The sequence below is a fragment of the Natrix helvetica genome (assembly GCF_964273705.1).
Source record: "Natrix helvetica genome assembly, chromosome: 12".
NCBI classification, from domain to species: domain Eukaryota; kingdom Metazoa; phylum Chordata; class Lepidosauria; order Squamata; family Natricidae; genus Natrix; species Natrix helvetica.
In genome coordinates this window covers 7,806,857-7,933,439 of record NC_138556.1, presented here as the reverse complement: position 1 = coordinate 7,933,439, position 126,583 = coordinate 7,806,857, and the positions used below count along the sequence as shown (strand labels likewise).

General features: G+C 44.7%; 3 protein-coding genes across 3 annotated transcripts; 2 read left to right on the top strand and 1 right to left on the bottom strand.

Annotated features, from left to right (window-relative positions):
* Positions 1–5,080: 5,080 nt before the first annotated feature.
* FAM174B (family with sequence similarity 174 member B) lies at positions 5,081–22,508 on the top strand (the record flags this gene model as incomplete). The annotated part of the gene is made up of 2 exons (XM_081965283.1): positions 5,081–5,517; positions 22,373–22,508. Exons 1-2 carry the CDS (start codon positions 5,228–5,230, stop codon positions 22,506–22,508), a joined length of 426 nt encoding a protein of 141 aa, XP_081821409.1. The 5' UTR covers positions 5,081–5,227.
* Positions 22,509–34,202: 11,694 nt separating this feature from the next.
* Positions 34,203–50,531, top strand: LOC309398245 (F-actin-capping protein subunit alpha-1-like). Its single transcript, XM_081964963.1, has 2 exons — positions 34,203–34,216; positions 49,555–50,531. Exon 2 carries the CDS (start codon positions 49,605–49,607, stop codon positions 50,475–50,477), a length of 873 nt encoding a protein of 290 aa, XP_081821089.1. The 5' UTR covers positions 34,203–34,216; positions 49,555–49,604; the 3' UTR covers positions 50,478–50,531.
* Positions 50,532–60,155: 9,624 nt separating this feature from the next.
* ST8SIA2 (ST8 alpha-N-acetyl-neuraminide alpha-2,8-sialyltransferase 2) lies at positions 60,156–98,774 on the bottom strand. Its single transcript, XM_081965253.1, has 6 exons — positions 98,572–98,774; positions 78,291–78,353; positions 74,627–74,755; positions 71,443–71,700; positions 68,223–68,516; positions 60,156–61,486 (listed from the first exon to the last, which is right to left on the bottom strand). Exons 1-6 carry the CDS (start codon positions 98,667–98,669, stop codon positions 61,201–61,203), a joined length of 1,128 nt encoding a protein of 375 aa, XP_081821379.1. The 5' UTR covers positions 98,670–98,774; the 3' UTR covers positions 60,156–61,200.
* Positions 98,775–126,583: the final 27,809 nt, after the last annotated feature.

The window sequence follows — 126,583 nt, the reverse complement described above, 5'->3', positions numbered from 1 at the left end:
ACAGTATATACCACTTCACAGTGCTTTTACAGCCCTCTCTAAGGAGTCAGAGTCAGCCTATTGCCCCCAACAATCTGGGTCCTCATTTTACTGACCTCGGAAGGATGGAAGGCTGAATCAACCTTGAGCCGGTCAGAATCGAACTGCTGGCAGTGGGCAGAGTTAATCAATCAGCAATAGCAGTAGTGCTTAGACTTATATTCTGCTTCACAGGCATTTTACAGATCTCTCCAAGCAGTTTACAGAGTCAGCATCTTTCCCCAAACAACAATCTGGGCCCTCATTTTACCCACCTTGGAAGGATGGAAGGCTTCAGCCGGTGAGAATCGAACTGCCAAACTGCAGGAATCTGGCAATCAGCAGAAGTGGCCTGCAGTCTGGTTACCACAATACCCCCCAAAATACTGAGATCCTAGAAAAAGGGCAGAGAAGAGCAAGAAAGATGATCAGGGGTCTGGACTCTGGAGAGTAAATTGTAGGATGAACAGTTGAAGGAACTAGGTATGTCTAATCTAACAAAGAGAAGAGAAGGAGGGGGTCGACTTATTCTCCCAAACACCAGAGGGAAGGATAAGAAGCAATGGATGGAAACTTACAATTCAGATAAAATTTCCTGACACTGAGAACAATTAATCAATAGAATGGCTTGCCTCCTGAAATTGTAGGTGGTCCATCGCCGGAGGTTTTTAAGAAAATATTAGGTAAAGGCAAAGGTTCCCCTTGCACATGTGTGCTAGTCGTTCCCAACCCTAGGGGGCAGTGCTCATCTCCATTTCAAAGCCGAAGAGCCAGCGCTGTCTGAAGACATCTCCGTGGTCATGTGGCCGGCATGACTCAATGCCGAAGGTGCACAGAACGCTGTTATCTTCCCACCAAAGGTGGTCCCTATTTTTCTACTTGCATTTTTACCTGCTTTCGAACTGCTAGGTTGGCAGAAGCTGGGACAAATAATGGGAGCTCACTCCGTTACGCGGCGCTAGGGATTCGAACCGCCTTACTGTCGACCTTCTGATTGACAAGCTCAGGGTCTTAGCCACTCAGCCACCGCGTCCCTATAGAAAAGATTAGATTAGACCCCCATTTATCCATGATGATACAATGCCTCTTGCTTGAGCAGGGGGTTGGACTAGAAGACCTCCAAGGTCCCTTCCAACCCTGTTATTCTGTGTTCTGTGGATTCATTTTCTCCCCTCGCCAGATTTAAAGTCTTCCAAGTGGATTGAAAAAAATGATTATCCCAAGAGGAACAGCGAGTGGGTCAGAGATCAAAGGATTTGGCTTGGACCTCATGTATTATTCAAAGTCAGCCAGTTGTGATTTCCCCAACAAAGGTTGCTCTGCCCATCCTTGGCCTTTTCTTCCCCTGGTATCAAGTGAGGCTCCTGGTCTCTCTCGGGGTGCTTGCCCTCCTCTGAAACGTTTAAGTCTACCACCATTCCAGCTTTTCTTTAACCAATGGCCCACATGCAGCTTTCTTAGCTCCTTGGTTGGGATCCCCTTGTGGGACCTTCTGGCAAGCGAAGTCAATGGGGAAGTGTTGAGTTACTTAACAACCATGTCACTAACTTAATCACTGCAGTGATTCACTTAACAACTTTGGCAAGAAAAGACATAAAATGGGGCCAAACTCACTTAACAATTTTCTCACTTGGCAACCTAAAATTTGGGCTCGATTGTGGCCTACCTGTATTGTATTGTATTGTATTGTATTGTATTGTATTGTATTGTATCGTATCGTATCGTATCGTATGGTTTTGTTTTGTTTGTTTTGTTTGATTTTATCTTATTTCATTTCATTTTATTTTATGATTTTATTTTTGTTATTTTATTCATGTTGTTTTATTATTTTATTTTATATTTCATTTCATTTTTATTTTATGATTTTATTTTATTTCTGTTATTTTATTCATTTTGTTTTATTATTTTATTTTATATTTCGTTTCAATTTTATTTTATTTTATGATTTTATTTTCTTTCTGTCGTTTTATTCACGTGGTTTCATTATTTTATTTTATTACTTTATTATTTTCCTCTTTTTTAAATTTCTGTTATTTTATTCATTAGTTTATTTCTTTTATTTAATTAATTCATTAATTTCTGTTATTTTATTCATCTGTTATTATTTATTTATTTAATTCAGCTTTTGACTCCTGGCAACTGCTTGGCCTATTCTCATCTATTTTTTGGGGGGAAGCGGTTTACCATTTCCTGCTTCCTAGGGCTGAGAGAGAGTGACTGGCCCATTGTCACCCAGTCGGCTTTCATGCCTAAGGCAGTGTGACTGTGTTATTTTGGTTTGCCTACTTGAGCTTCTATTATGAGTTATACTGTAGAAATATTTTTCTTATCTGACAATGATTTACTGCGCATGCCCCCTAACACGTTTCTTAACACGTCACACATTCTTGTACTTTCCTTCTGATCTCCGTCTGCCTACCGAAGAAGGTGGACAGCAATTGCTCTTGCCAAAATGTAAGATTTAGATAGATTTGTTTTATTTTATTTTCATATTAAAGTTGTGTTCATTACAACATGTTATCGGGTTTTATTTCTTATCAAGAGATATGCTTCTTGGAAGGGCTACGATCCGCACCTCGTTAAGTGAAGGTGGGAGGGAAACGTCCATTCCTTCACAGGCAGAACTCATGGTCTTGGGTTTCAATGGCAAATCACTTCTGGAACACCTTGCCAAGAAAACTGTAACCAGTGGTGGGATTCAACCGGTGTAACAACCCAGCGATCTGGGCATGTCATGCCCCTGAACCATTCTCTGGTTCTTGTTTTTCGCTTCTGCGCATGCGCAGAACATTTTTTATTGTGTTCCGCATTCACGCATTGTGCGCATCCTATATATGTGCACGCCCATGAGCAAACCAGCAATACTAGCTGCCAGAATCGACCTCTGTAACAACTGGTTCACTAAGAATGCTCTTCGGACTGGAACTGGTAGAATCCCACCCGACTGTAACTACTTGTCCAGACAATGTCCAAGAACTGGACACGATTGAATATAAAAAAAATAGCAAAGTCCTTCTTTAGAAGCCAAACTTTTTGATGATTATATTTGCCATGGTGGGTTGCATATGTGCAAACTATTCTTACTTAAATTTAGTTTAAAAAACCTCATCATTTTACAATTATTATAATTACTTCTACTATTTTGGGATGTTAGTTCTTGCTGTTTGTTCTATTCACCTTGTTTTCGTCTCATTAATATGCGTACATGCATAAAATAACAACATGATGGAGATTTTAATATTAAGTAATGAAGCTTCAGACCTAAACCTACATCGTATGACAAATATTTTGAGGCAAGTCATCATGGTTTGTTTTAAACGTCCTACTCAACTTTGAATAAACAAAAAACCCAAATAATTTTAATGTGGGAAATATTAATATATCAAATTGTAATTAATCATTGATAGAATATCTTTTTTCCCTCTCTCTTAATTTCAATACTCTTTTCCAGATAACAGAATGCCGATAATCCTTTTGGATCTAAACATCACTGTACTGAAATAATGTTAAAATATTCATGACTGGGAGAGACATGGAAACAAGGTCAGCCAATTAATAGGCTTACAGATAAGTCAGCCAATGGGAGCTTAAACAGGTCTGAGTCTGTGCAGAGAATTGAAACAGAAACTTAAGCAGTCTGCTGCTCTGAGAAGTAAACTAGCAGTCTGTCTGGGCTTGTCTGCTGAAATGAAACTAACCTCTTGTTTGCCTGTAACTCTCCTGCCTTGTGTTTATTTGGAAGAACCACCTGTTGGTATTGTAAATTGATTCATCTATTCTTATGTATATGAAGAAGTTACTGAATCCAGCTGCATCAGTTATCTCTGCTTCTGGATTTGAATTCATACAACAAACTCTGGCAAATAATACAATGTTTCAAGGCATATACCAGCATAATAAAAAGGAGGCAAAACAAGAAAATTTAAAAATAATAAACAATGCTTGGATTTAGGTCTTTACATAATCAGTTGTTATGGATTGTAAATCAGGGCTAAGGGCAAAACTGAATGGTGGCGGTGGCGGGGAGGGGGGTACAAACTTGTATCAGCCAAGAAACCACAATTAAGCAAGGCCAAAATTGGCTGTGCAGTGACCTGCTTAGGAAGGGTGCAAACCTTACCAAGATCAGGAACATTTTTTCCCCTTCCATCTGAGATTCCCAACTGGCTTCCCCTGTTTGGTTTGGTGGCAGGAGTTATCGCTCAATTGATCTTTGCCAAGCCGGGAGGGTGGGGTGGGGGAAGGCACTCTTCACATGTGCAGAAGCCAGGAGGATTCTACTCCACCAAGGTGTGCAGAGTCGAGTTGCTCTCCTAGGCTCAGCAACCTGGGCTCCAAGGGGCTCTCTGAGCTTGGTTGTTTTCATTACCAACACTAGGTTACATCATCAGTGCTAGTAAGGAGTGAGGTTTTGGGGTGGAAGGGAGGAGGAGGAGGCCAACTGTGAGGTCCTTGGTGCTCTCTGACCTTGATTGTTTTCTCGCAGGCGTCTCCTTACTCACACCAAGTAACACCATCAGTGCTAGAAGGGAGTAAGGTTTTGGGGTGGGAGGAGGAGGAGGAGGAGGAAGAGGAGGAAGACCTCCTCTTATAAATAAATATAGAAATAAATAAAGACTGTGTAGTCTTTGGTGCTTGCCGAGCTTGCTTGTTTTATCTCAGACATTTCATTACCCACAGTAGGTAACATCATCAGTGCTAGTAAGGAATGGTGTTTTGGGGTGGAAGGGAAGAGGAGGCGGTGTCTTTGGTGCTCTGGGTGCTTGCTTGCTTTCTCGCAGGCGTCTCCTTACTCAGACCAAGCAACACCATCAGAGGTAGCCTGGAGCGTCTGCAAGAAATCCACCCAGGCCCCAAAGCCCCCCGGAGCGCCCATTCCAAACGCCCTCCTTCATTGGAAGCGCAAAGGCTTCCCTGCCCGGGGCCAGAGACTCGTTAGGCGCTCCCTTCGCAGCAGCTGTCACCGCCAGCCTCCCTGCCGCTGCCCGGGCCAGCTGCTGCCTACCCACCGTTCCCTCCCTTCCTCCCACCCTTCCCTTCCCTTCCCCACCGCTGCCAGCTCAGCTCCTCCCCCGCCGCTCGCTCGGCTGATCCGGCTCGAAGCGCAGGAGCCGAAGCGGGCAGCGCTGGCTGGGCAGGTGGACGAGCAAGACGCCCCGTGATCCTCTCCCGCGCAAGAGCCCCGCGCGCCCTTTCCCTGTCGGGCACCATGCGGCCGTCGGAGCGAGCCTGGCTCCTGCTTGCCATCCTGCCCGCCGCCTTGCTCGCCCTGGCACCGCCGGCTGCCAAGAACGCCAACAGCAGCAGCGGCGGCCCCCAGAAAGCCTCGCTACCGCCGCCGCCGCCTCCGCCGCCCTCGGCCGGGAATCACAGCGGCGGCGCCCAGCGCAACCCGGTCCTGGCGATGCTGCGCGATTTGCCAGCGCTCAAGGCCGCTGTCATCGGAGCCTGCGCGGCCAGCGCCTGTCTGATGGCCTGCCTGCTATTCCGCGTCTTCAGGTGCGGCGGGAGGAAGGGGCGAGAGGGTCCCACCATTGCCCGGCGCCAACCCTTCCCTTCTGGACCCCTAAAACAGCCCAGCCTTTCCCCCCCAGGACCTCTAACCCACCCCGCTCCTTTGGCAGCAGGGGAGGTGAAGGGCAGGTGCATTTTCTACCCTGCTTGGGGTGGGTGGGTGGGTTAGAAGCCTTGCCCACCCCTTACCTTCCTAAACAACCCCACCACAATCTGACAAGGTAGGCCAGGAGGTTACCTCTGCCTTCCTAGTGCGTAAATAATTTTAGTTTGATTTATTTTGTCCATAACAGAGATAAGTATAAACAGGATTATGAATACAGGAAATGGATACTAATAAGTGGGGTCAGCAGGCACGTTGGTGCGCTTATGAACGCCCCCTTACAGACCCCTTAGGAATGGGATGAGGTAGACAGTCTAAGGTTAAAGTTTTGGGGGTTTGGGGATGTAATAACGGAGTCAGGTAGAGCATTCCAGGTGTTGACCACTCTGTCGCTGAAGTCGTATTTTTTGCAATTTGAGTTCGGAGCGGTAAGGGGTAAACCCAGTTTGGGCCCCAAACCCACAAGGTTTGAATATTCTCAGCCTGCCTCTTTGCATTTAGGCCAATCCGGGCTGTAAGGATGATATTATAGGGAATTATTTTCTGAACGTACTCCCAACTCTACTACCGTAGATGTCTAATAACCCTGCACGTTCTTATAAGGCAGGCCGTTATATCTTCTTGACATAAGAGGCTTGAGAATCTAACAGAGTAATTGCTTAAGAGGACTTGATCCTTGCCAATGGCTTTCCCTAGCCTGACTTTTTAAAGTTGCTTTGTTCTGTTGCCATTGGCTACTTAACAATTCTTTTGAGGAGGGCTTCCCACCCCCTACACAAAATTCAGAAGGCGAAACTTTGCCAGCAAAGGGCATGTTATACATTGTTCTCCCTTTCTGGCTTTATTTTTTATTTAGTTTATTTAGTTTGTCAAACATGTAAAAGATAACAGGTAAAAGTATAAACATAAATATGAACAGAGTAGCTACGGCTATGAATAAATGGGGACAGTAGGACAGAGACGGTAGGCATGCTGGTGCACTTATGCATGCCCCCTTTATGGACCCCTTAGGAATGGGGTGAGGTCGACCATAGATAGTAAGGTTAAATTTATGGGGGTTTGGGGGTGTAATAACGGAGTCAGGTAGAGCATTCCAGGCATTGACCACTCTGTTGCTGAAGTCATATTTTCTGCAATCGAATTTGAAGCACTTTACCTTAAGTTTGCATTTATTGTTTGCTTGTGTGTTGTTGTGGTTGAAGCTGAAGTAGTCATTGACAGGTAGGATGTTGTAGCAGATAATTTTGTGTACTACGCTTAGGTCAGACCATAGGCGGGATAGTTCTAGGTTCTCCAAGCCCACAATTTCAAGCCTGACGGCGTAGGGGATTCTCTTGCACGTAGAGGAGTGGGGTACTTATGAAGAGGCTGGAGAGGAGTTGCCAACAGCCGATGGCTTCGTGGTGAGGTGGGTGAGATTTAAACCCAGGCTTTCTGAATTTAAACGGAACTGTTTTGCCCAGGCTGAGCCAGAGTGGAGCGTGTGAGCTCTCCCCCATCGCAAGCACAGTGACGGCACTCATGAAAAATGTGACTTTGCAGGGAGGACTGTGGGAAACCTCCCTACTTCCCCTCCAAACAGGATATTTTTCTGTAAGGGAGGAAGCATTTCCCCACTTCAGGACTTCTGCTGCTTGATCTTAACGGGGACCTGAACAATCAAAGCAGTAAATGGATAACAATAGCAAGAGCACTTAAGACTTATATACTGCTTCACAGTGCTTTTATAACCCTCTCCAAGCAGTTTACAGAGTCATCCTCTTGCCCCCAACAATCTGGGTCCTCATTTTACCCACCTCGGAAGGAGGGAAGGCTGAGTCAACCTTGAGCCAGTCGGGATTGAACTGTTGGCAGTGTGCAGAGTTAGCCTGTGGTACTAATCACCGGGAAGGAAGGAAGGAAGGGAAGGAGGGAGGGAGGGAGGGAGGGAGGGAGAGAGGGCAGGCAATAGCACTAGGAAGTTGTTGGTGATGCAATGGCAAGAAGGATTAACTTTTCAAGTGCTGAGTTCAGGATTGCTCTGACATCAGCCACCGGGGTTCCAATCCTTGCTTTTATTTAGTCCTCTTTCTGCTCAACTGCATGACAAACTCATCCCTTGTAGCTGGAGCCAGCGTAGTGTTGTGGTTAACGCAATAGGCTAGAAACCAGGTGACGTGAGTTCTAGCTCTACAAAGCCAGCTGGGTGACGCTGGACCAGTTAGGGTTAGGAGTTCTCTCTCTCTCTTTCTCTCTCTCTCTATCCCTCCCACCCTCCCTCCCTCCCTCTCTCTCCAGTTGTCTTATAGTAACACGCCCTGATGCTACCCCTTCGCTAAACTGGGTGTGGAAACTCACACACCCAGTTGTCTCTCATTCCCAGGGTTTGTGTCAATTAATCAAGCCCAATCACTTAGCGAAGCATGGGCTAGTGTGTGTGTGTGTGTGTGTTTGTGTGTGTGTGTACGTACGTATGTACGTATGTATATATATAACATAATATACATACAGGTAGTATGTAACTCAGCCTGGCATTACAGCCATAAGTCATTGCAGTCATTAAGCAGGCCACCATCTGATTTTATGCCTTTTTGTGACGGTTGTTAAGCCAGCGAAGTGTGATTGCTAAGCAAACCCATTTTATCCAGGGAGCATATTGTGCCATGGAAGTAAACACTGGAAATTGTCAAAATAAATAAATGAATAACAACCTATCAAAAATCAGTCAGGTGCCTGCAGGACCCTGCAAACAGCTATAAAGGTGAGCCAGTTGCCAAGCACCCAAGATGAGAATCACAGGACCACAGGAGTGTGTGTTGCTGTTGTCATTTCAAAATCAGGTCATAAGTAGATTTGGGGGGTGGGGGGCAGGGAGTCTGTTGTTTGAACGGTTACTTAGCAAACAGCCATAAGTCAAGAACTACCTGTATAAGCAGGGTGTTAAAATCTCTCTACGAAAGAGCCTCTTAATCCCACATTCGGCCATCTGTCAGTCTCCAGATGTGCGGGGACAGCAGTTGTCAATACTCCCTTGTTGTCACCAAAGCTTGGGATTCTGGGAGTTGTTATCCCAGCACATCTGCAAAGGTGTCAATTGAGAAAGGCTGTTCTCATCAGCAGCCTAACAGCTTCCAGCTTCCACGGCTTACGTTAGACGCGTCTACATTCTGGGTTACATATGTTTACACCAAATTGGGATGATTAAAAAAACAGAATAATAAGAGTTTCCAAGTCAGGCGTTGTTGTGGCCCACCAGCAGAGCTGGCAGCAGAGTCGGACAGGGAGGAGGTTGGGGAAGAGAATGGGCCAGTCCTGGAGGCTGGGGAAAACTCAGATGAGGGCTCTGCATCGGATGCAGAGACGGGGCCGAGGCCGTCTGGCAGTGATCAGGTGCCTACAGGGCTAGACAGCAGTGAGGCAGAGGAACAGCTGGAGCCTGTTCCCAGTGTGTGCATGCGCAGAGCTGCCAGAAGAAAAGAACAACTCAGAAATCAGGGTCGACTTGGGAGTAAAGTCACAGGTGGACGGTGATCGGCCTCTCCCATAGGAAATAAAAGAGGAGCTAAAGGGGAGTGGGCTTTAGCAGGAAACAATGTGTTGGTTCGTTCGTTCGTTCATTCATTTCAGGAGTGTGAAGATCTGTCCGTGAATCTCAGAGACTCTGTGCCAAGTCTTTCCTTGCACAGCACCTCATTTGGAAAATATTTACATGGCAGCTTTCCAAGATAGATAAGGTCTATAGTCATAATTACTCCTTTGAAAGACTGTTTGCTAGGCCTTTGCTGAGTGTGAATGAGAGGAATTCACATTCATTTAATAAAAGGAGTTTTGTCGGGACCAGGACTCTGCCTCCTGCTTTTTGGGGAAGCCTAGGTCAGAACAGGCGTCTTTGCTGTGTAAAACCAGGACTGGCAATATTTGCTCCCAAACCCCCAAAGTAATTTTTGACAGCTGTACTGACCGGAATCTTTTACATGGGGATACAAGCAGTCCTCGACTTATGACCGCAATTGAGCCCAAAATTTCTGTTGCTAAGTGAAATGTCTGTTAAGCGGGGTTTGACAGATTTTACAACTTTTCTTGCCGTAGTTGTTAAGAGAATCACTGCGGCGGTTAAGTTAGTACCACGCCGTTGTTAAGCGAATCTGGTTTCCACCTTGACGTTGCTTGTCAGAAGGTCCCCAGGTCATTGCAACCGTCGTAAATATGAGTCAGCGGCCAAGCATCTGAATTTCAATCACGTGACCACGGGGATGCTGCAACATTCGTAAGGGTGAAAAACGGTCATGTCACTTTTGGTAACTACAAGTGGTCACTAAATGAACGGTTGTAAGTCGAGGACTACCTGTATATGTAAGATTCAGGGTTCACACAGCATGCTTAACCAGGTGGGTTCCAAGCTGCCGTTTGTTCCTTTGTAGGCTTTAGGAGTTCTGCAGACCCAGCACTTTTAATTAGTTTATTTCCTGTTTCGGTTAGTTTATTCATGTTTTGATCAGTTTATCATTGGGGGTTCAACTCCAGAAACCGGGTTGATTCCATAAAGGGGTTCATTTCCTGGTGTGAATGTGTTAGAATCAGGAACTGTTGGTGTGGCTTTCTCCCTGCAAAGCACATGGGCTACCACAGACGCAGCGCTCTGATGCTTGAAGAGGTAATGAATGGGAAAGGTCACATCAGCCTTGGCTGCCTTCTGGGGTATTCAATTTCTTGTTTACAGGAAGCCTGTGTGATCTCTTTTGGAAATGTCTCCCAGGTCTTTTCCTGAACAGAAGGTTTTGGTAGGCAGATCTTTAGCGGAAACTTGGCTTTTGGGATTTAGGGGCCAGAAAATTTTCCAGAGGAATTAGCTGGCTGCTTCCGGCAAAAGTCAAATAAGCATGTCGAAAAGGCTCGAAAGGTTTCTTAAAACCTGTTTTTCCCGTTCTGATTCTTTCACTCGTCAGGTTGGTCTGGGGGAAAAAAGGACAAAGTAACACAGCAGGGAAAAGTTCTCCGTTGCTGGGGGTTTTTTCAGGAGAGAGTGTGCAGCCATTTTGTCCAGAATGGTATAAAGCAGGGATGGCAAACCTTTTTCTTATGGCATGCACAAAATTCTCCATGTGTCTCAGTGGTGGCTTCCGGATCCCGTTCCAACCGGTACAGTTGTAACGGGCCTGGCGTCGCCACATGGACGTGCCCAGCCCATGCACACAAACGATGCTTCTGCAAGCCTCCGCGATGCTCCAGCTGCTCGTCGGAGCAGGCGCTGTACGCATCATGCGCCTGCGCGGAAGCGCCGAAAGCTTTAAAACTCGGTAAGGAGCTCGGTGGGCTGGTGAGCCCTCCAGAGCACCGTACTGGAACGAAAATGGTGAAAATGGTCTTCCCCCTAGCCCCCCCAGAGGCCCTCTGGAAGGCAGAAATGGATCATTTCCGAACTTCTGGTTGGCCCGTTGGGGCCGTTTTTCACCCTCCCCAGCCTCCGGAGGATTTCCTGAAGCCTGGGGAAGGCGAAAACGGCATCCCCCAACCCTCCAGAAGGCTGAAAATCAGCTGGCTGGCACACACATGCACGCTGGAGCTGGTGGCTGGCGTGCTACCTGTAGCACGCATGCCGTAGGTTCGCCATCACGGGTATAAAGTCTTCTGCTTGATCAATAGATTGGAGTAGATAGGTTCCACTGTGGTCATAACTCAAGGATTACCTGAATTAATATGAGTAATTATTGCTACAATCCTTTCCGTGGTTCCGGAGGGGCTGAAGGTCTTGCAAAAAAGACTGTCTTGGCTTCCAAGCACTGTTTTGAACGAAGAGGCTTCTCGCCAATTTCCCAACAAAATTTGGGGTGGTTCATCCGTAAGGCAGGTGGCTGAACTGCAGCCACAAGTTACACAAGAGGGTCTGTTTTTCTTGGAGGGAGTCAGCCCTAATTTTCTTTCTTTTGCCCCAAAAAGCATTTGGGGAAAAGCAAAAAAAGAAGACAGGGAGGGAGGGAGGGAGAGAGGGAGGGAGGAGCACACAACATGCTTAGAAATGGGTCCAGTTAATGTGGAATCGTTGATTGGATTTATTACAGTACAGTCCCAAAGGTGTTTTTCCAAAGGGAAAAACAATGGGACTTTCTCGGGTTTTTTTCCCCCTTGAAAACGTTTCGCTTCCCATCCAAGAAGCTTCTTCACTTCAGAACTGAAGAAGCTTCTTGGATGAGAAGCGAAACGTTTTCAAGGAAAACGCCCCGAGAAAGTCCCGTTTCCTTTTGGAAAAACACCTTTGGGACAACCGCGACGTGGATGATTGCGAGACAACATAGACAACTGCGATACAGATAGTCCTTGACTTACGACCATAACTGGGAGCAGAATGCCTGCCGCTAAGCAAGGCCATTGTTAAATAAGTTGTGCCCAATTTTACGACCCTTTTTGCCAAGGTTGTTAAGTGAGGTGCGGCATTATTGAGTGAATCCAGCTTCCCCCACTTCTGACTTTGTTTTCAGAAGCCAGCTGGGGAAGTCACAAACAGGGATCAAATGACCCCAGAATGTTGCAACCATTATACACACAAGTGTCTCAATTTTGATCATGCGACCATGGAGTTGTTGTGGTTTATAAGTGTGAAGACCAATTGTAAGTTCCTTTGTTTCAGGGCTATTGCAACTTCAAACAGTTGCTAAATGAATACTTGTAACTTAAGGACGAGCTGTATTGCAGCTTGTTTATTTGTGTATGATGTAATACAAGCATATCCTGCTTTTTTCTTCAAGCAAGCCTTGGTAAGGCCACGCTTGGAATCCTGCATCCAGTTTTGGTTGCCATGATGTAAAAAAGATGTGGAGACTTTAGAAAGAGTGCAGAGAAGAGCAAGAAAGATGATTAGGGGAATGGAGGCTAAAACATATGAGGAACGGTTGCAGGAACTGGGTATGTCTACTTTAATGAAAAGAAGGACTAGGGGAGACATGATAGCAGTCTTCCAGTATCTTAGGGGATGCCACAAAGAAGAGGGAGTCCAGCTATTCTCCAAAGCACCAGAGGGCAGGACAAGAAGCAATGGGTGGAAACTAATCAAGGAGAGAAGCAACCTAGAACTGAGGAGAAACTTCCTGACAGTGAGAACAATAAATCAGTGGAACAGAAGTTGCCTCCAGAAGTTGTGAATTCTCCAACACTGGAAATTTTAAAGAAGAGATTGGACAACCATTTGTCTGAAATGGTATAAGGTTTTCTACCTGAGCAAGAGGTTGGACTAGAAGACCTCCAAGGTCCCTTCCAACTCTGTTATTCTATTCTATTCTATTCTATTCTATTCTATTCTATTCTATTCTATTCTATTCTATTATTCTATTCCATTCCATTTCATTCCATTCCATTCTTTAGTTTGTACTCTTTCCTTCTGTTTTTCTACACAGTAAAACCCACCCAGCAAAGTGGATACGCTGAAAAAAATGTTTCCAGTTTAAAGTAATCCATTTGGTTATCAAGGTTGTAGAAGGACTTTCTCTTCTCTTTCTGTTTTTCTGCAGCGTCTTTAAAACTTTTCCGCTGTAGTAACCAATATGTCTTGTCGCGTTTGTTGTTTGTTTTGCCTCAGGCTTTTAAAAAAAAAGCCGTATTACTTCATATCTTTCTACTTCTTTTGATGGCCAGGTTTGTAGAACAGCTTGGAATATTTTAATAAGCATATTCTGCCTTTGTAGTACCTACCGGTAATATTTTATTCCCTCTCCTGCCTGGTTCGTATTGATTGGAAATGGCAGCGGTGCTAGGAATGGTTAGTGGACAAAGAAGAAGGGGCAAGCTAAGAACACGTGGGTGTGATAGCATCGAATTGGATGCAAAGTTGAACATACAACAATTGAAAGAACCTGTGCTTGACAGGGTTGAATGGAGAGCACTCGCCTACAAAGTCACCAAGAGTTGGACAGGACTAAATGGCTAAAAACAAACAAGCAAAGCTGGTTCTCTTGCTCCAGATTTGTTTGAAGCATCTTCTGACCAGCTTCGTATGTGAAGAACAGTTGCAGGAACTGGGCATGTGAAGAGAAGGACCAGGGGAGACACGATAGCAGTCTCCCAGTATTTGAGGGGCTGCCGTAGAGAGCCAAGGGCAGAGAGGCAGAGATCCAGGGATGCAATGGCTAAGACACTGAGCTTGTCAGTCAGAAACAGTTGACAGTTCGGCGGTTCGAATCCCCTAGTGCCGCGTAACAGAGTGAGCTCCCGTGACTTGTCCCAGCTTCTGCCAACCTAGCAGTTCGAAAGCACGTAAAAAATGCAAGTAGAAAAATAGGGACCACCTTTGGTGGGAAGGTAACAGCGTTCCGTGCGCCTTCCCGACGTTTAGTCATGCCAGCCTCACGACTGTGGAGACGTCTTCGGACAGCGCTGGCTCTTCATCTTTGAAACGGAGATGAGCACCGCCCTCTTGAGCTCGGAACAACTAGCATGCATGTGCAGGGGGACCTTTACCTTACCACAGAGAGGAGGGGCTCAAGCTATTTTCCAAAGCACCCGAAGGCCAGACAAGGAATAATGGATGGAAACTGATCAAGGAGAGATTCAACCTGGAAATAAGGAGGAATTTTCTGACATTGGGAACAATCATCCAATGGAACAGAAGTTGCCTTCCGAAGTTGTGGAAGCTTCATCACTGGAGGCTTTCAAAAAGAGATTGACTGTCATTAGACAGAAATGATGTGAGGTCTCTTGCTTCAGCAGGGGTCAGACTAGATGACCTACAAGGTCCCTTCCAACTCTGTTAATCTGTTCTCATTTTGTCCCTGAGCAAAATCTAGCATCATCCCACGTTTTCAGGATCCTAGAAACTTTTGCCTTAAGGTGGAAAGGGATACTAATTTCAGCATTATGGGGCTCCCCCCTGGGAGGTTTATTCTGCAAACATTAAACCCCAGATTTTGTCTCCCCCAAGAGACGCTACTGCCAGCTGGCCTCTGAGAGAGGACTCATTTTTGGATCGGCTCTTGAATGGGTGGTTGAGCATCGATCCTTTTCTCCTTTAGGCCGCTTGAGTAAAAATAGATCTCCTGCTCGAGATCAGCCTGCAGAACTAACCATTTGAAGCCAAGGATCAGATGAGGAAACTCAGCTGCTTGCCATGTGATGTGACAGTGCGCCTTCACCAAGCAGCTGGAGTGGCGGAGAGGTTGCTTCACAGCTCTCCTGCCAACGGCCTCGATTGCATTTTAAAATGAAGCAAACAAAACAAAAACATATTTCCACGCTTTTGATTGCATGGTCTTAGTCTTACTAGCAAGATAGGCTTGCTAGCACTTTGCCTTATATATGAGGAGGAGGAGGAGAAAGAAGAAAGAAGAGGAGAAAGAGGAGGAGGAGAGGAGAATAAGGGGGAAGAAGGAGGAGGAGGAGGAGAAGAAAAGGAGGAGGAAAAGAAGGAGAAGGGAGAAGTAGATGAGGAAGAAGAAAAAGCAGAGGAGGAGGAGGAGACAAAGAAGAAGAAGCAGAGGAGGAGAAGGAGGAGGAAAAGAAGAAACGTCAGGAGGAGAAGGAGGAGAAGAAGATGAAGAAGAAGCAGAGGAGGAGAAGGAGGAGGAGAAGAAGCATCAGAGGAGGAGGCGAAATAGAAGAAGGAGAGGAGGAGGAAGAGGAAGAAGAACAAAATAATAATAATAATAATAATAATAATAATAATAATAATAATAATAATAATAATAATAATAATAATATTTCCAAAAATTCCTGTAGACCCAATTAAACCCAGGTGACTTTCTTAGGAAATGGTGAAGTAACTGAGGCTCATTGCTAGTCTTGGAAGCAGGGCCCGCACGTAAAAAAGAAAAGAACAAAGAACAAAGGGCCAATGGGGGGGGGGGAGTGAATGTTACAGCCTATGATGAAGGTCAATTTCCAAAGTTTGTTATCTCACAAATGGGAGTGTGTTCTTCAGGACAAAAACATTGCATACTCCCAAGTTCTTTTCTGACTGCTGGTCCAAAAGGATTGTTTGCCTTTACAGCACAGGAAACGGGCAGTGGGCTTTAGGGACAATCCCCATTGTTTCCAGCAAGTTGGAGGAGGCTTCCTTTAGTCCTTGTGACAGGAGAACCTATAGGAAGTGGAAGTATGGGGTTAAAACAGAAGGTACAACTCTGTTTGAGCTCCTTAAGTTTTGTTTTCTTTGAAACCACTTCCTCCCAAGTGGTTGGACTAGCTTACCTTGCCCCACCTTAAAACGTAAGTCCGAGACAAGAATTCAGCAAGTAAAGCTGTCAGAATGGTGTTTTGATTAACCTTTCCAGATTCCAGTGAATCTGACTTGTCCACACCTTATTAAAAGCAGGTTTATCAGAAAAGGTGGAAACTCGCTTCCACCAGAAACCATCAGAATCACAAAATAACAGAATTGGAAGGGACCTTGGTGGTCTTCGAGTGCAATCCCCTCATTCAAGCATTTTGCACCAACCGTCTCTACTTTAATATGTTCAATGATGGAGTGTCCACAACTTCTGGAGACAAGTCATTCCACTGGTAAATGGAAAATCCTCCTTAGTTCTAGGTTGGTTCTCTCCTTGATTTAATTTCCATTGCTTCTTGTCCTGCTTTCAGGTGCTTTGGAGAACAGGTTGACCTCCTTTTCCTTTTGGCAGTCTCTTAGATATTGGAAGACTGCTATCAGGTCATCTCTCTCTTTGTTAGGCTGGACATACCTAATTCCCTCAACCATTCATTGTATGATTTAAGATGATCCAGATCTGTTACATCATCGCTGCTGCTGTTCTCTGCACTCTTTCTAGAGTCTCAACATCTGTTTTGTACTGTGGTGACCAAAACTGGATGCAGTATTCCAAGTGTGGTCTTACCAGCGCACTGTAACTATCTTACTATATTAATCCCACCATAGTGGATTGGCAGGGTGGAGTGGTGTGGTGGCCTAGAAGTAGAGCTCTCGCCTCACAGTCAGGAGGCTGTGAGTTCGATCCTAGGTAGAGGCAGATATTTCTCTCTCTCTGGATACATTGAGGATATATCTGCCGAACAACACTCCGCATTGGTGACAGGAAGGGCATCTGGCCAGTAAACACTCAGCTCCATTCAGTTGCCCAGACTCCACCCCGCCAGGGATTATGGAGTCTTAAAAATGATGATGATGATGATGAATTGGCAGGAAATAAATGCAACTCAGGACTTGCTCTGTGCATTTAACTACCTGCAGAAACTAGGTTGTAGAAGCACATGATTTATGTCCTTCAAAAGTGGACTGTGAAGCCACCACAAAAGTAAACTTAAAATGGGGTGTTGGCAACCTGATTCCTTGGAGGTGCCTTTCTTGAAGTTTCCACAGAACTGCTGAAACTACCCAGGTCAAGTTGAGTAAATATTTGAAATGCATAAATGCAAGCGGCAGGTGCCAAGTGCCAGATGTTTAAATAAACCCAGAACAAAGGGTGCATGAGTAATAATGTCCTTAAAGATCAATAGGAGTGTTTTCTCATCTCCACTTTAAACAAAAAAAACCATCTGACGTTAATACTATCTGCAAAGGGATGGAAAGTTCCAGTTTCTACTGGCTCAGCTTCTACAGCATTAGGTCTTCCAGATGTGTTCTTTTGTTGGCTAGGAGGGGAATAGAAGGGGAACTTACCAAATTTGAGGATGTTACTAAGCTGGCAGGAATAGTCAATACCTGTTCTGACCGAGGCTTCCCAAGAGCATGAAGCAAACTCCTTGCCCGACAAAAAACCCCTTTTATTAATTGACTGTGAATTCTGCTCATTCACATCCAGCAAAGTCTTTCAAGGGAGGATTTACAGTCACAGACCTTATCTGGCTTGGAGAGCTGCCAGGACAATATCTGCAAAACTTGGCAAGGAATCTCAGAGAGTCACGAACCAATTAAGCGAACTAATTGTCTCCTGCAAACTCCACTCCCCTTTCTCTCCTCTTTTATTTCCTCTGGGAGGGGCCATTCATCATCCACCTGTGGCCTTCCTCCCTAGTCAACCCTTGTTCTTTAGCTGTTCCCATCTCCTGACAGCTCAGTGCACACGCACATTGGGAACAGGCTCCAGCTGTTCTTCTGCCTCCCTGATGTCTGACTCTGAAGGCAGCTGAATACTGGAATACGGCTCTGGTCCTCTTTCTGCCTCCGACACAGAGCCCTCATCAGAACCTTCCCCAGACTCCAGGACTGGCCCATGTTCCTCCCCAACCTCCTCACTGTCCGAATCTGCTGCCAGCTCTGCTGGTGGACCACAACAATACCCTACAAGATAGGCTCAAGATCCAGAAGGATCTTGACAGACTTGAACACTGGGCCCTATCTAACAAAATGAAATTCAATGAAGAGAAAAGTAACAGGCAAGAAAAACCAAAAGTACATATATAGACTGGGCGAAACCAGGCTTAATAGCAGTAACTGTGAGAGGGATCTTGGAGCCTTAGTGGACAACCAGCTAAATATGAACCAGCAGTGTGCAGTGGCAGCCAAAAAAGCCAATGCAATCCTAAGATCCATTAACAGAGGGACACAATCAAGATCAAGGGAGGTACTAATACCACTCTATAAAGCCCTACTAAGACCACACCTGGAGTACTGCATCCAGTTTTGGTCATCACACTATAAAAAAAGACTCTAGAAAGAGTGCAGAGAAGAGCAACCAGGAAGATGAGGGGACTGGAGGCTAAAACATATGAAGAACGGTTGCAGGAACTGGGCATGGCTAGTCTAGTGAAGAGAAGGACCAGGGAAGACAGGGTAGCAGTCTTCCAATATTTGAGGGACTGCCACAGAGAGGAAGGGGGTCAAGCTATTTTCCATTGCTTTCCCTCCAAAACCCATTTTCCCCAGGAGGAACTTTTACAATGGATCTTGGGAGCCCTTTGTGCTGCCGAAGAGAGCATTCTTCAAAGCCACCGTAATGCTCATTTTAGTAGTGGAAGATGGTGTGTGCACAGCACAGAAAAAACAAAGCTGGAAGGTTCATGCTTCACCTGGTGCAGCTGACTATAAGGAATTGGGAAACTGAGTGTGATACATGGTCAGTTAAGTTCAGTGAGTTTAAGAATGTCTCCTCTGGAAATTTCAAGGCACTTGAGATGACCTCACCGTGGCCAGAAGCAGTGAGATGGTTCGCTTCCTTAGATATAGAATTATAACATCTATTCCATTGTAATTCTGTGGATCCGTATTATGGTGATTTTATTATGGTTTTATCTTAATGTAATATATTATCTCTTGTATTGTATTGTCTACATCTGTCTGCCTGTCTGTCTACTATCTATCTATCTATCTATCTATCTATCTATCTATCTATCTATCTATCTATCTATCTATCTATCTATCTACCTACCTACCTACCTACCTACCTACCTACCTACCTACCTACCTACCTATCCACCCACACCCACCTATCTACCTATATCTATATCTGTCTGTCTGTCTGTCTATCATCTACCTATCTTATCTATCTAGCTATCATCCATCTATCTATATCTATCTATCTATCATCTATCTATCTATCTATCTATCTATCTATCTATCTATCTATCTATCATCTATCTATCATCTATCTATCTATCTATCTATCTATCTATCTATCTATCTATCTATCATCATCTATCTATCTATCTATCTATCTAATCTGCCTACCTACTTATCTACCTAGCTACCTACCCATCTATATCTATATCTGCCTGCCTGCTTACCTACCTACCTGCTTACCAGAGGTGGTATTCAGCTGGTTCTGGCCAGTTCTGGAGAACTGGTAGCGGAAATTTTGAGTAGTTCGGAGAACCAGTAAATACCACCTCTGACTGGCCCCGCCCCATCTATTCTCTGCCTCCCGAGTCCCAGCTGATGGAGAGGGAATGGAGATTTTGCAGTATCCATCCCCTGCAACACCCACCAAGTTTCGCCCACCAAGCCATGCCATGCCACGCCCACCAAACCACACCCACAGAATCGGTAGTAACGTGTGCCATAGGTTTGCTATCATGTGTGTAGAATTCCTGAACCCTTTTAAAAACACCTTTTAAAAGGGCAGGAGTAGAAAAATCGTGGGCTTGACTTCAGTGTTTGTGAATTGTGGGCTAAGAATTTCCAGCTGCGTCGCAGGAGTTACCAGAACGTGGTTGTACACAGTCACAAACTGCTTCCGGGATTCCGGCTCTGGATTTTGCCTCGAGGTTGACTCCCGAAGCCTTTTCCAGTAGTGGATGCAGCCACAAGGCAGTGGAGGTTTGTAACCAGAGTTTCCCTTCTCCTAGAAGATGGTTCTGCAACTTCATCTGCCGTTGGGGCGTAGAGCCCTCTTCCGCCTTCAAATCCGTTGACCGTCTTCTCCTGTAACCCTGGAAAGGGGCCCTTACGAGGGGCTACCAGCCGGGCCAGCTGGACCAAGGTTTTTTTTAAGGAGGTGTTACTCCTCCATCACTCACCCTTTGTCCTGGCTTGTGACAGGCAGAGCCTGGCTTCCCAAACGTTGGGCCCAGGATGGCGGGTTTTTCTCAGCCATGGGAGCCTGAAATATGCAGGCTACATGGTTATTAGCATCACCCCCTATAATCAGACATGAGTGGACTGGGCAACTTTACCTTAGCTTATTAAGCAACCGCTATATTTGGGGGGAATATGTAAGGTGTGATGAAGCCCGTCAAGAAAGGAGACACCAAGCATACTCCCACCAACACAGACAGGACAACCACTAGCGTATAAAATAAGAGCAACCACCAATTCCCCTCTAGCACTGATGATATTACCGAGTCTGGTAATGAAACATCTACAAAGAAACCCACCAAACTCAGACAGAACTGAGGGTCCCACACTCCAAGAAAGGATTGTATGATCCTACCTCTGGGGCAGATTCAGGTAGAGAAAGCATTGCTTTATTTCATGAGGTGTAAAGCTGCTTTCAACATAGCCAAAGTCTTTGTGATAAGGAGGCCTGTAACGTGTCAGCAAGAACAATGCAAAACGGAGCGGACGTCAAATAAATCTATAATAAAGACACAGAGGGGTGATTTTAATTAATGTTACCGATGGCGAAACTTGAACTAGAAGCCGGGATGTTTTCTGAAATAAATAGCGTAATCTTGAGAACGTTTTCTAAACACCTGCCAGCTTGTATTGGTTTTTAATAGCTCATTATGCAGTTCGCATCTAACAAGCTCATTCAACTGACAGTTGAGACGATTGAGGACAAGCTGTTTAATCACTAGCAATTTCATTCCTAAACTGATGTAATGTGATGGCTCCAGGGTTTTTTTTGGGGGTGGGATGGGGTGGGGTGATGGGCAGGATTTGGACAGGGGAGAACATATATACTGTACATATGTATTTTTCTCCAGAAAAATAAAGCCACGTGCTTTTGATTTGTCTCATGAAATAGATTTTACTCTAAACAGTCGCAAACACGAATTACAAGAGCTGGCTTTCTCAGCTAAGTAAGATGCTGTGTCACAGATACGGGACCTACAAGGAAGGGGGAAAAATTGAAAATTGTTCCTCTTAAGCCGTTATTGTCAAAGGGTAAGAATGTAAAATAGAGACACAGTGGCTCCGTTGCTAAGACGCTGTGCTTGTCAATCAGAAAGGTCGGCAGTTCGGCGGTTCAAATCCCTAGCACTGCGAATGGAGTGAGCTCCCATTACTTGTCCCAGCTTCTGCCAACCTAGCAGTTCGAAAGCGTGTAAAAATGCAAGTAGAAAAATAGGTACCACCTTTGGTGGGAAGGTAACAGCATTCTGTGCCGCTTCGGCATTTAGTCATGCCGGCCACATGACCATGGAGATGTCTTTGGACAGCAGTGGCTCTTCAGCTTTGAAACAGAGATGAGCACCGTCCCCCTAGAGTTGGGAATGACTAGCACATATGTGCAAGGGGAACCTTTACCTTTTTACCTTAAGAATGTAAAACAGGCACTGGCTACTTGCTGATATTGTCATGCATTTAATGAGTCAGCTAACTTAGGAGTTGCATACACACAACACGACAAGCTTGGATAATTTTGATTGGTTTGGGATTATAATGTGGGGAAAAAACCAGTCCATCTGGTTTATCAATAGTATGTTAGGGCAAACCCAACCAATGTTTCGTGTTCCAACTTGTGGTTTTAAGAGAGCTTCTTAGAATTGCCAGCTTCGAAATGAAACAACTGACCGCCTTCTAGGATCATATGTTGATAAAGAAGAGAATAGTTTGCTTATTTTGGGTGTGGAACAAAATGTTTCACTGAATAAATCATACGGTCTTAAGCCAGAAAGTCCTAAAGTTTAAGTCTGTGATTCTTCTCCTTATCCCACCCCAAGTATCATCTCTAACCAAGTGGTTGTTGATAGCTTGGAGCACCTTGGTGGTATTGAAGAGATGGTTGTAATCTTTCTCAACAGACATGGGTACCATGCAATTAATTAAGGGACGTGGCGGCTCAGTGGCTAAGACATTGAGCTTGTGGATCAGAAAAGTTGGCAGTTCGGTGGTTCGAATCCCTAGCGCCGCGTAATGGAGTGAACTCCCGTTATTTGTCCCAGCTTCTTCCAACCTAGCAGTTGGAAAGCATGTAAAAATGCAAGTAGAAAAATAGGAACCACCTTTGGTGGGAAGGTAACAGCATTCCGTGTGCCTTCAGCATTGAGTCATGCCGGCCACATGACCACGGAGACGTCTTCAGACATCGCTGGCTCTTCAGCTTTGAAATGGAGATGAGCCCCCTAGAGTTGGGAATGACTAGCACATAAGTGCGAGGGGAACCTTTACTTTTTACCATGCAATATCTAAAATCTTTTCTTTTTTTCCCCTTTTAGGTCTAAGAGGAGGAATAAAAAGCCCCGTAAATATGATATTATTACAACGCCAGCAGAACGGGTGGAAATGGCTCCCTTAAATGAAGAGGATGATGAAGATGAGGATTCCACAGTGTTTGATATAAAATATAGGTAGGGAGAAAGAGGGATGGATACACAAGTCTGGGGATTATTGGGGGAGATTCATTTTGGGGCTATTCCTTGATCTCAAGGAAAGACATGGCTTCATTAAGGACATGCCCTTTGAATGTGATTCACTGAAGGGCCCCTGATGGACATCAGGGTAGGATCCGTTACCGTATTTTGCAGACTATAAGACACATTTATTTCCCCCCTGAAAGAGAGTGAAAATTTGGGTGCATCTTATACACCAAATGTAGCCCGGCCCCCACCCTTCGGCCTCTGCCTCCCAGGAATTTGCCTCCTTGCAGCAAACAGCCTGTTTCAGTTTCAGCTTCAGCCCAGCCTGATTAGCACAAGCAGCTGATGGTTGGTTGGATTGGCCGCCTGACCATCAGCTGTTTCAGGCTGCGGGGATTGCCATTGCCTATTGCCTCCACGCACCGTGTTTTTGGCCCCCGTGCATCCCATTTTCCTCTCATTTCAATTCCCGCCACCACCTGGAACGGGCGGAAAATGGGGCGCGCAGAGGCAGCAATCCCTGAAACAGCTGATCGTCAGAAGGCCGAGCCAACCAACTATCAGCTGCTTGTGCTAATCAGGCTGTGGTGCAATTGAAACTGAAACAGGCTGTTTGCTGCAAGGAGGCAAATTGCTGGGGGGCAAAGGCAGAGGTAGATTTTTTTTTCTTGCTTTCCTCCCCAAAAGCTAGGTGCATCTTATACTTCGGAGCATCTTATACTCTGAAAAATACGGTATTTATACCAACCCAGACAAATGGTTGTCCAGTCTCCTCTGAAGAATATCCGTGATGGAGCATCCACAACTTCTGAAGGCAAGGCGTTCCACTGATGAATTGTTCTCACTGCCCGGAAGTTTCTCCTTTTTTTTAGGTTACTTCTCTCCTTCATAAGTTTCCAACCATTGCTTCTTGTCCTGCCTTCAGGTGTTTTGGAGAATAGCTTGACTCCCTTTTCTTCGTGGCAGCCCCTCAAATATAGGAACACTGCTCTCATGTCACCCAGTCCTTCTTTTCATTAGACTAGACCAAGGGTCAGCAGCCCACAGCTCTGGAGCCGTATGTGGCTCTTTCATCCCTCTGCTGCGGCCCCCTGTCACCAGTTGGCACCACAATTTTGGGAGAAGCTTCCAGTGGGGAGGGGGGAAAGCATAGTGTGCCAGGAGGAGACTTTATGGTAAGGGGCATGTTTTCTGGTCAGCTCCACAATTGATAGGGGTTTCAGTTAGGACAAATAGGGAGAAAAGGACGCCGTGCTAGGAGGAGACTCTATGGTGGGGGGACAGGACTTCCGGTTGGCTCAGAATTGAATGGGGGGCTTCCAGTTAGGACCTTTGTGGCTCTTTGAGTGTTTAAGGTTGCCGACCCCTGGATTATCCTACTCAATTCCTGCAACCGTTCTTCCTATGTTTCAGCTTCTAGGCCCCTAGTCATCTTTGTAGCTCTTCTCTGCACTCTTTCTAGAGTCTCAACATCTTCTTTATATCCTGGTGACCAAAACTGTGCCTAATATTCCATGGCCTTACTAAGGTATTATAAAGTGGTAGTAACACTTCACATAACCTTGATTCTATCTTTTTGGGTAGCTGTAGCACACGGCTGGCTCATATTTCAGCGATGGTCCACTAGGATTCCCAGATCCCTTTATATGTCGTTTATATCTTTTATAGGCATAGGAGAGGTTTTGTTGAATATTTTATACATCGCTCCTCAGACTGTCAAGGTTCCCGTGGCAGGCCTGGTCCGCTTCGAAGTTGACACATACCCTTTCAGCAGAAGAAAAACCTGCCTCTCTGGCCAGCCTTGAATTGCTGATTGTTTATGAATTTTAGTATTTTTAAGGCATGCGTTTAAGCGTGTATATCCTCTCCCTTGAGGCCTGCCAGAAGAGAAAGAAAGGGAATCAAGTCATTGGAAAAAAAAACCCCTTCTACTCATGAAGGAAACATGAGCATATTTTCACATCTGCTCCGTGCTGTTTTTTTTCTTTGAGATATGCCACTTGTCACAAAGTCTGACAGTGGGTGACTTCCCTAAGCATCTGAAGCCAGCATTACTTGGTTGTCTACCCACCAGATGGCCAGTCCCATGGTAGAGAGATGAAGGGTATATTGAAGGAATAAGGTAAAGGTAAAGGTTCCCCTCGCACATGCGTGCTGGTTGTTCCTGACTCTAGGGGCCAGTGCTCATCTCTGTTTCAAAGACGAAGAGCCAGCACTGTCTGAAGACATCTCCGTGGTCATGTGGCCGGCATGACTCAACGCCGAAGGCGCACGGAACACTGTTACCTCCCCACCAAAGGTGGTTCCTATTTTTCTACTTGCATTTTCCATGCTTTCGAACTGCTAGGTTGGCAGAAGCTGGGACAGGTAACGGGAGCTCACCCCGTTACGCGGCACTAGGGATTCGAACTGCCGAACTGCCAACCTTTCTGATCGAAAGCTCAGCTTCTTAGCCCCTGAGCCACTGCATCCCTTAGCCATTCTGGCAGTGGTGAGTTCCGGATCCTGTCGCAACTGGTGCGCTGCACACAGGGCTGGGTGTCCTGGTTGGGCATGCATGCTATGCATGCATGCTATGCACGCATGCGCACGCCACCGCTCTGCAACACCCAGCTGCTCGTCGGTGGTCATGCAGGCGGCGCATGCTGTGTGCAATTGGCCAGTCGCGTTAAAAACGGCCATAGAACGTGGGCAGGTGGGCCAAACGAATCACTGTACTGGTACTGTGGCCGCTGCTCCCAGCTACTACTGGTAGGCCCATACTGGGCCGTACCACCCGGAACCTACCACTGCATCCTGGAGAGCTATAGTTAACAACAAGCCTGGATTTGAAGCCGTGGGGGAAAAAGTGCTTATGGTTCTAACAGTTTGTTCCTGACTTCAGCAATCATGGTTTAATCAATTGGAGATACAGCCTGGGACAAAGCCATCTCCCTCAACTGAAAAAAAATATTTGCTTGGCGCCAAGCAAGTAATACAAAGTTGGAGGCATTTCTCTTTCGGTTTGAACAGTTTAGCTGTGTCCCCAATAGACTTTCTCTCTATTCAGTTGACACAAAAGCAGTTTTGATTAGCCCTGGAGGGGATTTGCCTGGGAGAATCATCTAATCCTCAAAATGAGCTCTTTAGCTCAGTTGTAATTCTTAAATGATGGGTAGCTTGCTAGCTTGAAAGTATTAGGGAACTAGAGGCTAAAACATATGAAGAACAGTTGCAGGAACTGGGTAGTTTAATGAAAAGAAGGACCAGGGGACACATGATAGCAGTCTTCCAATATCTCAGGGGCTGCCCCAAACAAGAGGGAGTCAAGCTATTCTCCAAAGCACCTCAGGGCAAGACAAGAAGCAACGGGTGGAAACTAATCAAGGAGAGAATCAACCTAGAACTAAGGAGGAATTTCCTGACAGTGAGAACAATTAATCAGTGGAACCACTTGCCTCCAGAAGTTGTGAATGCTCCAACACTGGAAGTTTTTAAGAAGATATTGAATAACCATTTGTCTGAAGTGATGTAGGGCAGGGGTCAGCAATCCGTGGCTCTGGAGCCTCATGTGGCTCTTTCATCCCTCTGCTGCAGCTCACTGTCGCTCAAAATAGGCGTCACAACCGCCAATGTGCGATACCACCTGCACACGATTTATTGAGCTTTTCCAACCATGGATAAATCCAAGAAAAGAAAAGTTGATTCAACTACATATACTAGTTCTGTGGCCGCTCAGGGAATAGTCAGGCACGAGAAGAGTGTTGTGGCTCCTGCTGTTTTCTTTTTTGCGGGAAACGGGTCCAAATGGCTCTTTTGAGTGTTTAAGCTTGCCGACCCCTTGGCGTAGGGGTTTCCTGCCTAAGCAGGCGGTTGGACTAGAAGACCTCCAAGGTCCCTTCCAACTTTGTTATTCTGTTTTGTTCTTTCTCAGTTCGATGCTGTGCATCTTCTAATGATGCTAATTTGGCCGTATATCTTCCTTGCTTTCTCAGGTGAGGTCGTTGGACCGGACTTCTGGAGAACCTGTAGAAAATGATGCAAGAACTTTGGAACCAAAGGAGGGATGGAGAATAACCTTTTTGGGATCCGTAACATTTTGATCAACTCCTCTTTTAAACAGAAAAAAAGTGGATATCGGATTTGACGCTTGGCCCATTCCTAAATAAATACATCTGTTACCTTCCTGGATGAATGATGTGACGAACCCAAGGACTTCTTCTTTCTAAACTTCGTTTTCGTCCTGAGGACAATCCTTCTGATTTACCGTCGCTTCAGATGCCACCAGCAAATTAGAGAACTGAGGTCAGCCACAAGCATTCAACAATTCAGAAGCTGCCAAGACTGTTTGCTCTTCTCGGGTACAACTTGGAACCCGTATCGGTTGTGCTGAAATTGTTTAGCAAGGTTGTGTGCACATTTGTGTTGGAGGGGTTGGAGAATTTTGACGGGTAACCCTTTCAGAGATAGCTCTCATGCCTTGCTATTAATGAGGACCAGCGTGCTGCTGTATTAATTTACAGTAAGTTTTTACAGGGAGTTTCCCGCAAACTTTATATTTTTTTCCCCCCGGAAGGTGGATTCTGACAGCAGAAGAAAACAAAATACAGTAGTGAATTTCAGAAGAAAGGAAATTTTTTTTTAAAAAAAAAATCCCCTGTCCCTCCCACCCTTGTGGGGAGGACTGATCTTTACATATGCACTGTTTTGCTTTCTAATAGCCTCTCATCATTTTTTTTTCATTTCAAGGCAATGAGCAGTCGGATTACTGAATTGGAAGAAGAGGTTTTGCCTTCATGCCAGAGTAGTCCCATCTGTTCTCTCCAGCCGAAATTCCCCAACCTGTTTTCTCTCAAGAAATGTTGTGTGTGTGGGGGGGGAGGGGGGGGGATTAACTGACTGGCAATTAGGACAGCTGAACTTCCACAGATTGAGTGTCTTCAGATCCAATCATTTCATCTTGGTTTGAACAAGGGGTGGGCTTCAAAAATTTCCGCAACGCATTCTCTGCTGGTTTGCTGGGTGGGTGTAGCCACAATGGGCATGGCCTAGTCGGCCTCCTGCATTACGGTTGTGGAGGGAGCATTTTCGCCTTCCCCAGGCTCCGGAGGCTTTCCTCGAGCCTCTGGGAGGGCGAAAACTGCCTCTCCCGTTTTTCCACCTCCCCGAGCCTCCGCACAGGTCCTGCACTTATCTTGCATCCAAAATGGGCCGCGTGGAGACTCCTGGGAGGGGCAGGGTGGGGTGGGGTGGGCGTGGCCAGCCAGGGGTGGGATTTGGAAGTTCTCCAAACCGGCCATAATGTTAGCTAAGGGTTCTTCTGAACCTGGGCGAACCCATAGCAGGCCACCCTTGGTTTGAACCTTTCTTAGCGGTGGATTTCCCCCCCCCCTTTTAATTATATCTAAGAAATAAACATAAGGCAAAATAGATGGTGGTCTTTTCCCCCCCTTCTTTCTCCAAGAGAGTCAAATGCTTCTTCAGCACCGCTGATTGAATGGCCCATTTAACCTTGACTGGACAGGAGAAACCTTTATCTTCACCTTACTCCTAAAGGCTGCAATAAGCAATATAAAATATAGAATAATAAGGCTTGGAAGAGTTGAGTTGTTGCATCTGCGCAAAGTAGACTTTGGGTTACATCAGTTCCCCTTCTCAACTTCCTTCTTCCATGCCATATCTAAAAACCACATTTACAGAGTCCCCCCAATTGGTAATTTTATGATAAAAAAAGATCTTTATTCTCTTGATTCAGGAAGCCAGACTGGAACCGATGTTCTCAGAAAGAAAGGGAGAAGTTTAATCTCTTAGATGGCTTAGTTAAGATCCGTGTGCCCAATTTTGAAATATTCTGAGCTGGCAGCCGCAAGATATTCAACTCTTGCTTCCCTCCTTTGTCGTCCCAGAGATATTGAGCAAAATATTTTTTTCCCAGGCTCTTCTTTTCTCTCCAGATTGTCTGATGTTTTTCTTTTGTGGGTGTTGAACTCGGTGGAGAGAAGAACATGCAGGCAAAATGGTAATTGCAGAAGTTTAGTAAAGGTGATAGCCTAGAGTGGGTCTTGTGTCATCCTTGAAGTTTCTCAAATCCTTCCTTCCAGACGTTTCCTTTTTATTGGTTCGCAATCGCTCTTATGGATCAACTTTTGAACTGCTTGTGGTTTTGAAAGCTGACTTTCTTAAAAAGCAATTGTGAGAGATCTGCCCCCAGTGGTATCCCAAATACCTCTTTGTAACTAAGAATGCAGTCCTCTCTGGTTGATCCCCGTTGTATCTGTGTCTTTCCTCCAAAGTTTTTTTTATTTCCTGGGGGGGAAATAAACTCCAAAGTTTCAAAGATAGTTTTTTTATTACTCAATTTGGTGGCTTGCATCCATTTCCCCATCTGCTTCATCCTTTGCAATCGTTATTGTCCAAGTGGCTGGATTTCATACCTGCCCATAAGAACGTTTCTGAATTTCAGTAACAGGATTAGCTGCATTGAGCAATTGTTCTCTAAGACACATTTCCTTAGGCTGGTGCCCTTTTAGCCAATGGCTCTGCTCCAGTGGTGGGTTACCATTTTTTTACTACCGGTTTGGGTGCACTCCCGCACATGCAATGCTTCTGCACATGTGCAGAAGCGTCCAGGCAGGTGAACAGAGTCTTCCGCCGCCGCTATTACCAGTTCGCCCAATCTGGGCTGAACCAAGAGCAACCCACCTCTGCTGTCCTCCCTAGAAATTATAGGACGTGAAAAGCGACACAACTAGAGACCATTCAGTCGGAGAAGGAAAGTCAAAATGGAAAGGAAGGTTGCTCATTTGTTATTGTCAGAGTGCAACCAGCGTGACTACTATTTTGAGACAACCGAGGTACCTCTCCATCCTTACACTCCAGGAGAGGTAGTTTGTCTCATTCAGCCGAGACACTATGAAACCTCCCCCCATTATGCCGATGGAGGCCATGTCGCCTGCTTTCTTTCACGAGCCACGAACCACGATTAAACCACGTTTGCTCTGGTGCAAGCTCACACTGCATTTCTCTTCTCTCTGGTCTCTCCAGTCACTCTGGGCTTCTCTCTGGACTGGGCCCATAACCTGTCAGAGTGTGCACACAGCATGACTAGTAAGACAATCCAGGAGCAAAATATAGGAGCAAAATACAGGACACAGAAGTTTGCCTTTTAAACAATGGCTTATTTACAAGACTTATATATACATACATACATACGTGTGTGTGTGTGTGTGTGTGTGTGTGTGTGTGTGGCAAATACTAGGCAAGTAAGCAATCTTTAACTCTACACGGAGAACTACAAAGTAGATAGAACAAGAGGAGAGAGATACAAGAGGAGAGAGGTATCCTCACATGGCCTCCCTTATATATACAGCTTCTTAAAGTGGCAGTAACCTTGCTGACTCATCCTCATATCATCATCTCGGTTTACAGCCTTACAGCAGCTGGTCACCTATTAAATTGTCATCACCCTGACAGTTTTGCCATTCCTGAGGCTGGCTCACTTCTTCAAGTATGGTTTCTGAATGAATCCTGAAAGTACAGTAGTAGAACGACAGTTCCTAGCTTCTATTTTTCTTGGATTGTGCTACATGGGGCTTCCAGGAAATGTAGTTCGCTGGCTTCTAGACAGCTCCTTCCTTAATGCACAGCATATTTCAGACAATTAAAGCAAATTAACTTTGCGAGTGGTGTGGGTGGCCTAGTGGCGAAGACTCTTGCTTCCCATTGGGAAGGTTGAGAGTTCAATCCTAGGTAGCGCAGATATTTCTCTTCTAGGGTGCAAAGAAAAAAAGATATCTGCTGCAAACATCACATTGAGGAAGGGCATCTGGTCAATAAACGCTCAGTTCCATCCAATAGTCCCCTCTTTTCTCTATATATATAAATGGCTGTGTGTGTGTGTGTGTGTGTGTGTGTGTGTGTGTGTGTGTGTTCTGACATAACTCTGGAATGCCTTGAGCAATTTCAACCAAACTTGGTACACAGATGACTTACTTTCTGGAAAAAAAATACTGTGGGGGTAAGACACCCCTAAAGCCCCTCAAGGTTCGTGTTCTGTTAAGATACAGCCTGTTGTGCCTTAAAATGGATTCTACTGTACTGCCTTAAAATGGATTCTACTGTACAGCACAGTGAAGTTGCCATGGTAGCGGCTTCACAGTACTCCGCAAGGAAGCTCCCTCTGGTAAGGTGGAAAATCCAACATTAGAAATTATGTTTGGTCCTGACATTTCCACCTATAAATAAACACCTGGGTAACGCTGGGTTATCAGCTAGTAGGAATAAAAAATAAATATTAATATTTTGACAAAATAAATTATTTCAATGTACAGCTGCCTTTTAAGTCAGCTGCTCTATTTAACTATATATTATTATATTAGCTATACATTATTATTGTGAGCAGGTATAATTTCTTAGGGAAACTCCCCCTTCCCCCGTACTTAAGGGCCCAACGTACTTAAGTTATATTTAAAACAACTCACTAACTCATGTTTAATGATATTTAGCTTAATGAGAGCTCATTATTATTTAGGCTCCATTATTCAAATTTATGACAAGCTGCAGATGTCATTGTTACTTTAATCTCATCAGTTAAAGAGTACAGAAAGCCATAAGATAGCAAAACTATTCCTAGGGGTGTTTAAAATTAATCAAAGATCTAAGCTAATTGTTGTGCTTGGTTAATTTTAATAATCAACCATCTACATTCTCCCCTTTTGAAAGAAGATTGTCAATTTAGGTTTCCCTAAGGATATAGGGAAACAGGGACACAGTGGCTCAGTGGCTAAGACACTGAGCTTGTCGATCAGAAAGGTCGGCAGTTCGCCAGTTCAAATTCCTAGCACCGCATAATGAAATGAGCTCCCATTACTTGTCCCAGCTTCTGCCAACCTAGCAGTTCGAAAGCAGGTAAAAATGCAAGTAGAAAAATAGGAACCACCTTTGGTGGGAAGGGAACAGCGCTCCATGCGCCTTCGGTGTTTAGTCATGACCATGGAGACGTCTTTGGACAGCACCACGGAGACATCTTTGGACAGCACTGACTCTTTGGCTTTCAAATGGAGATGAGCACCGCCCCCTAGAGTCGGGAACAACTAGCACATATGTGCAAGGGGAATCTTTACCTTTATAGTATCAATACATAAATAAATAAAACTTTGGTTAAGCATAAATCAAGGACTACCTGTACTTCCAACGGTTGAAAAAGGAGAACATCCTTTGTCCATCACTATCTGGCCAGGTTTGTCGGGAGGCGCTGGACTTTCCTGAGTCTTGACACCTTCATTTCTTACTCCTTAACACAGGCAGGAATTGCTAAAAGCAATTCTGCCGAGAAAGCAGAAGGCAGCCACCGTGCCACGCGGTCTCTCCTAAATTACCTTCTTCTGCCGCGGCAGCCAATGTAGGACTCGCGGTCTGCAATAAATCCATCAGGCACAGCTGGCATGGGTCAGCGGCACTCGTCCTGCTTGGGTTGTGATGGAGTTAGAGCCGCTCATGGAAACCTTGCAAAAGTGACTCTTTTGATGTGGCGGCTGAGCTAAAATCGTGAAGCTGAATGCTGCACCTACCTAGTTCCTCTTTCTTTCTTTAGCATTCTAAATTCAATGGTATGCTTTTGCAATTATTATGCACTACCCCTCCTCCAATTATACAAGTTTTTCAATTATTTGACCAGGATACAATTGTCAATGTTTGCACAATCCTGGAAGATGAAAAAATGTTGTTTGTTGTTGCTTGCAACGTCTTTACACTGAACACGATGTTTTTAGCACTACTACTACTACTACTACTACTACTACTACTACTACTAATAATAATAATCTTGTTCTTCTTCTTGTTGTTGTTGTTGTTTTTCTTCTTCTTCTTCTTCTTCTTCTTCTTCTTCTTCTTCTTCTTCTTCTTCTTCTTCTTCTTCTTCTTCTTCTTCTTCTTCTTCTTCTCCTCCTCCTCCTCCTCCTCCTCCTCCTCCTCCTCCTCCTCCTCCTCCTCCTCCTCCTCCTCCTCCTCCATTTAGTCATGCCGGCCACATGACCACGGAGATGTCTTCCGACAGCACTGGCTCTTCGGCCTTGAAACGGAGATGAGCACCGCCCCCTAGAGTCGGGAACGACTAGCACATTCGTGTGAGGGGAACCTTTACCTGAGATAACCATAAAATCTTGCAAACGGCAAGCGTAATTTCCCAGCCTCATTGTCTGCGAGTTCACGAAGGTGGGATCTCCTTTGAATGATTTCAAGTGCTTTCCCTAGGATTTTTCTCCACTTCAGTTGACTTGCAATTTATGAGATTAGCTGCCATTGCATTTGCCTTCTGTCTCTTGATAGTTTCTGTGTAATCTTCCTTGTGTTCTTTTCTTTGCCACTCCACAATCTTTCACAACTAGCAAATGACAGTCAATATTCTCAGGCTTCAGTGAGCGAGAACATCTTAATATGGGATTGACAAGATGCAGTTAACCAAGTGTTGACTCTGCTTATCAGCCAAGGGCCTTGAAAGCAATCAGTGCAGCTGCATTACTTCTCATTTTTCAGAGGGCAGATCTGTCCGTTTCACTTTCTTTCAGCTTTCTCTTTTTTTCCATATTAGCTTGACTTTGGAAAAACATCGTGTTTGCGGAACATTTTCTGCTCTGACCTTTCCTCAACATGGATTAAAAACAACCACCGGTAAAATTCAGGGAAAGACGGATGAAGCTGAATCTTCATCTGGGTAATAATATCAAAGTGCAGAAACAGACAAAAATGCATTGAAATCAAAAGCCATATTTCTTCCATGCTTATTGGCTAATTGTGTTCACACACCACACTCTTAATTTGTTTACTGGTTTTATCCATATATTTTTTTGAGCCGTGGTGATGCAGTGGTTAGAATGCAGGATAACTCTGCCCACAGCCAGGAGTTTGATTCTGACTGACTCAAGGTTGACTCAGGCTTCCATCCTTCTGAGGTCGGTAAAATGAGGACCCAGATTGTTGGATCCAATATGTTGACACTATAAACTGCTTAGAGTTGGCTGTAAAGCACTGTGAAGCGGTATATAAGTCTAAATAATTCTTCTTCTTCTTCTTCTTCTTCTTCTTCTTCTTCTTCTTCTTCTTCTTCTTCTTCTTCTTCTACTTCTACTTCTACTTCTACTTCTACTACTTCTACTTTTACTACTTCTCCTCCTCCTCCTCCTCCTCCTCCTCCTCCTCCTCCTCCTCCTCCTCCTCCTCCTCCTCCTCCTCCTCCTTCTCCTTATGCTGACTGTAAACTGCTCGGAGAGGGCTATAACGCACCATGAAGCGGTATACAAGTGCTATTGCTGTTTTGCATTCACACAATTCATCGAGCAGTACATTAACCAAAAGGGATCCTTTGCATCTTACGCTATGCCATAGAAAACCTGGCATAAAGTTAAACCACCTTAACAGTGTGTGAAGGCAACCATGAGATCATTGTTTAATCTGGTCAAGGACGCTGCAGAGACCCAACCGATGTGAAGATTGATTCCTCTTGATCAGGAAGCCACACGGGAGACAGCAATAACTAGGGCAGAATCTATTCAATCCTGCCGTCTCTGACGGCTGCATTTGAATGCGCCTATTTGTATGAATAAATGATTGTCCGTCCAGCCTTTGCTGGCGAGCTCCTGAAGGCTGAAGCTTGGCAACAATCTCTCTGCATCAAAGTCCCAGTAGCAATTTCCCCTCGCCTTTCCCGAAGCACCTTTGATTCAGCATGTTCGGCTCATTTTAAAGCCTTTCTCCTTAATTGCTCCTCTCATAACTCAGGGCAAGGGGAATAGTCTAAAATGCTTCTTTTTATTTATAAATGCTTTGGATTACTTATTAATGAAGCCCTGCCAAGCGAGGAATTTATCGTACCTCCTCATTCTGCTCCGAGAGCAACGGTTGCTGCCGTGGCAGAGAAGAAGAAAAATGGAGCTCGGAGGTTGCAACCGCTGGTCTTGAACCTGGCATTCCAAGGAATAAGACAAAGATGAAGGTTTTCCTATCCAGTTGTGTCTGATTCTAGGGCACGGTGCTCATCTTTGCTTTTGGGCCAAGGGATTCAGCAAAGTTGTGGCCCGCCAGAGGCCAGTGGAGCTGGCAGCAGATTCAGACAGTGAGGAGGTTGGGGAGGAACATGGGCCAGTCCTGGAGTCTGGGGAAGACTGTGATGAAGGCTCTGTGTTGGAGGCAGAGAGGGGGCCAGGGCCGTCTGACAGTTATCAGCTGCCTTTGGATTCGGACATCAGTGAGGCAGAAGAACAGCTGGAGCCTGTTCCCAGTGTGCGCATGCACAGAGTTGCCAGACAAAGGGAACAGCTAAAGAACAGGGGTCAACTTGGGAGTAAGGCTGCAGGTGGACGATGAATGGCCCCTCCCAGAGGAAATAAAAGAGGAGCAAAAGGGGAGTAGAGTTTGCAGGAGACAATTAGTTCATTCCCTGCATTCTTGCCAAGTATTCCGGCGTCTGAAAGATATCGGCCTGGCCATTCTCCAAGCCTGATAAAGGTCGGTAATTGTGAATGATCTGTGGGAGAGGAAAGACTTTGCTGGAGAGGAATTCGCTGTAAATTAAATAAAAGGGGTTTATTGGGATGAGGACTCGGCTTCGTGCTGCTGGGGAAATTTAGCTCAGAAGAAAAGACAATTTCTGTGCTCGTGCCAAAAGTGCACAGAATGCTGTTAGCTTCCCATTGAAGTGGTACCTCAATCAGAATAGAGCTGGAAGGGAACTTGGAGGTCTTCTAGTCCAGCCCCCTGCTCAAGCAGGAGATCCTGTACAATTTCAGACAGGTGGCTGACTATTCTTTTCTTAAAAACCTCCAATGATGGAGCACCCCCAACTTCTTGTGGCAAGCTGTTCCACTGGTTAATTGTCCTTACTGTTAGGAAGTTTCTCTTTAATTTCAGGTTGCTTTTCTCCTTGATTGGTTTCCATCCATTGTTCCTTGTCCTTCCTTCTGGTGCTTTGGAGAATAGCTTGACTCCCTCTTCTTTGGAGCAGCCCCTCAAATACTGGAAGACTGCTATCATGTCCTTCTTTTCTCTAGACTAGCCAGACCCAACTCCTGCAACTGTTCTTCATTTTTACTCTATACCAATTTACCTACTTGCATTTGATGAGCTGTAGTGGTGCAGTGGTTAGATGGCAGTACTGCAGGCTACTTCTGCTGCCTGCAATTTGGCAGTTCAAATCTCACCAGGCTCAAGGTGAGGCGTCCATCCTTCCGAGATGGGTAAAATGAGGGCCCAAATTGTTGGGGGAGAGATATGCTGCCTCTGTAAACCACTTAGAGAGAGATGTAAAGCACTGTGAAGTGGTATATAAGTCTATTCCCATGCTTTCAAACTGCTAGGAGGGGCAGGAGCTTGTGCAAGGAACAGGAGCTCACCCCATTGTGTGGCACCTGGGTCTTAAACCCTAGAAACCTGACAAGCTCAACATCTTTAACCACTGAGCCACTGCACTCCCTCAAGTAGTTATAGGTGGATGGGATTCCCCATGTAACACCAGTGGTCTGTTAAACTGGTTTCCATTTGGTTTTGAGGACAATCCACTTTGTTGGCTGTCACCTTTCAAGCCTTTTTTTCCCTTTTTCCCTTTATTTTTGACTTTTTCTTTTGGATTTAACCATCCTGGATTTACAGAAAAGCTTTGAAACTTGGATTTTCCATCCAGATTTGGGAAGTTAGAACATTGTGAATTCATTCCTTCTAGCAGTGGTTAGACGCGGTGGCTTAGTGGCTAAGACGCTGAGCTTGTTGATCAGAAAGATTGGCAGTTCGGTGGTTCGAATCCCTAGCGTTGCGTAACGGAGTGAGCTCCCGTTACTTGTCCCAGCTTCTGCCAACCTAGCAGTTGGAAAGCATGTAAAATGTAAGTAGAAAAATAGGGGCCACCTTTGGTAGGAAGGGAACAGCGTTCCGTGTGCCTTTGGCATTTAGTCATGCCGGCCATATGATTACGGAGACATCTTCGAACAGCGCTGGCGCTTCGGCTTAGAAACTAGCACATACAGTATGTGCGAGGGGAACTTTTACCTTTACCTAGCAATGGTTGTTGCCTTTCCAGTGTTGGCTGGATTGATTCCTTCAATTAATGCTCCCAGTGCTGCCTACATCTTGTTCTAATAGGATTTATATGCTTGTTTTTATTATACTTGACATACAGAGGTTGGGATGTACACTGCGGTAATAGAATGTGTGAATGACCTTGGGGAAAGAGGGGAAGAGATGCTGCCTTGGAAACAATCAGATAAGAGGGAGAGTAGCCCCCAGTGGCTCAATGATCAGAGAAAGAAACTTGGGAAGGACCCCTTAACCCCCGTAATGGACCAAGCATTTAGAAGTGTTGCTGGGAAAATTTGCACATTCACACTTGCAAGACTCTGCTAATGTAGCCTTATAATAAATTAGAATTCATTCATCTAGTACAGTGGTCACCAACTGGTGATCCGTGAGAAAATGTTGGTGGTCCACAGAAAAATTATTTGCATTTTTTATATTGCACTAAATCAGGGGTCCTCAAATTAGGGAGCCTGGGATGGATACGTGCAATTAACGTTTGTGTTGCTGCAGAGAGTCTCCTCCTTCGGGGTCTTTTTGTGTGGGTCGGAGGAGGGAAGAAATTCTGAGTTGAGGTCTGCTTTGGCCTCCTGGTGCGGGGCTTTGGGTGAAGGCTGGAGGGAAGAGCCACTGGTGGTGAAGAGCTGGAGGGCATTGTTCCAATGGGACTGCATCATGGCCTGGAATTGGCTGACCATCTCAGCCCACTGAGCCTCCAGGCGCCGGTACCTGGCCTTGCACTCCCACAGGTCTTCCCTCTGGTTGGAAAGCCTATGCTCGTAGTCCTCAGTGAGGTGCTTCTGCTGAGCCTCCTTCTCAGTCAGTTCCAATTCGAATTTGGCTGCTTAGCTTCAGCAACTGCTTCCTGTTGGGGCCCTAAGGAGCCTGGGCAGGCAAGAGAGGAGGGGCTGGGTGGGGAGGGGAAAGTAGAGGCTGTCAAGGCGCCCTTTGATCAAGTTGGCCATGCCCACCCAGTCACATGACCACCTAGCCACGCCCACCCAGCCGGTTATTAAGCAGATCATATTAATGGTTCGCGGGATTTAAAACGGCTGCCCCATTCATTTGTGTGGCAGGAACAGCTGAAGGTGCTTCCAGGTTGAAAGGATGAGCTGGCGATATCACCATTGCCCAGGAGATGCCTCTGAAGGCTCCTTTCAGGTCAAGGAGTGGAGTGAGCGACTGGGGCTCACCCCGCCACAAAGCAGCACTGTTTTTTTCTTCTGGTAGCTCTCCGCATGCGCACACTGGGAACAGGCTCCAGCTGTCCCTCTGCCTCACTGCTGTACTAGCTCCAAAGGCAGCTGAGAACTGCCATACGGCCTTGCCCTCACCTCTGCCTCTGACACAGAGCCTTCCCCAGACTCCAGGACTGGCCCATGCTCCTCCTCAACCTCCTCACTGTCTGACTCTGCTGCCACCTCCACTGACGGGCCACAACAGGGACTTAGAACCCTGGATCTTGCCCTGTGAGTGGGCTCCTACTCTGTGGGTTTTCTTTGTACTACTGGGGCTGTGTTTGGGAGACTGAGGGTGACTGCCTTCAAGATAACGTGGGGATGGAGCCCCACCAATCATTGGCTGGGACATTTGTTCCAAAGCTCTCTCTAGAGGCCTGCCTTGCCTTGGCCACCTGGGTCCTAACAGCAAGGAGCTTCCACAAACAAATGCACACTCCTGACATGCTCAGATGTCCTTCCTTTCCTTTATATTTGATGCTGGAACTCTACTCCTGAGCTTGAATTAATTACACTTTAATACACTTAACTGAAGTTACGGGTTTTAACTCGGGAGAAGCCATCCTTTCGTAGAAAGATTGGGGGGGGGGGGGTGAAGGCTACTTTTAGTTCCCATAGCAGTTTATGCCCATATTTGTCAATTATTCAATTCCCCAGTTGTGCAGCTCCTTCAGTTCCAGCTGTTTTAAGATTTGCTCTGAATTCACAGGTCCCCTTTGGCTAACATTAATTCATCTTCACAGTTGCGTGACATTTTTTTTTGTTTTTGTTATCCAGAGACACTTCTCCAAATAAATTCTCTCTTTAAAAAAGACAGCACAAAAATACAGCTTTCCACTGTTTACACAGTAATCCTCTGCTAATTCCATTTGAAGTACAATCTACACCGAAGGGTTTTTGTTTTGTTTTTTGAGATGTTCGCATAGCTCTGCTATTCTGGCATAATTTCCCCAATGCTCCATGCACCTCCATCATGGTGCTATGAGAAGCAAAGGACGGATTTCTCAAGTTTGGGATGCAACCAAAGAGACCCCTGTCAGTCCCAAAGAATCAGGTCCGTATGTTAAGCTGCAGCAGAAAAGATTCATTCAAGTCCGCACACAAGAATCCAGTCAACTAAAGTTCAATTCTAAACTGGCTTCAGATAAGAGACAACGGACTTCATTAAGGGTTGGACTTGGATCATTTGTGTTAATGTAAGGATTCTAAGCTAGTGACGCATTTAACTCTGATTTCCAGCGCCGACTGCTTTCCTCCAAGAATTATTTAGCAATTGTAGGTGATTCAATGGGCTCTACATTGCTAGCTTAGCGACCACTGATCTCTAAGCTAGAGGCCCAGGGATGGGATTCAGCCAGTTCGTGCCAGTCCTCACTGGTTCGGGCAAACTGGATGTTAATTTTGCATCCGGTTCGTCAAACTGGTTGTTGCAAGGACTGGCTGGCACCGCTCACCCTGCCCCTCCTTTCCCAGGAGTCTCCACGTGGCCTATTCATCATGCCAGATAAGTGCAGGGCCCACCCAGAGGCTCTGGAAGGGCGAAAAATGTGCCTCCCGGAAGTCCGGAAACGTACCTATTTCCAGCCTCCGGAGAGTCTCTGGAGCCTGGGGGAGGCCATTTCACCCTCCCAGAGGCTCAGGGAAAGCCTCCGGAAAACCTGAAGAGGGCAAAAAGCAGGCCTACCGGAAGTACTGGAAGTCCAAAAATGGGCCCGTTTTCAGCCTCCGGACTCGGGGAAGGCCATTTTCACCCTTCCGGAGGCTCGAGAAAAGCTTCAGGAACCCTGGGAGGGTGGAAACCCCCCCCCCCATGATGCAGGAAACCGAGTAGGCAACACCCACCATGGCCATGCTAACATTTTTCAATCCCACCCCTGTATTCACCCTTTTGATTTGGCAATCATCTGGAAAGTATTCAAGAAAAAAGAAGTTGAAAGTAGAAGTTGAAATTTTAAATTCTCAATTTTTAGAAAAATACAATACACTAGTTAAAACCCACTTCTGCCACGTGATATTTTTTGTTCCTGATCTCTGGAAGACCTTGGTTGAAGAAAAACAGAAGATAAATCATTCGCTGGATACCATAATATAAAATGAATAGAGCAAAAGCAGCTGAACAAGACGCATTACTTGATGGAGGAGAAGGCACCATTTTCATGTGTTCTTGGTAGCATATTTTTTTTCCTACCAGGAGCTTGTAAGTTGATCTACATGCCTTGTTCCCATCATCGTTGCATGCGGAAAGTAATCTACTCTTGCAGTGGTTGGTTGGGAATATCTTCTCTTTAACGTTTAACCCAACCTCCTTAACATCTACAATTCCTCAACCAGCATGGCAGTTGAATTGAGGAATTCTGGGAGTTGACGTCCACAAGTCTTAAAGTTGCCAAGTGTGTAGATCCCTGCTTTAACCCCTTGTTTCTCAACCACAGCCACATGTAGCTGTGTGGACTTCTTCTCCCAGAAATCTGGCTGAGGAATTCTGGGAATTGAAGTCTACACTCACCAACAAGTGGTCAAGGTTGAGAAACAATGCCTTAACTCAACCCACCATGCATCTGAGTTTGATCCCCCTACAAAGTTTGTTTCCTTCTCCTTCACGGAAGGCTTGGCCCTAAATAGAACAAAATCTTTGTTGCGGTCAGTGCACAAGCACATAATAAAATTTGATTTCTATAAACAAATAGCATGTGTGCAGGGAAGTATTACTCACAAAATTAATTAGGCATATCCTTAGTCAGTTACACGCTATATGTATACCAGCAAAATTTGGCTACACTTAAAGTAACAGAATCACAGGTATCTGAAAGTAGAAATAGAACCTGCTGGGATGAATTTGTTTACAGTTATCAGTCCTACATCAATAGCAGCAGGGGTGGATTGCTGGGGATTTACACGAGTTAGGCCGATCCTCTAGCTAGGATTCTTCCCAGTTTAGTGAACCCTCAAATGCCACCCCTGGCTGGCCACACACAGTCCTCCCAAGCTCCATTTTCACTGGCATCCGTGGACCAATCCTTTGCTGTTTCCAGGATGGCCCCGTGGGCGAGATCTAAGCATTCTAAGGGATAAATCTGGCCCGTGGGCCTTGAGTTTGACATCCCTGGCCTAGACACTGATGTTTGAACATAGATCTTTTTAACTTTTATATTTTATTGGGTTCTACTAATCTAGATGAAATGTTAATACCCTGTTTCCCCCCAAATAAGACCTCCCTGGACAATAAGCCCAAGCGGTGCTTTTGAGCGCATGCGCTAAAATAAGCCCTCCCCTGAAAATATTGCAACACAGCAGCAGACATGAGGTGACCACGCTCGCCGCCTCCTGCACCTCAAAAACAATGAGACCTCCCCAAAAATAAGGCCAAGTGCTTATTTCGGGGGTCAGAAGAAAATAAGACCCTGTCTTATTTTCAAGGAAACACAGTATATGTTACTAGTTTGTGTGTAATATGCCATGCACTAAATAAATAAATCAGAAATCCCATCGAATCTCCACATGTGCCCCTCCTAGGTCCTTGAAAAGGACTCGGCAGATGGATAAAAAATGTCAGATGCAGTTTGAACATTTGGGTGACTGTGCAATGAACCAAAATAACAGTGTATTAAACCTGTACCGCTCTCTGGATCTCAATGCCTCTGGCTGCCCGCAGCAATCAAATAAAAGAATCGCAATCAAATCAATAAAATGTAAAAGATAAATGACAGCAAGCATCACCAAGCAAGGGGTCTCATTCTCCTTTGCCAAAGGGGAGAGAGCCAGGTTTTCAAGATCTTGGGAAACAAGGGGGAAGAGGTGCTGCCTAGGAAACCATCAGATAAGAGAGTCAGGAGGCCCAGTGACTTAACAGGTGGAGGAAGAAACCTAGGAATGGACGAATCAACCGTTCAAAGTGGCAACTGGAAATTTGCACCTTCAGACCAGTGGTGAAATACAAAAATTTTCCCTACTGGTTCTGTGGGCACGGCTTGGTGGGCATGGCTTGGTGAGCATGTGATTCTGTGGGTGTGGCTGCACAACTGACTCACACACAATGCAAAAGCATCTGGACTTCACACAAAATGGCCGCTGCAGCAAGCAGGAACCTCACAGAGTCACAGAGAGCTCAAAAACCAACTATCACACTTTACACAAAAATAACACAAAAGCTGCACAAATGACACACACACAATGCAAAAGCAGCTGGACTTCCCACAAAATGGCCCCTGCAACAAGTAGGAACCTCACAGACAATCAGGCACAGCTGAACTTTTTAAAAACATTTTTTTCCTACCAGTTCTGGCAAACCGGCCCGAACCGGTAGCATTTCACCCCTGCTTCAGACTTGCAACATTCTGTTAAAACAGATAGTTCTTGACTTACAACAGTTTGTTTAGTGACCGTTCAAAGTTACAACAGCACTGAATAAAGTGACTTATGACCATCGTTCACTCTTATGACCATTGCAGTATCCCCTGTGAGAGCCCTTTTAATGTCAGGGTTCCAAGTAATGCACCCCATTCAATAAGAACTCCAAGGCAGGCAAATTCCTCAAAGTACATTTTATTGGGACATATGAAATTGGCCACGTTCCTGGTGGAAAACTGGCTCTAAATCCCCACTGGTTTTTCACCCAATTAGAAGTAAAACTTTATCACTTCACCCCCCCACATACCCAAGTTTCCAATCACATGGTCCAATCAGCATACAGTTGCTATGTGACCTCAGTCTCTACCTTTCAAACATCTGCACAAGTGGTGGGATTCAATTTTTTTTACTACCAGTTCTGTGGGCATGGCTTGGTGGGCGTGGCATGGATTTGTGGGTGTGGCATAGATTTGTGGGCGTGGCTTGGTGGGCATGGCAGGGGAAGGATACTGCAAAATCCCCATTCCCTCCTGATTAGCTGGGACTTGAGAGGCAGAGAATAGATGGGGGCAGGGCCAGCCAGAGGAGGTATTTACCGTTTCTCTGAACTACTCAAAACGTCCACTATTGGTTCTCCAAAAACTGGTCAGAACCTGCTAAATGCCCCCTCTGATCTGCATCAATGTCCTTGATTCCCATGGGAATGAATTTTATTTAGGCTACACCCCAGCTATCTCGACACCCCTCTCCCTGGCCTCTTTGCCCCAGGCTGTGTGAGCCCTGAAGCAGCGAGAAGAGAAACCTCCCAAAAGAAAACTATCAAAAGAAAATGGCCACAGTTCGGCCAACTTCAGGGTTGACATTCCCATGGTCACGTGATTTTCATTGGGATGCTTGACAATTGGTTCTTATTTATGACGATTGCAGTCCCCCGGGCACATGTGATTGCCTTTTGCGACCTTCTGATGAGCAAAGTCAATGAGGAAGCCAAATTCACTGAAGAACTGTGTTATTAAGCCAACAACTGCAGTGATTTACTTAACAAATGCAGCGAGAAAAGTCGTAAAATGAAATTAAACTCCCTTAAACCAGTTTTTCACCGAGCAACATAAATTCTGGGCTCAAAGGGGATCGTATGTTGAGGAATACCTGAATAGCCTTATAGCTCAGTTGCGGTGGTAAGACTACCTGTACATTCCAAAACTCAGCAGCATCTGCAGAGGGAAGCCCAAATGGTGGATGTGACCTCATGATTCAAGCTTTTGTACCTCGTAGCAACATCACATGTCCACCCAAAAAGGGTGGAGCTCACACTGCAATGCCATAATGTTGCTTTCAACAGTCTGATGAGCACACCTTCAGCAAGCTACTTCTGCTGCCTGCTGGCTGCCTGCAATTTGGCACTTCGAATCTCACCAGCTCAAGATTGACTTAACCTTCCATCCTTCCAAGGTCAGTAAAATGAGGACCCAGGTTGTTGGGGGAAAGAGGATGACTCTGTAAACCACTTAGAGAGGGCTGCAAAGCACTGTGAAGCAGTATATAAATCTAAGGGCTATTGCTATCTTGCATGATGAGCAAGTATCTTGCCTTTCATTGACCAATCTTCTGTCTGGAGGTCTACAGCCTTCCTCGTGTCCTTACAGGGTCATCATGAAACCCCAAGAGAAGTCATGTGGGAAGGGGACAGTACTTTTTCAGATTGGAAAGGATTGGCAATGAGGGAACTTCAAAGGAATGGAAAGAGGCTTCATAGAAAGATGAAAAGAAGGACTAGGGGTGACATGAAAGCAGGGTTCCAATATCTCAGGGGTTGCCACAAAGAAGAGGGAGTCAAGCTATTCTCCAAAGCACCTGAAGGTAGAACAAGAAGCAATGGGTGGAAACTCATCAAGGAGAGAAGCAACCTAGAACTAAGGATAAATTTCCTGACAGTTAGAACAATTAATCAGTGGGACAACTTTCCTCCAGAAGTTGTGGATGCTCCAACACTGGAAGTTTTTAAGATGATGTTGGATAACCATTTGTCTGAAGTGGTGTAGGGTTTCCTGCCTAAGCAGGGGGTTGGACTAGAAGACCTCCAAGCTCCCTTCCAGCTCTGTTATTCTATATATGTGCGACTATGTTTTACTGTTTTTTACCTCCAGCAAAGTTCTAAATCCCAAAACACCTCAGAAAGAATTTGAAATTAATTTTTCCACGGTCCTAAGAACGAGCTGGCAAGGCTGAAACATGTTCCGCAGAAGAAAAGCATTGAGAAATCATCATACAGAAGCTGGAAGAGGGTAGAATTGATTATTTTTAGAGAAATATGCAAACGTCTGGCAAGATGTCAGATTTTCTTGGCTCAGAAACTTAAGGTGTACTGAGGGAAGCTTCTGTCAAAAAGAATCATCTTTGACCGGTCCCTGGGTCAATACATTTGCATTACCTCTCCTGTGGCTGTTGAAGTAGAAGAGGTCAATCCAATTTAGAAATATGTTGGCTTTAATAAAGTATGAGAGGCTAGTCCAATTTAGTGGGGAAAAAACTGACTTTAATTACCTTCTCAAGAGAACTGTAACAGAAGAAGGACTTACAGGAAAGCTAACATTACCTTGATCCGTTTCACTTTAAAACACATAAATGATGGAGTGTTCTATCTCCTTCTTAATTATTTCTCACACAAGTAGGAGTAATGAGGAATGCTGGCATTAAATTAGCCCGCGGGCAAACAGCCATTTCTTTTCCATACCCTGCTCTTGTGCTCTGTCCATCTCTAATTACATTTCAGTTCAGCATGGGATCTGCAAAATTACTTGTCCCAAGATAAATTGGCACAGCTTACCAAGCCCGGCTTATATAATGGACCAATGTCAGATTTTGGGGATTTATAATATGGATGGCATTTGGCTAATAGTCGGTATAATGAAATTGTCGTTTTTAAATGATTTTTTTTTAAAAAAATATCTTCCTTGTAATCAAGGCATTGAGAACCCAAGAAATGTGTATATTCTAGGCCAGGGGTGTCCAAACTTGGGAACTTTAAGACTTGTGGACTTCAACTCCCAGAATTCCCCAGCCAGCTATGCTGGCTGGGGAATTCTGGGAGTTGAAGTCCACAAGTCTTAAAGTTCCCAAGTTTGGACACCCCTGTTCTAGGCCAATTAATATATTGCATCCCATTATCCAAAATATCTCTCCTTGTGTTTGTCTGTCTATCTCTCTGTCTTTCTCTGTCTCTCTATCATTTGATCAATATCTCTACATCCATCCATCCATCCATCCATCCATCCATCCATCCATCCATCCATCAATCTACCCACCTACCGACCTACCTACCTGCTACCTATGTCATCTATCTATCCTTGTCTGTCTGTCTGGTATCTCTATCTATCTATCTATCATCTATCTATCATCTATCTATCTATCTATCTATCTATCTATCTATCTATCATCTATCATCTATCTATCATCTATCTATCTATCTATCTATCTATCTATCTATCTATCTATCTATCTATCTATCTATCTATCTATCTATCTATCTATCTATCTATCATCAAACATTATGGAATATATAAACATTTGGAAAATAAAAACGTAATTCCCTGTCCATGTCCTACTATGTACAAACAAGGAGAAAACCAGATCCCTTTGCTTATGTTTTCCTCTCTCAATTTAAATATAGACTTTCCTGTTTCCAGAGTGTGCCTGACATTTGTCTATTATAAATTAGGAAGGGAGGAAGGAAGGAAGAAAGGAAGGAAGGAAGGAAGGAAGGAAGGGCAATTTTTATGGAATTCCTTTTAAAGGCTCACTGAAAGTTCACCTCTGCAAATTGTAATGCAATTGGTGGTGGTAGATGTGTTTGCCAGGAATAGATTGCACCAAGGGGTTATCTTTTAATAATCTGGGTGCTGGAATTCAATCTTTAGGACTTGGAATGAGGCAGTATGGTTTTGGAGATTTGTTCTCCAATTACAAACAATTAAATGTCCTTATCAACATTATCAAAATTTCTGTCTCAGCTTTCTGAACTCTTCCAATCTGTTTATTTATTAGTGCCCTAATGGAGGGGGGAAAATAGAGGTTTTCTTTTAGAGAAGAAACAATTTCTCCCACATACTCCTTGCCTGCACCACTAAAAATTTATTCATTATATTCACCGCGATTGTCAATGAATTCCAAGGACGTCTACTCCTGGGAAATTGACTTTCTTCTTTTATTCTGAGAAATGCCCAACAAGAACATAAGTATCTCTGAAAACAAAAATACACATTTGAAACCTATTCAGAAATAAACGAAATGGAAGTCGTCAAAGGAGACAGCATAAAGTCCTCTGGCCTCGCCAACTTTGCATATCAAAAGCTTGTTTAAAAAAAGCTTAGAACAAATTTCCTGAGAGAGGTCCATATTAGGGCCCCGTCCAAGTTTCGAATTTTAGGAGGTGTTAGAAACAAATTAAGAAACCAATGCATTTGCATTGGCACCCTTCAGTCTCAAAAGACTATGATATCATACTCTAGAAAGAGGTGAAAGCTGGAGTGTCCTCTCCAGAGCACGAGGCCTGGGTAGATTAATATGGAGGATGGACTGTTACCCAAGCAGCAGATCCCCCCTCTCCACATCACTGAAATAGTCCAGTGGAACGGCAGAGCCAATACGATCATTCCAGCTGCATCGCAGGAGTTACCAGAACGTGGTTGTACGCAGTCACTAACTGCTTCCAGGACTCCGGCTCTGGATTTTGCCCTGAGGTTGACTCCTGAAGCCTTTTCCAGTAGTGGATAGAGCCACAAGGCAGTGGAGGTTTGTCATCAGAGTTTCCCTTCTCCTAGAAGATGGTCCTGCTGCTTGATCTGCCGTTGGGGCGTAGAGCCCTCTTCCACCTTCAAAACCGTTGACCGTCTTCTCCTGTAACCCTGGAAAGGGGCCCTTACGAGGTGCTACCAGCCGGGCCAGCTGGACCAACGTTTTTTAAAGAAGGTGTTACTCCTCCATCACTCACCCTTTGTCCTGGCTTAGTGACAGGCAGAGCCTGGCTTCCCAAACATTGGGCCCAGGTTTGCGAGTTTAAGAAACCAACAAATGCAACCAAAAATATATGTGCTAAACCTGCCAGAAACCTGGAATGCTTTTTATTTTTTGCTTTGCCTTCAGATCGGTTTGAAATCAATCCCCATTATTTAGGGACAAAGTTTACCTCCAGCCCTTAAGGAATGATTTGGGAGAATTCTGGGATAGGGAGAGAGGGAGGGGGAGGGAGAGGGAGGGAGAGTGGGATGGAGAGAAGGAGGGAAAGAGATATATTTATTTAGTAGTATTCCCAATATCCATTGGGAATACTTCTGGGATAGGGAGAGAGGGATAGGGAGAGAGGGAGGGGGAGAGAGAGAGGGAGAGGGAGGGAGAAAGGGAGAGAGGGAGTGGGAGAGTGGGATGGAGAGAAGGAGGGAGAGAGATATATTTATTAGTAGTATTCCCAATATTTATTTATTTATTTTATTTATTTCTTAGATTTTTAGACCGCCCCTCTCCCAAAAAGGGACTCGGGGCGGTGTACAGTCAATAATAAAACATTCATAATAATTAAATACATTTAAACTACATTTAAGATACATTTGGAGGGGGAATATCCCTCTGATTGCTCACCGATACCATCCAGTCTACAATTCTTGAGAAGTAAGTTAGTTGAAGTTATCAGTTAAAATTGGCTGAGTTTTCCCATTTGTATGAGAGAGGGAGGGAGGGAGGGAGGGAGGGAGGGAGGGAGGGAGGGAGGGAGAGAGAGGGAGAGAGAGAGAGAGAGAGAGAGAGAGAGAGAGAGAGAGAGAGAGAGAGAGAGAGAGAGAGAGAATGAATGAATCAGAATCAGTCTGGAATTTCCTGGTTGCCAGGATACACAGAATACCCAAGTTTGAAAACCAAACTCCAGTGGAGCAATCAAACGAGAGCAAGCAAGTTCTTCTGGGCTCCAGTTTAAACCAGGAAATTGCATGTCCCAGGTCAGGCTTGAAACAACAAAAGCCAAATCAGGGGTTAGGAGAACATAAAATAACAGTGTTGAAAGGGACCTTGGATGCCTCTTAGTCCAACCCCCTGCTCAAGCAGGAGACCTTCTATCATTTTAGACAAATGACTGCCCAGTCTCTTATGGAAAACCTCCAGCGCTGAAGCACACACAGCCTTCTAAAGCAATTTGTCCCACTGGTTGATTGTTCTCACTGTAGTTCTAGATAGCTTCTTTCCTTGAATAGTTTCCACCCATTGTTTCTTGTCTGGCCTTCTGGGGCTTTAGTAAATAAGTTGACCCTCTTCTTCCTCTCTGTGGCAGCCCCTCAAATATTGGAACACTGCTTCAGAATATGCTCAATGCAAAAGCCCAAGTGGAGGTTTCACCTCACCCAATGCCAGAGTGATAGTAACACTGTTACTACCATTTGATGGACACTGTTGAAATTGTGAAGCTTGTTGTGGGTACTCTCACAAAATAGCTACCTTGGTTTGAATGGCCAACTACCAACCAGCCATCTGTCAGGAGGAGAGCTTGCAGAACGTCTCTCCTCTAGCTTCCCAGGATACCCTGTGTTTCTACAGCTTGCAGTTAATTGATTTTTCTTGTAGGAAGGCATGCTTTTAAAGCAAACACTCCCTTGAGGCCATCTATACTGTTTCTATCTTCTAAGGCTGCCTCCGGGGTCTTAATCAGAGCCCAGAAGCATTCTTAGAAAAGCAGCTTGTGCCGGAAGGTGTTGCTTTGTCTAGCAAGATGTAGCTTTAAGCATTCGGTTTTTGGAAAAGTAAGTGGATCTAGTAGAAAAAGAAAATAGTGACAAGGATCCTTGTTGTGGAGATCAAGAGATGCATCTATGGTTGCCTCCAACCCCTGGGGTGCTCCAAGCTTTTGTCCCCTGTCATCTCTGCTTTCTTATAACATTGTGATTCAGATTCAGATCCTGTCCTATCCTAACCTATCCTATCCTACTCTACTCCTATTCTACTCTACTCTACCTATTCTATTCTATTCCTACTCCTACTCCTGCTCCTACTCCTATTCTAGTCTACTCCTTCTATCTATTCTATTCTATTTTACTCTACTCTACTCTATTCTACTTTTAGTCTACTCTATTCTATACTCTACCTATTCTACTCTACTCTACTCTACTCTACTCTACTCTACTCTACTCTACTCTACTCTACTCTACTCTACTCTATTCTATTCTATTCTATTTTATTCTCTCAGATTAGCCCATTCTAGGGGATGTACTGTACAGGTGTTTGTAAATCACACCAACATGTCTCTATTAATTCAGTCTTCTGAAAGGGGATGATCTGAACAACCACATTTTCCTGATTTAATGAGGTCTCAGAGTAAAATCAAAACCTACTGACCTCACTAATATTTAAGTTAATGCTTTGGGTACTTTTCATTGGTAGGTCAACTGTGTTCACAATTCTAAGATCCACCTTTTGCAAACTAGGCCAAGATGTCTACAGAGCTACTGTCTGTAGACCATCCCCAAATCAAGACAGAAAAAGCCCAGGTAGTGCATAGACTCTTGAAACAAATTCCACCTGGAGAATTCAATGAGGCCTTCAGTGACTTACGCATGCTGGTAGAAGATGATAAGATGATGTGTGAAGAGGCACCCAGTCTCTGTGCCGTGTACAACAAGGACCATTTCACACGAGTCCAAGCCAAGAAAGGTGAGGTCCTCTTGACTCGCCACAATGAGCTGGAGGAGAACTACTTCCTGGATCCACAGAACCAGGTCTCCTTCAAGTATGACCACTTGAGGAGAATACCAAGTGACTTCCAGGCTCATCCCGAAGAGGACAAGAAAGGAGAGCTATGGAGGAGAGCCCTCCACGAGGCTCTGAAATTTTACGTCGACGACCACTATCCCGACGGGATTTGCAGCATCTTCGTCAAGGACACAGCTATGCGGAAGATTTTTGTGGCTTGCATTGAAAGTCACCGATACAAACCATCTGCCTTCTGGAATGGCTTGTGGAAATCGGAATGGACATTTGCTCTAGCTCCTGCCTCTACATCCACTCAGGTGACCGGGGTCATCACGATCCATGCACACTACTTTGAAGATGGCAACATACACCTGACAGTGGTCAAGGAGGCTGAGGAGACACTGCTGGTCACCGATGAAGTCCAGACGGCAAAGGACTTTGCCAAGCTGGTGGGAAAAGTGGAAAATGAGACCCAGAGTAAAATCATGGACGAGTACGACCACATGAACGGCAGCTACATAAAGTCTTTTCGGAGACAGCTGCCCATCACTCACACCAGCCTTGACTGGGAAAAAGTGGTGACTGTGAAGACTGTAGAGGCTCGTACGCTCTAGCGGAAGCCCTGCTTCTGCACGGCCGGAGGAATGGGAGGAGAAAAGCGGAAAAGTTGGAGGAAACATATCTTCTAAAGTAAAGGAGCCAATAAAATGAGTAGTGTAATAAAATGGAAGGTGCACGTCTACTTCTGGATAGGAAGATTTGGGAGAAGAAATGCAGAACTAGTGTATCCTGTAGAGCAGCTGTCCCCAGCCATTTCAGCTTGGCAGCCCGACTGGGGAGGGGGGCGGGGGGGAGTGAGAGAGGGGAACCGGGCTGCATGAATGATGATTAGCTACTCGCATGCATGCCGTTCGACTTGCACAAACATTGGCCAAGCATGTGTGCATACACATGCACCTTGACTTGTGTGAGTTGAGCTGTGCATGGGTCCGCTCAATGCTTGCACAAGTTCAGCTGTTTGCATGTGCGCATGCACCAGCCTGCTTCTTGTGTTGCCCAGTTCCGAATGGCCTGGTAGTGGGCTACGGCCCGGAGGTTGGGGCCCCCTGTAGAGATACAAGAGGGGAAGGTGGGGGGGGAGCAGAGTGCAGCTTGGGGAAGTCGTGATTTTCTTCATTCTTCCTAAAGCTACATTTAAATGCCTGGAAAAGGAACAGGATCTTCAGTAAATGTATGGATTTGCAATGAAGGTACAGATGTTATCTGTGATGTGTGTGCATGCGTGGCTTCATTTCCTGCCCAAACACAAATCTATACCTGATTTTATACTGATACATGGATGCATTCATATTTAATAGCTATGAAGGTGTGTCTGTGTGTGTGGGAGGACGACAGATTACTCATGCTAATACCCTTGCAGTATTAACTGTAGAAAAAGAGGGGTAACTTGGTTAAGAGATCACAGTTCCCTTCTGATGTGTATACATCTTTTCATAGATGCATATATTTTCAGGAGATGCATCCCCATTCACAGAAAACAGGTTGGGGATAGGAGAGAGGGAGGGAAGGAAAGAAGGTAGGAAAGAAGGGAGGAAGGGAGATAGGAAGGAAGGGAGGGAGGGAGATAGGAAGGGAGATAGGTAAGGGAGGGAGGAAGGGAGTAGGGAGGGAGGGAGGGAAGGAGGGAGAGGAAGGGAGGAAGGGAGGAAGGGAGATTGGAAGGAAGGGAGGGAGATAGGAAGGGAGGGAGGAAGGGAGGGAAGGAGGGAGAGGGAGAGAGGGAGGAAGGAAGACACACTTTCTTATCCCATTTCAAGTGTTCCATATATAACAGGAATTCCACAATTCCCAGCAAAATGTCCCTATAATTCCAGGTGGGGGAAAAGATGTCCTTTGCAAATATTGAAAAAGCCGCCCCAGCCATTTCCCTCTCACAGCTAAGTGTTTACATGGCACCAGCAACAAAGAAGTGGTTGAGGTGTCTGGCAATTTGGAGAGCATCCAGGGAGTAGCAGGGGGCCTCTTTCAGCCTTTGCCAGCAGGAGATAATGGGGATGTCAGAAGTTAGCAGGAAGTCAGAGAGAGAGAGAGAGAGAGAGACAGTCTCATATTACATTAAAAAAAATCTGTTGTTATTCAGGATGCTACTACGGATGTTTGCAATGGGACACGCACATCGGAATCCCATTAAAGCAGCATCAATGTCCCTTTTATCCCATTCTCTTGACAAGACGGGCCTTGAGATATTTCCCAACCGGCCACCTTCTGGAGAAGATGAGTCCCAAAGGCAGCTGGTGAGCTGACTTCCATCCAGCTTCCAAGCAGCAGAGGGTTGAGGTCCACTGGCAGCCTGCAGAGCTGGCAGCAGAGTCGGACAGTGAGGAAGTTGGGGAGGAACATGGGCCAGTCCTGGAGTCTGGTGAAGGCTCAGACGTGGGCTCTGTGTCGGAGGCAGAGAGGGGGCCAGGGCCATCAGGGAGCTATGTGCTGCTCCTGGAGCCTTCAGAGTCAGACAACAGCAAGGCAGAGGAACAGCTCCCCCTGTTCCCAGTGCGCGCATGTGCAGGGCTGCCAGAAGGCAACCACAGTTAACTCAAAAGGGACGACTTCGGTGTAAGGCTTGGAGGTGATTGGCCCCTCCCACAGGACATAAAGTAGAAGCCAAGGCACATGAGCCTTTGCAGGAAGCAACTTGGTTCATGCTGGTCAGTTTACCTTCTGAAACTCCGTTTTGACTCTTTGCTCCATGTGGCCTTGCCAAGCTAATTGTCAATTAAGTCTTTGGCAGTATTTCAAGGAAGATAAAGGTGGGTGCTTATCAGCCTTATCCCGAAGGACTTTGGCAGCCTACTGTAGGACTCTTTATAACTATTTGGGACTCATTACGGGCTGTGAATGAAGATAATTCACAGCCTTTGAAATAAAAAGAGGGTTTGGGGGACTAAGCGTGCACTTTTTACTGTATCAGGAAGTCTGGGTCAGAATACAAAGCATTTTGTTGCTCATTCATGCACTGGAAAAACTGAAACCGACAGTGAGCTGCTAACATCAAGAGAAGCTAATTTTTTACACAAGCAGCAAAAGTTACTTCACCTCCTCCCTCTCTTCTCTGTCTGAAAATGAACAAGCTTGAGTGGAGGGTTGGACTAGGAGACCTTCAATGTTTCTCCCAACCCTATTACTGTGTAGAAGAATCTTTGGATGCTCTGAGGCTTATGGGAAGCCCAAGATTGCTTCGTCCTGCAGTGGAGCTGAACAAATTCTGAGAAGCAACTTTTATACGTAGAGGCCATCACTTAGATGGTCTCCCTTCCTTCACCTGCTGCCTTTTTAAAGCTGTCTCTCCTGCATAAAAGTTTTTCCCAACCTTTGCTGATGTTTCCATTTCCAGTGATAGCCGTCAACTCTGAGTAAAGATAAAGGAGGGCAGGGAAAGTTCAGCTCTTGTCAGTAAGAGAATGATCAGAGAAAGTAGAACAAATCTGTTGAGTTGTTATAGCAGGCTTTCATTTGGCATTTCTTTCGCTTGGGAAAAAAAGAATTGCTTCCTGTTTGAGATAATAGTGTGATGCATCAACAGTTCACCCCTCGGTGGTCCATCTCGCAGCCAAGATCTAAACTGCTTTAGCAAAAGTCACTAAGATGCCAGAAACAATATCAAGTTTTCAGAGTAAAAGGCTTCCTGCCATGAAATAGCTTTTGGCCTCCGTCCATAACACGATTCAAAATGGTGGCAGTTGTAGAGAAATAGCAACATTTTTTTTTGAGCTCGATCTTGGAGCTGAGCCAGAATTTATGAATTTCCTTGGTAAACTCTCGCTCCGTTTCCAAGAATTTCTTCTGAGTTGGTAGTGCCATTCTGTTTGTTTATTTACTCTGTGCCAGCTTTTGAAACGACTTTAGCTGAAGCCATATTCTCTTTCTCTTCTTTTCTTAGTTGCCATGCATAGCAAGGGTGGGCTGCTGGGGGTTCGCAGGTGTTTAGTTTAGAGAATCCCCAAATCCCACTCCTGGCTGGCCATGCCCACCCTGCCCCTCCCAGGAGTCCCCACATGGCCTGTTTTGGATGCAGGTAAGTGCAGGATACGCATGGAGGCTCAGGGCGGGTGAAAAATGGGCCTACCAGAAGTTCAGGAAGACTGGAAACAGGCCCATTTCCAGTCTCCAGAGGGCCTCTGGAGCCTGGGGAGGCCATTTCCACCCTCCGGGCAGCTCAAGGAAACCCTCTGGAGCCCGGAGAGGGCAAAGATGCCCCCCTCCCCTGTGGTACAGAAGGCTTACTAGGCCAATGGTGGGATTCAATTTTTTTTTACTACCGGTTCTGTGGGTGTGGCTTGGTGGGCATGGCATGGCTTGGTAGGTGTGGCTTGGTGGGTGTGGCAGGTCCTTCAAGCCCCTAGATATTGACACCACCTCCTGGGAAACCCTGGCGCAAGATCGACTGACATGGTGGACGCTGATCCACCAAGGCTGCCAGACATCTGAGGACAGAAGACCAACCGTGGCACAAGAGAAGCAAGCACCTCGCAAAGCCAGAGATGCCAATGCTGCAACAATGGTGCCCACACATGTCTGCCCGACATGTGGCAGGGTATTTCGGGCCCGTATAGGCCTTACCAGCCACCTGCAGACGCATCGTGGACAGCCCACAGTCTGTTAGATGTCAAGGTCCTCTTTGAACACGATGGATGAATATCATCAGCCTGCATATGAGTCCGGGTGAATCTGAAGCAGATTTTTTTTTGCAATAACTCACTGAGCTGAACTGAATTGCAGAGCTGATAAGATGCAGTCATGTAAGCAGTTAAATGAATGGGAAAAACAACAACTTAATTGAAGGCTTCCCACAGCACATTTAATCGGGTTAGCTAACAAACTTGTGGTTGCATTTGTGCAATGAACTCAGATGACTTAGTTAAGAGCTCAGCAGCTGCTTTCTTTCAAGTTAAATCGGATCAATTTTAACCAGGGTTAATTCTTTTGTAGGTGTAGAAATTTGGGCAAATCCCACACTTGTTTGTATACTTCTGGTTCAGTGTCTTGTGTAAATCCGGGAAATTGTTGAATCAATTAAGTTAAGCCTACTCTGGAAGCCTAGCTTATCAGACGATAGAATAACACAGTTGGACGGGACCTTGGAGGTCTTCTAGTCCAACCTCCTTCTCAAGCAGGAGACCCGATACCATTCCAGACAGGCGGCTGTCCAGTCCCTTCTTAAAAGCCTCCAGTGATGGAACATCCACAGTTTATGGAGGCAAGCTGTTCTGCTGATTAATTGTTCTCACTGTCATGAAATTTCTCTTTAATTCTAGGTTGGATAAGCTTCCATCAAAAGAAGGACAGAAGGAAGGAAGGAAGGAAGGAAGGAAGGAAGGAAGGAAGGAAGGAAGGAAGGAAGGAAAGAAAGAAAAGGGAGGGAAAGGGAGGGAAGGGAAGGGAAAAGGAAGGGAGGGAAAGGGAAGGGAAGGGAAGGAAGTGAAAGGAAAGGGAAGGGAAGGGAAAAGGAAGGGAAGGAAAGGGAAGGGAAGGGAAGGAAGTGAAAGGGAAGTGAAAGGGAAGGGAAGGAAAGAAATGGAAGGGAAGGGAAGGATACAAGTATAGAAAATTAGGACACATCCAGACAGCCATTTAAAGATATTTGTCTCCAGTCTGCAAACGACACAAGATAGGTCAGTGTAAATTTGTTCTGTCTGTGTAGCTGCGTAGTTGGCCTACACTCCACTTTGTTAGCAGAGCTGCCGAATGGTTGCTGATCTAAAGAGTCCACAACGGGGCAAACGAAAATGCAGCAGGAACCTCACCCATCAAGCTCTCCTCTGAATGTGTGCTGGGAAGAAAGCAAATTTTGACAGATGGCAAGAGCAGCAGCTTTTGCCATCTGCCGGAAGCTGTAAATATATGCACTGCCCAGCATTTTTGGAGCACCACGCATGTCAGATGTATGTAGAAATGCAAGTCCCAACTGGCAGCCAGGTCCCTCTGCGGACATCTGGTCTACAGTTTCTCTTGGGATTTTGGTACTTGTCTGGTTAGCCAAAGTGGTCCTGGTCTACCTCCATTATTAAAGCATCTTTATGATCACTAGAGTGCCATGTCACAGTGGTTAAAGACACTGAACTGGTCAACTGGAAAGCTGATAGCCTGGGTTTGAGATCCGAGCGCTGTGCGAGGGGCTGAACTTCCATTCTTGCCTCAGCTCAGGGGTGAAATGCTACTGGTTTGGATCGGTTCGCCCAAACTGGTAGTAGAAAATGTTGCCAGTTCAGGCGAACTGGTATTTCCAACAATCAGCTGGGTGATGATCAGTTGTGTTGGGCGATTTATATTAGACTAGAATCATCAGATTTCCTGCTTTCTAGATAATCTAAATTGCATGGCATAGCGGATTGCTCCCCCTGGCTGTTCTACTTACCTTTGCAGACTCGGAAGTCTTCGCACATGCTTAATAGCAGACTCACCGAACTGGTAGCGGACTTCAGAGGATTACACCGCTGCCCCAGCTCCTGCCTACCTAACAATGTTAAAACTACAAACGCAAGTAGATAAATAGGTACCACTTCCGTGGGAAGGTAACAGCATTCTGTGCACTTCTCCATATAGTCATGTTGGCCACGTGACCACGGAAGTTGTCTTTGAACAATGACAGCTCCTTTGGCTAAGAAACAGAGATGAAGACTCTCCCTAGAGCAGGGGTGTCCAAACTTGGCAACATTAAGACTTGTGGACTTCAACTCCCAGAATTCCCCAGCCAGCAGAGCTGGCTGGGGAATTCTGGGAGTTGAAGTCCACAAGTCTTAAAGTTGCCAAGTTTGGACACCCCTGCCCTAGAGCCAGAGATGACTGGACAGGGGAATCCTTTACCTTTACTTTCATGATCACTAGAAAAAGACATAGACCAGAATCATTCTCACAGGCAGATGTTTCTAGAGCAGTGTCTCCCAAACCTGGCAGTGTCCAGTTGTGTAGACTCCAACTCCCAACATTTCATCAATGGCTGTGCTGGTGGCTGCAATCTATGAGTACTTATAAACCTTGGTGGCGCAGTGGTTAGAGTACAGTACTGCAGGCTACTTCTGCTGACTGCCAGCTGACTGCAATTTGGCAGTTCAAATTTAACCAGACTCAAGGCTGACTCAGCCTTCTATCCTTCCGAGGTCAATGAAATGAGGACCCAGATTGTTGGGGGCAAGAGACGGACTCTGTAAACCGCTTAGAGAGGGCTGTAAAGCACTGTTAAGTGGTATATAAATCTAAGTGCTATTGGTTGAAAAGGAAGGCAGGTAGGTAGGCAGGCAGGAAGGCAGGCAGGCAGGCAGGCAGGAAGGAAGGAAGATGAGAAGAAAGGAATGGAAAAGCAAAGGAAGGAAGGAAGCCATAGTGGTGCAGTGGTTAGAATGCAGTATTGCAGGCTGACTCTGCCAATTGCCAGCAGTTTGATCCTGATGGGACTCAAGGTTGATTCAACCATCCATCCTTCCAGGTTGATTAAAACAAGGACCCAGATTGTTAGGGGCAATAGGCTGACTCTGTAAACTGCTTAGAGAGGGCTGAAGAGGACTGTGAAGTGATATATAAGTCTAAGTGCTATTGCTCTTCTGGGATTTGAAGTCCACCAACCTGCAAATGGCCATGGTTGCAATGCCCCCTTCCAAAGCCCTCTCGATGTTATGGCTTTTCCTTAGTGACCTGGGCACTGTTGTTTTCCCTCCTGAGGGTCACGTTGGTCACGCAGAACAAACCAAAGTGTCTGAGGAAAGACAGAGAAGATGCCAAATGGAGCCGGCTAGCTGGCATCGGTTGTGTTTTCATCACGGTTGAATTAATCATGCAAATAACAAGGCTTGTGTCAGGAGAAGAGGGAAGAGGTCTACCCTGGATCAGAAAACAATCCAAAGACAATCTCAGCTATGGACTTTGGATGAGAGCGCACAGCTGCATCAGACAGAGATATCCCTAACAGATGGTTAGAAAGGCATCTATTAGCCAAGATTAGGAAGCCCTTCAACCATTCACAACAAATTCAAGCTCTATAGCCTTCTCTAAGTCAAGACATTATTCTGGCACTAGGAATATCATTTTGGGGGCTTAGGAAGAAGATTTGATGTATATCTCCCCCCATTCCACTCTTTGGGGACATAAAGCCCATAAAAATCTATATCACTAAAGATGAAACTTAGCATCTCATCTATCTTTCTCTTTCAGGAAGATTCATCACACCAGGAAAAGCTACAGAAGACCCAAGGGAAATATAAAGCATTATCAAGAAAACAACTGATGGCAGAGGGATATAGTTGTCGGTGGTTTTCTTACTTATAAGATTTAAAGCAGATAAAAGAATTCATGATAATGAACTACGTAAGGCAGAATCTGAAATAGAATTGTGTACAAATGTGAAGTGGAGTAAAAATGTTGGTTAGAACATATAGATGGAATCGTTGGAGAGGAACAGGCTGAGCCCAAGAGAGGAGTCAAGCACATCATCAGTCTCGAGTCCCTTTGCACTCACAAGCGATCCAGGCCATCTTGAAGTCCAGTGATTCTTATCTATCACCAACTTGCTTTGACCATTAGAAGTTCAGATTCTTGTAGAGAGGGTTAGGCCATAAACCTATATTAATTTCAACTGCCTTGCCTCCTGATTTCCTGCACTTGATAAAAAAAGTGTGTGATTGCTATGATTGCTATAATTATATTATACTCCTAAGGATTTTTTTAACCTGTACTATTGATTTAAAGGTAAAGGTTCCCCTTGCAGATATGTGCTAGTCATTCCCGACTCTAGGGGGCGGTGCTCATCTCCGTTTCAAAGCCAAAGAGCCAGCGCTGTCCCAAGACGTCTCCGTGGTCATGTGGCCAGCATGACTCAACGCTGAAGGCTCATGGAGCGCTCTTACCTTCCCACCAAAGGTGGTCCCTATTTTTTTACTTGCATTTTTACATGCTTTCCAACTGCTAGGTTGGCAGAAGCTGTGACAAGTAATGGGAGCTCACTCTGTTATTCAGTGCTAGGGATTCAAACCGCCAAACTGCCGACCTTTTCTGATCGACAAGCTCAGTATCTTAGCCACTGAGCCACCACATCCCTTTCCATTGGTTTATGACATCAGAAACATTATCCAGGATGTATGCAGGAACTTTGGATTTATGTTGGAAATATGAACAAGAAGAATCATTCAGAAATATGAACAAGAAGAACAAGAAAGATTAGAATCCTCACTTCTTGTTCATCCTTGTTCAAGAGAAAATAACAAGCTTATGTCTTGCAAAGCTCTTTTCCATTGAAGGCAATAAGGAATCTGGATCCCGTTGCCTTCTTATGTTAATCTGTCCGTGATGTCACCTTCTGAAATGTCTCATTCTACTCAACCTTATAGCTCATGGTCCTTCATCCACCATGAGAACCGAAGAATGTATCACTCTTCCTGCTAGCACTGCAATATCATTGGACTCCAATTCCATCAGTCCCAGCCAACACCATCAAGGACCAAGGATGAGAGGCAATGTGGTCCAAACACATTTGCAAGGGCACAGATTTTTTACTTTGTCATGGAGAGAAGAAACGTGTGTGTCACCAAAACACCAGTGAAGTGGGCTTTGTAATATAGCTTGTTCTTGCTTAACAATCATAACTGTGACCAACCAGGTTAAACGCTCTGTGTCAGTTTATCTGGAAAATGGAGAGGAACTGAAGATAGGAATGGATAACAAATAACAGAGTTGGAGGGGACCTTGGAGGTCTTTTAGCACAACTGCCTGCTCAGCCAGGAGACCCTATACCACTTTAGACAAATGGTTGTCCAGTCTCTTCTTAAAAACCTCCAGTGTTGGATCATCCACAACTTCTGGAGGCAAGGAGTTCCACTGACATGGAATGGTTCCAATTGGCAGGAAATTTCTCCTTAGTTCTAAGTTGCTTCTCTCCTTGATTAGTTTCCATCCATTGGTTCTAGTTCTGCCCTCAGGTGCTTTGGAGAATAGTTTGACTCCCTCTTCTTTGTGGCAGCCCCTGAGATATTGGCATCCCCTTAGATATTAATCCATCACTCTATCATTAAAGATGGATTAAACTTCCCTCTCCTATATGCTGTGTTTGGTTAAGAATCACTTCACTCCTGCACAGTGTGTAAAATATTCTTCTAGATCTGCAAGCTTTCTGAGCAGGGATGAATTGAATTGGCCAAGTGTGATTAAAACACACAAGGAATTTATCACCAGCTGGGGTACCAATTCCAACTTCAGACCAATTTCTCATCTGTGGAAGTTGGGCCTCAAATAACGAAGGCATGGATTGCTACAAGGACTTAAAACTGGGTTTATTAACAAAACTGCTAAAGCACAATAAAACAGTTGGGACAAAAAGAAAAAGAAAAGATCCAGCCTGCGAATTTGCTTTTACAAATCAAAAACCTCAAATGTCAATTCTTTCCTTCACGTCACACCAAGGCAGAGCATATTTTTTTTTTTAAAAAAAAGGAACTGGCCTTTTGTTTGTAGAATTATGGCCTCTTGTCTCTTTTGATGCCACGTCGATGGATGCCCCAGAAGGCGTCGCTTATTTAGTTACCGCTGAAAGGAGTTTTCTCTATCAAGGAAGAGGCCAACCACAGCAGGAAACAAAAAAAACGATGCTCCCCTTTAAGTCCACTTCCCTCTTTTATTTAAAAAATTAAAAAATGATGAGCCACGCTGTCCGTCCGATGAATGGACTGATATTTTCTCTTCCCGTGGAAATGTCAGAAACGCCAGTCCTCTTTGTGTCTGAGGATCCTGAGTTGGCTTTGTTGTTCAGTGCTTCTTCGGAATGGGCACAGCTGGTGGCCCAGCTTGAAAAAAGTTCCATACAGCACGGTTAAACCTCTCCTTGGCCAGTAGCTTTCTGAGAACTGACCCGCAGTGCCTCTGCTCTGTTTCCCTCCTTGCTCAAAAAACAGCAGTTCTAAGGATTAATCCCTAACGCCTACATCCAACTAAGCCAAGAACACAACACAAACCGGGAAACGCCCGGCTTTCTTAGCCAAACGAGCCCTACCTACCAATTCTAGACCAAGCACAACATCTGGCCTAACACTGAGTTGTCACACTAAAGTACCCATACACGTCACAGGGGCTTCCAGGCCTGGGAAGGGCAAAGGCCCTCTTCTCTTAGGGTTCTCGCACAGCTCTTCTGGCCCAGGCACCAAACGCCAGCTCCACTTCAACGCAGAACCCCCACCCCCACAGCCATGTCTGTGCTCATCTCCCAAGCCAAGAAAACCCACCTCTCCATCTACCACTCCTCCCAGCCTCCCCTCCCCAATCCTCCCATGGGGCCCAGCCTCCAGGAAAGTGGTTTCTTTTTTACGTGGTTCCATTGCAGGGCCCAACGGTGAGTTTTAAGGCTCCTTGGAGGTGCAGGAGCTTCAACGCTTTGAATTCCAAAGGCATGGTATGAGGACTGGTCTGGGACATGTAGCCATATTTCAGGCTGTCATAGTAGTGGTACTTAACGGGGTTTTGGTCTGGACCTTGGGGAAACGGCCAGAAACCGTAGAGGTAAATCTGGTTGCAGAATCGCGTTGCCAGGGTGTACATCAACAAACCAGTGGTTGGACGCTTGATGTAGACTTTGTTTGTCAGCCAATACCTGGAAAGGAACAACAAAAAGAAAAGCATACAAGAAGTGGTTAACTGTAAATTGGGACCTGGGAAAAAGACTTATCAATTTTATTAATACTTTTTAGTTTGGATTTTGTTATGAAGAAGTAATTCTTTCTGGGTACCTATAAATTTACTACAATTTAGATATAAACTATAATATGGGACCTGGGGAAAAAATTCATTAATTATATTTGTTTAGATTTTGTTATAAAGATGTAATCTTTCCTGGGTACTTATAAATTCTAGTAATAAATTTTTGTCTAGATTTATTATAAAGATGTTAGATAACTACAATAATAATAACGAAATGTTAATGGATAATGTTTAATGATTTTATATGGGTTGGCATTGGTGAAAGCAATTGGATATAAGCCTGAAATTTATAGAAATAGCTAACGAATGCCAGTATGTGGTTGTGTCCTTAAATACAAATGATTCTAGATAAAAGCACGTTTAAACAAATATAGTTCAATGAGAGTGATGGTACATTGATGGTATATAAAGATTTTTCATTTAAAATATATAATCCAATATGAATGAAGTATAAAGAATGATTGTGGTAGTAACACACGAAATTTATTTGTAACCAATGAACATGCTTTCTGGAAGATGTAATGAAGAATGTTTTTTTGTGTGTGTGTGTGTGTGTGTGTGTGTTTAATTAAAACAATAAAAAAAACTTATAAAAAAAAGAAGTGGTTAACTTCTTTAAATTGTTAATTTAAATTGTTAAATGACGGAGCAAAAAATAGAACTGAAACCAAGAAGCATACTTATTAGGACTATTAGACTAAAAAAATGGATAAACGATTTCAATACATAATAATACACATACTCACTGCAGCTAGGATTGCTTTCGCACAAAACTGGGGGGAAAAAAATCAATACAGCCGCAGATGAAACAATAATTAGAAAAGTACTTGAATGTGCAGAGATGGACAAAGTGACAATAGAACTAAAAGAAAGAGAAGAATCGGATTTCTATAAAATATGGAATAGAATTTACTGCATAAGGGACTAGAAAACAGAAGCCAAAAACAGAAAATAGAGAATGTAAATATAATGGTGATATGAACGATTAATATTATTACAAGTGTTAGTAGTACTGTTAATTTATTATTGGAGAAGGTAAAATTAATAGGAAGGCAATGCAGAATGGAGAACTATAAAGGTTAAACATGAAAGCCGATACAGAAAGCTGTATAATTACTTTATATTGTTATGTATGTTTTGTTTTGTTTTTTCTTGTTGTGTTTTTCTTTCTGTTTTTAAAGATTAAAATGTTTAATACAAACTATTTTTTTAAAAAAAGAAGAAATTGTTAACTTCTTTTGGCACGTGTTTCAGACCCCTGGGGGAGGGGAAATGCTTCTTTACACAAAAAACATCGTCCTTCCTGCCAAAAAAAATTGGGAACAGCTTGGAGATGAGGTGTCATCAGGGGCTAAAAATCAGTATCTATAAGTTCTCAGCAGATCTGGGGAATGTCAGAAGATGAAGAACGGGGGGAAAAAAGAGAGAGCAGCGATGAGTGCCAACCACCCGGGAGGAAGAGGTGAAGGAAAAGATGAAGGGGATGAAGGAAAGATTACCTGCTGGAATTTCCAGCAGATCTTTGGAATAACGGCTTGCAAGCTGTCAACTTAATCTACTCGCAAGCAATTGAAATGACCTAAAAAGAGGGAGTTGTTTTCATTTAGAAGCTGGTAAGATTTATTCCTAAGTGAGCCAGCATGGCATCAAAGTTAGGCTTGCTACGGTTGCTATTGATTGATTTTGATTTTGAGGCTGCCCGACTTCTCAATGACTCTAAGAGGTTCGCAATTAAAGGAGGAAAAGCAACATATGCCAGAAGAAAACACAACCAATTTGAAGGCAAACTCAATGTCCAAAAAAACCCCAAACCATACAACTCCACAACTTCCCTTTCTCAAGAAAAGCAACCAGATTTTTAATAGGTGGTTGGTGGGGTGTTTCTTTGGGGGGGGGGGGAGTCCTTAAGATATGAGCAATATTGGCCCAATACAGCAGGAAGTCATTCCAGGAGTGCCAACTGAGAAGGCCTTTTTCTTGGGTCCCATGAGATGACATTGTTTAATCAAAGGGACCAGAAATATATCCACTCTACCTGATTAGAACATCATCAGAGTTGGAAGGGACCTTGGAGGTCTTCTTCTAGCCCATCCTCCTGCTCAAGCAGGCTACCTTGTACCATTTCAGGCAAATGGCTATCCAGTCTCTTCTTAAGAGCCTCCAATGTTGGAGTACCCACAACCTCTGGAGGCAAGCAGTTCCACTGGCTAATTGTTCTCCCTATCAGGAAATTTCTCCTTAGGAAAGAATCCAAGAAGGAATCCTTGCCTTTATTCTATTGTCTAAGATATATTTGTGCAAGGAGAGCGTAAGCATCAACCAGCGATTAGGGCGAGATCCTAGGATAAACAGATGCAGGGATTTGGAAAGTGGCCCTCCATCTAGGCCAGGGATGTCCAAACTTGGGAACTTTAAGACTTGTGGACTTCAACTCCCAGAATTCCCTAGCCAGATGTGAAAAAGCACCTTTGGGACAACTGTGACCTGGATGACTGAGAATCTCCATAGACAAAAGATGTACAGTAGTGGCCAAACCTTTTGGGAAAAATGTATTTTTGGGGTTTGATGGCTAATAACACCACTTTTGGGGGAGTTTCAATATAATCGTATTCCACTGATGGAATGGCCTGGGAATAGCCCAGACCTTAACCCAACTGAAAATCTGTAGAACCGACTAAAAACCAAACTACTTCAACCAAGCAATAAAACCCAGTTAATAGACGCAGTCATTCAATCTTGGTTTCACATTATAACAGCTGCAGAACTAAAAGACTTGGTTCGCTCCATGGGAAGACGTTGTAAGACCGTAATTCATGCTAAAGGTTACCCACCTAACTATTAACTGACATGGTGCTATAATTTTTGTATCTCTCGTTTCCCTTTTCTTCTTTATAACTGCTATTCTAATACCAAATCCTTCATAAAAGTTATTGCATTCATTTTTGATTAAATTATCTTTCCATTGATATATAATCTTATGGCACTACTCAGAGGTGGATTGCTCCCAGTTCGGCCCAGTTCAGCTGTGACCCAGGCTGGCCATGCCCCCAAACCGGTTACTTGGTCACCACTCCCATTGCCAGCATGCTGTGTAGTCATGCACATACATGCACAGTTCACTCTAAATTGTTCTGCACATGCGTGAAGAACAATTTATATTGAACTACGCATGTGTGCGCAGCATGTGTGTGCAACGTGTGCATGAAGCAAACTGGTAGTAAAACCAGCGGCAACCCACATCTGCTATTACTTCCCCCCCAAAAGTGGTGTTATTCTCTAGTTTTAGAAAATACACTTTTCCCAAAAGGTTTCCACAATCTTGGCCACTACTGTACTTGCGAGAAACCAGAAGCTTAGTGGTGACCAATGGATCTAACAGAGGTAGAGGGGCAGCTGTAGAGCAGTGGTGGGTTTCAAATTTTTTTAGAACCTCTTCTGTAGCTGTGGCCTGTTTTGTGGGAGTGGCTTGCTGGCCATGTGACTGGGTGGGAGTGGCTTGCTGGCCATGTGACCGGGTGGGAGTGGCTTGCCAGCCGTGTGACTGGGTGGGCTTGGCCAACTTGTAAAATGTGGTGGAACTCACTTAACAATGCTCTTACTTAGCAACCAAAATGTTGGCTCAGAAACTCTGGCATTTGAAGCACGCAAGTCTTAAAGCTGTCAAGTTACAAAACCCTCGCACCCCTAACCCTTTAGAAAAAAAACCCAGGGGTGTTAATACTTGACAGCTTTAAGACTTGTGGACCTCAACTCCCAGAATTCCTTCTCCAGTCATGTTGGTTCAGAAACTCTAGCATTTGAAGCATGCAATTCTTAAAGCTGTCAAATTACAAGACCCTTGCACCCATAACCCTTTAGAAAAAAACCCCCAGGGGTGTTCAAACTTCACAGCTTTAAGACTTGTGGACTTCAACTCCCAGAATTCCTCCTCCAGTCATGTTGGCTCAGAAACTCTGGCATTTGAAGGATGCAAGTCTTACAGCTGTCAAGCTACAAGACCCTTGCACCCCTAACCCTTTAGAAAAAAAAACCCAGGGGTGTTCAAACTTGACAACTTTAAGACTTGTGGACTTCAACTCCCAGAATTCCTTCTCCAGTCATGTTGGTTCAGAAACTGGCATTTGAAGCATGCAATTCTTAAAGCTGTCAAGTTACAAGACCCTTGCACCCCTAACCCTTTAGAAAGAAAAACCCATGGGTGTTCAAACTTGACAGCTTTAAGACTTGTGGACTTCAAGTCCCAGAATTCCTCCTCTCGCTCTTCATCTTGATGATGTGCAGACGGGCGGGGGGAGGGAGCTGAAACCAATTCTAAACGGTACTGTCGATTTGTGGAACCTCTTCTATAGAAGAGGTTAGAACAGGTAGGAACCCACCCTGCTGCAGAGACAAGGCCTCTGTTCTCCTTCAGATGGTGTGCTTGAGGATCCCAGCTGCTCATACCAATCAGAGAGAGAGAGCAAAAGGCAATGAATTTTCTGTTCCGTTCCTGACCAGCTTCAAGAAGCTGCCACCATGCACCTCCCTCTCCTCTTGGCTAAACACCTGGGCCCACAACAAAGGCTAATTAATTTTGCAAGCATGTAAGCAATGCGGCGTCGACTGTTTGCGCCACCGCTGTTGTGCGAGATTCCAGGTTTTAATGAGAAGGCTGGCAGAAAGGGCATCAATATTTCCTTGCTGCCAACCCGTCGACTACATCATTTGGCATTGCTACTAAAGGTACCACTTGAATTGACTGAGGCAGCTGGAAAAGAAAACAAAAAACAAGCAGACATCTGTTAATTTGGTGCGGGGTTTCTGTGAGCTGTGACGGTTGTGCCAAGTTTCTTCCTTAGCTGGGAAAAAAAAATACTATTTGCACGAAAGGGTTTATTTTGGAGAGGGTTAGTGCCTTGGATGCCAGGGGACTTGTGAAGGTCAGTTCAACCGAAACGAGCAGGGTGTAAATCAGTCATTCTCCATACGAGAAAATCTCCTATGCCCGTGATGGCAAACCTATGGCACGCTTGCCACAGGTGGCACACGGAGCCCTTTGTTAGTGCAAGGCATTGCCCTGTCAGCTGACTTCAGCCTTCATTTTCAGCTATTTTTCGCTCTCTAGAGGCTTCCCTGAAGCCTCGGGAGGGCGAAAAACAACCCAATGTGCCAACTGGAAGTCTGTTCCTGAACTTCTGGGTTGCCCGTAGGGCCACTTTTCGACCTCCGGAGGCTTCATGGAAGCCTCTGGAGAGCCTCCGGAGTGGGAGGCCATTTTCGTCCTGCGCAAAAAGCGGGGGTTACACACGCATGCACAGAAGTTGCGGGCATAGAATTATGGGTATGGGCTTGCCAGCGCACAACCCCCCTTGCGCTTCCCCCATTTTTGGTACGTACGTGATGGCAAATAGGTTAGCCATCACTGTCCCATGTCTTTCTGCCTACAAGCCGTCACACAATTTGGTGAAAGGAAATTTGCTTTCCATATTCGTTTCCAAGAAGAATGGAACTTTGGTGAACTCCTCATGTATGGAGCAGGGTACTATGGTGAAGTGGTGGCCAAATGGAGAATAGGGCCAGTGGCCTAATAGAACTATGCTAGAGTTTCGATCTAGGACAGGGGTCAGCAACTTTAAACAGTCAAAGACCTGTTTCCCACAGAAAAGAAAAGACTGGGAGCCATAAAATCTTTCCCATGCTTGACTATTTCCTGAGCGGATCTTCAATAATCAGGTTTTCTGTTTATAACACTTGGAACAAACATGTCCTTCAAGTCAAGCTTAAATCCTGCTAATCTCCCAGAGACACCTATGCATTTTTCATGGCAACAACGAGGAGGTGGTTGATCACCGCTTTCTTCCGAGAGTTTTCAAGTACCCAATTTAGCATTACACCTGAGATTTCACCTGGTAGTTTCTCATCCAAATATTATCCTAGTCTAACTTTGCTTAGCTCCCTACTATCAACTGAGCTCCAAATTAGAGTAAAACATTGATTCTCCAAGACTTGTAAATTGATGAACAGATTAATTCATCTCAATGCTTAAGTAACAATAATCTCTTTATCAGCATTAAAATTATCAGCAATTGCCTGCCTGTCAGTCTCACTATTTTTCTCTCTTCCCCCTCTTCCACCCACCCACCCACCCACCCACCCAACCCACCCACCCACCCATCCATCCATCCATCCATATATCCATTGATCCATCTAGCTATCTAATCCACCCACCCACCCACCCACCCACCCAATCATCCATCCACCCAAACCCACCCACCCACCCACCCATCCATCCATCCATCCATTCATCCATCCATCCATCTAATCCACCCACCCACCCACCCAATCATTCATCCACCCAATGGATCCAGGTCGAGGCAGGCATGACAGTTATAGTATTCTGGGCTACTTTCTCACTCTTTCCCCTCCTCCAGAACTCAGTTCTCACTTTATCATCCCTTAATGGTTCAGTGCACGAACAGAAAGGCAGAAGTCCCTAGAGGCACTCCATTGCTTCCTACATCTCCTCTACATTGTCTCAACTGAGATATGCTGGAACCGTCCCAAATTTGAAATGTTGGATTGATCCCCCACTCCAAGCTAACTTCTCCTCCTGTTTTTGTTTCGCCCTCCGTTGCCCAAGAACTTCTCACCCTCGCACAGCATGTAGCAGTCGCAGAGATGGGTAGGCGGTACGGACGTTAATGTGATGCTTGAGGATGAGTTCGTTGACCCACTCCACCCGTTCCTTGCCCCCTTTGGCCATGAATGCCGGGATCCAAAGGATGCTGCCATTGAGGCTATGAAGGCGCTGGAGCAGCTTCTCCCGCCAAGTGTCATTCACCAGGTCCTCGAAGGCACGCTGGATGACAGAAGGGTTCATGGTGACCAGATCAGTCTTCATTCCAACGTCGTGGGCATATTCCTGCACCGGGGCTAAGTTGCATCTGGAAATGGAAATGATTAAAACACAGGCTCAAGGTTTCCCTTTAAGCTAAAGAATAAGAAAGAATACGGGTAATATAAATGGTGCTAGTTTATCAAGATTATTAAGTGCAAACAGAAATATATATTATTTCCCCAGCAAGGAAGAAAAAGCAGAAATGGTGAAATTGGTTGCTGTATTCCAAGAGGAGAATCTATTTAATTATGTTTTTTAAAAAAATTGGAAATCACTTCTGGATTTTGTGCTTGTGATAAAAAAAAGAAACTTTCACTTTGCTAATTAGATTTGTTGTTATAAAGGTAAAGGTTCCCCTCGCACATATGTGCTACTCGCTCCTGACTCTAGGGGGAGGTGTTCATCTCCATTTCAAAGCCAGTGCTGCCTGAAGACGTCTCTGTGGTCATGTGGCCGGCAGGACTAAATGCTGAAGGCGCATGGAAGGCTGTTACCTTCCCACGAAAGGTGGTTCGTATTTTTCTACTTGCATTTTTACATGCTTTCCAACTGCTAGGTTGGCAGAAGCTGCGACAAGTAATGGGAGCTCACTCCATTATGCAGCACTAGGGATTTGAACTGCCAAACTGCCGACCTTTCTGATCAACAAGCTCAGTGTCTTAGCCACTGAGCCACTGCGTCTCCTCGGCTAATATATACTAACATATAAAAGAAAAAAGTTGAGGCTATAATATTATCTTCTACTGTGCTAAAAAGAATCGGAGATCAACCCTTTTTTCTTTTTTTTCTACTTGTACCCCATATTTTATTCCCCTTTCTCTTTCTCTTTCTCCTTCTCCCAATTTCCTATTTTTATTTTCCTTTCTATTTTATACTTGGATAAAACATAAAATGGCAATAGCACTTAGGCTTATACACCGCTTCATAGTGCTTTACAGCCCTCTCTAAGCAGTTTTACGGAGTCAGCATATTATAAAAGTTATAAATACTAAAAGAAAAAAGAAAAAAAAAGGAATACAGCCTCAGGGACAGACTACATATTTCATTCTAGACATCATCTAGAGCAGTAGTCCACAACCTTTCTGACTTTATTAGAGATGCTGAGTGCAGTATGAGCAAGGCAAACTCTGAAGAAAAACCACAAGAAAATCATATATTGAAAGCAATCCCCAATGTCCAAAACCCTCCCCCCTGGCAGAATAGTCCAATCAGGTCTTGTTCCAATGTTTTGGGAACCTGGTGCCTCTGGCACTGTGGTAAATTCCTTTCCCAGGGCTGGTGTCCTTGAAGGCAAGAAGATGGCTAGGTTTGGCACCACTGTTTCCGGTCAGTGTCCATACTCCCCAATTTCCCATAGCCTTCTTTTTACACCTCCAAGTGGTGCGGTGGCCTAGAGGTGGAGCACTTGCCTCACAATCAGGAGGCTGTGAGTTCGATCCTAGGTAGAGACAAATATTTCTCCTCTCTGGGCTCACTGAGAATATATCTGCTGAACAAAACTCTGCATTGGCAACAAGAAGGGCAGCTGGCCATTAAATATTCAGCTCCATTCAGTTGCCCAGACTCTGCCAGAATTTGTTGCAAAAATCAAATCCATAAAGCACACAGATAACTGATTCAGCAGGATTCATTTAAATAAGAAACTTCCTTACATATAAGAATACACACACACACACACAAAATACCAACAGCAGAGAACAGTTTCATTTTTCAGTTGAGAGTTCAGCGTTGCAGACACACTTGTTTCAGTTTCAATTTTCAGCACAGCACTCAGAGCTGCAGGGCTAAACCACGCCCAGGCTCCCATCTGTTTCAGCTCCCATTGGCTGACCTTGTTACTAAGCCTGATTCATTGGCTGACCGATGATGATGATGATTCTATTCACACCTCCAGCCCTCTTCCCTTCGCAAATGCCCCCTCGCTCCCTGGTTATGGCAGTTGCTAGCGAGCTTCGAAGAAAGCAAAGGCAAGCAGCTGACACCTTCCTTTCATCCAATGGCCTCTCTGCAGGTCTCTTACTACCTGCCTCCAAATGAGAAATACAATTGTAGGATTGTGCCAAGGTTTTCCCACTTGAGCGAAATGCTGCTTATGCCACTCTGATGCCTCCTGCCCCAGATGACATGGCTTCCGTTGTCCAAGCCTTTTCCCATCAGTCAACAGCTTCTCTTATGGCCTGCCAGTGGCCAGCAGTGCTGGCAGCAGATTCGGACAGTGGGGAGGTTGGGGAGGAATATGGGCCGGTCCTGGAGTCTGGGGAAGGCTCTGATGAGGGCTCTGCATCGGAGGCAGAGATGGGGCCAGGGCCGTCCGACAGTTATCAGCTGCCTTCGGAGTCAGACATCAATGGGGCAGAAGAACAGCTGGATCCTGTTCCCAGTGTGCGCATGTGCAGAGGTGCCAGATGAAGGGAACAGCTAAAGAAGAAGGGTCAATTTGGGAGTAAGGCCACAGGTGGATGATGAATGGCCCCTCCCATAGGGAATAAAAGAAGAGCGAAAGGGGAGTGGAGTTTGCAGGAGACAATTAGTTCGCTTCATTGGTTCATGACTCTCTGAGACTCCTTGCCAAGTTCTGCAGGTATCGGACTGTCAGCTCTCCAAGCCAGATAAGGTCTGTGAAGGTAAATCCTCCCTTGAAAGCTGGATGTGAATGAGCAGAATTCACAGCAAATTAATAAAAGGGGTTTTTATCAGGGCAAGGAGTTTGCTTCATGCTCTCAGGAAGCCTCGGTTAGGACAGCTTCTTTAAGCTCCCAGCATTTTTTACAAAATAAGGAAGGAGCCATTATTTAACCCCTGGAATGAAGCAGCCTAGATAGGTGGTATATTAATCAGAGAAAAGGAGGGAAGGAGAGAAGGCGGGAGAGGAGAGAGGGAGAGAAAGAAGTTTTCCTAAAAGATAGCCTGCTTTTTCGCCACGCAAGGTCTGTCTTACCCTGCCTGAAGCCAAGGAGTCTTCTTGCCCTTACCTTATCACAAAGCTGTGGGTGTCAATTTCCTTGCCGCAGCCGCTGTTCAGCAGAATGCCCGAATTCCCCACAATGGCACACGTCCGATAGTGCTTGCCCTTGAGCGGGGATGTCCTCGGTAAGAGGGCATAGAGATTTTGGGAAACATTCATGGTGCTGTCTCTGTCAAACACGTAGTGGATGATGTCTCCTGGTTTCAGAGTTCCCTTCAGCACCGAGATGTCTTTCTCCGCATCCAAAAACTTCAGGATGTGTTTTCTTTTAGAAGAAGAGGAAGATGAGAACACAGAAAGAGCCATTAGGCTTTCAGGAATACTGCCTAGCCTTTCCTCCATCCATTCCATTTCTCTCCTTCCCTCTCTCCCCCTTACCTCCCTCCATTCCTTTCTCCCTTCCTTCTCTCCCTCCCTACTCCTCCCCTCTCCTTCCTTCCTCTCTCCCTCCCTACTCCCCTCCTTCCTTCTTTCCTATTTCCCTCACCACTCTTCTCCTTTCTTCTTCTCCCCCTCCCTCCTTTCTTTCTTCCATCCTTCCTTCCCTCCCTCCATTTCTCTCCTTCCCTCTCTCCCTCCTTCCCTCCTTCCTTCCCTCCATTCCTTTCTCCCTTCCTTCTCTCCCTCCCTACTCCACTCCTCTCCTTCCTTCCTCCCTCCCTCCCTCCCTACTCCTCTCCTTCCTTCCTTCTTTCCTCCCCCTCCCTCCTCCTCTCCTTCCTTCCTCTCCCCTCCCTCCTTCCTTCCTTCCATCCTTCCTTCCCTCCCTCCATTTCTCTCCTTCCCTCTCTCCCTCCTCCCCTCTTCCCTCCCCTTCTCTCCCTTCCTTTCCCTCCCTCCCTCTATCTACCCACCCACTGTAGTGGCGATGTGGAGGACAATTGTTATTTCAAATTGTCCTCAGTGTGGAGGACAATTGTTATTTAGTGACATATTTGGATTTCTCCTTGATATTAAAAAAAACAACAACCCTACAACTTTACAGCTCCTTCTGAGCCAGCCTGCTCGGTTATTTCCACTCTTGTTTACTGAATCAGGGCAGGGGAGGCTCTTCAGGTAGCTTCAAAGCTTCCCTGGTTGTGAAAGTCTCAAGACATTCAACACCCATCCCCAAGTCATGGGCCACCCAATCAAGGTCAGGTCTAACAATCTCCTGGCCACAGTGGGGCCATGAAGTCACGCGGCCAGATTTTGATAAAAAACTGCAGGATTGTTTTGTTTTGGTCGGAAATTTCTACATACAACCCAGTATTGCAGGGGTGTCCAAACTTGGGAACTTTAAGACTTGTGGACTTCAACTCCCAGAATTCCCCAGCCAGCATGGCTGGCTGGGGAATTCTGAGAGTTGAAGTCCACAAGTCTTAAAGTTCCCAAGTTTGGACACCCCTGCAGTATTGGATTCTGTAGAAACTGGCCACCCTTGAAGTATCCCTGCTGTGATTATTAAGGAGCTCCTAACAGGATTAGTGGCTAAGACGCTGAGCTTGTCGATCAGAAATGTCGGCAGTTCGATGGTTCGAATCCCTAGCGCCGTGTAACAGAGTGAGCTCCCGTTACTTGTCCCAGCTTCTGCCAACCTAGCAGTTGGAAAGCACGTAAAAGTGCAAGTAGAAAAATAAGAACCACCTTTGATGGGAAGGTTACAGCGTTCCACGTGTCTTTGGCATTTAGTCATGCCGGCCACATAACCACGGAGATATCTTTGGCCAGTACTGGCTCTTTGGCTTAGAAATGGAGATGAGCAGTGCCCCCTAGAGTCAGGAATGATTATCAAGCATCTGCAGGGGAAACTTTACCTTTAACAGCTTATAGGAGATTTCTGAATCATCTTGCTTGGTATTTATGTTTTTAATCCTAGGCTTTTAAATATGTTTGCTTAGTTGATAATAAAACTTAAAATCCCTTTATCCACTTATTCGTAGTCTCTGGATTCAAAAGAATCAATTGCTTGGTCACCTAATCACTGCCTTGACTCTTGGCAAAACAGCTACCTATCTTTTCAAATCTCTCTCTCTCTCTCTCTCTCTTTCCTTCTTTCCTTCACTTTGTACACAGTCATGGCTTTTGATGTTCTTTCCCATCTCCCTTCTTCTTCAACTGCTTTGAAAATTTGCCAAAGATTTTTGGGATGGCTGGGAAATCGCAACTTGCAAATGGCTGTGGGAATTTTGAAATTACAATTGCTCCTGTAACAATAAGGAGAAGCATGATACTAATATTGATTTCCGTAACCTTATCGCAGATAGCAGCCACATCAGAGCCCAGATTATTAAGGAAAGAAAGGAACCAAGAAAGAAAGAAAGAAAGCAAACCAAGAAATTGAAAGCTAGGCCTCCATTCCTGACCAATTACACGAATGTGCATTCATCCAGCGTTCAGCTCAACTCAGAGGCCATTTCAGTAATACTAATATTTCCTGGCATGCATAATCTATGTGCATTTCATGCAAAAATCATTTCCCCAGCTCTGTCAACAAGGTTTTCTAGCCTGGAGCTATCCGATTCTTTGAGGGATTCCAACTTATCCAAACAGAATTGTACAATGGAACAAAAGAAGAAAGTAATCCATTGATGCTTGCGAATAGGGTGTATATGTGTGTGTGTGTGTGTGTGCGTGCACCCGCACGTGCGCATACGTACATACACATACACACACACACGTATGTATGTATGTATGTATGTATGTATGTATGTATGTATGCATGTTGTATTTGTGCTGATAAATAAATAAAGGGAGACTAGTATAGATCTATTTCAAGCTATTTAGCTCTCATCAGCTAGCCATACCCTTACTGGGATTTGAATATCTGAATATATATATTTGAATATATATATTTCATGATAGTAAGGCATATTTTTCAGGCCATCCTGAAATAGAAGTACTGTGTTTCTTCTTTTTTGAGAGCAGGAGGAAGATTGAGCCACCTTCACTGAGGAGTTCTGGAAATGGGAGCCTAAAAATATCTGAAGCAGGGATAGGAGGCGGAGGTCCAAAAAAATCAAGAATCAAAATCAATGGGGTCATTTGTACAGAAGGGGGATTAGAAACCCATCTATCATTTGGAAGGCTCAAACTCACCCCATGAATTGATCCTTGGTTGTTCTACTCCTTGTCCACCACATAACTAGTATCCACCTTGGTCTTTGTCTGTCATTTGTCAAACATTTGTCCCTGTGGGCCATTCCCCATACCTGATGGTCAGTGACAACGTCTGATTGTGTATCCACTGGGATTGAACTGTCTTGTCAGGGTGCTTAATGCTGTTGTTACTTTGCTCAGCAACAGCTGGAGATGAAGACCCATTTACTGTCCCTTCCGTTCTGGGGAGAAAAAGGAGAACAAAGAAGAATGAAATAAGATAGATGGATGGATGGATTAGACAGACAGACAGACAGACAGACAGATAGATGATAGATAGATGATAGATAGATAGATAAATAGATAGATAGATAGATAATGAATAGATTATAGAAAGAGAGAAAGAAATAGAGAGATGATAGATATGTAGATAGATGAATAGATTGTGTGTGTGTTTGTATGGATGGATGAATGGATGGATGGATGGATGGATGGACGGACAGACGGACAGACAAACAGACAGGCAGACAGACAGAGAAGGGGGAGATGTATTAATAGTATTCCCAATATCCTTCTGATTGCTCTCCTATGCCAGCCAGCCTGCAATCCCTGAGAGATCAGCTAGTTGAAGCTATAAATTGGCTGGATTTCCCCATTCCTATTTCTCTTCTGATGACAGTCAAACAAAGACCATCCTGATGGGTTCTTGACAGAGTCATTTGAGAGGCGTAACCCTCTCTATTTTTCCTCTTTTGGAACCAATCCCTTTTCTCTGTTTTCTCTGTTTCTCATCTCCATATCTCGTTTCTTTTGTCACGCTGATTTATAACAAAACAAAACACAAAACGTGCTATAATTTGCTTGCAATTTGGTAAGCATTTTCTTGAAGAGGTTTATTTTGTTTGCAAATCAATGCACACTGTGTGTGCAAGCAGTTTTCCCTCATGCTATTTGGAAAAGTTGTTTTCACGGATCCATGCAGATGTATCCGGGTTTATCATTTAATAAGAGTTTTTTTTTAAAAATCTGCCGATTTAAATTGGTAACTTTGGGTTTATTGGTCAGTTTGGAAGTGTGGAATTAAGTTCAAACTTTGCATTTTCCTTCTCAAACTTTGCTTCTTACATGCCATCTATTCCAGGGGTCCCTTCACCCATTCACTTCTTCGGTTGAACCAGTGGTGGGATTCAAATAATTTTACAACCGGTTCTCTGCCCTAATGACCAGCTGGGTAGGCAGGGCTTGGTGGTCATGTGATTGGGTGGGTGTGGCCAACTCAACATCAGTCACGTCGATGGGCGCTTCGCCTTAGCTGTTTACAATGCAATAAGGGTTAACCGGAGTGGCAGTTTTTGTAAGCAGGGCAATAAAGATCAGTCTACAAACAACACCAGAATGTTTCCTTCCGGCCTTCCTTACAGGATTATCCCTGTAAAGTGGAAAAAAACAAAATTTCTTCCAACAACTGGTTCTCTGAACTGCTTAGAAAGTTGACAACCGGTTCTCCCGAATATGTGTGAACTAGCTGAATCCCACAACATACCAAAGCAATTAATCCTATGATGTGTTGGATGATGCTTGTCTTCTCAACCTGACATCTTGCATATTTGCAACTTTGGCCCGTGTTGCAATTCTAACAAATCTGGGAAGCAACAGGCTAGGAAAGAATATCCAATGCAAACAAACCAAGAGACGTAAGCAATGATGCATAGAGCACATCTGTTGGTACATGAATCCCTTCCACATAAGCAGTTCTTCTGAATTCTTCTGAATTCAGGTCTTCTGAAGTCTTCTGAATTCAGATCATTTGAATTCAATTTGAAATGTCTTGGAGGCTGATCCAGGCCAGAGGTCGGCAACTTTAAACACTCAAAGAGCCATTTGGACCCATTTCCCACAGGAAAGAAAATATCAGGAGCCACAAAAGTCCTAACTAGAAGCCCCATGTTCAATTCTGGAGCTGACTGGAAGTCTGGTTCCCCCCACCATAGAGTCTCCTCCTAGCATGGCATCCTTTCTCCTCTGCCTGTCCTAACAGAAAGCCCTATCCATTGTGGAGCCAACCAGAAAATCCGCCCCTTGCTGTAGAGTCTCCTCCTGGCGCACCATGCTTCCCCCCCACAACCGGAAGGTCCTCTCAGAATTGTAGTGCCGACCAGCAACAGGGAGCCGCATCAGAGGGATGAAAGAGCCACATGCGGCTCCAGAGATGTGGGTTGCTGATCCCTGATCCAGACTGATCGGACTATCTGAACCTCAAAATGCTGTAAGCATGAATCTTTTGACCTCTCTATGAATGAAGAGCTTGGGAAGAACCATCAGCCATCAACTCTTGCTAGTCTTCCGCATATGATCAGCTGAGCTTAGAGAACTATGCTGATTTGTTGACCAGGAACCGAATGCCACTTTTTCAGGTCAATGACTCAATCCATGACTTTCCCCTCCCCGCTTTTTTCATTGCGATAAAAGGGAACATATTATGCAAACACATTGCGGTGTTGATGAGATTGCCACGATGCCAACCTGCAAGACTAAATTGCCTTCAAAAACTTCCCACATATGTTGGTAACATAAACAAAGAAGCTGAAATCTGAAGACATAAGGCAAGGTACAAATGCTGTTGCTTGTTCTCGTTGCGGAGAACAACTTGCCTGTACCCAATCAGATGCTAAATTGAAGGGGGCAGAGTGCACATGGGTAATCACAGGCAGATGTAGAAAGCTTTCTTTTTCTGCCATGTATAGGTATGCATTCAAACATTAGACTGTGATGTCTCTCTGTGTCATATATGTGTGTATATGCCCGTATATGCATAACGGTTATCTTTTGAGAGCTGAATGCAAGGAAATTTCACTTTAATGTATACTGATTAGTGTATATTTAAAGTGACAATAACATTTTTATTCTACTCTACTCTACTCTACTCTACTCTACTCTACTCTACTCTACTACTCTAGTCTACTCTACTCTACACTACTCTACTCTATTCTCCATTCATTCTACTCTACTCTACTCTACTCTACTCTACTCTCCATTCATTCTACTCTACTCTACTCTACTCTACTCTACTCTACTCTACTCTACTCTACTCTATTCTCCATTCATTCTACTCTACTCTACTCTACTCTACTCTACTACTCTACTCTACTCTACTCTACTCTACTCTACTCTACTCTACTCTACTCTATTCTCCATTCATTCTACTCTACTCTACTCTACTGTACCCTACTGTACCCTACTGTACCCTACTGTATTCTATTCTATTCTATTCTATTCTATTCTATTCTATTCTCCATTCATTCTAAAGTACTCTACTTTACTCTACTCTACTCCCTATTCATTCTACTCTATTTACTGTTCATTCTACACTTCTCCTCTCCCCTCCCTTCCCTTCCCTTCTCTTCTCCAGAAAAGGTAGAGATGCATTTGGATCCAGGAAAGATCCAACAGTTTATTTGTCTTCAACACTCCCAACCAGTTAATGGCTGGATTCACCTGCTATCCATGGGTTGCTAAAACCACTGTGGCTTAGTATGTCATCAAATTGCCACTTATTCATAAACCATAATTAACCAAACACGACCTAAAGGGATATACTGCATAGCCTCTTGGAGGAAAACTGCCCAGAAACATTGGGGGGGGGGGGGAGCAGATCTAGAGAGTATGTGAATAGAGCATCTCCCCCAGACAGACTGAAAAGGAGAAAATGACACAATGAAGGAGATTAGCAGCACCTTTGAGTAGAAAACAAAGGAAGACACCATCTATTTTACAAACCTATTGGACCTGCTATGTAGACTGCTCACTGCTGATCGGACCGCACCTCGGCCTCCAGAATTCCTGCAAAAAACAAAGGAAATGTATTATTTATCAACTGCTCACAGAGATTCCTTCTGCACTGTGGAGCAGAGAAAACACTCACAGAGTTCATCGTCTAGAGATAAGATGCTTAGAGACGCTTTTGTGTTTAGAGGCTGTTCCTTTTTCTCCCGTCCTTCACAGAGCCGATGAAGCATCTTCTAACCCGATGAAAAGCAAGCGGGTTGATGAGAAATGATTCCACTCAGGTCAATCCTTTGTTGGAATTGATTGAGAGTGTTGGCCAAAGGACTCTTGTTCAGAAGGAACTTCCCATGAAATCAATAGGAGCGAAACCCATGAGGAAAAGAGAAGCCAGCAGGATCATTTTGACAGTTCTGCTTTAGCTTTGCCTTGCATCTTCTAGTCACAATTTCCAGCTGAATCCATTAATTTCCCACGAGCAGAACTGGGCCCTCTGGGAACTGAAGCCCAGCATCTCTATCGAGTGAAAGACGGTGACAAGGTCTCCTTTTCAGAAAATTCATAACTGCAAAATCAACTTTGGCTGATCTAGAAAGCTAAGCATGATCACGGAGAGAATCTTTCTTATTAACATTTAAGGACAGTCAATAAGAAAAGACCCATCACACACACAGAGAGAGAGAGAGAGAGAGAGAGAGAGAGAGAGAGAGAGAGAGAGAGAAGTTCATATAATTTGGTGGGGGACTGCTGCTTTTGTATTACTGAGAGGGAGTGACTGACCAAGATCAAGATAGCAATTAGCAATAGCATTTAAACTTATATACCACTTCACAGTGCTTTACAGCCCTTTCTAAGCGGTCAGCAATTTGCCCCCAAGAATCTGGGTCCTCGTTTGACCCACCTCGGAAGGATGGACGGCTGAGTCAACCTTGAGCCTGGTGGGATTCGAACTGCCAAATTGCAGGCAGCCGGCAATCAGCAGAAGTAGCCTGCAGTACTGCACTCTAACCACTGTGCTACCGCGGCTCTTAAGATGGTTTAGGAAAGACCGAAACTCAGGTATTCTTATTCCTAACCTGGTGCCTTAACCGCCAGAACAAACAGGTTCTCTTGTTGCATGATACAAGCTACCTAACATTCAGTGCAAATTATTTGAGTTCTTAGCCAACCACATGGTATATTCATGTGCCCACCCAAAACATTTCTAACATCACCGCAAGCCTTCCTCCAAAAATTCTCCATAAATACATGAAGCAACCAAGGGGACACCACCAATGCTTGTTTTATACTTTGCACGCTATTAAGAGCTACTCAAACTTGTCTGGTTCTCAAAGATCTGTGGAAGAGCAATTATAGGGGCTGCGTCACAGAGAGAGGGGAGAGGGGGGAATGGGAGGGGGAAGGGGAAAGAGGGGGAAGGAAGGAGAGTGGAAGAGAGAGATGGAGTGAGACGGGGAATGGGAAGGGGGAGGGAGGGAGGGAAGACAGGGGAGAGGGAATGAGGGTGGGAGAGAGAGAGTGAACGGGAGAATGGGAGGGGAAAAGAGGGAGAGGGAAGGAGGGTGGGAGAGAGTGGGAGGGGAAGGGAAGAGAGAGAGGGAGGGGAGGGGGAGGGAGAGGAAAAGAGAGGGGAGGGGGAAGGAAGGTGGGAGAGAAAGGGGAATGGGAAGGGGGAGAGGGAAAGAGGATGGAAGAGAGAGGGGGGAGGGAAGGAGGGGAAGAGAGAGAGGGAGAGGGAGGGAGGGAGGGAGGGAGGGAAGGAGAGGGTGGGGGAGGAAAAGAGAGGGGAGGAAGGAGGGTGGGAGAGAGAGGAAGGGGAGGGGGAGGGAGAGGAAAAGAGAGGGGAGAGGGAAGGAGGGTGGGAGAGAGGGGGGAATGGGAGGGGGAGGGAAGGAGGGAGAGAGAGGAGGAGGAGGAGAGAGAGAGAGCATAACATCTGCCTGCAGTTCCAATCATAATTCTGCCAAAATTCTTCCCGGGGACACTTTGCAAACTACTCTTGAATATTTTTCATTCAGTTGTTTCCTTTGTAGAGGAGAACAATATTGATCAGGCACAGATGCAGCCTTTACACACGTCTGAAACAAATTGCACAGCTATCCGGTAAGTAAACCACATCTGTTTTTCTCCTCCTGCCACTTCACAAATTTCCTTTCCAGGTTTATGACTTCCATGTCATCATTTTCCCCCTTTTCAAGCCCAGCATTTGCAGTACAGGGAGTCCTCAACTTACAACAGTTCGTTTAGTGACCGTCTGACGTTACAACGGCACCGAATAAAGTGACTTAGGGCCGTTTTTCATACTTACAACCATCGACGCATCCCCGTGGTCGTTTGATCAAAATTCCGATGCTCGGCAACCGACTCACATTTATGACGGTCGCAGAGTCCCGGGGTCATGCGATTCCTTTTTGTGACCGCCTGACAAACAAAGTGGATGGAGGAAGCCAGATTCACTTAACAACCGTTTGACTAACTTAACAACTACGGTGATTCACTTAACCACAGTGGCAATGAAGGTTGTAAAATGGGAGAAAACTCACTTAAGAAATGTTTCCACTCAGCAACAGAGGTTTTGGGCTCAGTCATGATCGTAAGCCGAGGACTCTGCTCCTGGTTGTGTTCTCCATGATAGTTTATTGCCTTTCTTTTTTTTTTCTATTGGCCTTTTCATAATCGGCTTTGGGGGTTTTCTCCCCCTGCATAAGGGAGTTTTCCAGTCACTCTTGCCTGTTCATTACATCTCCCAAAAAACATTAGCTTCAAATCCGGTCCATTTTTCATTGTTAGCGCTTCTGCTGAGCTTCATTACTAGCGCTTCCAGTAGATTTTACTTCAGCTTGTATTGAATTATTTGTTCCTTTTGCAGGCCAAGCTCTTCTCAACAATTGTCTGCAGCACCAGAGCTAAAAGGCATTAATTGTTCTCCTCCTCCTCCTCCTCCTCCTCCTCCTCCTCCTCCTCCTCCTCCTCCTCCTCCTCCTCCTCCTCCCCCCCTCCTCCTCCTCCCCCTCCTCCTCCTCCTCCTCCTCCTCCTCCTCCTCCTCCTCCTCCTCCTCCTCCTCCTCCTCCTCCTCCTCCTCCTCCTCCTCTTCTTCTTCTTCTTCTTCTTCTTCTTCTTCTTCTTCTTCTTCCTCTTCTTCCTAATGATCCAGGTTGACAAAAGATACCTTTCCTTTGGGTGATGTCTCTGCACTTTTAATATTTCATCTCAGTTCATCACAGTCTTTTTCCCAACTACCTGGTGACTCTTTATTATAGTGGTTAGTTATCGCTCTAGTGAATTGCTGAGCCTAATCAGATAAAAAAATCTCATATCACGGCAACCTCGACACTTATTTGCATTGCATTGGGGTTACCGTGTTTCCCCGAAAATAAGACCCAACTGGAAAATAAGCCCTCGCATGATTTTTCCATGCTAGGATCCTGGATGCTCATAATATAAGCCCTACTCCCAAAAATAAGCCTCAATTAAGATTGTCAGCCAGATGGGTGCATTTAGTACTGTATTTTCCCCAAAATAAGACCTAACTGGAAAATAAGCAGTAATGTGTCTTTTGGAGCAAAAATTAGAATTAGAATAACAGAGTTGGAAGGGACCTTGGAGGTCTTCTAGTCAAACTCTCTGCTTAGGCAGGAAAACCTATACCGTTTCAGACAAATGGCTAACCAACGTTTTCTTAAAGACTTCCAGTGTTGGGGCATTCACAACTTCTGGAGGAAAGCTGTTCCACTGATTAATTGTTCTAACTGTCACGAAATTTCTCCTCAATTCTAGGTTGCTTCTCTCCTTGATTAGCTTCCACCCATTGCCTCTTGTCCTGCCCTCGGGTGCTTTGGAGAATATCTTGACTCCTTCTTCTTTGTGGCAACCCCTGAGATATCAGAACACTGCTATCATGTCACCACTAGTCCTTCTTTTTAAACTAGACATACCCAGTTCCTGCAACCGTTCTTCATATGTTTAAGCCTCCATATGATTATGGAGGCTTAAACATTAATATGACCCAGTCTCATTTCCGGGGAAACACAGTACCTATTGACGTAACCTAAGGCTAATTGATTAGCGACTTGCCTCCAGAAGTTGTGGGTGCTTCAACACTAGAGGTTTTTAAGAAGAGGCTGTAGAGACATTTATCTGAAATGGTATAGGGTTCTCTTCAGGGATTTGGACCAGAAGCCTCTAAGATCCCTTCCAACTCTGTTATTCTGTCTCTTTTGCCTTCAACAAGACATTTCTTTAAAAGATTTCCTCACGTCTAGCCCTCCAAGTGGTAACCAGCATATCCGAGATTGCTGTTTCTCCGAGCATTTAAATTCCATCCCTTATTTCTTCTATTTACTCTTATCATTTCTTATTTCTTCATATTTTGTTTCTTCTTGGGATAGATGCCCCAGGCCTGCCGACGTAGATCCAAAATTTAAAATTCCACAATTTTAAATTTAAACTAACTGATTTTTTGAGTATTTTAATTGTTTTAAATTTTATTGTGTTGTTTTTAACTTATGATTATTTATTTATGAATTGTACAATGTTTTGATTACCTCCTCCTTGTCATTTATTTGTATATTGAGTTGTACGCCGCCCCGAGTCCCTTTGTGGAGAGGGTGCGGCCTATAAATTGAATAAATAAATAAATAAATAAATAAAAACAGCTTTTTCTAAGGACAAACATTCTTGAGGGTACCCAAGAACAAAATGGAGTCAAAAGATGGAGGGAGGAGACCACCGAGCAAGAAATAACCGTAAAGGAGGATACGGCTGAAGGATCCGACTTCCCTTATGCTACTTGGAGGATAGTGGTGAAACGTAATTTTTTTTTGCCCATCGGTACTCTGGGCGTGGCTTGGTGGGGTGTGTGTCATGTGACTGGATGGGCGTGGCCAACTTTTTTTTAATTTTCAAAGCATTTTTACTACCTATTCGCCTGAACCAGTAGTCAAAAATGCTTTAAGAAGTGGGGGGGGGGAGTTTCAGCTGTGTCGTGCAATCGTGGGAATCTTTTTTTTCACTTTTTAAAGAATTTTTTTTTTACTACCAGTTTGGGTGAATAGGTAATAAAAAAATGCATTAAAAAGTTTTTAAAAGGTTCCCATGATCGCACGGCATAGCTGATTGACACGGATCCTTTCCCCCTTAATTTTTAAAGCATTTTTAAACTATTGTTTTGGGTGAATAGGTAGTAAAAACATGCTTTAAAAAGCAGGGGGGGGGAAGCATTTTTTAAACTACTGATTCACAGAATGAATGACAATCGTCCCTACCGGTTCAGCTGAACCAGACCGAAATGGAAGGATTTCAGCCCTGTTGGAGGACCTGAATAGATTGAGAGTTGAACGGCTTAAATGTAAAACCAATCAGCTCAAGTGGAGGCTCTTAATGGATAACAACACGCTGTGTGAAGGTGGAGAGACACAGAACCAGGCCCATCTGCTGGTATGTTGGCTACTACCAGAAACATGTGTCGATAATGACTTATTTTTGGCCAAAGACAAAGCCAAGAAGGTGGCTTCATTTTGGCAGTTTAAGGTTTGATTTAGATATGGAAGAAGGAGGAGGAGGAGGAGGAGTGGGAAGAAGGAGGAGGAAGAAAAGGAGGAGGAGGAGGAAGAAGAAGAGGAGGAGGAGGAAGAGGCAGGGGAGGAGGTAGTGATGATTTGTTCTACTCCAGTAAACATTCTCCTTTCATTCCAATTCCTTTCATGTCTACTTCACTCCAAATTCACTCGTGATGTTATCAATAAAGGCTCCTTCTTATATTGAGAATCTCTCATAGCTCTTGAATCGCTCATCAATTCTCGCATCCTTTCATTATAAACCATGAAAGAAGTCGTTTTGCTTTTGCGCTGTATATCTGAACAGACATACACTCGAGTTATATATTTGAAGCAGTATTTAAGCAGACGCTCACAATATAATTCTCATTCATTCTTGTATCTTCGAGTGACCCAAACATTCTTTGCCACACTCTACACACCCATTTAATCACGATTCCTAACCAAGTCTCTCCCATCTCCAATTATATTAATTCAGAACGTCACTCAATTTTCCGCAAAATTCATTTCTGGCTCTTTCACGATCGCCATTCACTGGAATGTAACGTGCATTTTATTATCAACTTGCAGATTCCTATTTTCACAGATACTCGTCATAGTCTGGAGAGCACTAATTCGTAGTTTCTCAGATACATTTTAGACCTTTCATTTATAACTAAACATACCCCTTCATTTCTCTGCTTGCATTCATCCATTTGTCAGGACTGCTTTCTTTCAGAACTATTACACTTCTCCCTAGAGAGTTTTTTTTCCCCACACTGCAGCTTTCGTCTCCCAAGCATAGACCAGCTGGAAATGAAACTGGCTTAAGAAATCCCTTTATAGATTTTAACCCCTTCCTCTACAGGTAGTCCTCAACTTATAACAGTTCACTTAGTGACGGTTTGAATTTATCACAACACTGACAAAAGAGGACCATTGCGGCATCCCCACGTCAACTGATTCACGTTTATGACGGTTGCAGTGTTCCGGGGGCCATGCGATCCCTTTTTGCAACCTTCCGACAAGCAAAGTCAATGAGGAAACCAGGTTCGCTTAACAACCGTGGGGCTAAACGAACAACTGAAATGATTCACTTAACAAACGTGGCAAGGAAAGTCGTAAACTGGGGCAAAACACATTTAACAACTTTCTCACTCGGCAACCTACATTTTGGGCTCAATTGTGGTCATAAATTGAGGACTACCTGTAGTTTGGATGCAGTGATGGGCAGGTGTTTCATCTGGATTTTGGTTAACCCAGCCCTTGATTATCTACAGAGATTTTCAGTCATACAAGTCATGGTTATCCCTGTTGTGGCCCACCAGCAGCCAGCGGAGCTGATAGCAGAGTCAGACAGTGAGGAGTCTGGGGAAGGCTCTGATGAGCGCTCTGTGTTGGAGGCAGAGAGGGGGCCAGAGCCGTATGCCAGTTATCAGCTACCTTCAGAGGCAGACATCAGTGAGGCAGACAAACAGCTGGAGCCTGTTCCCGATGTGCGCATGCGCAGAGCTGTCAGGAGGAGGGAACAGCTAAAGAACAGGGGTTGACTTGGGAGTAAGGCCACAGGTGGACGATGAATGGCCCCTCCCAGAGGAAATAAAAGAGGAGCGAAAGAGGAGTGGGCTTTTGCAGGAAACAATTCGTTAGTTCGGTCATTAGATTCATTTCAGGAGTGTGAAGATCTGTCCGTGAATCTCAGAGACTCTGTGCCAAGTCTTTCCTTGCACAGCACCTCGCTTGGAAAATGTTTACATGGCAGATTTCCAAGCTAGATAAGGTCTGTGGTCATAACTTCACCTTTGAAAGACTGTTTACCAGGCCTTTGCTGAACGCGAAGGAGAGGAATTCACATTCGTTTAATAAAAGGGGTTTTGTTGGGACCAGGAATCTGCTTTGTGTTTTTTGGGGAAGCCTAGGTGCGAACAATCCCAAAGGTGCTTTTTCCCCCTCCCCAAAAAAGGCAACTGGACTTTGTTTTTCCTTAAAGATGAGTGACTATTTGCGTGACCCCGAAGGCAGAGATAATCCTCCAAGTGGCCTCAGCGACTCTCAGAAAGAGTGCTAATGACCAGATGACTGCAAGGAATATAAATCCTTCCATCTTCCACCATTCAGTCGAACTGAAGAAGCTTCTTGGATGAGAAGCGAAATGTCTTCAAGGAAAAAAAACAAAGAATGTCCAGCGAAATGTCTTTTGAAAGAGCACCTTTGGGACAACCCCTGACGGGTTTCCCAATTGAGAAGTCCAAAGGATTCGGTCTTGGGAATGTTTTTCATGCTGATCAGCCAAAATCCCTCTTCCTCAATTTCTTGTACAGAATGGACGCTGCTCTCATTCTCCATACAATTCTGAATCATAAGTTCAAATACATACTGGAAATGTAATCAACCTGAAGGCACTTTTTATCAACTTTTGTGGGCATATAAGCCAGCTATGATTTATTGGGATCACAAAGAGCTTTGATTCAGAGAATTCCTAAAACAAACGAACCATTGACATTAGAGGTTTTTGCTTTTAGGTTTGGGCTTATCTTTTAGCTAAGAAGATTGAAGAAAAAAGGAGTCCCCCTTGTATGATAACAGGACATTTGCACACACAGAGATGGAGGGATCTCCAGTTTCCCTCAATTTGAAAAATGGGTGAAGAAGTTAATGAAACTGGCTGAGGTGGTGAAACAAACAACCCTGATTAAAACAAAAACTTGGTCTAGCTTTATTTCTATGTGGTCTGTTTGCTGGAAACAGAAAGAAAGGAACTTTAATTTTGGGATTTCATGATTAGAATGGCTTATCATTATAGAAATACTGTGTGCTGTTGAGTTTTCGGAGCCAAAAGTTAATACGTTTTATACTTGAGAAAAAAAGAAAGAAAGAAAGAAAGGGTGGAAGGAAGGAAGGAGAGAAAGAAAGAAAAAGGAAGGGAGGGAAGAAGGAGAGAGAGAAAGGATGAAAGAAAGTGGAAAAAAGAAAGGAAGGAAGGAAAGAGAGAGAAATGAAGGAAGAATGAAAGAAAGTGGAAGAAGAGAGAGAGAGAGAGAGAGAAAGAAAGAGAGAGAGAGAGAGAAAGAAAGAAAGAAAGAAAGAAAGAAAGAAAGAAAGAAAGAAAGAAAGAAAGAAAATGATTATCTGCTCTGTGCTTTGGAATCTTTTTCAATGAAATATGGCAATTGTGCCTGAAAAGACAACTCATTGTCTCCTGTCTCATCTTACCTGGAGGAGGAATACGGTATAAAGCAACCTTCCCCAACCTTTTGCTCTGCCAATGGGTGGCCAAAATAATTCTGGGAATGCCAGCCAGGCATCTCCTGTGGGCAATGGGCTGAGGAATGAGAGCTGATGGTGCATTCTGCATAATAATTTATTTTGGGATCCCACCTGCCAACTTGAGATGAACAGCCTGGGATGTCACACTCGGATGCAGCGGAAGAGCTGGGGGAACATTAAAGAAATTCTGATTTGTGGCAATCCTGAATGGACCACTGGGATTAATTTTTTGGGGAAAAAAGCTGGTTGCATCCATTTCCTTGCTAGAGAAAAGGGAATCTAATATTCCTACTTCAAAGGACACATTTGAAAGGAGGCGCATAAACAATTGCAATGCCTTGGTAAGGCCACACTTGGAATACTGCATCCAGTTTTGGTCGCCACGATGTAAAAAAGATGTGGAGACTCTAGTAAGAGGGCAGAGAAGAGCAACAAAGAGGATTAGGAGGCTAAAACTGGAGGCTAAAACATATGAAGAACGGTTGCAGGAACTGAGTATGTCCAGTTTAATGAAAAGAAGGACTAGAGGTAACATGATAGCAGTGTTCTGATATCTCAGAGGTTGCCACAAAGAAGAAGAAGTCAACTTATTCTCCAAAGAAGCTGAGGGCAGGACAAGAAGCAATGGGTGGAAACTAATCAAGGAGAGAAGCAACTTAGAGCTAAGGAGAAGTTTCCTGACAGTTGGAACAATTAATCAGTGGAACAGCTTGCCTCCAGAATGCCCCAATACTGGAAGTCTTTAAGAAGATGTTGGATATCCATTTGTCTGAAGTGGTGTAGGGATTCCTGCCTAATCAGGGGGTTGGACTAGAGGACCTCCAAGGTCCCTTCCAACCCTGTTATTCTAAATTATCATTCATGTCATCACAACTTGGCAATTGGATGCCTAGAGAATTCCGCCCCCCCCTCTTAGTAAACCAAGCTGTCACATTTAAAGTGAGTATTGGGAATTCAAGGAAACCTTCGCCAATAAAATTCAGGAATGCCTTTTTATTTTTCCACTTGAGAAAATTTTCTCAAGATGTTCTTCTCCAGAGGTGCTGAATTTTGCCATTTTCCCCAACCCAATCTCTGAAGATTGTTCAACTTGTGTCCAACTTTTCCAACCGACCTCATTCACACAACAATCCAACCTTGAATTATACTGTAGTTCATAAGCCACGGTGGATGAATCTGCCCACTAGGCTAAGTTGATACCAAATTAACCAGCATGTCAAATTAGTTAACCAATCTACTCACACCCATATTGCCCACCCACAGAAATCAATTGCTTCTCTAGTTCCCACAACTTGCTAATGTAGGCCAGATAGCCTTGAGTTCTTTGTAGTTCTGTATGTTGTGTGAATCCAGCTTTGTCTCAATAGGTTGTGAGAATCTGGCCATTACATTAAGTCATAATATATGTTTGCAGGATGCAATTCTGTTCTTAACTTGCAGTTGGGGTTAAGAAAATTGCACGAGTCAGCCATTTCTTTCCCCATAAAGAGAGAAACTAAACATCACCCATATATTAAAGTAAAGGTTCCCCTCGCAAATATGTGCTAGTTGTTCCCAACTCTAGGGGGCGGTGGTCATCTCCGTTTCAAAGCCAAAGAGCTAGTGCTTTCCAAAGACAGTCATGTGGCCGGCATGACTAAACATCATTTTAGTGCACAGAATGCTGTTACCTTCCCACCAAAGGTGGTCCCTATTTTTCTACTTGTATTTTTTACATGCTTTCGAACTCCTAGGTTGGCAGAAGCTGGGACAAGTACTGGGAGCACATATGTGCAAGGGGAACTTTTACCTTTACCTTAATCCAAACCAATCTATCCAACTATCTATCGAACTCAGATAAACACACAGACATGCATCTCCAAGAAAGAGGAACAATGGATTTCTTTACGAAATTCCCACTTAGGAGAAAGAAAGGAAACCCCTCAAAATATTATCCTTTCCCCTCCTGGGACCTTTGCAGGGTGGGAAATCCTGGGAATTGTATCCCTAAGACCTTCTGGAAACCCCCCTTCAAAGAGCTAAAGGGAATAGAAGAAAGAGAAGGAAAGGGAGAATGGCCGGTAGGAGGAATTGGCACTTGGACAGTATCTTTTTCTGGGAAAGGGTGGGGAATACGCAGCTTCATTATTATGCTGGGATTGTTAGAAAAGAACAGGCCACCGTTCGTTCTGCATCACATCCCGGGCTCTTCGGTTACGGCTCCACTTAATTCAGTGGGAGGTTATTGTCCTTTCTGTAACCTCCATTATGCACTCAGCATCATTCAAACTCTACCATTCCATTAAAAAAATAGGAGGAGGAGAAGTGTATATTGATTAAAAAATAAACAAATAACTATGGGCACACTGTGCATCCAGCATTAAGTCAAAGAAAACATTCTTAGGAAGACATGAGTTTCATCATAAAGGGAACTAAGAAAGAAAGAGAGAGAGAAAGAAAGAAAGGAAAGAAAGAAAGAAGGAAGGAAAGAAGGAAAGAAAGAAGGAAGAAAAAGAAGAAAGAAAGAAAGAAAGAAAGAAAGAAAGAAAGAAGGAAGGATGGATGGAAGAAAGGAAGAAATGGGAAAGGAGAGGGGAGAGGGAGGAAGGATGGATGGCTGGATGGAAGGAATGGGAAAGGAGAGGGGAGAGGGAGGAAGGAAGGAAGGAAGGATGGATGGATGGAAGGAAGAAGAAAGAAGGAAGGATGGAAAAAAGGAAGAAAGGGGAAAGGAAAGGGGAAGGAAAAAGGAAAAGAGAGCAGGAAGGAAAGGGGAAGAGGAAGGAAAAAAAGGGGGGGAGAAGGGAAGGAACAAAGGTGACATCCTTGGTTCTCCTTCACTCATCATGTGCATCTCATGATTTCCTGCCTTTAAAAGATAAAATCCAGTGATCATTTTTGCAGAGGTTCTGGGAAAACAGTTCTTTAGAGTTCCCAGGGGGCTCTCTCATGCACAATAACCCCCCAAACTTTTCAAACAAAAAGATGGCCCTAGACCAGACCAGCCTGTTGAAGTTGAGAAGTCTGCAAGGATGCCCCAAATATGTCTTGATGTTCACCTCCAACCTTCAGTTCGACCGTCTCTTCTTCTGGCGGGTAACAGCGGTCCGTAAACAACTTTTCCCTTTCTCAATCTTTTGGAAAATCTAGTTAAGATAATAGCTACCAATGGTCATAGTGAAAAGCAAGCAACCTTTTGGAAAGCTCTCTCTTTTCTCTGCTACAGAAGCTAACTCCTGGTTCGTCTCCCTTGCATGGAGCTCAGCTAGCTGGAGGTGCCTTCATAATATTTTTTGGCAACAGCATGGAAGTGTGTTACAGTTGGGTGAGATTGCAGCCCTGGGATTAACCAGCAATCTCTCGTTCAACTACGATCTTGATCCAACCCAACATAGCTCTTTCTGAAATTAACCATGTTCAACAAGGCAGTGTTGCTCGCTGTAGATCAGCGTCCCCTCATCTTTTGGGCACAGGGACCGGTTCTGTGGACAGACTGGAGGCTGGGGACTCTGGCTGTAGACAACTGGTGTCCAGCCTTAGCCACTTTAAGATTTATATACTTCAACTCTTGGGGAATTCTGGGAATTGAAGTCCACAAGTCTCCTCTCCTTCTCTCTCTCTTTTGCATTCTCTTTCTCTCTCTTTCTCTCATTCTTTCTCATTTTCTCTCATTCTCTCTCTCATTTTCTCTCACTTTCTCATTTTCTCTCATTCTCTCTCTCATTTTCTATCATTCTCTCTCTCATTTTCTCTCTCTCATTCTCTTTCTCTCTCATTCTCATTCTCTCTCTCTCTCTCTCATTCTCTCTCTCTCTCATTCTCATTCTCTCATTCTCTTTCTCTCTCACACACACTTTCTCTCTCCCACCTCCTTCTCTCTCTCTCATTCTCAATCTCTCTCTCATTGTCTCATTTTCTCTCATTCTCTCTCTCATTCTCTCTCTCTCTCATTCTCTTTCTCTCTCATTCTCATTCTCTCTCTCATTCTCATTCTCATTCTCTCATTCTCTTTCTCTCTCACACACACTTTCTCTCTCCCACCTCCTTCTCTCTCTCTCATTCTCATTCTCTCTCTCATTCTCTCATTTTCTCTCATTCTCTCTCTCTCATTCTCATTCTCTCTCTCTCTCATTCTCTTTCTCTCTCATTCTCATTCTCTCTCTCATTCTCATTCTCATTCTCTCATTCTCTTTCTCTCTCACAAACACTTTCTCTCTCCCACCTCCTTCTCTCTCTCTCATTCTCATTCTCTCTCTCATTCTCTCATTTTCTCTCATTCTCTCTCTCTCATTCTCATTCTCTCTCTCTCTCATTCTCTTTCTCTCTCATTCTCATTCTCTCTCTCATTCTCATTCTCTCATTCTCTTTCTCTCTCACACACACTTTCTCTCTCCCACCTCCTTCTCTCTCTCTCATTCTCATTCTCTCTCTCATTCTCTCATTTTCTCTCATTCTCTCTCTCATTCTCTCTCTCTCTCATTCTCATTCTCTTTCATTCTCTCTCATTCTCTCTCTCATTCTCATTCTCTCATTCTCTTTCTCTCTCACACAAACTTTCTCTCTCCTTCTCTCTCTCTCTCTCTTTCTCCCTTTCAAGTGCAAGGGTAGACACAACACTTTTCAATCTAAGCCCCACCTTTCAATAGCCATTGGACAAACTCCCAATCACACTGAGGTCAGGATAAGAATGTGGGTTTAACTCCATTTAAATTAAATTAAAGCCATTTTCAATACATTAGAGGCAGTTAAGGGTTGTTCCCCACGAATCTGACAATTCCTTCTCCTTTCTGTCATGTTAAACATTACAGCCGAGTGACCATTATCTTTGGAGGGGCTCCGAAAGCTACATTAAAGCTTTCAGGGGGCGTCTGTGATTTGAGTTCTCAAATGTATCCCCATAATATAGCACATTATTTTGCGTGCACACACGGACACAAAAGGCAATTGCCTTCAAAGTGTAAACATAAAAGGAATCCACAGGATTGGGAAGAAGCCAAGATGAAGCCATACATTGAACCATATTCAAATCATACTTATATACTTAGATACGCATTATGCTTTCCCCTTTTGAAGTAAATCATGTTATGCAAAGGCTAGAAGACACGTGAGGAGAAGCAAGCCAAAGAAATAAGCGATAAGAAAGGGAAATCAAACCAAATCTGATTTATATCAACCCCATTCATTAAATCTCTCCAGTTCTTTCATCTCTGGAAAGCATCCTTGTTTCTATCGCATTATTTTATTCACCCCTTCATACACTGAATGTTTTTTTTTATCATCTCACTTGATTTTTAGGATTGGATTAGAATACCAAATACAGAATAACAGAGTTGGAAGGAACCTTGGAGGTTTTCCTAGTTTCAAGCAGGAAATATTATACTATTCGGGATAAGGGGCTCTCCAGTCCCTTCTTAAAAACCTCCATTGATGGAGCACCCACAATTTCAGGAAGCAACCCGTTCTGTTGATTAATTGTTCTCACTGTCAAAAAATTTCTCCTTGCTTCTGGGTTGGATCTCTCTTCCACCTGTTACTCTTTGTCCTGCCCTCAGATCCTTGGGGGGAATAAGCCAACACCTTCTGTTCTGTTACCATCTCTGAAATCCAAGCACAATTTTCTGTTTTCCGATTTTTCAACCCAGTTATTCTTCCCTCCTTCCTATATTGATCTGGCAATTTGGTCTTCCTTCCCTTCCTTCCTTCCCTCCCTCCTTCCTAACTTTGACCAAAGTTGCTCACTTTTGTAGAGTAACTAGTGTAGCATCCATTTTTAAGCATCACCCAATTTTTCTTGACCTTTTCTCTTCTTGTCGTAGGTATCTGCAAGGGTATTAAAAGGTAGATTGAAACAAAAGTGGAAAGTTTTTTTTTTTTTTAGAAACTAAGCAATGGCAAAAAGATAAATCACTCAGAATGTTAAGAGAAATTCATCCCAAACAAATAAGAATAGAATAACAGAGTTGGAAGGGACCTTGGAGGTCGTCTAGTCCAACCCTCTTCCTAGGCAGGAACCATATACCATTCCAGACAAATGGCTGTCCAACATCTTCTTAAAGACTTCCAGTGTTGGCGCATTCACAACTTCTGGAGGCAAGTTGTTCCACTGGTTAATTGTTCTCACTGTCAGGAAATTTCTCCTTAGTTCCAAGTTGCCTCTCTCCTTGATTAGTTTCCACCCATGGCTTCTTGTCCTGCCTTTTGATGCTTTGGAGAATAGTTTGACTCCCTCTTCTTTGTGGCAGCCCCTGAGATATTGGAACACTGCTATCATGTCTCCCCTAGTCCTTCTTTCTCTTAAGCTAAACATACCCAGTTCCTGCAACCGTTCTTCATATGTTTTAGCCTCCCGTCCCCTAATCCTCTTGGTTGCTCTTCTCTGCACTCTTTCTAGAGTCTCCACATCTTTTCTACATCGTGGTGACCAAAACTGAATGCAGTATTCCAAGTGTGGCCTTACCAAGTGGGAAAAAACCACATGGAAGCCAGTGTCACATGTAGAAATACTTGGAAAGAAAGCGAAGTCGGATATTATAGATTTAGGTTTCCAGAAAAGAGAAAGGGGGAAAATACAGAGGAAAACAGTATACTTATAAGACATCAGAAACATATAATGGGATGGTAATAATTAAAATGTTCACCGCAAGTCTCAAACCAAGCATTTTTCTTTTGAATAGACTGGATTCTGTGCCCAATTTTTATGTATTTCTTAAATACATGGCGCTCTCAAATAATTGTTCTTTTCTTTTTTTTCCCACCCCAAGATCTTCTCCAGCATTTTTGCTGACAATCAAAAGCAGAGTTTTCCAACATTTTGAGATGGGAACAATACAAACACCCCAGCAAATGTCTTTAAGGACATTTAACATTTTATAGAAAGCATCATGAATCCTGACAGACAGCAATCAAAAACAGAAAGCCCTGTTCAGTTTTGAGCCTAATGAGGTTAAAAGTAAAGGTTCCCCTCGCACATATGTGTTAGTTGTTTCCGACTCTAGGGGGCGATGCTCATCTCCGTTTCAAAGCCGAAGAGCCAGCGCTGTCCAAAGACGTCTCCGTGGTCATGTGGCCGGTATGACTCAACGCTGAAGGTACACGGAACGCTGTTACCTTCCCACCAAAGGTGGTCCCTATTTTTCTACTCACATTTTTATGTGCTTTCAAACTGCTAGGTTGGCAGAAGCTGGGACAAGTAATGGGAGCTCACTCCATTATGCAGCACTAGGGATTTGAACCACTGAACTGCCGACCTTTCTGATCGACAAGCTTAGCGTCTTAGCCACTGAGCCACCGTATCCCATTAATGAGGTTACTCTATTTAAATTCCCAGAGGCAGGCTACAGAAATGCGGCCAAAGGTTACAGCTTCCTGTACAGACTTACAACAATTCAGTGAGTGACCATATACGACACTGACAAAAGTGACTTAGGACCATTTTCACACTTACGACCATTGCAGCATCTCCAAGGTCACGTGATCAAAATTCAGACACGTGGCAAGTGACTCATATTTATGACGGTCGTAGTGTCCCGGATCCTCTATTGTGACCTTCTGACAAGCAAACCCAACGGGGGAAGCCAGATTCCACTTAACTGTGTTACTGACGTCACATTTGCAGTGTTACATTTAACAACCAGTAGAGAGAAAGGTCGTCAAATGGGGCAAAGATTCACTTAACCAATGTTTTGTTTAACAAGGGAAATTCTGGTTTCAATTGTAGTCGTAAGTTGAGGGCTACCTGTGATCTCTTTGGCTGTCCTCAGTGGCTGACTTGAGTTTGGCCACCTGAGCATGGTGCCATGCCTGATAACCCCAGTTATTGTGAACTTCCACCTGTGTCCCCCCAGGTGACTCCTAGCCATGAAAAAGTTCCCCGTTTTGATCTACCTCGACCATCAACGACTCTCCATGTTGGGGAAGCCAGAGTCTTTCCTGGAGTTTTTTTTTTAACAGATTGTTGGAATGGGACCTTGTAGGTCTTCTAGTCCAACCCTTGTCCAAACTGGAGACCCTATACCATTTTATACTCTTACCTTTGAAAGTGGGTCAAGGGCCAGGCCTAGTCTAAGAGCTGAGGGTTGCCAGCCCCTCTTGTAAACCTGTGAGATATCAATAGGTGGATGCAAAAGGTGATTTCCATTTTTCTAGCTAAGAGTCTGCCCAGTTGGAGATTCTGCAAATCCCACCTCTGGCTGGCCCCTCCCATCCTTCCCCGCCCCTCCCACACCTCCCAGGACTCCCCACACGGCCCACTTGGGATGCCAGGTAAGTACAGGGCCCGTGTGGAGGTTCAAGGAGGGCAAAAAACGCCCCTCCTGGAAGTTCCAGAAGATTGGAAACAGGCCAGTCGCCAGCCTCTGGAGAGCCTCCGGAGCCTGGGGGAGGCCATTTTTGCCGTTCCGGAGGCTCGAGCAAAGCCTCCGCAGCATGGGGAGGGTGAAAAATCTCACCCCGCCATGATGCAGGAGCCCACCTAAGCCATGCTCACCATGGCCACACCCATCCAGAAACCAGGCAGAGTTTGCTAAAAAAATTTTGAAGCCCACCCCTGCCTCGATTCCTCTTTCTAATAGAAGCCAACCCACCAGCGAGACAAAATACACTTTCTTCTTTCTCCATCTTCCTCACACAGAAGAACCGAGCTGTAACAGCTGGTATCTCTCTGGCCTGCATACATGGAACCTCAATTAACCCGTCTCCTGAGTTCACACCAGACCCCCAAGCCTTCATCATCTAAAGAGACTTAATTTGCAGAGCAGACTAAACCACAAATCTTTCACAGGTTCCCCCTTGCTAAGGAGTGTCAGTCAATGTGGAATAATAAAACTTCTTGCCCTGGTCATCACAATGTAAAAAAAAAGATGTTGAGATTCTAGAAAAAGCACAGAGAAGAGCAACAAAGATGATTAGGGGACTGGAGGATAATTCAGATGAAGAATGGTTGCTGGGATTAAGGTAAAGGTAAAGGCTCCCCTCGCACATATGTGCTACTCGTTCCTGACTCTAAGGGGCGATGCTCATCTCCGCTTCAAAACCAAAGAGCCAGCACTGTCCAAAGACGTCTCCGTGGTCATGTGGCTGGCATGACTAAACGCCGACGGCGCACAGAACGCTGCTACCTTCACACCAATGGTGGTTCCTATTTTTCTACTCACATTTTTATGTGCTTTACGAAGCTGGGATATGTAACGGGAACTCACTCCATTACCTGGCACTAGGGATTCAAACTGTCAAACTGGCGACCTCTCTGATCGACAAACTCAGCGTCTTAGCCACTGAGCCACCAATCCTTGCTGGGATTTGATATGTCTAGTTTAATGAAAGGAAGGACTAGGGGAGACCTGGTAGCAGTGTTCCATTATCTCAGGGGTTGCCACAAAGAAGAGGGAGTCAAGCTATTCTCCAAAGAAGAAGCAATGGGTGGAAACTCATCAAGGAGAGAAGCAACTTGGAACTAAGGAGAAATTTCCTGACAGTTAGAACAATTAATCAGTGGAACAGCTTGCCTCCAGAAGTTGTGAATGCCCCAACACTGGAAGTTTTTAATAAGAGACTGGACAAGCGTTTTTCTGAAATAGCATAGGGTTTCTTGCCAGAGCAGGGGGCTTGAATTAGAAGACCTCCAATGTCCCTTCCAACTCTGTTATTCTGTTTTTTCTAGTTAAGGGTGTGGTGGAAACTCAAACCCGAGATAGCGACCAGAGGGTTTGACTAGAAGACCTCCAAGGTCCCTTCCAACTCTGTCATTCTATTCTATTCTGACTTCCTCCATTCCCAAATAAGATCTGATCCAGCAATACTTCTGTTTGGTTTTCCAGAACCTCAAGTACTTTGGATGTTGTCCGACACCCCTTGAAGATTTTTCTCATGCATTGAATTGCTCTGCTAGACTACAACAATTGACCCCTCCTCGTCTCTACCTCCATCTTCATTGATACCAAGAAGAAGTGCCTTGTCCTAACAAGGCTGACTAAAGAACCACTTGAATGGTTGTCTTTCTTGCTCTTCCAGGATGCTGCTGAGAACTAATTATTATTATTTTGGTACTCCTGACTCATTCCCTGCCTAAGCCATCAACCTTCCTTAAATGGGTTGGACTCCAAAACCTATTGTCCACAGCCGGTCCTTTTCTAGCCCTTGCCTGGATAGGAGTTGTCTTTCCTCTTAAGGTAGGGTTGCCACTCAAACGAAGGCAGGGTGGATTTAACTGTGGCTTAGAGAAGGAAGTCACAAGGGCGTGGAATCCCACGCAAATTAAAGCCAGGAAATCAAAACAAGCCACGCAAAAGCTCATCTTATTTGAACTCACTTTCCCTTCCACGCTAAATTCTGTTGTGGAAGCGAGGCGCCTTGGGAAGGAGGGGGTGTGTACGTAGGTCTGCACAATCCGCCGAACAATAAACTCATCACACCGGCTGGTTCAGACATCACCTTAAACCAGCAAACAAGTCGCCACCGCTCAGACGAACCGGTCTTCACCCGTTCTACGAATGCAGGGAACCGGGCTCGATTCGGGGCGCTCAGACTAGGGCTAAAATTGGGGTCTTTTCCAAACTCTTCCTGGGGCTTGTCAGCTCCCCCCACCCCTTCCTCACTTTAGGCGCGCGGGTTGCCAAGGCAACTCAAAGTGGGGGTTTCGGGGAGGGGTGGAGGCTGCTCGGGCGTCTTTGGGTCTGGCCGGCGAAGTCCAGGAATGGTCGCCACACCGGCTGGAAAGAGCTGCGCTCTGCACCTGCTCAGGGGAACCCTGTCGCGGTTCCCTGGCCGGCAGTGGCAGCTAATGCTAAGGCGCCGGAGCCCCTTCCCCAGCTAGCCTGGGAAGTGGGGTGCGGAGCGCAAGGAGGGGGAGGGGGTGAAGAGAGGTACCCCAAAACCGTCCAGGCGAAAATTTTCCCCGAACAATCGGAATTGAGGAGCGCGCTGGGCGGGGTGGTTTCCTCCACGCCCCCTTCGCTCCTTCCAAACCTTCCAGGGGCTTGGCTAGCCCCCCTACCCCGATTCTTCACTCACGAAATGGGGAGGGGGTGTTGTTTAAAAAGAAAGCGTCCCCCCGCCACCCTTCCCCGCGAGCTCCGTTTCTCCCTTCCTTCTCCAGCCGACGAGGCAGGAACAGGCTGCGCTGGAAACAAAGAAAACTCCGGCGCCCCCTCCCAGCCCTTCCCCGAAGTCCTCTGGGCACCCCTTTCTTTCAGCAGCCCGTCTTTTGTCTCCCCCCCTCTTCCCCGGGCGCGGGGGAGCCTCCCCTGCTGCCTAGGCAAGCAAAGCCGCCCGCTTGCCCCCACCTGTCTGACCCACCTCCCTGCCCCCCGCCCCGTTTTATCAGCTTTCCCACTGACTGCCCCCCCTCCATCCTTCCCGCCCCCTCTGCATTTTCTCCTGCCCCCAAAGTGTTCTTAAGCAGCCCCACCAGGGGAGGGTGGGCTGGGTGGTAGATAGGGGGTGTGGAGGGGTGGCTGGGTAGGTGGGCTTGCCCCTCTCGCGCGCCACTTCTTGTTACCCGATTTCCAGCTCGATCTCGGCGATGTCCGCGAAAAGCAGGATGCCCACGAGAAGGGTGAGCAGCGCCAGGGTCCAGTTCCGGCAGGGCAGCGGCATGGTTTCCCCGGGGCCAGCCCGGCCGCGACAAGATCCGAGTGGCGGCTGGAGGAAGAGGAGGAGGAGGAGAGGAGTGGGAGGAGGAGAGGAGGAGGAAGAGAGGAGGAGGTGGAGGAGGCTGAACTGCTGAAAACGGTGTGTTGTTGGGAGGGGGGGGGTAATGGGGGGGGGCGAAGGAGGTGGGACGGGCTCCGCTTGATCCTGAACGCCCCTCCGCTCCCGATCCTGAAGGAAGCGCTGCCCAAGCCCTGGAGTTGGGAAAACTGCCTTGAAGGCAAAAGCGGGAGGCAGTGGCTGCTCGCAGAGGGTCCCCCTTCCTGCAGCCCCCCCCCCGCCCCTTACTCCTTCACCGCATCTTCTGGCCGGTGACTCCAACTTCCATCTCCGTCCAGGATGAAGCAGAATTCCTGTTTCTGGATCCCCTGCAAGGTTTTCTCTGAAAAGACAGGACGGCCAGGGGGAAGAGAAGGTCTCTGCCTCCCTCCCCTCCCCTCTTCTTTCTCCTCCCTCTACAACACCCCTTTGCGAAGTTTCAGCCCTCCTCTCTTTCCCTCTCTGTGTTTCTTTCTCTCTTTCTCTCTCTCTTTCCTTCTCTTCCTGTTTCTCTTTCTTCTCTCTCCCTCCCTCCCTCTCTTTCTGTTTTCTCTCTCTCTATTTCTGTGTGTTTCTCTCTCTATTTCTGTGTTTCTCTGTGTGTGTGTTTTTCCCTCTCTTTCTCTCTGTATTTCTCTCTCTCTCTCTCTTCTCTTTCTTTCTCTCTTTCTCTTTCTCTCTCTTTCTTTCTCTCTCTTCTGCCCTCTCTCTTATGCTTACCAGTCAAATCTGGTGGAACCCAACAGCAGCCAATTTAGAGGCATAACAATCTTGGGATCAAGCATTGCAGTTGACCTTGTCTTGCCAAAGCCTCATTACAGATAGCTCTGGACTTACAGCAGTTCATTTAGTGACCGTTCAAAGTTGCATCATCACTGAAAAAAAACCGACCATTTTTCACACTTACGACCATTGCAACTTCCCCATGGTCATGTAACCAACATCCAGACGCCTGGCAATGGGTTCATGATGGTTGCTGGGTCCTGGTTCATGCAATCCCCTTTTGCAAACTCCTGACACGCAAAGTCAATGGATAAACCAGACTCACTTAAACAACCGTGTATCTGTCTTAACAATTGCAATGGTTCACTTAACAACTGGGGTGAGACAGGTTGTAAAACAGGGCAAAACTCACTTGACAAGCATCTCACATAGGAACATAAAATTTGGGCTCAATTGTGGTCGTAAATTGAGGATTACCTAGTTGTCAGGTGGATAAATTAACCCACCTGTCCCCAACTTTGAAGCAAGCTCAGAATACCCCCAGCCCTTTTGCTATCTGTCTATCATCTCTCTTTGCCTCTTTCTCTCTGTCTCTGTGTCTCTCTCTGCATGTGTCTTTTCTCTCTTTCTCTCTTTCTTTCTGTCTCTTCTGTCCCTCTCTGTCTGTCTCTGTCTCTGTCTCTCTCTCTCTCTGTGTACCTCTTTCTCTCTGTCTCTGTGTGTCTCTCTGCATGTGTCTTTTCTCTCTTTCTGTCTTTCTTTCTGTCTCTTCTGTCCCTCTCTGTCTCTGTCTCTCTCTGTCTCTCTCTGTCTCTCTCTGTCTCTCTCTCTGTATCTCTCTCTGCGTGCCTCTTTCTGCCTCTGTGTCTCTCTCTGTGTATGTCTCTTTCTCTCTTTCTTTCTGTCTCTCTCTGTCTCTCTCTGTGCCTCTTTCTCTCTGTCTCTATGTCTCTATCTGTGTGTCTCTTTCTCTCTTTCTTTCTGTCTCTTTCTCTGTCTCTTTCTTTCTGTCTCTCTCTCTTTTTCTTTCTTTCTTTCTTTCTTTCTTTCTTTCTTTCTTTCTTTCTTTCTTTCTCTCTCTTTCTCTCTCTCTCTTTCTGTGTCTTTGTGTCTCTTTCTCTCTGTCTTTTTCTTTCTCTGTCTGTCATTCTGTCTGTTTCTCTCTCTCTCTCTCTCCCTCTCCCCCCCTCTCTCTGTTTGCCTTTTGGCTTTAAAACAAAACAGTGGGCGATGAACCTGGTGCAAATGTTAGAAGTATGAGTTCCAGAAAGAATTTGATGCTGTGCTTTAGTGTTTAGGGGAAGAAGAGCTGTAAGTATTCAGGAAACGGATTCACAACTCTCTTATCTGTAGCCAATGGGCAACAGGGACATTGACAGCAGGTTCCAACACAGACACCTGTTGGGGTGGGGGAGCTCTTAAAAAAGGAGGGGGTCTGTAGAGAATGAGACCAATCAAAAGAACCACATCTCCTCATACTGCCTAGAGATGCCTTTTGTTAAAGCCACAATAGTTGAGTTGCATTCCACAACGTAGGAAGGGGTCAGCCAAATTCCACAGGAGATAGGAGGGCCAGGAATACTCTAAAATGCATCTTTCTGGAAACGGGAAAGTTAAATCCAAAGGAGGAGAACAGAAAGGGGAAAAGAAAAAGTCCCATGAGCACCACAAATGGCAGCATAAATAACTACAGAAATACATTGAAGGGGGTATCCCAAAGAGATAAAGTGTTAAAGAAAAAAAACAAAACACAAACATTTCCTCCAATTCTTTTTCAGGCAGAAAAACCACCCAGGAAGTAGGTGATTAGGCCATCGGAAGACAAAGGAGTGAAAGGAGAGATTCGGGGGTTGTGGAGAAACTAACCGGAAGCTCCTCTGAATATTGTGGTGCTGACTGGTGACAGGGAGCCGCAGCAGAGAGATGAAAGAGCCACATGCAGCTCCTGACCCCTGAACTAGACGCAATGACAGTTTCCCCCCCCCCCCCATGCCATCACTCTGCTAAACAACTAATTCCCACAACACTGTCAAACTAGTAAGACTGTATTACTATTATTCTCCTCATCTTTCCTACCAATTATCTCCTTATTTTCTTATGACTATGGCTTCGTTGTTTGTATCTTACGAATATATTATTTAGCATCCTAGCATGATTTATGTCGATTGCTTATTTCGTATCTTATGACTACCACTGAGTGTTGTACCTTATTATTTAAGATGAATGTATCTTTATGATGGCTATGATCACGATTTATCACTTATTGCTTGTACGTACACTGAGAGCTTATGCACACTTGGGCAATAAAGAATTCTATTCTGTTCCGTTCCGCTTCACTCCACTCCATATTCTATTCTATTCTATTCTATTCTATTCTATTCTATTCTATTCTATTCTATTCCACCCCATGTTCTGTTCTGTTCCATGCCATTCCATGCCATTCCATTCCACTCCATTCCATTCTATTCTATTTTATTCCACCCCGTGTTCTATTCTGTTCCATGCCGTTCCATTCCATTCTATTCTATTTTATTCCACCCCATGTTCTATTCTGTTCCATGCCATTCCATTCCATTCTATTCTATTCCCCCCAGTGTTCTGTTCTGTTCCATGCCATTCCATTCTATTCTATTTTATTCCACCCCGTGTTCTGTTCTGTTCCATGCCGTTCCATTCCATTCTATTCTATTCCCCCCAGTGTTCTGTTCTGTTCCATTCCATTCCATTCCATTCTATTCTATCCCCCCTCCCCCCCCCGTGTTCTGTTCTGTTCCATTCCATTCCATTCTATTCTATTCTATTCCTACAGGTTCTTTGGAGATAGGTAAACTCCAAAGAAGTACTACAGAAGACTAGCAGTGGGAACAGACGACATCTCCATCTCCTGCTTGTGAGCATCCATCTCAGCTGGCAGGAAAACTCAAAGGTTACCCAGAACAAGCTTTGCCTGTTCCAATGTTCACTCAAATTAGCACAATTAGTCTTAGCATGAGGCACCTTTAACCTAATCCAAGTTCCGAATCCAAGCAGAGTCAACCATGGTTAGTTTGTGGATGGGACACCATCAAGAATCCTTGGATTGTCACAATTCCAGGAAATGGTTGGGGAGGTGGGAAATCCGGGAAAACCATTCTGTGGCCAATCCCGTCTATGTTTTTGCAAGGAAAGCTCCACAGCTTGTGAAATCCCCAGGAACCAAGCTGGATTTGAGGCCATAATTATCTTTTATAGCATTATTCAATTATCAGAAACAGTAGGAGGGGAGGAACAGTTAAGGAAAGAAATGAATTGCTGATAAAAAGGATGAAATTCTAACAGGGCAATATTTGAAGGGAACAATCATTCTACGGGTGTGGAAGGGAAGAGAGAACCATTAACACAATTAAATCCTTATGTGAGTTGAAAATGGGGTGAGGGGAGGAAATTGGCCTATTCTTTGGCTATCCCGTTATTTCATTTACTGGATCCTTTGAACCTTCAGCTATGGAGAGAAACCCCTTGTTTCTCCCCTTGTTATTAAGGTAAATGTTCCCCTTGCACATGTGTGCTAGTTGTTCCCGACTCTAGGGAGCGGTGCTCATCTCCGTTTCAAAACCGAAGAGCCAGCGCTGTCCGAAGACGTCTCCGTGGTCATGTGGCCAGCATGACTCAACGCCAAAGGCATACGGAGCACTGTTACCTTCCCACCAAAAGTGGTCTCTATTTTTCTACTTGCATTTTTACATGCTTTCGAACTGCTAGGTTGGCAGACGCTGGGACAAGTAACAGGAGCTCACTCCATTATGTGGCGCTAGGGATTCGAACCACTGAACTGCTGAACTTTCCTGATCAACAAGCTCAGGCTTTTAGCCACTGAGCCACCGTGACCCCTCACCCCTGGTTATTAGTAAGGGATCAAATCCTACAGAATCTTGTGGTTGATTTATTTTGCCATCACATCCCCAGTCTCTTTGTCTGCCGCTGGACTGGAGTCTCGGTACATCCAATGTTCTTTTAAGAGAATTTCTGTGTAGCTTTAAAAAAATTTGCTCTGAACTTTTTTAAAAAAAAAAATTATTGGTGCTATTTTGCGCACATTTTAACCTTTAAAAGATGGAAAAGGGCAAACGGGCACATTTTTTAAAGCGCAGAGGTTCGAGGTCTCCGAGCTACAAAGGAAAGGTGAACGTATGCAAAGATAATCTCACTTTTCTTCTTTTATTAAAAAAAAAGAGAGGGATGATAGGTGCTATGGAAAAATCGCACATCTTGTTATGCTTTTATTTTTTTACTGGGAGGGCTCTGTTCTCCACTTTCAGATTTTCAGTGTTAGGAAACAGAGAGAGAGAGAGAGAAAAACAGAAAGCCAGAAGGAAGAAAGCAATGTATCTGATATGATATCCTGAAAATGCCCCATTGAATGGAGAATGAACAATTTGTGAGAATCTCACTGAACGTGGGAAACTCTTGACCATAGAGAGGTTCAGAGGTCATAAAAGGAACATGCCGCGTTCCCTTGAAAATAAGACCGGGTCAGAGGTGGTATTCAGCAGGTTCTGATCAATTCTGGAGAACTGGTAGCAGAAATTTTGAGTAGTTTGGAGAACTGGTAAATACCACTCTGACTGGCCCCACCCCCATCTATTCTCTGCCTCCCAAGTCCCAGCTGATCGGGAGGAAATGGGGATTTTGCAGTATCCTTCCCCTGCCACGCCCACCAAGCCTGCCACGCCCACCAAGCCTGCCATGCCCACCAAGCCACGCCCACAGAACCAGTAGTGAAAAAAATTGAATCTCACGACTGGAGAGATTATGATTTGCTCATTAAGACCCCTTTCCGGGAAAGAAGAAAGAGGTAAGGAGAGGAGGGTGGAAGGGGGAGAAAGAGAAGGAGAGAGGTTAGGAAGGGGAAGAGGAAGAGTAGGAGTAGGGAAGAGTTAAGGGGAAGGAGAGGAGGAAGAAAGGAAGAAGAGTAGGGAGGGAGGGTGAAAAGAAAGGAAAAATAAGGTGGTGTTACAACAGGTGGAAGGGATGGTAAATAAAGCAACCCAAACTGTATATTATAACCTATTAAATGAAATAACAAATGTATAAGAATGACAAATGTAAAGAAGAATAACAATTATGTAAACATATACTTAAAATTGTATGTAAGAGAATAAAAAACTTTTTGGGGAAAAAAGATCCCTCCATCAGTCCAAACCAAGTCTTTTTTTAAAAAAAATCTAGAACAGTTGAGGAACAAGAAAAAGCAATCACAACAGTTTAGTTTTCAAACCTCAACAAGCATCAAGAATCCTCCAAAGCCCCTTAGCTTTCAGCAGTAACAAAACCCAGACATTTGGTGTTTACAGAAGAGGCCTTAATAAACACCTTCAAAGTATCCTTCTCCAACCAATTCCGTTGGAGCTACAATGCCAAAATTGCCCACCGATATGATTCCATATCTTATTTTCACATTTTGCTTGTTTCGGTGTTGCCCATAAACTTGAGACGTGGTGGCACAGTGGTGGCGCAGTGGTTAGGACAGAGTATTGCAGGCTAACTCTGCCGACTGCCACGAGTTCGATCCTGACCGGCTCAAGGTTGACTCAGCCTCCCATCCCTCCGAGGTGGGTAAAGTGAGAATCCAGATTATTGGGGCTAAGAACCTGTCTCTGTAAACTGCTTAGAGAGGGCTGCAAAGCTGTATATAAATCTAACTGCTATTGCTATAGAAAGCTGCACAGTCCTCTGTTAAGACCAGTTTAATTTGGGTTGTGGCACTCAGCAAAAGAAAACCAATCAGTTTGGTATAGTAGTTAAAGCATCAGGCTACAAACTGAGAGGTCATGAGTTCTGATCCTGCTTTATACAAAGATACCTGGACAGTTCCTCTCTCCCCACACCAAGAAGGCAAAGATAAATTGCTTCCAAAAATGTCTGTGGAGATTCTTAGTCATCCAGGTCATGGTTGTCCCAAAGGTGCTTTTTGAAAAGGCAACTGGACTTCCTTTGTTTTTCCTTGAAGACGTTTCGCTTCTTATCCAAGAAGCTTCTTCAATTCTGACTCAGTTCAGTTCTTAGATGAAAAGAGAAACAAGGTCCAGTTGCCTTTTGGGAAAAAAACACCTTTGGGGACCACACCTAGAGTATTGCATCTAGTTTTGGTCACCACACTATTAAAAAAAAAGATGTGGAGACTAGAAAAAGTGCGGAGAAGAGCAACCAGGATGATGAGGGGACTGGAGGCTAAAACATATGAAGAACGGTTGCAGGAACTGGGCATGGCTAGTCTAGTGAAGAGAAGGACCAGGGGAGACAGGATAGCAGTCTTCCAATATTTGAGGGGCTGCCACAGAGAGGAGGGGCTCAAGCTATTTTCCAAGGCACCTGAAGGTCAGACAAGGAATAATGGATGGAAACTGACCAAGGAGAGATTCAACCTGGAAATAAGGAGGAACTTTTTGACAGTGAGAACAATCAACCCATGGAACAGAAGTTGCCTTCGGAAGTTGTGGGAGCTTCATCCCTGGAGGCTTTCAAGAAGAGACTGGACTGCCATCTCTTAGAAATGGTGTAGGGTCTCCTGCTTGGGTGAGTGGGGGTTGGACTAGATGACTTACAAGTTCCTTTCCAACACTGTTAATCTGTAAATGGGCTACTTCCAAAATCTTGCTAAGAAATCTATAGGGATCTGTAGAGTAACTGCCAGCACTCAAGATTAACTCAAAGGCACACACAGAGAATGTGGGAATATAAAACAGCAGTGACCACATCACAATCCCTACAGCTCTCGGTGTGATTAATGATTGGCAAAATCGAAAAAGAAGAGAGGCAGAAAAGAAACCCAAAAACAAAATATGTGCGAAATGTATATTGCTGGCAAGATACCAGAAGCCCACACAAAACTCCAAATTACTACTGTTGTTGTTGTTGTTTTTTTAAGGAAGGGAAACCTTCCCAGATAAAACAGTTGCTGCTTAATTCTAGATCCCTTCCTCCCCTTCCTTTCACCCCCCTTCAGTAACATTTTGAGATTTGTCTATTTGTGCATGCGTGTGTGCCATCTCCCTTACATATAATGCCTTTGGGAAGATTTTTTTCTCTTGTTGCTGTGAAAAACATTCGTTTGTCCTCTGCAAAGTGGAGAAGGTGTTATTTCTCCTTTTCTCAGGAAGGAATTGTTGAGGTAGAGGGTGTATAAAGGGGAGGGGGAAGGTGGTTCGTGGGTGGGTGGAGAAAGATGGAGAAAGGAAGGAAAGGGTCAGTTTCTCACTTAGGTTGGTACACACCAGTCAAAAGCACAAAGGTGATGGAAGGCTGAACTGTCCTGCTGGGTCTGAAGGCCCACCTTTGACCCTTTATGTGTGAATATTGCCAAGGGGGGGGGGGAGAATAATGAAGAACAGCAATATGATTGTTGCTTAGATCAGACTAGGATAGGATAGAATAGAATAACAGAGTTGGAAGGGACCTTGTAGGTCATCTAGTCTAACGCTGTGCTCAAGCTGGACACCCTACACCATTTCTGACAAATGGCAGTCCAGTCTCTTCTTGAAAATCTGCAGCGATGAAGCTTCCACAACTTCCGAAGGCAACTTCTGTTCCATGAGTTGATAGTTCTCACAGTCAGAAAGTTCCTCCTTATTTCCAGGTTGAATCTCTCCTCGGTCAGTTTCCATCCATTGTTCCTTGTCTGGCCTTCAGGTGCTTTGGAAAATAGATTGACCCCCCCTCCTCTCTGTGGCAGCCCCTCAAATATTGGAAGACTGCTATCATGTCTCCCCTGGTCCTTCTCTTCACTCAACTAGCCATGCCCAGTTCCTGCAACCGTTCATCGTATGTTTTAGCCTCCAGTTCCCTAAATATCCTGCTTGCTCTTCTCTGCACTCTTTCTAGAGTCTCCACATCTTTTTCTTAGTGTGGGGACATAATTGTGTGTGTGTGTGTGTGTGTGTGTGTGTGTCTTAGCAGGCCTTTGTATGTGTGTGAAGCATAGGGACCTCTATATTAGCCACTCGCCTTTCTAAAACCATGTATCTAATGTGATGGGGGAAACACCATTAAGTAAATGCCACTAAAACTGTGCCGGCACGGAATTAAATTGGCCTAAATTAGAGGTTGCTTTCAGAAGCTCTTTCTCCTCCCTGTTCCCCTTATTATCAGATAATATTAATATTGGTTAGAGTTTCCCTGCTGCCTACAGAAAAGAGGAGGGGATTTGATATTCAGGATCGATGCAGAAGAAGAAGAGACTGCACAGCCACTTGTCTGAAATGATATAAGGTCTCCTACTTGATACGGGGGGTTGGACTAGAAGATCTCCTAGGTCCCTTCCAACTCTGTTATTCTATTACTCTGTTTAGTACATCTAATTGCTTAATTTGGTAATAAAATGTCTGCAAGGAAAGCACCGAGTTCAGAGGGCAGCAGAGACCCCACAGCTACAAATATTCAACTGCATGGAGTCAATGGACCATGAATTGCCTTCCATTTGTATCTACCCTCCACATTTCTTAACTATGCACCTTCTCTGTTAAGATTAGGGGTGGCCTGCTATGGGTTCGCCCAGGTTCGGGAGAACCCATAGCTAACGTTATGGCTGCTTCGGAGAACCTCCAAATCCTCTGGCTGGCCCCGCCCACCCTGCCCCACCCACCCCACCCCTCCTAGGAATCTCCACGTGGCCTGTTTTGGATGCAAGGTAAGTGCAGGGCCCGCTTAGAGGCTCAGAGAGGGAGGAAAACAGGCCTTCCAGAAGTTCTAGAAGGCCGGAGACCAGGGGAGAAAGTTTTCGCCCTCCCAGAGGCTCGAGGAAAGCCCCCGGAGTCTGAGGAAGGTGAAAACGTCCCTCCCCCCCAGTGCAGGTGGCTGGATGGCCATGCCCACCATGCCCACGCCCACCCAGCAACCAGGCAGAGAACCCGTTGTGGAAATTTTTGAAGCCCACCCCGGTTAAGATCCCATTTTCTCCACTTCCTCTTTTCTCCCTGTCTTCAGTCTGTGAGGGACTATCTAACAGGCGGTAGGAATGTAGAGGAGGAGATTGAAACGGTTACAGTAGTGAGAAGGACTGTTGCAGAAAAGATTCCTTAGTCCAGGGGAAGGAATAGCATTGTCACAAAGATGCAAGGGATTCCACCTTAATAGACATGCATTGCTCCGGCAAACTTCCAAGTTCCAAGAAATTATCTTATTAGCAAGGAAGTTCATCCTGGAAATTCAGATGTATTCATTCATTTGTTTGTTTGTTTCCTGATCCTGCCAGCCTTGAAGAATTTGATATAGTTGGATCAAAATGCTAATTACGCATCAAAGATGAATCCTCATGTATTGATGGCTGTCCTAAAGGTGCTTTTAGAAATGCAAACTGGAGTTCGTTTTTCCTTGAAGACCTTTTGCTTCTCATCCAAGAAGCTCCTTCCGTTCTAAACTGCAGAACAGAAGAAGCTTCTTGGATGAGATGCGAAACGTCCTCAAGGAAAAACGAAGTCTAGTCACCATTTGAAAAAGCACCTTGGGGACAACCACAACCTGGATGACTGAGAATCTCCATAGACACGTGTGCATGGGTGACAGCTTATCTTTTGACGTGTATAGCAAGTTCCATTAAGGAATGGAGATGCAGAAAACCTCACCTATTTGCTTCTTTTGGTGAGCAGGTCTTCATAGATACATTTTGCTTCAAAGTATTAAGGATGCAGGAGAAGGCCAAAGGAGAAGAGAATATGAATGATGTCACAGAAGTTGACTTGGTTAGGCAGAACTGCCTTGTTTCTCTGAGAAAATATCAACAGACCCCTCATATCTTCTTTCAATTTTTAATTTTCTTTTAATCTTTCTCATCTTCTCATCCTTCACATCTTTCTCATCTTCTCATTCTTCACATCTTCTCATCTTTCCCATATTTCTCATCTTCTCATCCTTCCAATCTTTCTCATCCTTCCCATCTTTTTTGTCTTCTCATCCTTCCAATCTTCTCATCCTTCCCATTTTTCTCATCTTCTCATCCTTCAATCTTCTCATCCTTCCAATCTTCTCATCCTTCCCATCTTTCTCATCTTCTCATCCTTCCAATCTTCTCATCCTTCCCATCTTTCTCATCCTTCCCATCTTTCTCATCTTCTCATCCTTCCAATCTTCTCATCCTTCCAATCTTCTCATCCTTCCAATCTTCTCATCCTTCCCATCTTTCTCGTCTTCTCATCCTTCCAATCTTCTCATCCTTCCAATCTTCTCATCCTTCCAATCTTTCTCATCTTTCCCGCTACCTTCTCCTATTGGTATCTTATGAGTTACCACTTGTTTGTATTGTATGATTTATGATTGTATCTTATGATTCATGATCTATGACCTATCGCTTTGTTATTTGGATGCACACCATTGGTTTATGCACCGGAGACAAATTCATTGTGTGCAGTGGTGGGTTTCACATTGTGTTACCACTGGTTCACCCCACACACACTCGCTTTGCGGCCGCACATGCCCCTTCCGTGCATGCACCGAGCCTTCTGTGCATGTGCTTTGCTCATGTTTGTGCCTTCCACACATGTGCCTGGCCTCAAAAGGATGGCATAGAGCCGGGGCAAGTGGGCAGGCCCATCAGTGATTTCTGCTACCGGTTGCGGTGAACTGGTCCGAACCGGCTGAATACGACCTCTGATTGTGTGTCCAATCACACTTGCCCCCCCAAAAAAGAATATTCCTATTCTTATTCCTTTGAGGAGGACAGAGATAAAAACCCAATGTTCTAACTTCAGTTGCCTCCTAGTGATTCAAAGCTGCAGTGACTTTTAGAGGAACATTCATAATTCTTATGGTGCAGGAGACGTGGCAGGGAGCAGTGGACAATTCTCCGTAGGGAAAAAAAGAGAGAGGCAAATTCAACTAAAGGAGGACTTCTTTTGTCTTGTGAAGGGGACAGGATTAACCTACCTCCTTTTTTGCATTTGTAAAACCATAGCATGGACATCCCCGCAATGCCCATCTGCTTCTAAAATTGCAAACCAGCAATTTTATGGAGAATGATAGCAGCTGGGAAGGGAGGGGGGGCTCTATTGAAATGGGGGTTTGCAAATACTGGCAATATCTCTGTGGAATCAAACTTCTCTGGGAGACATAACTAAGGAACATCTTGATCCGAGCAAGAGTCCTTAAGCATCTCCTGAGGAGAGCACATTTTTTCCTTAATAATACGATAGCTCTTTGCTTTATGAATGTAATCAATACGGAGAGAGAAAGCCCCTCCTGCCTCTTTATTATACTCTGTTGCATAGCTACCATTCAAACAATGGCAAGGCAGTTCTATAGCCAAGAAGCCAAAAGAGACTTGCCACTGATCTGGTTCCTGAGAGGGCAGACGTCAATAGGATAGGATAGGATAGGATAGGATAGGATAGGGAATATAATAGGAGAAGGAATAGAATAGGATAGGATAGAATAGAATATCAGAATGGAATGGGATAGGATAGGGAATATAATAGGAGAAAATGGAATAGAAGAGAATAGAAGAGAATAGAATAGAATATCAGAATGGAATGGGATAGGATAGGGAATATAATAGGAGAAAATGGAATAAAATAGAATAGAAGAGAAGAGAAGAGAAGAGAATAAAATAGAAGAGAAGAGAAGAGAAGAGAATATCAGAATGGAATGGGATAGGATAGGGAATATAATAGGAGAAAATGGAAGAGAAGAGAATATCAGAATGGAATGGGGTAGGATAGGATAGGGAATATAATAGGAGAAAATGGAAGAGAAGAGAAGAGAAGAGAATATCAGAATGGAATAGGATAGGATAGGATAGGGAATATAATAGGAGAAAATGGAATAGAAGAGAAGAGAAGAGAAGAGAAGAGAAGAGAAGAGAAGAGAAGAGAAGAGAATATCAGAATGGAATGGGATAGGATAGGGAATATAATAGGAGAAAATGGAAGAGAATAGAATAGAACAGAATATCAGAATGGAATGGAATAGAATAGAATAGAATAGAATTCTTTATTGGCCATGTGATTGGACACATAAGGAATTTTTCTGGTGCATATGCTCTCAGTGTACATAAGGAGAATAAAATATATTCAACAAGAATAAAAAGATACAACACTCAGTGATAGTCAAGGTTACTAATAAGCAATCAAATCGTACAATATACAATAAAAACAATATAAATTGAAAGATACAAGCAACTGGTTATAATCTTAAGCGGGGAGAGATGATACTAGGAATGAAGAGAATAATAATAATAATACAGTCTTAGTAAAAGTTTGACAGTGTTGTGGGAATTAGTTATTTAGCAGAGTGATGGCATTTAGGAAAAAACTGTTCTGGTGTGCAGTGCCCTGTAGCATGGTTTTGAGGGTAGAAGTTGAAACAATTTATATCCAGGATGTGAGGGGTCTGTAGATATTTTCAAAGAAAGAAAGAAGGAAGGAAGGAAAGGAAGGAAGGAAGGAAGGAAGGAAGGAAGGAAGGAAGGAAGGAAGGCAGGCAGCTCCAGCACATCTGAGGCACCATGAGCAAACAGACAAGTTATCAGGCATGGTAGCTTCTATGTAAAGATAATGCTCATCTTTAAATCCAGACCATATAATGCCTTGTTAATTAAAGACTGAAGGACAAACTAAAAGAATAATTCATTACAGTGTCTTTAATAATTGAAACATGCCTTTCCCTACCAGTTCTCATTCCATAGGATGAAAGAGAATTGGCTTTGGAAATGCGTTCAAAGGAGATGAGAACGTAGGTGCAATTCTCCTGGGCAGAGAGGGATTACATTTACACGTAATGAATGAGGCGATATCTTTCCGAGCTCAAAATCCTCCTTTTCCCAGCTTCATCTTCTCTCCAGAAATCGGCAGCCTCTAATGCCTCTCTTGAATCCCAGTAGAATTTAGTCTCTTCCCCAGTTTCTTCCTCAAGAGAAATTTCTCCCAGGGAACATTTCCAGTTGAGATTACAGCATAGAATAAAAGAGTTGGAAGGGACGTTGGAGGTCTTCCAGTCCAGAAGACCCTATACCATTTCAGACAAATGGCTATCCAGTCTCTTTTTGAAAGCCTTCAATGATGGAGCACCCACAGCTTCTGAAGGCAATCTATGTCTAGGCCAAGGGTCAGCAATCCGTGGCTCTGGAGCCACATGTGGCTCTTTCATCCATCTGCTGCAGCTCCCTTTCGCCGATTGGCTCCACAATTGATGGGGCTTTCAATTAGGACAGGTAGAGGAAAAAGGATGCCGCACTAGGAGGAGATTCTATGGTGGGGAAACCAGACTTCTGGGCTGCTCCAGAATTGAACGGGGAGATTCCGGTTAGGACCTTTGTGGCTTTGAATGTTTAAGGTTGCTGACCTCTAGTCTAGGCAGTCAGGGAGGCTTCAGAAAATAGAGAGAATGCTAGTAGATGGGCTGTCTAGCATGCTAAATGTTGGTGTGTGGAAGCCACACATGCAATTTATATGACCAAATTACCTTTCTGTTCCAGATCATGCATGTGTCAGGCCTACAGTTATATTCCTTTTTAGGATCTTTGGCCTGTCACGCTCTCTATTATTTCATTATGCTGTTTTATTAGTGTAGTAATTGGGAGGGGGAATAGAAAGGAGTAGAATTGTGGAATGTGTTGTTGTCATTCCTTTCTAGAAGCCAAGGTCATCTTTTGTCTCTGCACCTCTGCACCTGACCGGAACCAGCTGGGTGGAGATGCCAGCGTGGCCGAGGAAGATTGGACCATGTGATGGATTTATGGGTGTGGGGTTAAGAGAATGAACTTTCAACTGGGTGGAATCCCAGGGAGCTTTTAGATTTGGGATTCCACAGATGTGCCAACAGCATGTTTGTGAGATTACCCCCCCTCTTAAAAAAACAGTGCAAATCTAGCAAACCAGAGTGATCCAAAGTAAACACCCTCTATATTCTTGTGACCTGGACTATGATTGTGTTTGCGCATCATGCTAAACCCTAATGTGATTCATAATCCACAATGGCCAGAGTTCATGCATAACTATTTCCATTTTACTTACTGGATGTTCATTTTATTCTGTGTTTTTAACCTTGCTATATTCTGCTTTTATTTTATCAAGGTGTCCTGAGCATATCGTGCACATATCACCAGTGACACCAAGGGGATGAGAAAGGGGAGGGGGATTAAAAAAGCCTTCTTTAATCTCTGCTTCCCCCCAAGAATATGGGGATCAAGGAAGGGAATTACTATCAGGAACAAAACAGCAATGCTCCAATTCTGTCCATTTTAAATATATATATATATATATATATATATATATATATATATATATATATATATATATATATATATATATATATATATATATATATATATATATATATATATATATATATATATATATATATATATATATATATATATATATATATATATATATATATATATATATATATATATATATATATATATATATATATATATATATATATATATATTCACTTTGATAGTTTAAAAAGAAGAGATTTTTTTTAAAAAATTAAACCTAAACAGGGTGTACCTGCGTTGGCCCACTTGTGTCACACAAGAAGATACCTTTTATGTAGAATAGGAGAGCATACAGCAGGGGTGTCCAAACTTGGGAACTTTAAGACTTGTGGACTTCAACTCCCAGAATTCCCCAGCCAGCTCGGCTGGCTGGGGAATTCTGGGAGTTGAAGTCCACAAGTCTTAAAGTTCCCAAGTTTGGACACCCCTGGCATACAGGGTATCTACTCTATGCATATACCAGGGGTCGGCAACTTTAAACACTCAAAGAGCCACAAAGGTCCTAACTGGAAGCCCCCTGTTCAATTCTGGAGCCTACAGGAAGTCCGGTTCTCCCACCATAGAGTCTTCTCCTAGCACGGTGTCCTTTTTTCTCTACCTGTCCTAACTGAAAACCGTATCAATTGTGGAGCTGACTGGCACTGCAGTAGAGGGATGAAAGAGCCACATGTGGCTTCGGAGCTGCAGGTTGCCAACCCTTGGAATATACTGTTGCAGTCTTAGTTTACATCCACAGAGGCAGTGGTGGGATTCAGCCAGTTTGCACCTATTCGGGAGAACCGGTTGTTAACTTTCTAAGCAGTTCGGAGAAGCGGTCGTTGGAGGAAATCTCCTTTTGTTTTTTTCCCCACTTTACAGGGATAATCCTGTAAGGAAGGCAGGAAGGAAACATTCTGGTGTTGTTTCTAGCCTAATCTTTATTGCCTTGCTTACAGAAACCGCCTCTCCGGTTAACCCTCATTGCATCGTAACAGCTAAGGCGAAGCGCCCATCAACATGAGTGATGCTGAGTTGGCCACTCCCACCCAGTCACACGACCACCAAGCCACGCCTACCCAGATGGTCATTATTTGAATCCCCCCACTGCACAGAGGGATAGTATCAAGATCATGTGAAGTGACAGTACCCCTTTATACCACACTGGTTAGGCCACACTTGGAATATTGTGTCCAGTTTTGGTCATCATGGTACAAAAAAGATATCGAGGCCTTAGAAAGAGTGCAGAGAAGAGCAGCAAAGATAAGGAGACCAGAGGCTAAACCATACATTGAGCAATTTCAGGAACTATGTCTAGTCTAATAAAGATCAGGATTAGGGATGACATGGTAGCAGTCTTCCAATGTTTGAGTGGCTGTCACATAGAAGAGGGGGTCATTCTCCAAAGCACCTGAAGGCAGAACAAGAAACGATGGATGGAAACTAATCAAGGAGAGAATCAACTTAGAACTAAGGAGAAATTTCCTGACAGTGAGAACAATTAATCAGTGGAACAGAAGTTGCCTCCAGAAGTTGTGAATGCCCCAACACTGGAAGACCTCCAAGGTCCCTTCCAACCCTACTATTTTCTGTGTGAAGGATACATTGATCTTGACCCATTTCCCACATATACAAACACAGACATTCACAGGTACCCATAAATACAAACATGGCTATGGGTTCACTCATTAAGTGCTTGACTTAATTCACTTGGTTTACCTGTTGTGGGAAAGTTGCACAAATCACACTGTCATAAATCAACTCAACTGGCTGGGTTTGTACTAGGTTAGTTTAGTTTACTAGTTAGGTTTAACTTACATGGAAAAGCCAGTAGCTCAAGTATTGTGTTGTGGCCCACCAGCGGCCAGAGTCGGAGAGTGAGGAGGTTGGAGAGGAACATGGGCCAGTCCTGGGGGCTGAGGAAAGCTCAGACGAGGGCTCTGCATTGGAGGCAGAGAGGGAGCTGGACAGCAGTGAGGCAGAGGAACATCTGGAGCCTGTTCCCAGTGTGTACATGCGCAGACCTGCCAGAAGACAAGAACAAGTAAGAAAGCAGGACTGACTTGGGAGTAAAGCCACAGGTGGACGGTGATTAGCCCCTCCCATAGGAAAGAAAATAGGAGTGAACAGGGAGGGGGCTTTTGCAGGAAGCAATTCATTCCTTCGGTCGTTTCAAGAGTGGAAAGTTCTGTTCGTGACTATAAGAGACTCTGTGCCAAGTTTTGCCTTGCCCTGCATTTGGAAACTAGTTATCTGGCAGCTCTCCAAACGAGATAAGGTTCGTGTGGATAAATATTCCTCTGAAAGACTGTTTGCTAAAGCCTTGCTGACTGAGAATGAAAGGAATTCATAGCTGTGTAAATAAAAGGGGTTTTTGTCGGGAACAAGACTTTGCTTCTTGCTTTTTAAGGAAGCCTGGCTCAGAACACATTGCAACTTATGTGGCTGAATGGATCATGGGTTGTTTATAGCTTGTTTGAAGGTCCAGTGTTCTGTTCCATTTGATGTAGGTTTAGCTTCCCCAACATGGTAGCTCCCAGAACCATTAGCTGGCTGAGGATTATGGGATCTGAAATCCATACTCCTGGAGGGCATCAGATGTGCACCAGATTGATTTCTCTAGACACACACACACACAAAGCAAACAATTTGCTTCTTTTTTCTCACATGAGGCACTAAAGTGCTTCAATGTGGCTCTTCTGTTTTTGATCTATTTCTTTAATTCACTTTGTGTGTCTCTTTAATCTTTTTATTATTGTTGCTCAGTGTTCTGATTCAGTTTTTAAGCATGCCGAACAATTGGCAAATCGCTGGAAAAATCCAGGAGGAGGCAGCCATATTCCCGGAGCGCAAGTCGTTCGTGAACTAATTTCTTTTCTTTCTTTCTTTTTTTCTTTATAGAGAGAAAGCCAATTTTAAAACAAAAGAGAAGGCTGAAAATTACCTATAGCCCCCAAAGACTGAAAAGTACTTTGATGGTGACGATGATTTGCCATTTCTGATAAAAGCTGCCTGACCTTGAATAATTGAATAAACAAAATAGCTTACTTTTAACAATGAAGACAGCAATTTTCTCATTCTGCTGTGAGGAATTAATTAAATGTAGCCAGATCTTCTCTTCTGAGCAAGCATTAATTGCACATATAATATCTCTGTTGTGCTGTAGGAAATGACCAAGCTGAGACTGAAGGAGGGGTCAAATGCGTCATCAGTCATGACTCCCTTCATACCCACAATAGATCTAAGTCCAGCAAACTTGAATTCCTTTCTTATCTCCTGCTCATTCACCTTGACTGTTAGTTGGCCAGATTCTTCTAGACAGTTTAAGTTTATAATAAATCTTTGTACTCATTTGAACTGCCTGAATCGCCTGATTTCCCCACCACTTGACAGATGCATTGGTTACAATTTTGTTTCCCTGTTCAATTCAAGGTTATGCAACTATGCCCCGGATGACTGAGAATCTCCGTAGATGTTAAGCTGCCCAGAGTTGCCTTACAGGGAAGATGGGTGGCATAACTATTTTATAAATAAATACATACATTGCCAGCCATGGAACCATTTCCCCCCTCCCCCCTGGCATTTCAAGGCTGCCAGTGTGAAGCGAGTTGAGCTGTGGGAACAGGAGGGGGGAGGAAGAGATAGCTAGGGGATTGTAGCCGTAATAAAATTCTTTCTTCTGAGAACCAAGGAATTTCCCACCAGTTGCAAGGAGGTGGGATCTGGGATCAAGCGACCCTCGGACTGTGGATAGATTGAACCAGAGGTGGGTTGCTCCTGATTAGGCCTGGTTTGGCCGAACCGGGGTTGGTGATTTGGCCTGAGTCACAGAACCGGCAGCGACCCAGGCTGGTCATGCCCCCGAACCGGTTCCCTGGTCTCTTCTGCCATTACCAGCATGTTTCTGTGCATGCACAGAATAATTTTCAGTCAACTGAGTATGCGCGAGCAATGCATGGGCAAAGCAAACCGGTACCAACCAGTACAGGAACCCACTCCTGGATTGGACCATGTCGAACTACATGGGCAGGGGAAAGAAAATTCCACTTTTAACTAGGGAAAACCAAGAAAGAAATTTAGATTTGGGATTCCCCAGATGTGCCAATAAGGGTAAAGTTTCCTCTCACACATATATGCTAGTCATTCCCGACTCTAGGGGGCAGTGCTCATCTCCGTTTCAAAGCCGAAGAGCCAGTGCTGTCCGAAGACGTCTCCGTGGTCATGTGGCTGGCATGATTAAACACTGAAGGTGCAGGGAATGCTGTTACCTTCCCACCAAAGGTGGTCCCTATTTTTCTACTTGCATTTTTTACCTGCTTTCGAACTGCTAGGTGGGCAGAAGCTGGGACAAGTCACGGGAGCTCACTCCATTACGCGGCGCTAGGGATTCGAACCGCTGAACTGCCGACCTTTCTGATCGACAAGCTTAGTGTCTTAACCACTGAGCCACCGCATCCCAATGTGCCAATATGAGGAACATGCCTGCCTCGGAGTTTTGATTTCGTTGGGTGTGTTACTTGGAACCCTGACATACATTTAATAAAACAAAATTAACGGCCTTCCAAATCGTTGGAGCCTTTCTCCAAAGCCTGAATCGTGCAAATATAATTTTTAAAAAGATAGATGAATTACGGTTTGCAAATGTCCGATGCCTGCAGGAAGGGCTCGACTCCATAAGCCACATTAATTCTGATCGCGAAGGCTCTCCAACCATTGATAAATCTCTTCAGAATGGGAGGGTGGTTTTTTTCCCCCCTCCTTCTTTGGAGGTTAAAAGAAAAATCTTCGCTGCCAATCTGGGGCTGTAATCATGCGTGATGACATAATCGCACAAATGTCACAATTACCTAATGCACACATTTTGACAGCTTTGCTGTAGTTGTCACCAGCACGGCATTTGTACAAAAGAGGCAATTCTTCTTCTCCCCTCCCCCACTTTGCTTTTATAAGTGAGAATGTCAATATGTCAGACAGCAAAATAAATTCTGTAACGGCCTCTGGAATAAATGTCGATGCAGAAGCTGTGTGTAAAAGTTCTCATAATTTCTGAGCGAAAATCCAGTCGCTGCAGAGCATTCGTTAACGGTCCTTAATTGTTAGGAAGACGTTCGTAATGTATGGCAAATGAAGCTTAATTGCAAGCGTATTGACTTGTTATAATTATCTTGTTACTTAGCAATTAAATCTTTTAGGAAATTAAAGGAGAATTTAAGACTTGCCATAAACAGGTAGCAACCCACAGAATCTTGGAGTCAGAAAAGTGCCCTCAAGGTCAGTAAATCCAATCTGCTGTGAGTTAATTCCTTTATTGTGTCTTTCTTCCAGACAACGTTGATTCTCGACCACTGTCTGGGGTAACTTCCTGCAGTTTTCTTGGCAAGGTTTTTTTTGTTGTTGTTGTTGAAAGTGGTTTGCCATTGTCTCTTTCCTAGGGGCCGAGGGAGAGTGACTGGCCCAAGGTCACTCAGATGGCTTCATATCTAAGATGGGTTTAGAACTCATGGTCCCACCGTTTCTAGCCTGATGCTTTAACCCCGACACGAAACTGGCTGGTTTTTTTGTTTTTTGTTTGTTTGCTGAATGCAGCAATCCAAGTTAAAGCTTTCTTAATAAAAGACTGTCGCAGCCTCTGCTCAAACAGAAGTTAGTGAAAAGAACATAGAACCATGATGGCACGGGTGCCGGAAGTGGCATGCAGAGCCATCTCTCCAGGAACACCAGCCATCGCCTGTTGCTCTTCTGCTTTCTGGCACGCATGCCGGTCTTCGCGGATGCATGCATGAAACCAGAAGACAATGTGACCGACTCGCATGCTGGAAATCGGAAGCTCAGCTTCCCGGCGCACACATGCCCACTAAGGAACTACTCTCCTGGCATTCCCGCGTGTGCTTGCTGGGGAGCTGCTCTTCCAGTTTCCAGTGGTCCCCCACGCGCACACACTCTCGTTTTAGCACTTGGGCCCAAAAAGTTTTGGCAACACTGACATAGAATAATAGGATTGGAAGCAGGGGTGAAATTCACTTATGTCCGCTACCAGTTTGCAAATGTGAGCGCACGCGCCACCACTGTGCATGTGCAGGACCTTTCACTCCTATGCAGAGCGTCAAAAATGGGACGATGACATCCGGGCAGGTGGGCAGAGCCTCCCGCTGCCACTGCTACCAGTTCTCCTGAACCAGATCGAACCGGCTAAATTGCACCACTGGCTGGAAGGGACCTTGGAGCAGAAGTGGGTTTCTACCGGTTCGGACCAGTTCGGCTGAACTGGTAGTGGTTTGCTGGCCTGGGTGCTGGAAACGGCAGCGACCCAGGCCTGCCACGCCTCTGAACCGGTTCCCCGGTCGGCGTGGCATGTTTTTTTTTTTCATTTTCTAATATTCTGTGCATGCGGAGACCTATTTATGTGCAACTGCGTGGAGAGTGCCTCAGGCGCGTGCACGAATGTAATGAGTGCGTGAGTGCAAAATTGTGCATGCGCTGAACTGGCAGTAATGCCAGCAGCAACTCACCCCTGCCTGGGAGGTCTTCTACTTTAACCCCCTGCCCATGGCAGGAGATCTGATACCATTCTGAACCAATGGCTGTTCAATCTTTTGCTTAAAACCCTCCAGTAATGGAGCACTGATAACTTCTGGAGGTGAGTTATTCCACTGATTAATTCTTCCCACTGTCAGGAAATTTCTCCTTAGTTCTCGGTTGGATCTCTCTTTAAGAGTCTTCCACCCGTTGCTTCTTGTCCTGCCTTCCGGTGCTTTGGAGAATAGCTTGACTCCCTTTCTGGGCCAGCCCCTCAAATATTGGGAAATCGCTATCATGTCATCCCTAGTTTTCCTCTTTGTTAGACTAGGTACTCCCATTTCCAGTGGTGGGTTCTGGATCACAGCGCAACCGGTATGATGCAACAGGGCCGGGTGCCCACCAAGTGCATGTGCCCAGCACATGGGCAGCACCGGCATACGTACCCACTGCCTGCGATGCTCCAGGCTGCTTGGCGGAGCATCACGCAGGTGCTGTATGCGTGAGCAAATTCCCCGATCGTTTTAAATAGGGGTAAGGAGAGCAGGCAGGCGTGTGGGCCCTCCAGAGCACCGTACCAGATCCCAGCAGGCACCAGTACGCCCAAACTGGGGCATACCAGTCATATCCCACCACTGCCCACTTCCCTCAAATCAGGTAGTCCTCAACATACAACAATTTGTTTAGCACCCAAAGTTACGATGACATTGAAACAAGCCACTTGTGACTGTTTTTCACACTTACGACCGTTGCAGCATCCACACTGTCATATGCGATCAAAATTCAGACGGACTCGTATTTATGACGGTTGCAGTGTGCCGGGTTCACACCATTCCCCTTTTGCAACTTTCTGACAAGCCAAGTCAATGGGGAAGTCAGTTTCGCTTAACAACCCTGTTAATAACTTAACAACTGCCATGATTCACTTAGCAACCGTGGCAACCCAGGTCGTGAAATGGGGCCAAACTCACTTAGCAAACATCTCACTTAAGGACAGAAATGTTGGGCTCAATTGCGGTGATAAGTCGAGGGCTGCCTGTAGTTATAACCCTCGGTTGGAATCTGCCTTCCTGTTCTTGTATCTTAAGATTCTTTCCCCACATTCTGGGATGATGAAGAAAAGGTCTTTGGCCACCTGGATGAGACCTCTCCAGTTCTCAGGAAAGTGCCATAATATCCCATAAAGCCTTCTTTCAGTGTTCTGGAAGAGCTTGCCTTCAGACGTTGTGGGAGCTTCATCACTGGAAGCTTTCAAGAAGAGACTAAACTGCTATCTGTCAGAAATGGTGGAGGGCAGGGGTCTCAGATCTGGCCCATGGGGCCACCTTGGAAACCGCAGAAGTCAGCCCGCGGTGCCTCTGCCAGCAAAAACAGAGCTGCACGGGTTGCAGGAGCAGTCGCAGTCCAAAACAGAGCTCACAACAGCCGTGTGCAGCCCTCTTGAACTCCAGTTTCACTGGAAGAGGGTTGCGGGAGGAAATTGCAGCTGGAAATGGAGCTTGGGAACCTGTTTTCATTGGCAGAGCGCTTGAGCCACCACAGCCGCGCCCGACATGAGTGATGTTGAGCTGGTCACGCCCCCCACCCCCCAGAGGTCAAACACAACCTTGTGTGGCCTGCAATGAAATTGAGCTTGACACCCCTGGTGTAGGGTCTTCTGCTTGGGTGGGAGGATTGGACTGGATGACCTACAAGGTCCCTTCTGACTCTGTTATTCTTGTCTGTTCCGTTTTCTTTCCAAAGAACATATTCTGAGCTTTCCAAAGCTCTCCTCGCAAACTTAATAGGGGGGTGGGGGGGGGGGCTGATTAGTCTAGGCTAGCAAAAAAACAAAACAAAATGGAATCCTTTTCTGATTAGCGACAGCCAAAGCTCACTTCCTCAGATGCAGACTGGAGGAGTGGCAGAGGGTTTAAATTGGGGGTGAGGGTGGGGGGGAGAGAAGAAGATGGTCAAGCAATTATGCTGATGAAGGCTACCAGTGAGATGGATTGCCAATGCCTTATCATTTACCCACTCTAATGTGTTAAAAACCCATCTCTATGCATCTGAGGCAAGAGCTACAACTCATTAAAATGGATGCTTTTTAGTCAGAGTGGCTCGTTGGAAAAGGTGCTATTAGACTCCTTCAAGACAACTGAGACAAAACGCAATCTTCAGTTCAATCCTTTCCTGCCCTTCTCTGATCCTGTTCTAATGGTTTTTATTTAAAAAAAAAAAAAACGAGTTCAAGAATGGGACAAAACGTATCCTCAGAAGCTAATTGAAAAGCCAAGGTAGTGGCTGTCATAGAATCATGGGGATGGAAGGAACCTTGGAGGTCTTCTAGTCTAGCCCCCTGACCAAACAAGAGACCTTATACCAATGATGACGAACCTTTTCGACACTGAGTACTGAAAAGGGAGCGCGCATGCGCACTCATTTGGGCCGCAACCCAGAAGAGGAGATGCCCAGGGGCCATGCAGGTGCTGGAAAATGAACGTCCAGTTTCTGGCGAGCGCATGAGTGCCAGCCAGCAAGTCTTCAGATAACTGCCGCACATGCGCACGTGATGATCAGTTGGCTGGCGCACATGCTCATGCCAGAAAATGGAAGGCCAGCTCTTCCGGGTTCCGGCACTGCCATATGCACAAAGGCCAGTTGATTGTCACGTACGTATGCATGCCAGAAACCCGGAAGAGGAATGAGTGACACCGCGCCTGCCAGGGAACATGGCTCCATGTGTCCTAAGTGCCATAGGCTCACCGCCTTATACCATCCCAGATAAAAGGTTGTCCAATCTTTTCTTGAAAAACCACCAGTGATGGAGCACCTACAACTTTTGGAGGGAAACTGTTCCACTGATTCATTGTTCTCGCTGACAGGAATTTTTTCCTCAGTTCCAGCTGAGATCTCTCTCTGAGGACCTTCCCTCCATTACTTTTTGTCCTGCCCTTGAGTACTATGGAGAATAAATTGACACCCCCACCCCCCGTTGTCTATGCCAACCCCTCAACTACTGGAAGACGGCTATCACATCACCTCAAATCCTTCTCTTTGTCAGCTTTGACATACCTACTTCCCTTAGCCGTTCATTCAGAGGTGGGTTCCTACCGGTTCGGCCCGATTCAGCCGAGTAGGTAGTAACTCGGTCAGCCACACCCCCAAACTGTTTCTATCAGTGGCGCCATAGGCACCGCCATCTTGTTTTTTTTGCTTCTGTGCATGTGCAGAAGCATTCTTTTAACCTACTGTGCATGTGTGCATAGTGCACACAAAGCGCATCCCTGAGCGAACCAGCAGTAGAAGAAGCCGGAAATCGCCCCCCCCCCCCTCATGTTCATCGTATGGTTTAGCCTCCAGACCAGGGGTGGGATTCTACCAGTTCGGATCAGTTCAGACAAACCGGTAGTCCAACAGTCAGCTAGGCCTGCCCACCCACCCTTGCGTTTTACTGACCTATATCCTGTCAGCTGAGTTACACGGCAAAGCGGATTGCTGCACCTCAGCTGTTTTCCCCCCCTGCAGTAATGCGGAAGGTAACATATTTTTGGGAGTATAAGATGCACCTTGAAGGTGAAAATCTGGGTGCGTCTTACACACTGAATACAGCATTTTTGGCCTCCTGAAACCCGACCCCCTTTGCAAAAATGGCTGTGCATAGCCTTTAGGAGGCTTCCAGAGTGGTCCTGGGGGTTATGGGAGGGCAGAAATGAGCGAAATACAGGCCTTTTTTTGCTTGTTTTTGCCCCCCCCCCCTCTCAAACCTACACCAATTGAAAAATTACATCCACTCCCTGGAATTGCCCCACTTAAGATCAGGAGAGAAGTAGCAACACATGCTGAGAGAACTGAGCAAGAGAATGAGGACATCTCTGAGTGGACATGGGCTCCAAGCCCACCAACTCAGATCTAGGAACAGCTTCATGGCAAGAACAAATATTGTGGAGGGTACACAAGAACGAAATTGAATTAGAAGGTGGAGGAACGAGACCATCAAGCAAGGAATAACCTTAAAGGAGGATACGGCTGCTTGAAGGACACAGAACAGGTTGAGAGTTGAAAGTGTAAAACCAATATGCTCAAGTGGAGACTCTTAGTGGATCACAACACGCTGTGTGAAGGTGGAGAGACACAGAACCAGACCCATCTTTTGGAGTATCGGCTACCTACCAGAAACATGTACCGATAATGACTTATTATCAGCCAAAGACAAAGCCAAGAAGGAGGCTTTGTTATGGCCATTGAACATTTGAGAGGAAAGAAAGAAAGAAAGAAAGAAAGAAAGAAAGAAAGAAAGAAAGAAAGAAAGAAAGAAAGAAAGAAAGAAAGAAAGAAAGAGGTGGAAGTGGAGGGAAGAGGAGGAGGAGGGAGGAGGAGGAGGAGAGGACTCCTGCGAATACTGGAGACAGAAGAAGAAGAAGAAGAAGAAGAAGAAGAAGAAGAGGAGGAGGAGGAGGAGGAGGAGGAGGAGGAGGAGGAGGAGGAGGAGGAGGAGGAGGAGGAGGAGGAGGAGGAGGAGGAGGAGGAGAAGAGGAGATGATCTCATTACTGCCCTAGAGCAGCAAGCCAGAATACATCCATTAGATGCATAAGAACATATTTCAAATCCCCCCCCCCAAATCATACTCAGCTGAAGAATTAGAAATAATAAACTCAGCATTTTACAGAAATCTGACTCCTGCCAGTGTATTTGCCATTTCCAAAGATGCAGGCGCACAAAGCGTGCATTAAGCACCTTCCTTTTGTTGTTTGGGCCTCCAGAAGATGACATTGTTCACCCAGGGAAATATTTCCTAGCATTCTGGTGTGGCTTCATGGCTTTTTCATTACGCTGTTTTGTAACGTCTGTTTGTTTGACTGAACGGAGAATGCACGACAACGAGGGGGGGGGGAGGAGAGATGAACACAACATGGTAATTGATTGATAATATTCTGCCATGTCGAAAGGGGATAGATATTAGGGAATAGATATTTCCGTTATTAGAAAAGTGCAAATATGGGGAAATTCATAGCAGGCGGGGCCAAGCCAAGCCAAGCCAAAAAAAAAAGAGAGAGAGAGAGAGAGCAAATTTCATCCAGGGTCTTTAAAAGCGAAGGCAATTGTTTATTCTGAAGTTTCATTCATCGCTTCTCAGTCAAATGTTTCTCTAGAGCTTATTGACAATGAACTAAAACAATGTTAAACTAATTTACTTCATTTATTTGTAAAATAATGTTTAAAGGATTCAGTGCCAGGAAATCAAAGGGAGAACAAGCCCTGCATGTTAAGCAGCACCAGTTGACCTGCTTAACAAGAGAGTATCTTGAATATGTATGTATGTATGTATGTATGTATGTATGTATGTATGTATGTATGTATGCATCTATCTATCTATCTATCATCTATCTATCTATCTATCTATCTATCTATCTATCTATCTATCTATCTATCTATCTTTCTATCTATCTATCTATCTATCTATCTATCTATCTATCTATCTATCTATCATCTATCTATCTATCTATCATCTATCTATCTATCTATCTATCTATCTATCATCTATCTATCTATCTATCTATCTATCTATCTATCTATCTATCCATCCATCTATCTATCTATCTCAGGCTGGCCCCATTGATCCTCTCCTCTCCCCTTCTCTCCCTCAGGCTTGCCCCACAGAGGCATCTCCTATCTTATCCCCTTCTCTCCCTCAGTCTAACTCCTTAGCATCAGAGCATTTCTCAGGTGGGGAGGGAGAGTAGAATCTTTAAACTGCCAGCCCAAAGGCCTGATGAGTCACACACTGGCCATGCCCATGCCCAAGTGGCAGCTGGAACAGAGTCTTTTTTAGGTGGGGAGAGGGAGTAGAATGTATAACTCCTTAGCATCAGAGCATGTTAATAATAATATAAGAAATACTAATGGTCTGATGGTCATTTCAAAATATCCTTTCTCAATGAGCACCTAGAAGCCAAGAGGAACGTACATGCCAAATTTCAAATGTGTAGGCTTTACGATTCTGGAGATTTGGTGATGATGCGTGAGTGGTATTTCGCATCTATGTATGTATGTATGTATGTATGTATGTATGTATGTATGTATGATCAAAGTTCAGATGGGTCAAAACTCACTTAACAAATGTCTCACTCAGCATGGGAAATTTGGGGCTCAATTGTACTCATAAGTCAAGGACTACATGGAGAAAATATATCTGCTCACTAGGAGTCAAAAATAACTTGATGACACTTCATCAATCAATCAGTATATACTCTTTGTGTCAAAAAAGTAAGATGGTGGCTTCAATGGTGCAATTAAAATTCTTGTTTATTTGTGCATTGTGGTTGCTATCTTGATTTTTTCATCACCCCCAGAGGGCAAAAGGGGAGTGCAGTGACT

What these genes read in the sequence shown, in the direction of transcription:
- LOC309398245 (XM_081964963.1), top strand. Translation starts at nt 49,605, where the DNA reads ATGTCTACAGAGCTACTGTCTGTAGACCATCCCCAAATCAAGACAGAA.
- ST8SIA2 (XM_081965253.1), bottom strand. Translation starts at nt 98,669, where the DNA reads ATGCCGCTGCCCTGCCGGAACTGGACCCTGGCGCTGCTCACCCTTCTC. An exon ending in GAGATCGAGCTGGAAATCGG is followed by an intron (nt 78,354 to 98,571) that starts GTAACAAGAAGT and finishes TGTTTTTTGCAG; the next exon opens with GAATTCTGGAGGCCGAGGTG. An exon ending in ACCCACAGCTTTGTGATAAG is followed by an intron (nt 68,517 to 71,442) that starts GTAAGGGCAAGA and finishes TTCCATTTCCAG; the next exon opens with ATGCAACTTAGCCCCGGTGC.